This window comes from Carex rostrata, chromosome 13 (genome assembly GCF_964058835.1).
Source record: "Carex rostrata chromosome 13, lpCarRost1.2, whole genome shotgun sequence".
Taxonomy (NCBI): Eukaryota; Viridiplantae; Streptophyta; class Magnoliopsida; order Poales; family Cyperaceae; genus Carex; species Carex rostrata.
The window spans coordinates 4,053,302-4,196,839 of record NC_135930.1 but is presented as its reverse complement, the minus strand read 5'-3'; the positions used below and the strand labels follow the sequence as shown (position 1 = coordinate 4,196,839).

The window sequence follows — 143,538 nt, the reverse complement described above, 5'->3', positions numbered from 1 at the left end:
CAAACACAATGTCTCTTATTAGGAGCAACATCTTCGATCCATTCTCTCGTGATCTCTGGGATCCATTTCAGGGCTTCCCTTTCAACAACTCCCGATCCCTTGCTACAACCGACGAAACATCTTCCCTTGCCAATACGCGTATCGACTGGAAGGAGACCTCTGAAGCACACATCTTCAAAGCCGACCTCCCGGGTGTTAAAAAAGAGGAGGTGAAGCTAGAAGTTGAGGAAGGCAACGTGTTGAAAATAAGCGGCGAGCGCAGCAGGGAAAAGGAGGAGAAGAATGACAAGTGGCACCATGTGGAGCGAAGCAGCGGCAAGTTCATGAGGAGGTTTAGGCTCCCTGATAATGCGAAGGTCGATCAGGTGAAGGCAGCCATGGAGAATGGCGTGCTTACTGTCACTGTGCCTAAAGAGGAGGTGAAGAAGCCTGCGGCCAAGACCATTGAAATCTCTGGTTAATTTAATTTTAATTTAATTTGGCCATTATTAATCAAGGATGATATTATGTGTGTATGGTTAATTTGTAGTTTATCCTTGGGTTTCTTTGTTATGGATGTGTTGTATGTTTGATTGGTTGCTTAACTAGTTTTTGAGGATATGTGATGCTTGATCAGGGTGTTGGATTGTAATGTAATCGGTGATTAATAAACTACTACAGCTTTTCATAAAATATCTGTTTATTTTTCTTTTGCTTATCAAAAGTAGGTTAGATTTTTCACCAAATGATTTTTTTTTCTAATATCTTATTTATAAATTATATTTATTTCACATAATATGATCTCTCTTCTTATTTTATTTTGCAATTAATTTGAGATCTAAGAACTTATTCTAAAACAACATACATCAGTTTACTTCATTTTTGTCATTTTATATTCTACTTAGGGTCTTATCATGCAACAATTTCTATTAATTCATGGTGTTTGCATTTGTATGACAATGATCACACATGGGAACTAATAATTCATTGTAACCAACACTTATTATCACACATAATTAACAACATAAATTTATTATTCATTTAATTTGTGTGTAGCTCATTACTCATGCCTTATATGTGCAAAGAGAGTTGCAACTCAAAAAATCAGAACAAACTATAGCAGAAAGCTTTTTCTACAACTGTTTTTTTTATTGCAGATATCCTTTTTTGACGTCAGCAAAAAAATAACAGCGAGGAAAAAAATTTGATCGCAGAAAAATTATCAGTAATCTGCTAACGTCATCAGAAGAGTATCTGCGACAAGGCTTTCAGGGACCAGAATCGACTTTCTGCGACCGGTATTAGCATTTGCAACCAGCGCTTCTACTTTCTGCGACCGGAAAACTAGTCGCAAAAAGCTGGTTCTGCTGTAGTGACATAGGAAAAAAATGTGTATCATAGAATTTTAACTTAATTAATTGTTTAGTACGTATATATTGACCACATTTGTGTGCTTAATTTCATATCATCGGAGAGTTATATATTTTTGATAGCTTAGAGCATCAAGATTCGACCTTTTATTATAATTTCAAATCCAACATAGTATAATCTTTATTTATTTTTTTAAAATTATTTGGATGCATCAGAATATCATAATTAACAATTTTTTTTTTGAAAGAAATCACTTTTTAGTTCTCACAGGTTGACAAAATTATGGATTCTCATAACCTATTGTTGTTAATGAGAATATCAAATTAATTATAAACTCAAACAGCCATGAAATTGTGGCTTATAAATATTGATTGTAATATACTAATATGCATTACTTTATTGCGGGTTATATATTGTGTCCAAATAGTGATAACTTGTGTTTGATTGAATTGGGTGCATTTTGTTGGTGGGTTTGTTTAGCTGGATATGAGGCAGAGATAGCGTCCAATGACATTTTTAATATTTTCTTGTATAATTAAGTAAGGCCTTTCTGTTGATATGTTAATTTTCTTTTAAGAAATCCAGCTATTGATTTCTTAAACTAACCAATATAACTGAGTCATTGCCAATAATCTCATTCCAAAAACAAAAACAAAATATGATGCTAAGGAAATTCTTTAAAATCTGGAATATATAAATCATTGATCCAAGTTAATTGAATTATTTATAAACAATATAAATGAATGGGGGATAAAAGGCCTTTTTCCATTTAATAAAAAAAATGTAACTAAATTTTTTAAATATAGCTATGTACTAATAAAATATAAAAAAAATCGTTTTCCACTCGGCATAATTAAGTCGTTAAAGATGATTTTTTTTTTAAAAAGTTGATTTCTATCTAATACTTCCGAACAAATTTATTTATGTAAGGATTCGTTGGGTGTCGAGAGCATCGGATCAAATTTGGATTATTGCCCGTCTAGTTTGATCGCATTGAAATTTTGTGAATCTTGACACAATTCTAACAGACTATACTGAGAATCGGACTGATCGAATTATATGATGTTATTTTAATATTGTAATATTATCTAATGTATGTTATTTTATGTAAGTACTTGTGTCCAATTGTAACTTAATTATGTATGAAATTTATAATCGAATACGATATATAATTTTTTATCACATAAACATCATATTGGACATGTAATTTATAATCATATATGACATATTTTTATAATTATATATGAATATTTTTAACCATATATAGATGATATGCATTTTATAATTAAAAACGAGAAGTTATGTACAATCATATAAACTTCATACATGACGTACAATTTTATTTCATTAATTTCATCTATGTTTTGTCTCAATATTATGAAGCGGCTAGTGAAATATGACATCACCAGATGTCCTTAAAACCGATAGTGATATGGCACTCATATCACCTAATGAAAAAAAAGGGTATTTCTATTTTGATTTAGACGGTCCGCCCAAAATTCACACAAATATTAAAGAAACCCTATACATTTCATCTCAAATCGAATTGATCTGAATTATTATCAAACTGTTTGGACCTAAACAGAAATACCTCGGGGAATTTGGATTCAGTGATGTGAGTCTATGTTACTCTGATACTTAAGATACGTGCAGATACGGTCGGATCCAATCCATCAGCACCGTGAACCGCGTCCGCACCTATGAGCCGTGCTCGCTCGCACCAATGAACCATTTCCGCACAAGCGCAAATTTTCTTCCCTCTGCGTAAATCGAACCGAGGAAGCACAGGTTGAGGTCAAAATGTTTAACCACTCCACTAAAGTTTTGTTTCTGAATATCTTGGTAACTATATTATTTAATCTATACTTATGTTAAACCTTTAATTTTCTATAACTTTATTCAATAAATTAGACTTTGTGATATATTTTACCTTTTAATTAGACTTATTATGATTACTTAAATGCAATATATAAAAAAATAAAAAATAATATATATATTATAGATGTATTCTATCATATACGATACTAATCTATGTAACATAGATGTGAGTAAACATTACGAACAGTTTGCATTCTGCACAAGTCAAAATTTTATTAGGTCCTATGAAGAAAGAGGCCACAACAGGCTTGGTATTTTCATCTTCAGCCTATTAAGCCCAATTTATCTTTCTTCATCGCTTTGTTTCTCTCAGACCTGAGACTGAGAGACACTCAGCGCCGCCGATAGGTTTTATTCTCGTGGTCTCTTTCGTAGTGCTCGCCGCCGTGACCGATCCGGTGTCTCCTCTTCACGCAACTAATCTAATACATCTTCAATTAAATACCCAACTTCCTGGTGTTTTTTAAGCTGACGGCCGCTCCCGACGCCCCCTCCTCCTGACCTTAGATTTGTAAGCTGTGTCTTTTTTTTTCTTTTTTTCTTTTTTTCTCAGCAGTAATTTGACAGGAGAATTGGACTTGATAGTTTTACACTCGCTATAGGACACATTAAATGCCATTTTGCTAGATGTCAGGGAAGAATTATCCAACAATTACTGGCGGTGTTATTTACAAATAATGGCTAAATATGTTGCATGTGTTTTTCACAATTGCAATCAATTTATAAACTTTCACTCATGTTGCATACAATGTGTTTTTTTTAAAGATGCAGATACAAAATGGGTGAATGAGGTTCAGGAAGTTGGGCATTTGATAGAAGACGTATTTGACAAGTTTTTGGAGTATGTCGGTGGAGGTAGACCGGAAGGCCTTCCCAACATACTCAAAGGGATAGGCATGATGCCCATGGAACTGATTACCAAACAGAAAGTAGTTATGTAACAAGATAGACAAGATACAACAGATGATTGTTCATGCGGACATAGATGAAATGGAGGTTGTCGGCTTCGAAGTTCCTTTCAGACTTTCTATACCGCACTTTGTGTTCTGTTGGATCTTGTCTATCTCGTTACCTAGATACTTTTCTTGATTATTCATTAAAGGAAGATTGATAAACAAAGTATTGCAATATGCAGTAGTCGTAGCCTATTCATGGGTATGTCGATTTTTCAATTATAGTGCTTCAAATTTTCTGTGGCGTAAACCTGCGTGGGGCCTATACATTGGTATGTTGATTTTTCAATTATTGTGCTTGTGATTATTTACATGGATTGTGGTTCTTTATTTATGCATTGTTAGATTTAACAGTGTTCCAAAATGGATTAGTATTGTCATGATTGCGCTAGGCACGCTAGTCTACAGGAGCACTACCAAACTAAGTCTACTTTGTTGGTTTTTGTCCGAAGTTTTGTTCCCTAATTTTGAACAAAATTTACTCCAGGAATTTGTTCTCAGGTAAGCTGTTAGCTTCCTGCTTGTGTGATTTTTTACTTTTTGAGGGGCTAATTTTACAAAATCTGTGAATTTTGTTTTACCTATTATAGATATTCAGCGTCGTTTGTTTCCCAAGATGAAATCCCTTTAACTCAATATGCTATGAGTATTGCTGGTAATTTATACTTTATAAGGAATTCTCGATTTAGTATTTATTACCATGTGTATTGCATACTGATTATTGTGCTGTATGGATATACCAGTATCAGTTTCTGTATGGTTTTCCAAATTGGTCATCACTGGCCTTAATATAGTTGTGAAGTATATTCGGTGTTGCAAATATTGAGTGTATTTGGTGTTGTCTGCACATATTACAAAATGTTTAGTCTAGTGTTTAAAAAGTTAGAAATTTATTTCATCTCTTCAAGCTACTGTTTTGATAAAACCAGAAAATAAGCTTCTAAAAATTTGTTTCAGTTTTTAATCTTAATTGAATTGATTTGAGAATATATTGTCAATCAAGATAATAACATGTGCTTTAGAGATGCTAAAATACAGTCTAATAGATTTCTGGTTATCTCTATTTGTGTTGTAATTCACTACTGGACAGGTGCAGTGAAAGAAAGCTCAAATCTCACATACCAGATTGCCGGATACAGGATTTTATCTCTTTTTTCCTTACTGGTTTTTCTTGCTTTCATTTGGATTTCTAGTGTTTCTCTTTTTCATGAGCGTCATTTGTGTATAATGTGAGGTTTGCCATTATGGTGCTTGTCAAGGGTTTTTCATGAGTAGGAGAGGAGAAGAAGAAGAGCATAGAAGCTGAGTTCAAGAAAGGTGGACAGTGCAACTGGGAAAACCAGAAGGTCTTTTTTGCTTTGCTTCTTTTGATTCTTCACTAATATCTAGTTCAGTGGGGTCAATAGTATCTAGTTCAGGGGTGTTGGTTTACTAATTGCATATATTTTCAACGCAATCTTGCTAATTTCATATAGTTCAGGGGTGTTTGTCAATAGTACCAGTTCTTAAAAATGTTCATTCCAAAGTGTTAAAACAGCAAAAAAGAAAACAATGGGAAAATCAGAGATGAGCCTGATTGCTTCTCTAAGTCTAATGTGTTATCTTAAGAAATTAATATTAATAATTCCCTCTTAATCATCAATTAAATTGAGCCGGTTTACTTTGATTTGGGCTGGTATTCGCGAAAGGTTAATCCACTGTCATTGATACCCTTCAATTATTTTCATTGTCATGCATTTCTAGTATATCCCTTTGTATTTTAGTTTAATATTTCTTACTTAAGAGTAATTAATTCAAGTGGCATTATATGTTTCAGATGAAATTATCCAAAAAATTTATTAAAGAGTCCTTTTATACAATATAGGCAGTTTTTGTCATGGTTTTGTGCAAACATGTCGTCTCATTTACAAACATTATTGTAGTGTTGATTTAGATTTACCAAAAGTTGGAGGAGAACTATCAGGCTTTGGAAGCAGGGAAGACTCAATCTGGAGCCAAGGCAAAGGTTGGTTGTGTTTTTTTGTCTCTCTTTTTACTATTTAAAGCTTCCAAAGATATTATGTTGTTTATTGCATAGAAAATTAATGGTTAAATTATTAAGTCTTGCTATGATGTTCCCCATCTAAATATCTTATGGTGTTTGTTTTCTTATATGGACTAGCTGTCAGGCCATAGAGTTGGGTGTCGCTGGTCAAGAGAGGCGTTTCTGTCAACAGTGTAGCAGGAATGATAAAGTTTAATTTTGATTTGATCTAATTTCTCCAAGTTTTTCCTTTATTAGTATTTGTTTGGGAAAAATTGGATTTGTGTCTTCTGATTCATTGCTATTGTATTACGGCAATAGAAAATGGGTTTTAGAACTTCGGTTCTGTAATTGTATCTGTCGGTGTAAGATGTTCAATTCCAGTTTAGATCAATAAAATGAGTTTTTGAGTCTATTATTTTGTTGTTTCAATGATTTCTTAGTTTTTCACTTTTGCAAATTTAATTCACAAATTATCTGGATGGATTATACATTGGCAAACCAAGCTTCGGTTTACTGTGACCACCTGATATTAAATTTTTATAAACTGTAACAATCAATATTAAATAAATTTAGCTTTATATTTAAGAACATTATCTATGAAGTATTATTATATACTAATAAAATACAATAATACGTTTTGATTTGTTAATCAAAATTGCCTAAACAAATCCTATTAATTAAGAGGAGAACAAAAATGGGCTTTGACAAAAAATATAGAAAACGAATTAAGAGGTATTTGTTTAATTGAGGGATTTAGATTAGAAGAAAGAGCTTATAACGGGCTTTGTATTTTAATTTTCACTTCTGTTCAGCCCACTAGGCCCAATTCATATTTCTTCATGCTTTCTTGTTGATTGTTTAATTTGAGATGTTCGTACTGAATACCCTAAAAATCATATTGGACGGTCGATATGAATTCTCTGTCCACCTCGTTCATTCGATCACTCTTTCTCTCTCACTCACACACACTCGGCGCCGACAAGTCTACCCTGCCCGTGCCCAAATCCACTCTCCCAGTGTCTCTCCTCCCCACTTTCGTTCAGCCAACATCAATACTGTCGTGCTCTCTTTTCTACTGCTCGCCCCTCCCGAAGTCAGCCGCCCCTCCTGCTAACCCTAGATTTGTAAGCTTTGTCTTTTTTTTTTTTTTTTTTTCTCAGCATTAATTTGACAGACTAGGTCGTATTAAATGTCATTTTGCATCAATTTTTCACTCGCTATAGGACACATTAAATGTCATTTTGCCAGATGATAGGGAGGATATTATCCAACAATTCCTGGTGATGTCAATTTACAAATAGTTACTAAATATGTTGCAAGTGTTTTTCACAATTACAATCAATTTATTAACTTTCACTCATGTTGCATACGTGTTTTTTTCAAAGATGCAGATACAAAATGGGTGAAGTCTTCAATCAAATGCCCGACTTCCAAAACGTGTTGAATACAACTTGTTTAATATGTCTCCAATTAAATACTCGACTTCCAAAACGTGTTTTTCGGAAGTCGGGTATTTGGTTGAAGACATATTTGGAGGATATCGGTGGAGATAGACCGGAAGGCCTTCCCAACATATTCAAAGGGATATGCAAGATGCCCATGTAACTGATTGCCAAACACAAAGTTGTTAGGTAACAATATAGACAAGTTCCAACAGATGATCCATGAAAGCATACAAGGTATGAAAGAAACTAGTAGTGGCACCTCTGTCAAGCAGCCTATAAGACCGTTTGTTCATCCGGACATAGCTGAAATGTAGGTGGCTTCGAAGTTCCTTTCAGACCTTCTATGCCGTACTCTGTTGTCTTCTGTCGGATCTGGTCTATCTCGTTACCTAGGTACTTTTCTTGATTATACATTAAAGGAAGATTTATAAACGAAGTATTGCAATATGCAATAGTGGTGGCCTATTCATCGGTTAGCCAATTTTCCAATTATAGTGCTTCAAATTTTCCGTGGCATAGACCTGTATGGTGGCCTATTCATTGGTGTGTCAATTTTTCAATTAGAGTGTTTGTGATTATATACATGGATTGTGGTTCGTTATTTATGCATTGTCGGATTTAACAATATTCCGAAATGGATTAGTATTGTCATGATTGCGTTAGGCAAAAACACTACCAAATTAAGTCTACCTTGTTGGTTTTTGTCTGAATTTTTGTTCCCTAATTTTGAACAAAATTTACTCCAGAAATGGAGTTTGCCCTTTTTTTTATCATTAATGAACTTAATTTATTTGCATTACAATGAGGCACCAGGGTTTAGGGTTTAGAATATCAATTTACTTATTGAAATATGCTTGGGCACTTTGGAGAGCTATTAAATTCAGGAAGGTGCATGAGGTAAATGTAAAGGGTCAATCGATACAGGAAATCTGGATGAGATCGGTGAACAGAAACAGGGATGCAGATTGGAAAGAATTTGGTCCTACATTGATATTGTGCGGGTGTTGGTTAATATGGAAACAAAGGAATGAACAAATATTCAGAAATTTAAGGGTGCCACCATTTTTGTTGTCAGAACGTATACTGTTGGAGGCAAAGCTGTGGAGAAAATACTGTTGAACAAAACAGTATTAGCGAATCAGGCTTAATTTTGGTTTGATGTCATTGTTCAGTTTGTTATCATGATTCATGATGGCTTGGTTGTAATTTATTTTCTGTACAACCTTGACATTGACAGCCCCTGTCAAGTACTTAACAAAAAAAAATTGGTTGGGCACAAATTGTGGATGCAGGACAAAACGCTTAGCTTGTTTTCGTAGTAGCGATTGCGTGCATGTTTCAAACTGGGTTGACTGGCTTTAGGCAGTACTGGATTCTGTTCTTCATTCAAAGGAAAAACAAATCAATAGCATTTTTCTTTTCAAGTGGATAAATTTTATTTTGTATGAACAAAGTAGTATTCATGGTGTCCTTTGTTTTGTGATTATTTTTAAATTTTAACTAAGAGAGCAATTATTGATGAAGATTGAATTGTTCCATATGTGTTGTGAATTCCTTTGCTTCAGTGACCAATAGATTGAATAATTCCTGTAAATTTTGAAAATAAAAAAAATAAAGGAAATGGAAAAACATTTTTGTTTCCCTTCACTTGAAGAGTGTTACACAACAATAAGGTTTCTTTGATTTTTAGTGTGTGCTATATCGGTTACCAAATGTTATTTCTGCAATATGGCTTATCAAGTCACATCACCGGAGGGCAGAAACCCTCTTCTAAAAGGTTACACAACTATGGTCAAGTTAGGAGGAAAGGTCCTAAGGTTGTTCCAATATTATGAGAGTGAGGAGTGCCGCTTTCATATATATTGTCTTTATTTCGGTGATGGAAAAAGGAAACCTTATTGGGTGAAAATCATTGATTTTTCTTACCAAATGTTATTTCTGCAATATTATTGTGTGCTATCTTTTTGTGGAGTAACTTTGTTGGATTCAAAGAGAATTGCGTTTACTTCCTGAAAGATGGGCAATATTTTTTGTAGATACGACATAGGAGATGGTACAACTGAGGTGCTGCCTTGCCCTTTTGATTCATTGGAAACTTGGTTTGTGCTTAGTCTGGTATAGCTCTCCGATATCAATTATGCATGCATTAAGAGCCAAGTAAGTTTAACTAAGTATTAATTTAGCTTTTTGTTTAATTTGTTAGAATTTTAGTTTAGTTGTATGGATTGCCTTTTTAATTCTTTTAGTGATCAGTGTTTTTGCAAAATTATACTAGTATTACAAATTTACCTACTAATTGGCATTTAAATTTAATACCACTGCTTAAAGGATTTAGAGGCAAAGATCAAGATGTTGAGGATCGACGAGATTAAATTGCATGCAAAGGAGGAGAAGTTGATAGCCGAGTTGTTTTATGTTCTTACTGATGAGATGGTGGGTGATTAGTCCATTTTGTAGGGAATGTTTATGTTACACTTCAGGTCCACTGGTTTGTTATTGTTTCGGTACCATTAGTGATGGTACAAAATAATAGTTATTTGTAAAAAAATTTGGAACATGCCATGTTTATGTCATATACGATTATGACTAATCTGAAATTGTTACTAACAAGCATAGTGCTCTTATTCAAAATAAGGTACAAAAGACAAGTTCCATAGCTCCATGGCTCCATGCCATGAAAACAAAAAACAACACTAGGTACTACCATAGCAAAACACAACCTAACCATTATTAAACTCCTTAATTAATTTGCTAGATAACCTGATCCATCTCAAAAGGCATCTTAATAGGGTTACTCTTATCTGTAGCATCATCCTGAAGCATGTCGTCATAAGTGAATGGTGGGAACAAGACCTTGGATCCGCAGTTGGTTTCCTTGCTGATTGGACAGCTGATGATGGTTTTACCATCGCTTGATATGCAGATTTTTATCCTCAACAGTTGGGGCCCATTGGACCGTGGCAACATGCGGTTGCACTCGATCACAAATGAGAATGATAGCTTGGCACGTAACGCCGACTCAATGTCCTCCAGATCATACATGGCAGTATTTGATGGTACAATACCTTTGTAGCACAACAAAAAAGCAAAGGAAAAAAAAATTGAAATATTAGATGAGGGATTTCGGCCTAATATAATTAATAATTAAGCTCATATATATTAGGGGTTTATGTTTTGTGATTACTTGTGGTGTTATATTATATGTGTGTGTGAGAGAGAGAGAGAGGTTAATTAGATATATTTGTGTAGACCGTTAACAATTTTTAATTTGAAGATCTAACAAAAAAAAATATTATAGGGCCTCATTGTTTAGGACTGACCTTATAATTTCAGCTGATTTCCAAATTTAATTTCTGTTTTTTTTTCCCCTTTTTTCAATATATTTTCTATAGTACTTTGCAATTGGATGGAATAGAAAAGATGACAGACCAGTCAAAGCATGGAAGGATCTACACTCTCTAGGTCAATTGACCTGCATTCATTTTTAAAATTCATGTACTTACACATTATTTTACACATTATTTTCTATATAGTTGAACATAAAATACTTTGGATACTATAAAATTGACTCTTATACTTAACATGAAAATTCTATATGATTGATTCTCATTGTGTGTTTTATCTTTATAGTTTGAAAATCTAACTCCGCCCCTAAACTGAAGTGTTAAAGAGAAACTTAGCAACCTTTGGTGGCAAGGTAGCTCAGGAGATCGAGATTCTTTCGAATATTGAGCGCCTGCTGGAAGTAGTTGGCCTGAGTAAGGTTAGAACAGGTGCCATATGTACAGAATGTAGATTTCCATTTAGTTACTCCATTGTTGCTTGGGCATTTTACTTCAGGCCAGTATGAGAACATATCTGTTATGAAATTCCTGAGCTGCATATTTTCAAATTCTCAGTTTTAGTAAGGTTACCAAGTTAAGCTTCTCAGAATTAAAAAAAATCAATCATGAGTTGAGAATCAGCATTTGATTTAGTAACAAAAGCAATGTCCTCTGTGTAGGAAGTGGCAGGTTCAAAACCCCCAACTTTACTAAAAAAAAAATTATCATACTTTTGAGCTGTTAAAAAATAAATTTCGAGACATTGTTTAACAGAAAATTGAAGTAGCTAGGATCATGCAAGACTAGAACTAGATCTGGTACTGAGAGATGTAAAGACATCATTATTATAAAGTCAAACGCAGGCTTTCATAGGAGCGGATTTACATATAGCTTAGGAGGTGCTAAGCTACCCTATGATTTTAAAAATTTTAATCACGTAAGTTGAAATTTAATTGATTTTTTTTTTCTTAAAGTTTTTATATAGTTAATAATATTATAGACATAATATATGAATAATACAAAGGATGAAAGAATCTTCTGAATCAATGGATTTTCTACCTATCTTAAAAAATAGTAAAAAAGTTCTAAAAAAATGAAAAATTTGATCTCCAAGCAAGTTTTAATATGGATATCATATTGAACTGTTCGATTCGATTGTTTGAACTTTGAAAATGCAAAAAATAACTTAATAGACATATGGTGTTGAAGTACTTATGTAGCTATTAGCTAGTATCATAAAAGAATTGTATATATAAAGGGTCTAACATTTTCGCCTGTCCCGGACTCTAAAATTTTCAGGACCGACCCTGATAATCCTCATGCTAGTGGAGGACACAGTAGAAGAAATTATGCTCCGGACAGCGTATTGCTAGCTAATAGTATTGGTAGATGAGATATAGAGAGCATGTAAATAGAATAAAGGGCTACTGTCTGAGGATCCCTCTTGACCAGCCTTTTGGAGCTTTTCTTCTCTTTTATGCGTGTTGTTTTTAACACTTAGGGCCTTGTAAATAATTTTTTATCATTGAAAATCCGTAAGATGGCATATTGCCACCTTACCCTAAAAAAAAAAAGAATAATACAAATGGTGCTTATAATAACGTTGCATTGCAAATTTAGGCTTTAATATTTAAAATTATCAGACATGATAGCACATTAAATCAAAAGGTCTACTGTACTGAAGCTAGGTAATATTTTTTTTGTTGTTCAAGATTTTCCCAGAGAAAAAGTTGGTACAAAAATTACCTGATTAACGTAGAAATAGCAAGTGGAGTTGCAGTTGGTGACGGCATTTCCGGAGTAGCTGTCGTACGTCTCCATCGACTCCACGTAGAAGTCCAGTGCTGGTTCGCCTGTTGTCGGCATGCAGCATGTTTTCTGCCAAAAGGATCTGCAGTATGACCCTGGCCACTGCACAGTTATTTATAGAGAGCTTCTTAATTAATGCTTCATGTATTGTAAAAGAAACTATGAAACTTTGTTGCCAACTTCAAAGGACGTTATAGTGGAGATTTGAACAAAATGTCACAAGTGTGTTCACACAAAAAAAAAAAAAAGAAAAAAGAAGAAGAAAGGGATTGAAGATAGTACTGTTAGTCTATTGGTACAAGTTTAGCTTAGTATCTTAGATCAAATGTAGAAGTTATTAATGTACCAGAAGGTTCAAATAAAAGAAGTCCGATTGAGCCGCGCCTTGAGCAGGAACGAAAGGAGAAATGCATAGGCAGGCAAGGATGCAGAGGAGAAGAGAAGGCTTAAGTGTTGCCATTTTCTCTCTTTTTCTTTTTCTTTTGAATTGCTTTTTTTTCCCAAATAGAAGCAGAGCACAACCCCCGCTTTAAATAGAGCAATATTGATCATGGAGATATGAAGGGGGTAGTTGGGACTCAAGCAAATTACAAACGGACGGTCAGATTCATTCTTTTAACTTGGCAGTTTACACGTATCTCAAAGCGAACCCCTATAGTTTCTATAGGCAACAGATTGATTTTGACTCGGCTGGTATTAATCTGAGCCGTCCATTTGTAATTTGCTTGAGTCAAGTATATATCTGAGAACATAGTAATATAATTCATCATTAATTTGCATTTAATTCACGTTTAATTCGTTTCTTTTAATGTTTCCGAATCGAATACCGAAAAAAATTGAAAAAAAAACATATAATACGTTTAATTCATTTTTTTTTCTTGTGGTACCAAATTATTCTCAAATTATTTCTGAATCACAAATATTTTATCTCATTGAACCGAGTACGAACTATTTATTTGTTAGTATGCTTGGAAAAATACAGATTCGTACTTTGGGTGGATTAAGTTTTTTTTTTTTTTCTAGATGTATGACGTGTTTCATGTAATTAAGTATGGTTTTGTCGATTTAAATTTAGATCGATATTGAGACTCTGACTCTAAAACACTTTAGAAAAGAAAAAAAAAAAAAAAAAAAACCGCTCTTCATACTCCCTTACCCTGGAAACTTCCTACTCCTCTATTACTGGAGATGAATCGAACTATTACTGACAACTTGCTATATATTTTCCTATGATTTGTTATTTGATTATTTCCTTATATCGAGGAAGCTGTCTGCTGTCAAAGGACCCACAAGTGTCAATAAGATAATATATAAAAAGTAATTGTGTACCCCTCCACTAATAAATTAAGATTCCCTCGACAGCTTGCTCAGTTGCACACTTGCACTCGTATTGTTGCACGTTGAACTTGTTGCTTATAATTTTTTATTGGAGTAGATGTATGGTGTTTTTAAATTCACCAGTATACAGTATATTTTGAATTAACTCTTATGTTTGATTGAAATATTAGAATCAGTGTCGTAAAAAACGTCCGTTTAGATGGATTAATCAGTCTATTAGTTGTTGGCGGTGACTAAACCGTCATAATTTTTTCTTACTAATTGACCGATTAATCATTGCCGATTATGGCCGATTATTCCCGATTATTTTCAATTAATTGCTTGGCGGTACCCTATCCGTCCGACGACCGCATATTGTTATTTACAACACTGATTAGAATAGTTAGAATAACAAAATTGATGTTTGTCTTATTAGAATGGTTTGTTTCATCTTTTTGTGAGAATAATTTATTCTAATAAGACAAATAAATTTGATTCTCTATTTGAGTTATTCTAATTCAATTAAACACCAAATAGCTTGTTCTCAAAAATTAATAGTTTATTTTCATTGCAACCAAACATACCCTAAATCTATTGGATTCATTTCAAATGACGAATCTAAATCGTTGTAACCTATCTATCTTACGAATAATGCATCTACATGCAAATTTTTTAAAATTTTGAATTAATTTTATATAGAGTTAAGTGGTCAAAAAACGTTTAGAAAATAAATGCACTAAAATTAATTTATAAATCTTTTAATTTCAACCGCTTGACTCTATACAAAATTAATTCTAAAGTTTAAAATTTTGTATGGAGATGCATCACTCAAAGGTAGACAGATTTCAACAATTCAAATTCATCATTTAAAGTCAATTTAATATGTTTTATAGTTAAATTTACAAAGAAGGTTGGTGAACTTAGAAACACCCTAGTTCTACTCTTTTTATTGATACCCTTAATAGTGATGTTTGGCTGTGGAGTAAAATTAATGTTATAGTAGCGGTAGCAATAATTATGATCATAACACAAAAAAAAAAAAAAAAACCAGATGGAAATATAATAAACATGAACTTGATATCCGATTAAATTTTTATGCACAGCTAAATATTTTTGAAAGAGGAAATTTATTACTATGATATTTGTAATTAATTCTCATAAAAAATTAAAATGTACAGATATTATCATTGAAACCTACAAATTAAGGTTTCAGTTTGCAAGAGAAAAACGAATAATAATAAAAGGGAAAAGTAATGGTGGAGAAAAATAACTTGAGAATTATATTTCCATATCTCGTTTAAGACTAGCATCAAGGATTTTTTTTTACCATATCTTTTGATTAATAAGAACTATAATTTTTTTTACCATATCTTTTGATTAATAAAAGTTAAAAGTAATGCGCTAGAATTAGACTTTCATCAATAACACAAATTTGGGATTTTGAAAAATGCTAGAGACTAAAATTAATCTTAAGCACATATTTATTGAGTGAAATAAAGATTTTTTATTTTTGTTTCGAAACATTCATAAGAAAAGGCGAAATTTCAACAATTTAATTTAATTAATATTATTTTAAATCTATATATTATTTTAATAGATCTAGGACCAGATTTATGGTTTAAGAGTAACTCTTGAAGCATATAATCACATGAGAATATAGATCTAATTAAAGTTCCATCACAACACATATATATATTACGTTGTGCGTGTTATTCGTGTCCATCACGTTGCGTATAATTTTTTCTTCACATGATGTGTCACACCCCAGATTTTTACCATCCGGAGCGTGATTATATAAGCATCTTCACACCTTTCCTTGGCCTGTCAACCTACGTCGCCAACAGAAATGAAAATAAAACAACAAAACAGAGTCAGCTACAAAGCTCAGTAACCGGTTATTTAACGACGCGCTTCTCTATAATTGGCTTAATTTAACAACCATTCAAATAGACCGGATTAATCCACACAAATACACATCAAATTATGCACGCATATTTAACCAGCAATAGCACGTCGGTCTAGGTTATCCATAAAACAAGTCACATCATATTCACACACGTGTAATCCCTATCACAGGCGATTCCCACATTCTCATAACACAATTCCTTTAATCCGCCAATCCAATGGGAAATCCATCCAACATTGGAAGGCCGCCAACTCACTGGGAAATCCATCCGACAGTGAGAGGCTACAATCACATATCAAATTCCAACCTCAGACCCGCTATCCCGTTAAATATGCTATCATAATTAAATATGTAATACCAATATTCAAATCAACCATACAAAACGAAAAACACAGTTATAGAGAAGTCCGGTTACCTGATATACTGCAAGATACTCAGAATTTCAAATCAAATTGCAAGGACAGTCTAGAATCACTGCGACGTAGTCGGAATTCGAATCGGCCATTGATAATTGATATGAAAATTCAACAAAATATTTCTTCCATTTCCTTTCTGTTTTATTTGTTTCTTTTCTTCCGATATCAAACTGATCAGAGTTGGGTATAGGGAACACAGAGAGAAGGAATGTTTAATCTCTCTCTATATATATATAATCGTAACTGCGCATTACTTGAAGAGGTGTATTTAAATGACAAATAGAAAAACTGGCCGTGAATTTAATATATATATTAAATAAAATAGTTATCAGATAAAAACCGCTCAGTCTGGCGCCTCTTCAATTTTTATTCTTAATGGCTGTATTCTAGGAAATTTGTTGAAATAGTTTAATTATACGTTAGAATTTGTATATATGTATTTAGCTTTATAAAATATTACAAAAATAAATTCTAAATGTACTAATTTAGTTGAATCCATTTTCAAATAATTATATATCACTATTATATTTTTACGAAATGTTACATTGTCACACCCCGAGACAACCCGCCACGTATTTATACGTAAGGCGTGTGCACATCACATACATTATCAATAATAAATACTCATGCAATATTTACAAGTCAAACAAAGTCTTTTAATATCACCAATAGTTCAAACACATAACATACATTTAACATGAGTTCAAGACAAACATGGCAAATAAATCGATAATTGCCACGTCAGTCAATGTATCCACTTTCAAAGAGATAATTAAAGTTTAACTAAAAGGAAAATAAAAAGATATTTGAGTCATTTGCTCGTTGACTTCCTGATCTGCATCCCTTCTATTCGTGCTCCTCATCGGTTTCATCATTTCCTGGAACCCACATAAAAGTGGAACGGGTGAGAGATCGAACAGTCTCTCAGTACGGGATTCAGTTCCAGTCCCGGAGTTTGTCAAATTTACTTATTAACACAAAAAGGATATTAAAATTATATCCTCACATGTTATATTACTAATGCATATTTAAAACACACACACACACAAGCACACACACACTTTTTTAGTTATCTTTCATGTTTTTAACTGCCTCACCAGGGGGACTCAAACCCCACCAGATCTTGGCTGTGCCACTAGACAGGGACTCGAACCACCGCTAGATCTTCTTTGCCTCACCAAGGGGACTCGAACCACCCCAGCTATTGGCGTCTCACTAGGGGGACTCGAACCACCACTAGTTCAACTGTCTCACTCAACGGGGACTCGAACCACCGCAAGATATTGACCCGTGACAGAAAGTCTAACTAACGCCACGTTAACGAGGGGTCCAGTCGAACACCAGACCCAATGTATACATTCCAACATGCGTTCAACGCATATTGGCTCCTTTCCTTTAATTTATCCATTACATTTCATATTCGTTTCATTAATCACACACGAGTCATACTCAACACATCACGTCCTATAAATCCGTTGATCAAACGAATAATCAAATCCTAGTATTCTAAACAAAGAAAAAAGGATCGTTCGATTCAACATGCATAATTCTATAAATAAATAAATGCAAACAAAACGATAAGTAACAATTTGACAATGTCCAGGAAACCCGTACCTGTTGTCGTGGTTAGTTCACTGTTGCCTCTACTTTCTCTTTCGTCACTCAGATCTAAACCACGAAACATGATTTCTAAATTAATATCTATACACGTTTCTCATTAAGAAATTTATATCTATTATAATTAGAACTATATTCCTTTAAAATAAAATAAAATAAAATAGCTTCGGGGTCAGTGAATAATTTCCATGATTTTCGGTGAAGATATATTATTTAATAAATAAATAAAATAACCTAGTTACAATCATTTTATTGTTTACACGCCATGAAATCGTAGTATAATATAATTCAATTCTAGACATTTATGCACCTATTCATACAGACCTATTGTTTTTTGTGGATATTTAAGAAAATATTACATAAAATACATATGATTAAAAGATAGTATATTTAAGAGGATAGTACAATATGATGCTTTGAAAGAGTATATATGTATATCAGAATATTCTAGGGAACATCATTTGTATATATATATAATACGAAATAATATCTTCTCAATCTTGCTAATTCCAGAAAAGAAAATGAAAACAGACAAAGTACGAATATGTAAAATATTTTATTATTGTTTAACAAACTTATTTGTGAAAATTTGTGAAAGTCTATAAGTTTTTGACAATCGAAATCCTTCTAAAATTTTACTGATTATATGTTCTAAAGATTTTATTAATTAAATGAACATGAAGAATCTTATCAATTAAATAATTTTTAAAAAAAATTAGAGTTCTTATAAAATAAATAAATAAAACATAGAGATTATGTCAAACAATAAATATAGGAAATCTTATCAAATAGATAATTTTCAGAAGATATCTACTTATTAGAATCTTTATCAAATAAATCAATAGAAGCAAATATTTAATCTACTTGTCACAAATTACAGATAAATTAAACTGGGATACCTTAATTTCAGGATTTGATTTTGTCATGAAGGATGCGGCTTGGGCCTCCTGTGGGTGCTTTGAAGGGAAGATGGAATTAAACAGGGGTCTCCATTTTAATTGCTGTGAAGAAAGCGTAGAGAGAGAGAGAGAGAGAGAGAGAGAGAAATAGAGAGGCGTTTTGGATTTCACACAAAGATAGAGAGGCGTTTAAAAAAAAAAAATAGAGATAGAGATAGAGAGAGAATGTGATAGATTGGGTAAATTAATTATTCAATTAAGCAGTTTTTAAATGGGGAAGTTGCAATCTGAAGAGATGCCATTATATTTTGAGAATCTAAGCATGTACGTTTCTAGTTTTTGAACTGCCGAAATCATTATATTATATTAATATGAACTTTGCTTATTGGGATTACCATTATTAGAACTTTGCTTACTGGGATTACCATTATTAGAAATTATATAATTATTCTAATTCCTACTGAATTCGGACTACAATTCTATTCAAAGTATATTTTGTATTCTTATTAAATTAAGCTATTTGATTAAGGAAAGAAGTAAGGTATCTTAATTATTTTAATCATATCTTAATATATTATTTTGATTTAACGTGGCATTGCATAATCAATTATATTTTTTAAATATAATTTTCAATTATATCATACGTACTTAAAATTACATGACATTACATGATGTGTCTTTGTTCAACTGAAAATATATAACACTGGAGAGCTGAATTTCACAAGCAAGCACCAGGATCCATCTAAACCATGGCAGATCAAGATTCAGCAATTGGTTAACTAATAATCAAGAATTTTAAGCAATAATATAATTAATTTGAAAAAAAAAAGAAAAGAAGGTATATAAAAAATCAACATGTAAAATTTTAAATATTGAACATGAACAATGCCGAACTTTAATTTCCGATAATTAGTAACGAGTTTGGCTAGTATGAGATCAGTATCATTTCTGTCTATATAACACCAACTCCAAACCTATCGAATAAACTTCAAACAGTGAATCCAAACCGTTCAAACCGATCTATTTCATTAGTTGTGTGTTTACATGCACAATTTTTAATTTTTCGAATTTATTTAGTATCAAGTCAAGCGGTGTGTTATTTATTTTTAAGTTAATTTTAATTAATGCATTCATTTTTCAACATTTTTGATTGCTTAATTTGATATTAAAATAACTTGAAAATATAAATTTTTTGCATGTGAACGCATCACTCATAAAGTAAATCGGTTTGAACGGTTTGAATTAGTCGTTTGAAGTTTATTCAATTAATTTTGTAGTTCGTGTCGTATGACACAGATATCATACTAGTTAGCCGGACTTCTTAGTAATTAATAACTAATAAAGGGACTTGAAAAGCGTAACAGATAAAATGGATAATTCATCCCTCGTGATTCACAAACAGCAAATTTTTATTTGTTTTAACATAATATATCAGTTTGCAGTGACACGTACATAATTGAAATATAATATTTCTAAAAATTATTTGTTGCACACTACTCTAGAGTCTAGAGCACTCACCCCTCGTGAACCACGAATATCAATCATTTTTATTATTTGGTTGGTTTTACATAACACATCATTTTCAAGTTTAATTTTTATGTCTCAGTAAAAGAAAAAAGAAAAAGAAAAATGGATTTTTCAGGGTAGATGTTCGCATCACTAGCTATCAACTCACCGTCTAATAAAGAGAAGAGCAAGCAAATTAGCAATGCATGCTATGACAAACAATATATATTCATCTATCACCTATCCAACTTGACATATATAAGTAATAACGTACATTCAAATTTCCAAATTCAAAGACCCTGACTGTTGATCGTCGTACCAATAACCATAGTATATATATATAGATTTTGATCGCACCGATTTGTGAACCGTTCATGCGCGCGCGCGCGCAAGAGAATAAAATCTCGCAGTGGGTCAAGCTGTGATGTACCCGCGCTCCCTTCAAAGCACAGTTTGATTGTTGGATTTTTCTCCTTTTACATGTTCAATTTGAACCGTTCATTTACTAGCAGTTGTAGATATTTATTTGGGCCGCCTTGTCTGTTAGTAGAGGTGGCAAAAAGCTCGTGGCTAGTTCGTGACTCGTACCTGACTCGCTCACTAATAGCTTGCTCGTTACTAGACTGAACTGTTAACGAGCCAGCTTGCTACTAGCTCGGTTCAAAATTAATGAGTTCAAGCTGGAGCCTAGCTTGCTTGTCAGCTCACGAGCTAACTCAGCTAGATATCAATTTGTGTGCATTTTATACTGTCTAGCTCGATTCAAAAAGTTTATAGAATTTTTTTTTCTTAAAATAAGATCCAACTAGATCTAGTTAGTCAGCTCGCGAGCTAGTTCGGGCTGGCTTGTCACGAGTTCATGCTAAGATTTTAGCTCAAATGTCCTAGGTCCAACTCGCTCGGCTGTAGCTCTGTTCAGAATTAACAAACTGAGTTAGAACCTATCTCGGACCGAACCAGCTCGTTGACACCCCTATCTGTTAGTGAACCCAAGTCGCAACAGGACAATTGTGTGCCCCAATTTGAGCCGTCTACCTACTATATATATATATATATATATATATATATATATATATATATATATATATATATATATATATATTCCATTTGTATACTATGTAGGCCTTCCTATGTATCTATTTCTAGCTAGCCCGATGCTGTGTTAATAGTACTTAGCGATAACAAGCAATCCGTAACTTGAATGTAAAGTGAGAGCATCTACGTTTCTCATATTAAGAATTTCTAATTCAATGTGACAGTTTTTAATTCAGTTTCAGAATTGTGGGAGAGTTTCTTATTTAGAAACTATGTATGAAAATTTCTTATATATTAAGAAACTGTTTATAAATTCCACGCTAGTTAAATAATTATCTCAAATTATTTTTTTTAATTTATTGCTGACGTGGCTTAATGGAAACTGTAAAATTAATTTCAATAATGTGAGAGTTAGAAACTGTAAAGATCTTAATTTTTAGAAAGTAGATAACAGTTATTTAGAAATTCATTTAAGTTGTTGAAATGTAGATGCTCTAGGTGATCCTACGTTATTATGGACAGTGCAGGTTAATTTCTAGCATGTATATATTGATATTTATACTTTTTAAAGACAAAATAGTCGATCTGAGGCATTCAATATAATTATTATTGTATAAAAAGATACTTGAAAAGTCAATTTTTATATTTCTCAAAATTAGTTTACTATTTCTTTGTATAGATAGAAAATCATTTATTCAAAAGGGTCAAGATTATTCGAAAGTAGAGATCTTCTACCTATTTAAAAACTATGAAAAAGTTTCTAAAAGATCTAAAATTTAGTCTTTAATTACATTTTCATATGGATGGTGTTTGGTTGAAGTTTTTACTTTAGGAGATTTAAGTTGGTTGTTTTCACTACGACAAACCTAAGTTATTAAATTGTGGTTAATTGAGACCTAAAGTTATATTATGTTTTAAACTATTTCTTATTTAGTTAGATTTTGGTAACTTAAAGTTTGGTTTAATGAAACACAATTATTATGCTGGATAATACGCAATCTTAACTTTTTAGTTGGGTAATAATCCGAGGATTAAGCATGCACGCGAATACGCGATAAAGCCGAAAGGTGGTTAATTATGCCCGCCAGAAATGATTAATAAATAATGACTTATGACGCGCTCCTGCATTATATATAGGTATAATTAGACTCGTAATCGTGCCCGTGCACAGCAACGGGAACAAATTATGTAGTAGAAAACATTAAGTTCCTTAATAAGAAGGAGAGATAATTTAAATCAAATTTGTAGAGAAAAATAGTTAAATACTATATTTATCTACAAGTAACACATATGAACTCTAGTGTAGTGGTAAGAATTTTGGCACCAACAGAACCCAACTGGGTTCGAATCCCGTCTTCAGCAGAAAAAAAGAAAAAGGGTGCGCGGTGCACAGGCTCAGTCCGCAGGTGCCGTGCGTGGTTCAGAGGCGCGGTCCACGGGTGCGGCGCGCTGTCTACGGGCACTGGGATCATATGCGGCGCGACCAATGCATACTTAAGTGTTGAAGCTCATAATTTGGAAAATTCATCTATGTGCGATATGAAAATTCAACAGCTGAGCATCATTCCGAAAAAAAAACAATAAATCAAGACCCTTGCAGAATCTAGACATTAAGCTCCTTAATAAGGAGGAGAGATAATGAAAAATAAATAATAAAAAAATGTAAAATAGTATGAATTGCAAGCATGGATGGGTCTACAGTGACACACGTAAAAGGGTTATTGGTATGGGAGAGGGGGATTTCCGATGGGCATCGGACCAAATCCGGTTCGATGGGGGGTTTAAACCGTCAGATCTGCTTTAGGATTCGTGTGTACGGATTTTAAAGCAGACGCGAAATTGCGAGTGCGAATCCTAAAGCAGATCTGACGGTTTAAACCCCCCATCGAACCGGATTTGGTCCGATGCCCATCGGACACCCCCCCTCTCCCTATTGGTATGGGCGATCTGTTCATGCCATCACTCGAACCACAGGGGTAACAGATCCAGTACAACACATCACCTGTTGAAGGTGAACACCTGGAAGAACAAGGGACAACTTGATTTTTGTTTATCGAATTTAAAATTTATAAAATTGCAGACGGAATCTTGAATTAAGAATAATGGACCTGTAATTATTAATTTTATAGAAAAAATTGCACATTACAATATATATACAAGTTACTACACTTCCTCAAAAAAAAAAAAAAAAAGGTTGCTACAGATTTAATACATCTCATTTGAACCTTGTAAAACGTACTGATTTTAATCTGCGAAGTTCTGGATAGGTTGGCGAATTTGAAACTCTACTTTTGTTGGATTCAGAATTTTCGGTTAGAATATACAAGACACTAATTGACTTTAAATAACTATTTGCGTTCAAACCTATTAACTTATCGAATACACAATTGCAACTCAGTTTCTATAACTATGTTTATATAAAATTTGTTATAATCATAAAACCGATTGACACAGTATTGAAATATTTTTTCCCAAGTTAATTAAAAATTTGTTTGGTACAATTCAAAGTAAGACTGATCTTAGCCAATTAGCAAATTGAAGTCCAAACTTAGATAAAAATTTAACCGAAATATAAGTATTTAATATAAAAGATCCAAAAAGTTGAGCTGGCCTATTTTTTTAGAATTATAATGATAGGTCTCACCGTTAGACCGTTCTTGTTCTCTTCTTCTAGATCTCCTTCATTCTCTTTACGAAATACGCATAATTAACTAAAGTTCTGAAGAAATCAGCTTAAGAATCGAACTAATTCAGGTCAGGGCTAGGCACCATATCAAACCAGAGATAAGCACATTGAACAATTAGTACTAGATAAAAAAATCAAATCCAGATCGAGGTAGGTAAGTGCCTACCACAATTCCTACGTGGATCCGTCAATGATAGTACCATCGACATCGTTGTAGAGTAGAAAATTAATCATGTTGTTATCAGTTACGTCACGCGTGTCTATCACGTGATGTGACTCACATGTCATTGTTGGATATATACAACCTTCTATTAATATGTTCGACTAAATTTGCAGATCATACATTACCTGAATATAACATTTCAAATGATTTAGTGAGTTTGTAGGTTCACTTAATTGAATGATCTATAATGAAGAACTCAAGTTTGTTCAAAGCTTTAATTTCAAGATCAATATCGAAGAACCAAGGTACATGCAGCGCTTAATTTCAAGATTCTTCGCATGGACTAGAGAAGTAAACAAGTTCTTTACTTTAGCTATAAATTTGTAATAAGTAGTTAAGTAAAATATATTTGATCCTTGTTGATTTCTGGAGCATTCATATTGAATGGATCAAATATGGAACCAATTTTAATTACAAGTTAACATATTCTAGTTTCACTTCATCCAATATGAATGTGATCCGTTGAGGAATGCTGTGACAAGTTTTGTGAGACAAAGTGTATTGATCGTTCTGTGCGAGCATAGACGTACGGAATGGTCAAATATAATTTGAAAAAAAAGGTGGAAACCCTAAATTGCAAATATCCGTACGATCCATCCAATAGGAGAAAAATCTTTTCGTTGGAATGGGTTTGGCAAATCTGAATCCCCCATTATAAAAAAAATTAATCCACTTCAGATTTGTCAAGTTGGTCGCATCTCACATTTCAAAATGCATTAGTTTGCAACTCTTGCTAGGCTTCCATTGTTGAACATTATAATTTCAATATCTTCTCAACAGTCTTAAATCCACTCGGCTTATCTTCTAGGAGAAAATTTAGTGTCTAGGATTTAGTTATAGAGCTTTTACATCCCCACTAGTGGAGTCTGCTTGTAGGGCGCGAAGGAGTACACTAACACGAGCTATTGTGCTCAATACACCTAAAGCTATGTAACGATCCTCTGCGTAGGACTCGCCAGTTGCGGCTTCTAGGCCCACCATGTACACGAAGTTGGCCTTGACAGCCCACACGATTTAGGATCATGTGTCACTAGCTGTATTCTTTGTTCTTAGATAATAGGAAAGGGGTGCCGATGAGGTTGCTCTGCCCAGGGACGTAGGTATTAAGCCGAAATCCGTTATCATTCTAGGTTAAATATCTCTAACTCTATCTATTTACTTTACTTGTACACGACTGTTTGACGACTTAATTAGTTTAGAGGGTCAACCGAAAATCATCTAAGAGTTTTTGAAACTCTAATTAACCAACCCTTTACAATCATATGATGTGTCTGTCATCCACTATGTTAGTCACGTTATGTCACGTCATGCAAATTAATTTGATCACATCATGTCACGTAACGTTTAGAGGGTCAACCGAAAAACATCTAAAGAATTTCTGAAACTCTAATTAACCAACCCTCCATAGTCATATGATGTGTCTGTCATCAACTATCTTAGTCACGTTACGTCACGTTACGTCACGTTATGCAAATTAATTTGGTCATATCACATCATGTCACGTGACACGTTACATGACCAATTTTTTCAACAATACTTCTTAATTATAATATTTTTCATAATAGTTCTTATTCTTAGTACATTTTGTTATTATCTTCTTTCAACTAACTCAAACTTAAAAAAAACAATAATTAAATGCGACCAGTCACATCATGTGAATAGTCACACAAAAATAAATTTTTATCACATACCGTAACGTGACGTGCCTAAATCACGATGTTAGTCATGTCAGGCCATATTTTTCTTTCTCTATTTTGTCGACTAAATGAGGGGGTTTAGTAAAAAAAATGTAAAGTAATAATAAATGATCTGCTTGATTATTTAGTAAAAAATTCGGAAATTCCTACTTAGTTTTCACTTCTTAATATATACTAACACAATAAATTTAAAAATTTAAAAATTTTGTTATTAAACATACTAAACTTTTCAAGTATAGGAGAACCTATAAAATATGAAATTATAATTACTTATATATTAATAGATAAAATTTTAATTAAAGTTAAATTCATTGAGGATTCAAAGGATCCATATGTGATTCAGAATTTAATAAAATTAATACTGGAAAGGTACTGAAATCCAAAATGTCAACCGATCGTTTCTTTCTCATTTCTACGGTTCTAACATCGTCTCCATCTCTCTCTCAATCTTATTAGCACGTGATTGTCAATCCACTTCTTGATTTATCACAACCACATCTCTCTCAATCTTCCATCGTGTATTTTGCTTTGCAAAAAATTAAATGTCGGTTCCTGGAAAATGGAAATTGTGAAATTGTGAGGTGCCTAGTTTTGTAGCTATTTTGCTTTGCAGTTGAGAGAGCACAGGTCCGCAAAGAACGAGGATATTTTCGTTAAGGGTATGAACCCGATTTAAGAACTGATGATGGAATTGATTTGGGATTTCTTTTCCGAAACCGATTTTTCCAGAAATGATATATTAGTCACTACTCACTACTCAGGAAATAATAATAGGTTATTCATTAAAAATAATTCCGAAATAACGAATTACTAGAGGAGTGCCTCACTATGCTTCGGTGGTGTCTGTTTAGATCCATTTTAGTCAAGTATTGTTAAGTATCAACTCAAGGGGATTTTATTTCCCATGATTATTTTCAAAATCAAAATAGTCGAATCGACCGAATTTTTATATATTATAAATTTGGCCCGGATCGTCATGGTTTATTTCTTAATACTCCAGTTTATTTTCTTAATCAATTGTTTTAAGAACAATTATATTACTCCCCCCATTCCATCCCCCCACTCTATCTCTCTCCAAATTAGTTTGATCTCATTTCGATCTCGTTTGCATTTCTCACGATTTATGAAAAATTTTGTGAATCTAAAACCACGAACGTTTTCTACGTAATTTTCTCTTTCAAATGAGATCCATGATGACATACTTTCGGACAACTCGTTACAGAAATATTTATCCCTCATCATGCAAGTATTTATATCTATACAGACATATGAAAATATTACTATCAATTATTATAAGTATTTATACTGACATATGAAAGTATTAATATCATGTATTATAAGTATTTATATTGACATATGAAAGTATTAATATCATGTATTATAAGTATTTATACTGACATATGAAAGTATTAGTATCAATTATTATAAGTATTTATACTGACATATGAAAGTATTAATATCAATTATTATAAGTATTTATACTGACATATGAAAGTATTAATATCATGTATTATAAGTATTTATACTGACATATGAAAGTATTAATATCATGTATTATAAGTATTATATGCAAAAAAATACTTTCAAGTATAGATATAAATACTTACACGATGAGGGATAAATACTTCTGTAACGACTTGCTCGAAAGTATGTCATCATGGATCTCATTTGAAAGAGAAAATTACGTAGAAAACGTTCGTGGTTTTAGATTCGCAAAATTTCTCATAGATTGTGAGAAATGTGGACGAGATTGAAATGAGATAAAAAAAACCCACATCTAAAAACGTGCATGGTCCCCCCATGTGATTTGAGATCCCCCCCACCCTCTATGAAAAAAATGTGCATGGTCCCCTAAATACTTTCGTACTTAGAGATAAATACTTTCGTTCTTAGAGATAAATACTTCTGTACGTAAGTATTAATACCTTATGAAAAAAAAATGACAGCTGGAGTTTTTTGGCATTTTGTGCGGGGTTAATTGCGGGGTGGGAGGTGTGGGGTTAATTATCAGTCTCCTTGTTTTAAATACTTCGGCATATTTCTTAATATCTCAGTTTATTTCTTAATACCCGGTTTATTTATTAATATATCTTGGTTTATTATAAATCAATTACTTTAAATAAAATATATAATATATTTTTGTTTGAACCGAACAAAACCGAAATAAAACTTTGGCTCGATTCAGTTCAATTATAATACTAAATCGGTTCAGTTCGGTTTTATTTTTGAAACTGAATTATAACTTTAATTTACCTAATTCAGTTCGGTTGAAATCGAACCGATGAACAACCCTACTTCTAGTTTTGTTTGAAGACATCCATTAAAAAAAGTAAAATTACAACCAGTGGCGTAGCCAGGATTTTCATCAAGGGTAGGCAAAATAAATTATTATTATTTTATTTTATTTAAATTATTAAATTATAAAATATTATTAAATAATTTTCATTGGAAGCAGAATCGGTAATTAACCATGAATTAAAATCGAAAAAATCGGTAGAAATCCACCGAATTAGATCGAAAACTCGATTTTTTTGAAAGTTTACTTTGAAGCATAGTTCACAAGACTCTTTTATTAAAATTCAGCTCATTTTGAATAGTTAAACATAATAAAAATAATTTAATACATTACATTAAATTTCAGTATATTACTTTATAAAACATTTTAGTCTATTCTTTTCACAAAAAATAGCAAATTTATTATAGTCCCACTATCATATCATTCTCATTAACCTTTTTCTTATCGGAATATTTCAAAATAGATAAATGAAAGACTACCAAAATTGTAACGACTCGGCCAATTTCACTAATCGAGAGCTTTGACTCAATTAAAAATAGACAAAACTCAAATCCAAACCAACTATATACAAATTTGAAACCATATTTCAAAATCCAGGGGTAGGCGACTGCCTACCCCTGAAAATAGGTGGCTCCGCCACTGATTACAACTATAATACTTGAAATAAATATTATTTTTTTTAATAGAGAACCGATTTATGACTTGGAGCAACTCTTGACGCATAACTACACAAGTGATTACATCCTCAATAATCACATGAGAACAGAGAATTGAAGTATTTTTTTTTCTTCAAAGAACCCACGTGTCCAACATGTTTGAACTTTGAAGTGTGTGCGTGTGAGAGAGAGGAGAGGACTAATTGACAATAATTGTAGGTCGCCCAGATTCCCTTGCTCTCGTATCATTGCACGTTGAAAGTGCTGCTTATTTTTTTGTTGGTAGTTGGTAGTACAAGTAGGGGTGTTCAAACAGTTCGGTTTAATCGGTTTTTGGCCGAACCGAATTAGTTCGGTTTAAACGGTTCGGTTATTTCGGTTTATTGGATCGGTTCGGTTGGCTTTTCAAAACCGAATTATAACTTCGGTTCGGTTCGGTTTGAAAAATTTCAAAACCGAAATAACCGAACCGACTGAACTTTCATATAATATGAATTTGATCAGAACCACCCTGATTTATTTTTTAATACTCCGATTTATTTCTTAATCAATTGTTTTAAATACTTGGTTTATTTCTAAATATCTTAGTTTATTTCTTAATACTTCGGTTTATTTCTTAATATACTTCGGTTTATTATAAATCAATTGTTTTAAATAAAAAATTTAATATATTTCGGTTTGAACTGAACAAACCGAAATAAAACTTCGGTTGCAATGCTAATTCGGTTCGGTTCTATTTTTTAAACCGAATTATAACTTTGGTTTGCCAAATTCGGTTCGGTTTCATCCGAACCGAACCGATGAACACCCCTAGGTACAAGTAGCGGTAGCAATAATAATGGGTTCCGTATCACCCCAGGGGAATGGAATCTGCTCCTTTTCTTGAGAAAAAGAGGACCCTTCTATTCTCCAATCCGAACTGTTCAAAATCGATCAAACGGCTTCAATTACATCTAATTTATTTTAATAAATTAAATTGATATAAAAGAAAAAGTAATTGAAACCGTTTGATCGATTTTGAACGGTTCGGATTGGAGAATATGAGGGTCCTCATTTTCTCAAGAAAAGAAGCAGATTTGCTTCCCACCCCAGGTACCTAAGTTAAAAGAGATGACTGACCATTCATTTCACTTGGCACGAATTTCAAAGCAGATCCCTTACATCTTCAACCGCTATCAGATTGAGTTTGGCCTGGATGAAATTAATCTGAACCGTCCATTTTTTATTAATTTCACCTCAGGCACCGGGGGGGGGGGGGGGGGGGGGGGGGGTGGATGGACTCATTATAATGGATGGGATTAAAAAAAAAATAATGATGGGTCTGAAGTGAACGAAACTAAAAATGCAGATGAAAATTTAATAGAATAGATCACATGATATTAAATTCTAATTTTAATATACAGCTAAATATATATTTTATTGATAGAGATAATTTATTCCTATTAAAATTTATAATTATTCTTCACATTTTTAAAATTTACAAATATTGTCATTGAAATCTACAAACTAAAGTTTTAGTTTGTAGGAGATGGTCAACAACCCACCGGAGTCCTTCTCACAGAATGGACACAACTTTCAGCTTCTTTCTATTTATCCTCACCTTGTACTGATACCATAAGCCCAGACTCAATCTACTGGAGATGGTCAACAACATGCCAATTTACTGTTCATTCATTGTATACTTGGTTAGACTATGGAGGAATTAAGGATAAAGACTATATAACACTTTGGAAAACAAAAATACCCCTAAAGATAAAAATCTTTATTTGGTTAATTAGGGAGGGTAAAATACTGACTAAAAATAATCTAGCTAAAAAAGGTTGGGCAGGGGACCATAAGTGCCACTTTTGCAATGAAAATGAAACCATAGACCATCTGTTTGTCACCTGTCCTATTATATCAGTTATCTAGTCTTGGATAGCAACACACAACAATTTCACATTAATTTGACTGTGTCACTATAAGTGATCTCTGGCTACTAGATGCATGTATCTCTCTAAAGGATAGTTTACTCAGAGATTTAATACGAGCTGCAACCCTTTGGATTATCTGGTTAAATAGAAATAAAATATGCTTCAATAATACTACTGTACCAACTCTAGCTTCTATAGGTTCCCAAATTATAACATTATGTTCTTATTGGTGTAAATCTAACAACGATGAGACCTTTCTTAAACTAACCATGATTTTACCAATGGATGTCACTCAATTGCATCAAGCAGGCACCATTATAATCCTGTCGGAGACCGATACGTCCACGGGGGACAACAGCTATTGGGATTCCGAGGAAGATCCCTGTCATGGATTAGATGGGTCAGACCTCTCTGACTATCTTAGGGATAGAGAGGAGTGTGATGCCATGGATGATGCCTTCTTGCAAAATCCTACTACCAACTCATCACTTGTTAGTAGTTCTTTGGCTGATTAGTAACTACCACTATACTGTTATAACTGTTTTGTATGCTTGAAGCTCTGACATGTATGATGTCTTACAATCCGTTAGATAATACTTAGTCTTAGTCTATCCTCTGATTGCCTAACAATGAGAGGATACTCAGTTGAACTTCCTTCCAGTATGCTTTTGTTATTTGTATCTTCCATTAGGCACATTTTGTATGAACATATTAGTTTCTAATGAAATTGGTGGTTTTCAACCACTTTTATCAAAAAAAAAAAAAAAAAAGTTTGTAGGAGAAAAATGTTGGAGAATAAAGAATACTTAGAAAAAAGAAAAAAAAAATTGATTAAGAGTGATATTTCCTTTTCAATCAAGCATCACCTCGAGATTTCTATCATAATTCAATTTTTCATAGTTTTAAATTTAAGATCTTAAAGTCATATAATAAATCCTTAAAAATTTCAGAAAATAAAAAGAAACTTTAACTCTTACTTTATATCATAGTTCAATTAGCTAGTGACCATCTTTATATGTGCATAAATAAGTATGTAATGTTATTGTTATCATAAATCACGTTTTATATATTCAGTTCATTTTTCATTATAAAAAAAAAAAAACAAATTCAACTCAACTATTATTACAAAATTTATTTGAAAAGTATAATTGTTACAAGGTGGAAAGTTGTGTTATGTTAAAAAAATAATAATAATAAGTGATGCGCGCTAAAGTCTGACTTCCATTTATAACACAAATTTGAGATATTGGAAAACTTTAGTGAACAAAATATATAAATCTCAAGCACATATATTTATTGAGTGAAAAAAGGTCCTTAAATTGTTTAGAAACATCATAAGAGAAAAAAAAAACATATTGCAACAATTGTGTTTAAATAAAGATTCTCTTGTAATAGAGAATCGATTTTATGACTTAGAGAGCAATCTTTGACGCATAACTATACAAGTGACTACATATACAATAATCATGTGAAGTTCATTTGTTTTTTCTTGCTCTCTTTGACGCATAACTATACAAGTAACTACATATCCAAAAATCATGTGAGAACAGAAATGTAAAGTTGCTTTTTTTTCTTCTGAAAGAACTCACGTGCTTAGCATAAAAAAGGCAGAATTTCAGGTATACTCCCCCAAAACTTCAAAATTATATATTTCCCCTCTATTCATAATATCGAATTTATCCTTCTAAATTGAATTTTTTTTATAAACCATAATTAAAAAATTCACTTTTACCAAACCAACATGATTACTTTTTTTTTACAAAAACTACAAAGATCGAATTTTTTTTCTTTTTTGGAACCGAAATACCAATTCAGTCTCCACTTATTTCACAGTTTTTCCAAGACGTGGCCACAGAAAATCTAAAAACACCTTGGACCGAATTTGCAATTCGGTCTCCTGTGGTTTCGAATTTTCTGTGGCGGTGTGTTGGAAAAATTGTGATTTAGGTTTTTGTAGTGTAATTATTAATTGTAGAATTTTTTAGTTTGCATGTAGAGTAATTTACCCACATTTTTATTAATATCCAAATTAAAATACTAATTATCAAATTTTAAATATATATATTGAACAATCATAGATAATTTCAATTAATCTTTGAATAATAAATGAAACTGTAATCTATTAAAAAAATAAGTAAACGCACACAATAAATAGTAAATTCATTTTAAAGTTATGGTCATTTAAAGAGCATGGGTGCGTTATCGATATTTTGACAATGAAATATCGATGCACTTCTGTCGTCGTTAAACAGGGCATAAAGCATTGGTGCGTTATCTGTATTTTCGCATGGAAACATCATTTTTTTTTTACTTTAAACAATCATAACTTTGGCTAGGAAAGTTGAATTGGCATGTATGACCCCAATTCGGAAAGAGAGGGACGAGAGTACGAGATGGTCAGGACCTTGCCCGGGGATCTCATCTCCTGGATTCCCCCGGGCATCCGACAGAATCTGAATTGCAAAAAAGTTTAGTGCTTCAAAAATTCAGTTTAAGTTTTCTATTAATGGTAGACATACAACGACCGGTATTAAATTTTTTTTCAAAAGCCTAAGAGATTATTCAAGAATTACCCATATAATTATTTTAAAATTTTATTATTTATTGTGTGTGTTTGCTTATTTTTTTAATGGATTACGATTTCAATTATTATTATTCAAATATCATTAAAATTATCTATGATTGTTCAATATATGTCCTTTCGGTCATGGCAATTATTGAAATTATCATTGAAATATTATCTATGATTATTCAAAGATAATGCAATTATAGAAGAAGGGTATTTTTAAAAAGAAAAAAAAAACATGGGACCGAAATGCCAATTCGGTCCCAGCTAAAGAAAACACTAGGGACTGAATTGACATTTCGGTCCCAAAAAATTGGCATTTACACCAATGGCCACACCGTTTAGTACGAAAATATGTGAAATATAAGTGGGGACCGAATTGCCAATTTGGTCCCAAAAAAAATTGCGGGACCGAATTGGCTGTTCGGTCTTTGTTGTTTTTTGTAAAAAAAAAAAAAGTAATCATGTTGGTTTGATAAAAACAAATTTTCTAATTATGATTTATAAAAAAAAAATTCTAAATTTCAAAAAACTCACAAATTTACTCATTTATTGGCTTTACTATTAAAACTCATTTTAAATATATAAATTACTAATTTTAGCCTTTATTAAAAATATAAAAATTACAGCAAATCTATATAAAGTTTAGACTTTTAAGACGTGTGTGTATTTCTGAAATGAATGTGTTTTAGTGTATTATTTAGTAAATAATATTTTCTTTATTATAATAACATTACCAGTTATTTATTTGTTACCGTTTCGTTATTCGACAATCATAATAGGTAAGAGTAGAGTATGAATAAGGTAATTCGTAGTGGATAAGAATAAGATATGGATAAAGACAATTTGTACGAGTATATACGGGTATGAAAATGTTTTCACCCAATCCTTACCGTAACCGTTGACACTCCTACTCTTCATACTCCCATTACCTTTGGAAACTTCATACTCTGCTATTAGTGGAGATGAATCGAACTGTTAATTACTGAGAACTTGCTAGTTGAATTGCTATGTATTTTCCTATGATTTGTTATTTGATTATTTCATTATATCGAGGAAGCTGTCTTCTGTTAAGGACTCAAGTGTCAATAAGATAATATATACAAAGTAATTTGTGTAGGTCCCCACCAATCTAATTAATTAAGATTCCCTCGACAGCTTGCTCAGTTGCACTCGGATCATTACACGTTGAATTGTTACTTATGAAGTAAAATTAATGTTATATATAGAAGCGGTTGAACTTGTTGCTTGACAAAATGTTTGGTTATGGAGTAAAATTAATGGTCATGTTTGGTTATGGAGTAAAATTATCGATATCTCTCTCTCTGAATGTGAAAAGATATACATATCTTGTGTTATTGTTTTCACCATGTCACACATGGTTGTGTTACATATTCTCTTTTTTTTTTTTGGAACATCGTAGTGTTACAAAGCTTTTAATTACATCCTAACAACTCTACTGTTCATATTATTCCAAATTCCTCAGCTTTCCCCCTGAGTCTCCCTTTCTTTGCATCAGACCCGTTAACTCATCTTCATCTCCATGTCAGCAGTTTCTCTTCCATAGAGTGGCTTCATGTATTATCCACTGTACCGTCACCTCGATTGGTACCTTCTTATTTTCAAAGATTGCCAGGTTCCTACTTCTCCATATCGCCCAAATTGCACAGGATGAGAGGATGGAATCTCTCTTGGACACCTCAATCCAAGCCTTGTGTTACATATTCTTTCATCTTTTATTGAACAAAAATAATTAAATCAATTTGACTATTATCATAGACTAAGAATTTATTTGAATCTCAATAAATCGGATAGCTAAAAGCAGGGGCGAAACATAGGTGTACCTGGGGGTGCTAATTAAGCCACCCCAACTTAAATTTTTTTTTTTATTATCAAGTATATAGGAATTGTATTATATAGTTCATTTTATATGTATAAGCCCCTCCTATAAAAATATTCAAAATTAGAGGGCTTCAATGTAAATTTTAAAAAATATGATTAAATTCATTTCTATTTGGACTAGTGGGCCTTCCGTCTTTGCGCATTGGAAGATGGCAAAAATAAAATCATTTCCAAATTAGAAATTGCAATAAACAAATGGTATTTTATTATAGCACCGACTAATCAGACAATTCCTAAATTGAAAACAACAATTTCATATTACAAATTATAGCATCGATTCCAAAAAAATAATAATGATATTATTTAGCACCCCTATACTCAAATTCTGGTTCCGCCTCTGGCTAAAAGTATGATTGTTACAATTAGTCCTGTTTCATATTTAAATGGTATAAGGTGGAAAGTGCATGTGTTATATATATATATGAGGAGGGATCAAGTTACAACAATTTTTGAGTTACAACAAGTATTTTCTATATTTTCAAAGTCTAAATCGTCGATCCAAACCGTTAAATGTGATCTCTACAATAAAATGTGCCTGGAGACCAAATTTTACATTTTTTGAAATTTTTTTACTATTTATTAAGATGGGTACAAAAACTAGTCAAATTCAAACCATTGAATTTTGTACCCATCTTAATAAATAGTAAACATATTCCAAAAAATGTAAAATTTGATCTCCAGGCACATTTTATTGTAGAGATGATCACATCTAACGGTTTGGATCGACGATTTGTCATGTGTTTTACATTTTCACATCACAGTACATTATGTCATGTTTTACATTTGCACATTTTATTTATATATTATAGTTCCATCACAGTACATTATGTCATGTGTTTCTATCACGTTGCGTTGTGAACCTGTTACGTGACATATTTGTTCACATAATGTATCTTAATTTGTTCGACCAAAAATAATGTCACATCACGTGTTTCTAGTTTTGTTTGAAGACATCCATTAAAAAAGCAAAAATTGCAACTATAATACTTAAAATCGATATATATTTCAATAGAGAACCGATTTATGACTTGGACTCTTGGAGCAACTCTTAACGCATCTACACAAGTGATTACATCTTCAATAATCACATGAGAACAGATCTAAAGTTTTTTAACCCACGTGTCCAATATGTTTGAACTTTGAAGTGTGTGAGAGAGAGAGAGAGGAGATGACACCGAGATAATGAGGGGGAAAATAAATTTTGGGTGACAAATTGACAATAATTGTAGTATGTTGAGTACTTCCGGGTTATTAACGCAGTCCGGATTCAAACATATCAAAAATAGAGGTTATTCAGAATAGCAGCTATTCAGAATAGCAATGTGCAACCAAACAACATTTTTACTATTTAGAATAATCAGAATAGCTGCTATTCTCTATTCTTTGTAAATGTTGGAATAATTACTATTCGAAAATGTGAAGTGAGAGGGAAAAATGATTTTTTCTCGGATTTTCGTCAACACACTCTCGAAATAACAAAATTGACACTACTTTATGTAATCTCCACGTTGTGACAATTCATTTAAGATCTCACTTGCTTATATTTTCTCTTAATTAGCACCTTGTTAACACTATTATTTATCGGTTACAACTATTCACTATTCCAAATGTACAATCCAAACAACATTTTTACTATTCGGAATAACACCATTTTCACACTAACCTAAAAATCTCTAATTTTTCTCTATTCTTATTTACTATTCTCAAATTTCGCTATTCTAGCTATTTTAGCTCTCATCCAAACGTATACCCATGTTATTTCATATGGAGAAACTTGTTATATATTATAGCCTATAGGGGATGTTAATACCACTTTTTTTTGGGGGGGGGGGGGGGGGGGGGGGGGGGGGGTTTATCCGATTTTATCATATTTAACAAGACCGATATGTACGGACAAAATATTTTTTGTTAATTTATAAGATACAGATAAAGATAATTTTTTATTAATAGAGGTCATTTCTTACTCTTTATCTAATAAGATAATTAATGAAAATAAATTTATATATATAAATATATATATTTATATGGTGATGATACCTCATATGATAAAATTTTGTACTTTGCTAAATTTCTATTATACAAATTAGATCTATTTATTATTATTTTTTATTTTTTTGTTTTGAAAATAATACTTAACCGAAAATACAAATTAGAATGTCAATAACATATTATTATGCCTTTCCTGACCTGCTCAGTATTTGAAAAAAAATAAAATAAGAATAAGATTTTTTTATATTATTTTGTTAATTAGATACGGATAAATATAATTTTCTTTTATCATAATAAGTATATATAAAAGTACTCTCATCATCCGATCTAGATCTATATCGTATCAGTTAACTTGACACGTATGCACAGGTCGCCGCACCACTGTAATTAATGAAGATTCCCTTGCTCTCATTTCATTACACGTTGAAGGTGCTGCTTATTTCTTTATTGGTACAAGTTGCGATACCAATAATGATCCGAAATATTTATTAATATAAAATAAAATAAAATAATATCAATAATAGGGAAAAAAATTGTAAAAATTTAACATACAAGAAAAACGTGATTGTATATAACGCTCAGAACCATCATGTTCTGATTAGCAAAATCACATTAACACTTATTACGTAATGATTTTGGACGTTATTAGAGCTGCCAAAAAACTCGTAATTCGTGATTCGATTGACTTCGATTCAATATTTTTTCGCAATTAACTCGTTCGATTGTTCTAAAACAAATCAAGTCAGTTCGGTTCGAATCTTATTTAAATTCAAACTCAAATTGAATATAGTTCGTTCAAAATTGATTCACGAACTATTTAGGTTCAAATCTTATTTTATCATGTACCATTTCAATTAGATCAACGCAAGTGGCCCAGTGCAAAATCAAGATTTTATTTCAAATAAGTGCAAATTACCTTATATGTTCATATAAGATCCAATACAATACTTAATTTAAGTTATCCAATTTTCAAAAAAATAACTAAGACCAATAGGACTAGGGGTGGACCCAGAATTTTTGCCAGGGAGAGGCAAAAAAATATCGAATCGGATTTAAATAGCTTATCGGATTTAAAGTCATTAACTAATTGAGTACTCGATAAAAAAAATAATGTTTTGACTTATTTTTTCAACACCTTGACTTATAATTTCTGATCCTATAATTTATAATTAATATTATCAATCATAATTGAAGAAATTTATTTTGATTTTAACACTAAATTTAACCCGAATTACAACTTAAACACCTAAAAGGGGGCAAAAAAATTTTCAGGGAGGGGCAGAGTCGATCGGTACCAATAAATCACCACTAAAACTCGAAATCTAGGGAGAGGCGACTGACCCCCTGTGCTACAGCAGATCCGCCCCTGAATAGGACGGTTAAAAAATGCTCGTAGTTTGTCATCCGATTAACTTCAATTCGAAAAAAAAAATCACAATTAACTCATTCGATTGAAGTTCATTATAAAACAAATAAAACCAATTTTATTCAAATTTTATTCAAATTCAAACTCAAATTAGAGTAAATTTGATTTGGTTTCAACCCTAGACATTATGTAGTAGTACGGCCTGGTTCCTAGCGGAAAAAAAAAATTCTGCCCGTTATCTTCTATCACCGGCTGCTCCCAGCGATAAAAAATACCTACTTCAAGCCTAAGAGGAACATAGTAAAAGAAATCCAATTGGAACATGATCCATACCAGTACAGAAAAGAAATCCAATTGGATGCTCCAGCTATCTGTTTATTCCTCTCAACTATCAGAGACATATACCTTTATAGTTGTTTTGCCAACGCTGTAAAAGTGAAACCAGAAAATAGATAAAAATAAAAAATAAAAAAGAAAGAATCCTATGGTGCTGGATCATAAGGATGTGCTCCAGTCGGGGTAGAAGTTTCTCATTAAAGGGAGGGAAGGGGAGATGCGCTTAGTCCGCTGCTGCCTGTCTCGTTTACTTGCTCCAGAAATGAGGAGATTGGAGAGGAGAGGAGGGGAGACGACACTGTGGCAAGGAGAAATCAAACGTAGAAAGTTGTGAAATTTGTACTCCGATTCAGAATGTAGACAGAGTAACACGATCACGTTCCCCTTCCTTCCTCTCCCATCCCCTTCCTCTATGCGACAAACTTCTAGAGCACACCCTAACAGCCGGCCTTTTTTTTTTTTATTGTTAATTAGCAATATCGGAATTGGATTATCTAGACGTTATAAATGATAATGGTTTTTCTATATTCCGAAATTTCACAAATTCGTTCTCCATTTTAGTTATTGTTTATTTATTTTCCTAGTAATATAAAAATCGGCAATAATGATGGGTGGAATATAAAAAAACAATAATAATGGGTCTGAAGTCTGAACGGAACTAAACAAGCAGATGAAAATTTAATAAAATAAAATATAATAGAATAGATCACATGATATTAAATCGAATTTTAATATACAGCTAAATATTTTATTGATAGAGATAATTTATTCCTATTAAAATTTATAATTATTCTTCGCATTTTTAAAATTTACTGATATTGTCATTGAAACCTACAAAGGTTTTAGTTTGCAGAAGAAAAAGGTTGGAGGATGACGAATACTATATAAAAAGAAGGAATAATTGATTAAGAGTGATACTTCCTTTCCAATCAAGCATCACCTCGAGAATTATATTTCTATCATAATTCAATTTTTCACCTTGACACTTGTTGTTGTTGAGGCGGAGGGAAAAATACTTAGAAGGTTTATATAGGAAAATTATATACAACAAAAACTTCTAAAATTTTACAAGTTTTACATGGATATAACAAAAGAAATGTATAACAGGCATATTTGTTCTGAGAGAACGATGCCAGATAATCATTCTTTTCTAATTGCTTTGCTTTCCTCATCACTGAAAAAAATTGACTTCTCAAGTAGCACATGTATTTGATTAATTGGTTTCTACCAACTAGGCTAAAAAAATAAAACTTTAGTCTATCTACCACCGGTATTTGATGGCGTGATCAGTACATATAGGCCTATGTTATTACAAAATTATACTGTACCAGTTACTGACAATGATTTTTAAAATTAGATCTCAATATCTCTGCCTACTCCTTTAGGCTTTGTTTTGTTAGCACCAAACCAGATTAATACAACACTCATATCAAACTCAAAGAGCATAAATGCTAAATAATTTGCATTAATTAGATTGCACTTCCAGGCCACTCTTAACATACCACCCCTTAAATAGTTACGTAAATTACTTGTTTAATTTAAAAAAAAAAAAGTAAGTTTTACAAAACAATATCGTAAATGTTTGCCAAAATATGTCTGGATAATGAACATATTAATCATAATAAGAACACATGTGCAACTAAGAACACATTGAATGGGGCAACATATTAATCAAAATAATAATCTTCTGTTTTTTGTAGGATATTAATACTACCACTTAATAAACCACTTAATAAGTAATAACAATTCACTTCTGCAAACCAAACTATAGTAGTAAATTCATACATAAATCATCCTTGTTCAAACCAATTCAGAAACGTAAATCGCATTTCCAAATTCAGACTGCAATCGGTCAAAGTCATATATTCTGTTCTAACGAATACAAAAAACTAATAACTTCTTAGGAGCATATGAATCAACACACACAATAATAGGGTGAGGATTAGATTGAGGCCACAATGAGTTCTGTACAATAATGTCGGAGCATAATACTGTTGCACGGGAGGAGCTCCCAAAGTCGTCTTGTGGTTTCCATTGTCGGACCTGGTGCCCTTGTGGGCTTGGAAAGACCACTCTAGCCCAAAAAATGTATAATTGTTCAATTGTAAAGAATCATTTTGATTCTTGCATCTTAGGGCATGCTCTACGCGGAGGGAAGGAAGGAGGAAAATACTGTGCGGAGGGGAAGAGATCGCCAGACTGTATCTGACTGACGGTCCTCCCCTGCTCCAGAAGTAGAGAATTGAAGAGATAGTGGAGGGTAGGCGGTACTGTGCGGAGGGGAAGAGAGGAAACTGCCGTGCTTTGTTTTGGCCAGATCTGTACCTCCCGATTTGGGGTGTAAAAAACACTATTCGGAGGGTTGGCTACCTTCGTCGCCCCTTCCTTCCCTTTAATGAGGCGTTACCCTCCGCGTTCTGCAGCACAGCTTTAGGACACAGTTATTCATATGCAAGAATCAAAATGATTCTTTATAGTTGGACAACTATACATCTTTTGGACTATAGTGGTTTTGCCAAGCCTACAGGGCATCAGATCCGACAATGGAAACCATAAGCCGGCTTTGGAAGCTCCTCCCGCGCAACAACAAATTACTTATATCTCTTTTCAGCCTCAAAACTGACAACTTCAATGTTATTAACATCAAGAAGCACACAACATTTTAAAGAATGTTGTTTTTGGAGAAGGCTTTTAGAGTGACCTCGATCTCCACTAAGATCCTGTATCTCAAAAGTAGTTTTACCTTCGGAGATTATGCAAAGTTTGGCTTGGATCTTAGAAATCTTCTCACCGAGAGTGTGACGAGGAAATAGTTCGTTCGGTATGAGACCAAGCCATTGATAGTTGGCTTCAACAAGGAATGTGTCGATCACATGCTCAGTCTCATATGTGACACTCCTCACATCATGCACCCATCTCTTGATAGTTGATCCTCTTATCACATGTCTTATTTTTTGAGTTGGCATCCTCTAAAAAGCACTGCATTTGACTCAGTTGAAGCTTCACTTCATCGACTTTGCGGTCAACCCCTCACAGGGACTGGGCTTCATTGAAAAATAGGTATGCTAACTTCTTTACCACAGCTAGCGGAGACGATCCCCTATTGCAATCCCCCTCTTTAGCTCTCTGGCTCTTAATTTGCTCTGCTAAGATGCTAACTAGTCTGCAAATCAGTCGAGATCGCAATCGGACGACACCCAGCTGATTTTCGACTTAGTTACACGGCAGCTGATTTTTAGCGAAAACCGGGTTGAACAGGGTTGAATCGGCCGAATCAAGTAATTTTTCACCGATTTCAGGCCGATTTTCAGATTTTTGAACCCGATTGAGCTCTTGACTAGAAGTTTTTTTTCTTTCCGGCGTGGGATTCTCGTGCACGGGCTCTCTCACTCACGATTTGGCGGCGCGACTTGAGGCCGATTCTGTGTTTTCTCGCATCAATTTGGATTTACTAGGAAGGGTCAACGATTTGGGAAGAAATGAAAAGAGGAGTCGATCTGAGAAGAAAGGGTTATCTGGGGGAGAATAAAGGCCAAAAAAATATATCTTTTTAGATAGATATGGTGTACAGGTCTATTGTGGATAGCAATAGAAAAAAAATTTGCTCCGCAATGAACCTGGAGCAACCAGGGTCCATTGCCTATAGAGATAAGATGCAGTTCCGTCTAATCTCTATTGGCTGACTTTTTTTTCCTCATATATGTTCTACTCTCCATTTTTTAATTCATGGGCATCTCCATTTTTTTTATGTGTTTTTTTTCCTTCTTCTTTTCTCATTTTTAGTTATCAATATTATGACTAGAAAATATTTTTTATGTTCCAGCGCCTTATTTTTAACAAATTAATGCTTCACTAACTTTTTTCTATTTTTTAGTACAAAACAATATTTCGAAGAAAAAATCCGAGTTTCCAATTTGATCAATTCCGACCAATTCATCCAATTCCAATTTTGCCAACCATGGTTCTGACATTATCATTCATACCAACTTGGAATCTCAAAACAGAATCTTCGGTTGGTTCAGAATCTTATAAAAGTAGTTATTTTGTATCCCTCTAATAAAATAGTACAAAAGTTTCAAAAAAATATAAATATAGTTTCCAAGCACATTGTAATACGAACATCACAACATACTATAATAAATAGCAATCAATCACAAAATATAGTCTTAAAAAAAGGAGAAATTGAAGCAATCTTCTGAGTATATGAGACCAGAAATACTAAGAGTAAACAAACAATTATCCATATTATTTTGTTGCCTTTACTTGATGTTGGTTTGTTGAATTGCTAAAAATAAAACATGAGACATCTGTTAGGCAATTTATCTCAGAATTCTAATTTTATTTGTAGATTTGTTGTACCTCGGAAATTAGATGTTGAGAGCCCTAACCTACTACTATAGTGCCATACCAGTCTACGGTGCCATACCAGTCAGGTCCCCACAAGCTAGTATATAACATTATAAGTTTATAACAGTATACTGTATACACTCCAGATAAAGTTTGGACCTGTTCTGTCATCATTTATCACTCACATACTAAATCACAAAATTTATTCTGTCTGCTTAACTATCTGATGACAATGTAGCTAGAATCATATAACAAAAAAACAGTGATATGTGGGTAGAAGGCAGCATGCATAAACATTTTATATGCCAAATAACTTGAGCTAATTTCCTACATGAGCATGTTTTTTGTTTCTCCTAACTCATGGAGAAGTTTAAAAGCAAAATTTATTATATTAGATAAATTATCATCACTATTACAATATACAAGATATGCAGCTACAAAAATAAATTACTGGCTAACAACAAAGTCGAGAAAATAAAATTGGTTGCAGTGATGACATCATCATGGCACAAATTTCCAAGCATGGCGCATCGTATCATCATCAACATAAGGCCGCAAATCCCACATTTGACAGTAGGTCTCAAGCTCTGACAATGATGTATTTAGACTAAGTGACCGTACTATTTTTTCCTGAAATAATACAAGTGTTAAAACAAATTACTTTAATTTAGCTTTACCAAAGGTCCTTTCTAAACTACACTGAAAATGTCTCTTATTTGCATTGAACAAAAACAACCCACATTTTCACATCAAAACTGGCACCATCTATTAGTATTATGGCAATTTTGCAAAACTGGCACTAAGCTAAACTGACGGACTTAACCCTAAATTTTTAGATTAACTCAACCGAATAAATTTAATTCGTATAAATTCAGAGAAAACTCAACCAAATAAATTTAATTCATATAAATGCAGAAACCAAGATTGTTATACGCTTTGTTGGCATCAGTTAAAAGTGACTATGCAGTAAGCAATGTAATAGAAATGCTTTGTACGCTGAAGAGAAAAATTTCAGTATATAAACTGTATGGCTTTATTCATGTGTATCATAAAACTCAAGCAAACTGTTAGATCCTTGTTGCAATTATCTTCGAAATATTGGTTATAACTTGCAATATATAAATGCTTGTTGTTATTTGAAAAAACAATTACATGTCTACTGTATGTTTTGTGCAAATTATGATCCTAAAAGTAAATGCTATGGTCTAACCTGCATTGTATAATCAAGCTTTAACATGTTATAGATGACCGTCATCATGGTAGCATATGATACCGACTTCTCTTTTATATCTAACGGCTCTGCTTCATCCTATCATTAGTTGAATTACACAAATCAGACCACAAATTTAGTATCCAGTACTTGAATTAAAAATATCCAAATTGCATTACATGAAATCTGATGTGGTTTTCCTGATAATAACTGCAAAATTATGCGAAACTTGTGAGCTTAATAGTATAATGGGCCAAATAATAAACCCCTTATTTAAAATATTTCTATTAATTTCTTAACAGATAATGGAGGCACACAGATGAACTGTAACCAACTTCATCAGGCAATTACACAACAAAAGTAAAAATAAAGAATATTTTTATATAGATTAAGGTCCTTTCAAAAGTATATATGTTTCTAGAAGTTTCATTGGCTTGTTATACCTCAGGGGATGCGGTTTGATTCATCAAGGGCTCGTCTACATGCTCTTGCACGAATCTCGATGTATTATGTTCTGATTCGATCACAGCTTTGTATGCATCCTCTGCAAAGCACTCAATCTCGTCTATTGATTCTTTAGCTGGAAAGAGGTTGGTATCAGAAATGGTACAGTTTTGTGAAATTTTGAAATGATTGAGTTGGTAAAAAATAAAGCATACCCTTTTTCAAAAAATCTTGAAGTCCCAGCATACAATTGTGCACTACAATTAAATATTTGAATTATTGAAACTACAATTGATCAGGATAATTTTGTTTGAAAAGAAAGAGAACAAACTTACATTGGCTTAGATTTTGAATGTTATAGTGGGAATGAGTGCAACCCGCATCAAGGTAAGATTTCATTCTTTCGGTCATATTCAATTTAATTATTTCGTTAACCACTTTTGAATCTTTGTTAATTTGTGGCCTTCTAAAGTATCCTGTTATAAAGATAACATAGATCATTTAAATGAGAAAAGGAGTTTAAATTCTGAAATAATCACTTCTTAAATATAGGAGTCCATGGAATGCAAAGCATTTTTTTTCTTGGTTTCCTTTTAGGTAAATGGTTTATATCAATTGAGGTTATAAATTGTGTTATTTGATTAGAAAATAAAAAGACAAATATTAAATGAATTACCGAGCTCCTGGTTAAACCTCATAAGAAACCTGTTTCCTGCATCTACTAGCTCATCAAGCTTTGTAATCCTGCAATGAATCTTATATAGGTAAGGACATCAAGGTAAAATTACAAATTGGAGAAAAATTGGAGGTGCCATATGAAATTTTACTGGACCAACCAATGAAATAAGTAAGACTGACACGAACAAAAGCAAATTGAACATTTTAAAAGACCTAGTATCACAAAACATAATACCTCAACATGAATTGAGTGAAGATTGAAACGACCTTATTCTCTGTTGTCAGAAGAATATTATCCATCTCTTTGTCTACCATCAAGTTACCAGTATTGACAAAGAACTGCAAAATCTGATTAAAAGAGAAGACGAAAAGAGCAGAGAAAGAATTAGTATTAAATTTATTTGATTAATTTGGTACATGGCTTCTGCTCTTTCCTAGATTTGAAAAATAAACAACCCAGCAAACAAGGTAAATTGTAACTGAGCAAAACTGACTCGGTGATAAATAATTAATCTGAGTATGAAAAAGAGACAATATACAATTAATACAGTTACTAGAACTATTATCAACAATCATACATAACAGGAATGCTAAACTTCCAAACAACATAACGAAATTACAAGGATGTAATCATGAACCAATTATTGTCATAATATGCAAGACTTCTGATAAAATAAGAAATAAAAAAGGGATGAACAGATATTTGTAATTTACCATAGTTACAAATTAGATCTTCGTAACTTTGTCCCATGGTTTGCGAGAGGGATGAAGACGGATCTAAAAACAGAGATTTTACCTTGTCAAGACTTTCTTCTTTTCTTTAATGCAGCTAACTCCAGTACTTCGCAAGACAGGAGAAAACGAAGGTTCTTTCGTACTATCACCTTCGCTTGTTTGATTGGAGAAGAAATTGTTCTGATCAGACTCAAATTGTAGTTGAGCGCGCGCGTATTGGAACTGGAGATGGAGAGGTGAAGAAGAGCGGCGGAACCAAGGGATACTCCTAGAAACGGGAAATGGATTTGACGAACTCCCGAATCACCTGATCAGAACGCACGCAGCCAACGAGAGTTGATTTCGTTTGGCGCGATTTGGAGAGAAATTTTGCTCTAGCGAATTCTTGCACAAAACGGTGGGATTTGGCGAGAGTTCATTCTTGAAAAACGGGCTTTAGTTCGTGGTCCCAAAGTATCCTTCTCCTCTCCAGCATATCCCTCCTTCGATCAGACTTCTTGCGATCAAATTAGCTAGCGTGCTAAGTAGCTCCAATCTGCTCCAAGGAAACAAAGAGAAAGAAGAAAGTACTACTATCTTCAATAAGGTAACGGGGCGGGGTTCCGAGTGGGAATGAGGAGCCGTGGATCGAGCTTGTTTCACTGCAGAGGGTGAGCGTATGGACTGGAGCTCTAATCGATTGGCATCTTTCTATTTGAGCAACTACTAAAATTGAGATCTGTATTTCACTCACGGCCCTTCTTTTGCATTAGAAATTCTGATAACAGGAAGCTCCCTTGCGGTAAGATTTTGCATCATAAATTTACTCACGGTAAGACTTTTATTATTGGTACTGGCTTGAAGACCCCATCTTTAGTATGAAACGCGACGGCTTGATGTTGTGGTGGTCCGGATTCGGGTATGATATGGATTCAGTAAGAATTCAATAACAGAACCCGAGGCCCAAGCCCAAGTACAAAAATATTGTCAAGTTTAGGGAACGACCAGATAAAGAAGATATGATTTTGATCCGTTAGATTTAATTTTGAACAAATGACGATCACATCTCGCTCACTACACATCTATAAAGTAAGTTAAATTTTTAACATCATGATAACCGTCTGATCTGTTTGACACGAATATTAAAGAGATGAAGTTCTCGACGGATTATAATCAGACCAGGCTTCTAAATAGCTAGCTATAGCGGCGCTATAGCTACGCTATAGCTTTTCCGGACCATAAACGCTAAGCTATGACATAAAATTGCGCTAACTCAGCTACGACTGCTATAGCTATAATAGCTGACCGCTATTACCGCTATATGAGACCCGCTATAGCTACCGCTATGCTACATGGTTTTTTTTTTTTGCAATTTATATGGACTTCTGTACTTCTATTCTTATTTCTAATACTACATGGTCTTCTACGATAAGTATACTAAACCAAACTATATGCTTCTATTTTTATTTGTGATTTATTCTTTCATTCTATATCGAGAAATATTCAAATACTAATTATTCATTTTGATTATTCTTTTTATAGTATTCGTTTGTAAAATTATTATCGTTCGTTTCAATTGAAAGCTGATTTTGATTATTATTATAATTATAAAATGTTTAAATATGTATATTGACTTCATTTACCTTATAAAATTAATTGCTCTTTGTCTATTATAATATGTAATACCATGAAGTATAAACTATTAAATAATATTACTTTTTAGATTTTTTTCATTCTTATTTGCGTAATTGATAAAAAGTATAGACTTAGATTAGTTGTCATTTAGTTGTTACATCAATTCTCTAATATTGATTATATTGATAATTAGTAGAAATATAGAATATAAAGTTTGAAAATGAAAAATCGCTATGTGTGATAGCTTCCGCTATAGCTACGCTATTCGCAATAGCTTTTTTTTTTGGTCTCCCCGCTATGCCGCTATAATCGCTATTTAGAACCTTGAATCAGACAGTCCGAATTCAAATTTAAATTTGAGGTACTTCAGAGGTCTAGACTCCTTTACAATGAGCTCCTCTCGACAAGGCTCTGGAGCTGCCACGTAGGTCCATCCCCTTCCCTCCCTCTCTATCTCTGCTCAACGCGCCAAAATCTCTGGTACACTATATCTCCACTGAATTGCGGGTCCCAGCATCTACATTCTTCCAGTCCTAGACCCGGCTCAAAGACTACAAGTTTCTCTCTCACGAGAAACTCACCAGAGACACTAACGAGTGACGACCTCGTAGTTTTCAAACCATGGCTTGCGCCGGGAGCCTTTGCTCTACGCCGCGCGTATACAACTCCCGCTCCAAATTTTGGCGGGAGAAGAGAAGATCCTTCATTGTACGGAGCTCGTCGAGCGTCGACACTCTTCCGACCAGCGGTCAGGCCTCGTCTCCTAGTGCAAAGAAACAGTTTTCTGGTAATTTAGTTATTTACTTGTGCACGACTCACCAGAGTTGTAAACTTTGCATAAATTTGTTGGTTGCTTTTACCATTAAGCCCTTCATAAATGCAAAAATGTAATTCCATATCAATTAGAAAGATTTCTTTCAGAAAAATCCACAATTGATTGATTATTTATACTTTGCCTATAACTTTTTAATATGTAAATCATATGGTAATAAAGAGTTGAATAAATGGGTTGCAGTGAGCCAGTGACTAATTAGTGACTGTAATTACAATTTTTTGGGTTACTAAAAACAAAATTTCTTCATCTAAAAGTAGAATATGGTAATGTCTCAGGAAAACCAGAGGCTGATGTGGTGGTAATTGGGAGTGGGCTTGGTGGATTGTGTTGTGCCGGGCTGTTGGCCCGGTACGGCCAAGATGTGGTGGTACTAGAAAGCCATGATGTGCCAGGTGGCGCTGCACACTCATTTGATATAAAGGGTTATAAGTTTGACTCAGGCCCGTCTCTTTTCTCGGGCTTTCAGTCCCGAGGCCTCCAAGCTAATCCTCTTGCTCAGGTACCAATTCATTTGGTACCCAAATAGTGTAACATTTAGTACCACTGTACTGTGATGATGGACCCAAAAATTTATAAATGAGTGGAAATTAGAAAAATAAACAATTGCCAACAATTTTGTAAATTAGTTGGTTCACATGCTGAAACATTTATACTGGTATCTCGCCGAGAGATTCAACTTTACATGTTGGTGAATTTCATATTATCAATTTATTGTTTCTGTTGAAAATAACTTTAAATTTATAGTTAATTAAATGTAAAATAAAATAATTTTGTTGGACAAGTTAGGTCCTTGATGCATTAGGAGAGTCAGTTGAATGTGCATCATATGATTCATGGATGGTGTACATACCAGAAGGTGATTTCCCATCTCGAATAGGCCCCACCGATTTTATCAAGGTCAGATCCTCTAACTCCTCATCATATTAAATTTTGTACCTTTTTTTAAGAGGATATACACTTTTATCATTTTTTACTTATTATTACTTACCTATTTGGGTTTCTACTAATTTGTCGACGCTTAAATATATCAATTCATTTAACTTTATTTTTCTTCCGTGTTTTTATTTGATCGTAATTTACAAATACATTCATTTTTATTCAGGACCTTGAGACGTATGTAAATGCTGATGCGGCCCGTGAGTGGAAAAAGCTTCTTGTAAGTGTCTCTTACCCCTTATTCATTTATCATGCCTTTTAACTTGTGCAGTAAATGTCAAATGTAACATGTATCCATGCAATACCAGAAATATCATGCATACCCCTACAATCATCAGAGATATCACTTAGACCCTTATAGAACTGTCTGCTGTAAGCTTCTTTTACATATCATCAAAATATGTTAAGTTACCTTCTTTCCTGAATTTCATTCTTCATCAAAGGGACTGTTAGGGTTAAATTTAAATTTTCCAAAGAATTGGGAGGAAAGACGAACATGTTACACTTCCTCGATGTTTTATCTTTACCTGAAAATCGGGGACTAGTTTGGATAGTTTTTAAGAAATAGGAAGAAAAGGGATATAGAAAGTAGAACTATGGTGTTCTTAAGCTCACTAAGCCTATTAGTGAGCTTAACTCCAAAACTATCGGATTAATTTCAAATGATGAATCCAAACAATTGAAACCTATCTACTTCACGAGTGATACGTTTACATGCAAGTTTATAAATTTCAAATTCATTTAGAAAGTCAAGCGGTCAAAAAAAGAAGTTTTATAAGCTATGTTACTCTAATACTTCATATATAGTCCCGTACCCGTATCTGATACGTATCATATTGCCATATCGATAGTCCCATACCCATATCGCCCAATACCCATATCGTGTTGAAAATTGTCGTATCACAATATCCCATATCGTATCCGATACAATATATCCATGCAACATAGTTTATAAGTTAATTTTAATAGATTCATTTTTCCATCATTTTTTGACCGCTTGACTTTATACTAAATTAATTTGACAATTTATAAAGCTTACATGTAAATGTGATTTTTGAGTTAAGTTCACTAAGTCCTTGGTAAACTTACGAACACCCTAGTTCTACTCGGGATATACATGATATGTTTGTTGTTATGTAGAAGAGGCATAAGATGCCTATTGTTTTTGTTGGGGTGTAGATAAATATGCTGCTGCAAATAGCAGATTGAAAAACAGATTTAAGTGTTTTGTTTTATTAATATAACATAAAGTAGAAAAAATAAATTTACCAGGAGGGGATATTACCCCTATCTGCTGCTGCCATGGCACTGCCACCGATCTCTATCAGAGGTGATTGGGGTGTTGTCTCTACCACTGCTGCTAGATATGCACCATCTTTGTTGAAATCATTTTTGCAAATGGGTCCACAAGGTGCACTAGGTGCAACTAAGCTGTTAAAACCTTTCTGTGAGGTAGCTGATTCTTTAAATATTAAAAACCCGTTCGTGAGAAATTGGATCGACCTCTTGGCATTTTTACTGGCCGGTGTGAAATCGGATGGAATCCTCTCAGCAGAAATGGTGAGTTCTTTTTCAAGGTGTCTTTTTATAGTAGGGGAAATTTCATGTATACCCCTCGAAAACCTCAATTACATATTCCCCCCTCTAAAAATTATGTATTGAGTAATTGATGTTTAAATATTTACCCTAAAAAACCGATCAATTATAATACCCACAAAATTGATGTTTAAATAGTTTTAGGGAGATATTCCAATTATTAACCCTCAAAAACATTAATTACTGCTGACAATTGGAATATATTGAGTTCTTTCAAGGTTTTTGAGGGGTATACATGAAATTCCCCCTTTTGTAGTATGGTGTTCTTTAATATATTCCAATTGTCACACACTGTGGAGAGCAGTGATATATTTTTAGTACTAGATTTTCCAACAATATTTTATTCTTTTTTCCCTTTCAGATTTACATGTTTGCTGAGTGGTACAAGCCAGGATGTAAGCTTGAGTACCCTTTACATGGTACTGGTGCGGTAATCGATGCACTGGTGCGCGGCATTGAAAAGTTTAATGGAAGAATCTCACTAAATTCCCATGTTGATAGCATTGTGGTAGAAAATGGCCGAGCTACTGGTGTCAAGCTGAGAAGCGGTCAAGTAATTGATAATACAAAATCATTTTTCTTTGCTTATGCAATAACTTTTAGGGGGAATTTCATGTATACCCCTCAAAAGCCTCAAAATTACATATTTCCCCTCTAAAATTCATAATGTCATATTTACCCTTTTAAATTTCAAAAACTCACACATTTACCCAATTTATTAACTTTTCTATAAAAACTCACCAGTAACTTTTAGCAAGTTGCTATTACAATGTTTTTTTTTTTTTTGCTGCAGTTTATACGTGCCAAAAAAGCTGTTGTAAGCAATGCATCAATGTGGGATACACTTGATCTGCTGCCACCCCAAGCCATCCCCAAAACGTACCAAGATAGGGTTAAATCCACTCCACAATGTGATTCGTTTATGCATCTCCACTTGGGTTTTGATGCTGAGGTCAGCTTAAATAAGGGATACATAAACTGTGCAATTGGTACATAACAGTTGGTACATTAAGGATCTATTCTTATCTTGTTTGCCTTTTTTGCTCAACTTTATTTTTATTTTGAAAGATATGACAAACAAAAGAAAACAAATAAATAAACAGAATACGTCTTTACTTTTTTAAAGAGTGCCTATAGAAAAGTAATAATAACGACAATAATGCCAATAGTAAAATTATCCCATAGCTTAATTACTGCAATAATGCTAATATTAATTACTTATTTCGTCTTTTATTTTTGTTTTTGATCAATTGCACTAATTGTATGTTACTTAATAGATGGCACGGGAAGACCTAGGGATCCATCATATAGTAGTTAAAAACTGGGAACAAGGCGTAGATGCAGCACAAAATGTCGTCTTGATATCCGTACCGAGCGCATTAGGCAAGGACCTGGCACCGCCTGGTAAGCATGTGTTGCATGCCTATACGCCTGGTACGGAGCCATTTGAATTATGGGAGGGTTTGGATCGCAAAAGTGCCGAGTATAGAAAACTGAAAGAAGAGAGGTCACAGGTATGAAGATGTAATTATTTATTATAAATTAAAATAATTAAAAGCAAATTGTCGAACTGTTAGTTTTATGATTTTATCCCTCCATTGTACGGTCACATCCACGGATTGTTATTAGAAAACAACGTAACAAGTATCATTGATCAATATACTAATCTATGCCTTACCAGTACCGTGTGGGCAACATTATGGCACAGAAAAACTAATTTATGTTTTCTGACTATATATGAGTTGTTTTATTTATCAATGTATTAATATTGTGGATCTTTAGAAAATAATCATTCTAATTTATGTCTTATAACTTCTGCTATTGCTATAGTTGAGCATAGTTTTGGGCTTAGTCCTGTAAAATGTCAAAGTATCAGTATGCTCATGCAAAGCAGGAAAAAAAAAAAACTGTTGTATTTGTCTCTACCTTCTATATCAACTTCAAAAGATGCCCAAAGCACCCTTCATCCTCATTTCTTTATCTGCACAAGAATCAGGAAGAAAGAGGGTTAATTTGAGCATTTTTTATGAAATAAGGAGATGGTATAAGGGATATTTTACTTAAGATATCATACCGGACATTTCTTTGTTTTGTGATTTAAGGCACATGATATTGTTTTTTTCCTTTTCTGTAATCATGCAATAAACTGTTCATTGCAATTGTTATTATTATTATTAGAGTGAGGCTACGGTACTCTGTATAGTGCATATTGGTTTATACTATGGATCAATATCTCCATTTTCAAAGTCCAAACAGTCGATCGGAACCGTTCACCATTATTTTAATATAAAAATGTACTTTTAGATCAAATTTTACATTTTTTAGAATTTTTTACTATATTTTTAGATAGATAAAAAATCACTTGATCTAAAGGTTCTAGCCCATTCAATAGTAGTAGTTTTCTACCTATCTAAAAAATAATAACAAAGTTCTAGAAAACGTAAAATTTTGTAATAAAGTAAAATTTCATATGAAGATTATGTTGAATAGTTCATATCAACTGTTTGGACATTGAAAATGAAGTTATTGATCCATAGTACGGACCAATATGTGCTATGCATAGTACTGTAGCCTCACTCTTATTATTATTATTATTATTGTTTTTAAATTGAGACTTATCTCTTTTACATTGGTCAAGGTGATGTGGGAAGCAGTAGAACGGGCCCTTGGCCCAAAATTCGACCGCGAAAAATGCGAGGTGAAGATGGTGGGGACTCCACTTACACACAAGCGGTTTCTCAGGAGAAACCGAGGCACATATGGGCCTGCTATAAAGGCAGGAAAGGGCACTTTTCCAGGACATGCAACTCCCATCCCGCAACTCTTCTGTTGCGGGGATTCGACTTTTCCTGGAATTGGAGTTCCGGCAGTTGCAGCAAGCGGTGCCATTGTGGCAAATACTTTGGTTTCTGTTTCACAACACTCAGAACTCCTTGATGCCATTGGAATTTGATTGTTATTTAATAAAAAAAAAATGTAAATGTATGTAAAGAAATTAGGTTAATAATAAGTAATGATATATGGTACACACAGAAGTAACTGTCCAGCAAGTACATTTTCATATGTACTTTTAGAGTGATTTTCTACTCATTTAAAAAAAATAGTAAAAAAATTATATAAAATGTAAAACTTAGTATGCAAGTACATTTTCTTTTTTTTGAAGGTTAGCGGCATATGCATGTACATTTTCATATGACAATCATGTTGAATGGTTCAGATCAACTGTATCAACTTTAAAAACAAAGATATTGATTCATAGTACGGGTGCCATTGGGATTTGATTGTTATTTAAAATATATATAGATGTATGTAAAGAAATTAGGTTACTTAATCATGAGTAGTGATATATGGTCCGAGATTTTTACTTTTACCCGAAAAATAAATAATTTTATTATAAATAACTACGTTTTTCGAAAAAATTTATATCTACCCAAACTGCAATGCGGCCCGAATTTTTTTTTTTTTTTTTTTGGATTTAAAAATTCGGACCGCATAGAATATTTGCGGTCCGAATTTTTTTTTTTTTTTGTTTTTTTCAAATGGCCTAGGCAATTTTTGAGTGATAGTATCTCACGATATGTTTAGAGATTTTGAATGAAACTTCACAGTCTTAATATAATTTCACATTTTCATCACGTTGAATGGTTCATATTAACTTGTTGAACTTTGAAAATAAAAATATTAATTCATAATATGAACTATCTGTGTTATGCATAGTGGAAAAAAAAATCGGTTGCTATTCCATTGAAATAAAAAGACCTTGTTATTCCAATGGCAGCCGTTCAACTTCGTTGAGATTCGTATATGAAAAAGTGTCTTTGTTGTGTTGAGATTCGTGCACGAAAAAATCTGAACGGCTTTCATTGAAATAACATAATCATGTTATTTCATAGTACCATAACCTCACTCTGTAAATGTATCATGTATGTAAAGAAATTAGGTTACATAATCATGTGCAATGATACACGGTACATACAAGAGTAACTGTTACTGTCCAGCTAGACGCGTTTGTTCCTTTTACCTGACACCAACCAACCACAACAAATCTCTATATTTATCCTCCTCTTCTCTCTTTCTCTCTCCAAAAATCAAAGAAATCCATTTGCTATCCAATTAGTAAAATAAAATGGCTAGGCCGTGTAGCTCCAGCGGTGGTTTGGTGGTGTTGTTCTTGTCTCTTTGTTCCATTTTTTTATTAATAGTGGATTCTACAGACACCAAGAAACCTTTGATTGATGCAAAGGTGTTGAATTCTAAGATCCAAGTAAAACAAACCTATAAAGTGGGTCCCGAGGAACAGTACAAATCGGTTCAGGCAGCCATTGATGCAGTGCCAGAAGGGAATTCTCAATGGGTTGTTGTTCATGTCAAAGCAGGCATATATAGGTATATTAATTAATTCAGAGTTGATTTCTCTTTTTTCTTCTATAAGAAAAATGAAGTTTTGGCATTTCAAATTCTAATATTCATAGATAATTTTTATCCGAATTTTGAATTCGCAACACCTCTCACCCATAAACGAAATTAAAAAATGAGATTGGAAGGAAGTGTTATATAATTTCATTTTATGAGAAGGACTAATAGTATTTTTTTTGTCATGGTTTTGAAGGATAAAAATGAAAATTTTTAATTCATACGGGGTGCTTAGCACCCTTTGCTTATACATTCTTCCGCTCCTGCTTTCATATAAAGGGCATTGTCTTTAATATATTATTATTATTTAAAAGTTGAAGATGTATGTATAGGTTATGAATCAAATTAGGCAAATTTGAAAATTGATTTCATCATCGGTTCATTGATTTGGAATTTTAAATTAGTTGTTTTGTTTTACAAATATTTGATCGATGATCAAATACTCACAAATTATATATATAGTTTAGTCCGTGTGGTCTATGGAAATGTTGTAAAACACGTAAATTAATTTTCAAATCGATAATTGTGATTGCCAAAATAAGTTTTTTGAAGACATCATTTTTCAACCAATTAATGCTCTTTTATTTTTAAATCATAAGGACATGCAAATTGTACGAGAAACATCGTGTCCATCCAATTGTGTTTACTGTCATTCATTTTTTTTTTTTTTTTTTTTTTGAGTAAGAATATGAGTCATGCTCCTATTTGATTAACCGCAATTAGTTACATTGTAAACTTTACTTCTTATTAGGGGATGTAAATATATATAATATTCTTGATCATATCTTAATATTAATTGATTCTCTCCATGAAGAAAAAACATTAAATTCTTTTTTAATCTTATGTTTGGTTAGATATTTATAGGATCTTGGCGTTATCATGTATTGGACTTTCTATTCTAATTTTTAATCCAACGGGCCGGACAATTTCTTTTCAAATTTTTGATATTTATGAGAATTTCATAATTATTAGCAAACTTTATTTAAAATAAATCACTTTCTAATTTCTACATTGGCAAATTGTGGATTCTCATTCGATAATTATTAATTGCTAATTTCACATTGGACTTTTAATTATAATTTTTAGAACAATTATATTACTCCCCCCAATTCCATCCCCCACCATCCCCCCACTCTATCTCTCTCCAAATTAGTTTTATCTCATTTCAATCTTGTTCACATTTCTCACGATCTATGACAAAATTTTGCAAATCTAAAACCACGAACGTTTTTTACGTAATTTTCTCTTTCAAATGAGATCCATGATGACATACTTTCGGACAAGTCGTTACAAAAGTATTTATCCCTCATCGTGCAAGTATTTATACCTATACAGATATATGAAAGTATTACTATCAATTATTATAAGTATTTATACTGATATATGAAAGTATTAATATCAAGTATTATAAATGTTTATACTGACATATGAAAGTATTAATATCATGTATTATAAGTATTTATACTGACATATGAAAGTATTAATATCAAGTATTATAAGTATTATATGCAAAAAAATACTTTCAAGTATAAATATAAATACTTGCACGATGAGAGATAAATACTTCTGTAACGACTTGCTCGGAAGTATGTCATCATAGATCTCATTTGAAAGAGAAAATTACGTAGAAAACATTCGTGGTTTTAGATTCGCAAAATTTCTCATAGATTGTGAGAAATGTGGACGAGATTGAAATGAGATAAAAAAACCCACCTCTAAAAACGTGCATGGTCCCCCATGTGATTTGAGATTCCCCCCACCTTCCATGAAAAAAACTTGTATGGTCCCCTAAATACTTTCGTGCTTAAAGATAAATACTTTCGTTTTTAGAGATAAATACTTCTGTACGTAAGTATTAATACCTTATGAAAAAAAAATGACAGCTGGAGTTTTTTGGCATTTTGTGCGGGGTTAATTGCGGGGTGGGAGGTGCGGGGTTAATTATCAGCCTCCAATTTAATCCAACGTGGAAATTTCTAATTAATTTTAGAAATAAAAATGCTCTAAGTTATTTTCAATTTTTTCTATAACAGTTGCATTTCATACTAATTTTAATTATAATTTTGCAGAGAGCAGGTAGTAGTGCCTGAGAACAAGCCTTACATTTATCTAAGAGGAAATGGGAAGGGAAAAACAACCATTGTATGGGACGAGTGCTCCAGTGACAACACGAAATCGGCCACCTTCAACGTCGAAGCCAGCAACTTTATCGCCTTTGGTGTCACATTCAAGGTTCAATATTTTATAATTATTTTAAATATTCAGTACTTTTTTGTAAACAAACATAGAAATTAATAGAATCATATTTTTAATAAAATAAAATAAAATAAAAATTAGGGTGAGGCATAAATTTTCTATTTTTTTTTTAATCTTAAGTATATTTTATATTTTTTAAAAAATAAATAATTAAATCAATAGGTTAAGTGTCCTTCTCTGGTTACTTTAAAAGGAAAAGATATCTTTGGCATGTGAAACATTAAGTTATTTAAATTCAGGTGTATAAATTGTATTTTTTGTTTTTTTCATGTTTAATCATTATTATGTAACAAGGTGTTTTTCTATATAAGACTAACAATTGTAAAGAGAGATCACAAATTTTATAACTTTGATGGCAATTGAAAGAATATATATATATAGAGAGAGAGAGAGAGTAAGGCTACCGTACATTGCAATGTATAGGTATTTTTGTACATTAGACTATAAATTACCGGATTCAAAGTTCAAATAACCGATCCAAACCATTCATCTTGTAACTGTAAATGCATGTTGAATATTTTAGAATAATCAATAACTGTAAATGCATGTTGAATATTTTAGAATAATGCTGAAAGGGATCATCCGAACTTGGCTCGAAACCAATCAGTTGCGGCGAAGGTCGCCGGAGACAAGGTGGCTTTTTACCACTGTGGATTTTACAGCCCCCACAACACTCTCTTCGATCACCGGGGCCGCCATTATTACGAGAGTTGTTACATTCAAGGCAACATCGACTTCATCTTCGGTAGCGGGCAATCTCTCTTTCAGGCAAGTTTAATCAAGAGCATTAATTACCTCCTAATTTAATGTTGAGTATATAACTATAAAATTAAATTATCTCATGTTGATTACTAAAAATATTCTTACATAACTCGCTGAGCAATTTTAATTACAACTCTACTACATTTTAAAACCTACAAATTTACACAGCCAAACTATATATGACAACACACTCTCTATTTGTTTTGTGTTGTTTGCTTGCTATAGAACTCATAGAAATGAGGAGGGATCAAGTCATCAAATTTATATTTTTTCTTACTCACTTTGTAAAGTCATCAAATTTCATTAATTTGCTTGACTTTTCTTGGAAGTTACTATCTATAAAATTTGGTTGGGTTTTTTATTTTTATTTTATCTTCTGCTTTTGCCTTGTGGGGTTGGGATGAACAATATAGTGTTGCCACAAATGCTGAAAATGAACCAAAAGAGAAGGAAACTAGAGGATTTTGGTTGTTTCTCAAGTAAAGGAAATAATTGAACACATGTATGAAATAACATCCCAAGCATTGTTCACCAGACATTATAAAGATGCAGAGCTACAGAATGAAATGTTATCTGCTTTCAATATAGTCTATGAAGTAGTACCAGGCACATTACATACACAGTGTTCTGGCAAATGCATTATGAGTTGTGCTGGTACCATTTACCAATTGTGAATGATTGGTGTGGTACCATTTACAGAGATATCTGCACATTGTTTGAACTGATAACCATAAATAAATGTAGAGTTGTGAGATCTTTGTGCTACCGGATGGCCGGAACGACATCCTTGGCTCGATCACAGCCCAGAACAGGAAATCCGAGAAATGTACTAGCGGTTTTGTATTCTTGAAAGGTAAGGTGTATGGCGTCGGAGAGGTTTATCTCGGGCGAGCCAATGAACCTTTCTCGCGTGTCATTTTTGCGAATACCTATTTCTCCAAAACGATCAGTCCCGTAGGATGGACCAACTGGAGCTACTCCGGCGACACCAGGTAATCTGTTCACTACTTTATTTTAACCCTTCTATATTTCTTAATTAGTTCTTGGCATTCATTGTGTTGTATATATTATCATACAGGGGTAGAACTAAAAAAATTGAGATTGAGTGTACATGTTGAACAAGTTATTGCAGTGTAATTTTATTTTAATTATAAGAGGGGTTAAAAGGTATAATACTTCTAAAAAAAAAAATGCAAACTATAAAGGATAAAACTCCTAATTTTTAATTCATAGTGGTGGCTTAACTATTCCTAATTGACCTTTAAATATGTCCCTGATGTACACTTTGTATGAAAAAAAAAAAATTGGGTGAAGTAACCCTTCTCACAAAAACAAAAGGTATATTTTAAATATACAAACACAGAATATATAAAAAGAAAGAAATTAAGTACAATAATTAGAAGAAATTATGTACTATTATCCTGTATTTTTCTTTGCAATTTATAACCTGAATTTGCTTGTTAATTATAACAACCTTCATTTCTCAAATTAAGAAGGACCCTATTTAAATAACCCAAAATGTTTTTTTTTTTTTTGGTTGAATTTCATTGGAAACAGTAGAGAATCTGAATACTCTTTGTAATTAAAGTATGGAGTGCAATTACTAATTTGCAAAAAAAAAAGAAAAAAAAGAAAGAAAAAGAATAGCAATGTAAAATAAATGGATAAGAAACTAATCGTTTTTTATTGACTTGTGAAGGGGGCTAATGATAGGGGAGCATGATTGTCATGGTCCAGGTGGAGATCCAAAACACCGTGCAGAGTGGGCCCGCCAGTTCAGCAAAGATGAGGTTGAACCATTTCTAGGCGTAGATTTCATCAATGGCTCTGAGTGGCTTCCTGTTTATTACTAAACACTAACTAAACCAATTGTTTACTGGTTCTGATGATTGATTAATTGATTGATTGATTGATTTTTTTTTTAATATTTTTCAGAGAACAATTTAGATTAATTTTTTAGATTAGTGGTATTGGAGTTTGCACTTGTTTTATCTTTCGTCTCTCTATTTAAAATATCTTTTTAACATTTTAGATTAATTGAGATTAATTGAGATTAATTGCTTATTGCAACACCGCAAATAAGCGGAATTAATTTTAGAGAGAATTCAATTTGACAAATTTTCTTTAATTGAACTATCAAGCGACACATAGATAATGACTCACAAAAAAAAAAACTAAAATCATACATCAAGATATCATTTTCGAATCCTCGCATGGCATCAAAACCGTCTGATCATGTCAAGATTCCTAGCACTATAATTGATTATTTTTTTCATTATTGAATTGTATGTAATAATAAATTTGCAATTTGCTAAACTAACGATAATGACTCACAAAAGTTATTTGAAGAGAACAAAATAAGCACTGAAATTACATTTAGTATATTAAAAAGTTTTTTTTAATTTTCTAAAACAAAATATTATTCAAAAACTTTCATTTATTTTATTGTAACATTTGATAGATATAGGAGAAAACCAGGTTTTCTATAGTTCAAACAGTTGAAACTGATCTACTTCACTTGTTAATTGTTTGCACATCTAATTTTTTTGAATTAATTTATTATAAAGTCAAGCAATTAAAAAAAAAAAGTTTAAAAGTTTATTATAATACATTAATTATTCATCATTTTTTGACCATTTGACTTTATACTAAATTAATCATAAACCACTTTTTTTTACTATCAGAAGCCACCGTTTGAAAATCGCCGTGTTGCAGAAAGAAGTTGCATAGAGAATCACTGTGTTTAAGAAAGAAGTTGCATAGAGAAAGAGAACGAAAGGGAAAATAAATAATGCAAATTTGATTTAACCTCTTTTCTACACCTCAAATTGGGGGGGGAGGGGGGGGGGGGGGGGGGGGGGGGGGACAAATTTCATAACTTTTGTGCGTGGAGTTCCTCATGGTACAGTGACATTTCCCTTCCTTTTCTCTCCGATCTCCTCACTTGTGGAGCGAGTGAATGCCGAGCAGCTCCGGTCTGAGCATGTGCTACCTCCCTTCCCTTTCATTGCTCTTTGGACAGATTAATTTACTCCATACTTACTTTGTATATAGAGCTCACTGTCATAGACAATCATTTTCTAACATATTACTCTTCTATATTGATTAATCTAAACAATAATTTAAATCATGATATAAAATATAAAAGTAAGATAAAGTAATTAACTTAATCCATATTAAAAAAAATAAACATGTGACCTTTAACATCATTCCCGCAACCTTTAGCTAGTTGCATGTGCTCCCCCTCGGAATTTGAACACAAAATCAAAAGAACACATAAAAAATTGTCAGAATGGGTAACAATCATCTCTTTGAACAGATTAAGTGCAAGCTTATATTTCTCAAACAAAGACTAATGTAGTCCAAAAAAAAATGTTACAAAATAGCTGAATATCTCACATCTACATGAAAGTTTTTTTTAAAAATAATATATGTTCAATAAGAAGAGTTCAAATAATTTCATTTTTTGTGCTTTCATCGTATCTCTATTTTTAAAACATTAATATTTCAAAATTTAAATTATAAACATCAAAATAAAACTGTTAGATGTGTTTTATGTTATTTTTTTATGTACTTATAAAAATTATAATATTTTTGTTTTGTTTTTATGTGAATCAATAAGTTGAAAAAACAACGTCTAGAAATTATCCACATCAGTACGTTTTTACAAGCTCTTGATGACAACTAAAATAAAGTTGAAATGTCATAATTTTTTACACATACATAAATAAAATGATGTAGATCATATTCAATAATTATATTTTGATTTTTGTATTTTAAATTTTGAGTTATTAAAATTTTTAAAATAAAATATGATGGAGATATAGAAAATGAAGACATTTGAACCATTCTCTTATTTTCAATTTAATTTATGAAGACATTTCAACCATTCACATCTAACTTTTCCTATTTTATTTATAAAATATTTACAGACAAATAGTTATTACAAAAAAAAATCATGAAACATGATACATGTTTTATTGGACATAAATTATACTTTGTTTTCAATGACCATCATGATATTAAAGTGAGAAAAATCAAACTAATAGCTGTCACACAAAATCTCATGTCTATCTAAAATACAAAGATTAACCATCACATTTGTCCTTATTTATTTTGTTTGTTACCTTTTTAAATTATAATATTGAGTGAGGCTATGCTACTATGCATGGAGCACATTAATTTGTACTTCGATTAATACTTTCGTTTTTCAAAGTTCAATCAGTTAATCTGAATTGCTTAACATGAGTGTCATATGAAAATATATTTGAACATCAAATTTTATTTTTTTTCAGAACTTTTTTCTATTTCTTAAAATAGGAGAGAATCACTATTTTTTAATCAAGTAATTTTCTATCAATCTAAATGTATAGTTAAAAATAATTATAAAAAAATACAATTTAAATTAGAAGTGAATATATATAGAGAGGAGGGTTGAAATGCCTTCATTTTTTTTAAACTTTAATAACTCAAAATTTGAAACTTAAAAGTTAAAATAAAACCGTTAGATGTGATCTATGTTATTTTATCTATGTGCTCACAAAAAATTATCACATTTCAATTTTACTTTTATGTGAATCAATAAGTTAAAAAATCAACGTCTATAAATTATCCACATTAGTACGTTTTTTTACAAGTTCTTGATGACAATCAAAATAACATTGAAATATCATAATTTTTTACACGTGCATAGTTAAAATGATGTAGATCATATCCAATGGTTTATTTTGATTTTTAAGCTCTAAATTTTGAATTATTTAAGTTTTACAAAATAGAAAAATGATGGAGACATAAGAATAAAAGTTTTTTTTAACTCTTTCCATATATATATTCATTAGATAGTAATGTTGAACATTTCAAAACTTTAAAAGCAAAAATATTAATATTAAAGACAGATCGATGTGTGGCGTATATATATATATATAGCACCATAGCCTCATCCTTATATTATTTACCTATTCGAAGAGGACAAATAGGTGGTCAAGGCATCAGTCAAAAGACCAGACGCAGTTGCAGACTTGCAGTACTAATTACCTTTTTAACCTTTACCTCAGAAGACGACAAAAAAGACACAATTAATATATTTTTTAATACTCATAAATATACTGTTTTTAATGATGGGTAATTAAAAAAGTAACTTTATACTTATTTTTTAAAATAATATATTTTTTAAATATATATATATTTTTTAAATTATATTTTAATACGAAGATCATGTTAACCGTTTGAATCGATTGTTTTAACTCTAAAAACAGAAAATAATAATAAAATTTAATCAACTCTTACCTTTTTAACATATACCTTACAAAATGACAACTAAAGAAAATGATGCAATTAATATATTTTTTAATACTCATAAATAGACTGCTTTTAACTATTTGTATATTTTTTTAAACAGTATTTTTATACTTATTTAAAAATATTATATTTAAACAAAATATATATAAAATGTGTTTTTTTAGTATATTTTAATATGGACGCCAACTTGACCGTTTGTATTTTAAATTTTAGAAAGGAAAATAAAAATATAAAGCAAAATTGAACAAATAATAAAAATTAGAAAATGACAAGAAACAAAAGAAAACGACATAATTAATATAATTTTAATAGTCATAAAGAGACTGTCTGAAAATCAATAGACTGTGATGGTGACTAGGAGTCAGAACATACCTTCCTAAAATTCTAAAAATAATTAATAAAGATTCATTTGATGATAAGCACTGGATATTTATCAACTGATATTTTAAAGGTCTGTCTACTTTTGTAGATATATCCCTATGAATTCTTTAATAGAAAAATATTTATCAAAGATATACATGAATTGCTGTTTTCCTGAGCCGTAAATAATTAATAATTAATTTCAGGCTTGTTATTTGATAAATAAAAAATTCCAAATATAAAAAAATATTAAAATAAAGACATGATTAATGATTGTCGAAATAAGATATCTCAATCCATACTTATTTTCAATTGAAAAAAAAATCAAACGAAAGTCTGACAATATAAACATTTTTAAAGAATAGAGATTTGAATAAATGAGATCCATCCTCTCGTTTGTGTCAAAAACTATGGTTCGGACCCGAACATTTTATTGTGGCTTTCCTAAATTCCTAAATTTTATTTCATATTTTTTTAACGATTAAATTAAAAATTTTATATTTATTACATAAGAAACATTCAAAATTAAGTCATCATATATACTACGAGTTTTTTTTTAAACCAAATAATTTTCATCCTAAATTTTGTTTGTCAGAAGTAGCATGTATACATTTTATAATCATGTTAATTGTATCATCATATATTTATATCAAGACACCATTTGTTGGACAATTTGAGTAATTAAGTTGGATTAAAACATAAAAAAATTGAAATTTTATCACTGTCCTATTGGCGGACGCGTAATAGTGCTTTTGAGACCGAATCGTCTGCCCCCCGGGGGAAGGAAATTTCTACCCCCAGAATCTCTGCGGGTGGGGCCCATTTAAAAACAGTAACAATAGTTAAACCCTTAAACAGTAACCGGTCCTACCCTGCAGAGACTCTGGGGGCAGGAATTTCCTGCCCCCCGGAGGCAGACGATTCGGTTTCAGTGCTTTTATGATTTCTACTAAAAAGTATATCCCAAACTTAACAAGTATATTCCTTCTCAAAAAGCGCATCATGCATTCAATGGGTAAATGTTTTAACAGAGAAGTTTTGGCTTAATGCAGCGTAAGTACTAAGTACTATAGAATCAAAACAAGCTGCATATGATTTCTGTGCTGCATGAAGTCAAAACTACTCTGTTAAATGTTTTACCCCATTCAATCAAAAAAATAAATTAAATGGTCTTCTTCTCGAGAAAAAGCAAAATCCATCCTCAAAGGATTTAAAAATGATTTTGTACAATAACGAGGTCATATCTGCAAATATAGCTACAGTTTTCTTTCTCCTAAGAGGAAGAGTAAAAAAAAAGAAAAAGCGCCTCTCACTCACTCTCACTACCAACGCACCGAGAGAGAGAGGAGAGAGAGGAGAGAGAGGGGAGAGAGATTTAGGTTTGGTTCGGGAGGCAAATGCCCCATGCTTGATCTCTGAGGTCTCTCTCGTGGTGATATTTCGCTCCAGGTTTGCAAATTTGGAAACTTTGATTCTATCAAACTGATTGATTCCTGTTTAAAGCCGTTTTTTGTTTCCTCTCAAATTGATAATTTCGGTTGAATTTTTGTTAGCTAAATTGATGACTTATCAGAAACTGTATGGTTTTAAACGGATAAAAATTGAATTTAGTTCGATCTGCTCCTCAAAATAGGGAAGTTGTTGTTGTCTTTCCTGTTTGATTCAAAACTTGATTTTTAACCTAATTTATCGGTTCATTTATGACGACAACTGACTAATTTGGGAAAATTTTGCGGGGGAAATGTGGTTTAAGGCCTCTTCTGATGTGCACCTTGCTTAGAAAAAAAAAAGACTAAATCGAAAAATTATTGTAAGTCTGTGCCTTTGTTCTCTCCAAATTTGTTACTTTTGTTCTCTTAATTTGTATTTTTTATAATTTATTATCTATCAATAATTTTTATAATTTCAGTATATTAAACTTGCTAGTGAAATAAATTAATCTCAGTATCCCATGTTATCAAATCTTTGCACACAGGTTCTTTTCTGTAATGAAAGTTTGATCAACAGAGAGTTCAATATCTAATCAAGTAATGGGAAGTGTAAAGCACAGTGGTATCGGCAGTTCGAGAAATACTGGTATTAAGGGGTCATCAAGTTCCACTGATTGGCTTCAGAGAGATTTCACCTCATTGCGGATAAACGACACCAGGCCAGATTTTGACTCTGACAGGGTAATATTTTTTTTTTTTTTTTTATCAAGTCTTAGATTTTTAGTTATTTGATGAATAGGTATAAATGGCACATGAAAAGATATATTACCGAAAGACACCAGGCCAGATTTTGACTCTGACATGGTATTTTTTTTTTTTCAAGATAAAGTTTTTAGATTTGTAATTATTTGGTGTACATGAAAAGATATATTATTGCAATAACTATGGCTTTCTCATGAATAAATTTTGGCAAGTCATTAATGTTGGTTTTTATAGTCCATAAAATGTTTGATATTATCTCTTATATTGTTATTTGCAAAATTCATGTTGACTCTGACAGTCTAACAGGGTATTTTTTTTTTTTAGCAAGTTAATTTTTGGACTTCTACTTATTTGGTGACTAGGTGTACATGAAAAGATATATTATTGAAAGAACTATCAGCTTTCTCATGAATAAAATTTGTGAAACCATTTATGTTGGTTTTTATAGTACATTAAATATTTGATAATATCTTTTTATATTGTTATTTGCGCAAATTCATGTTTATTTTATATTCTTAGGATAGCGAGCCTGAAATTGTTGATGGACCAGGTACCGAAGCCGGCCATGTTATATCAACAACAATAGGGGGCAGAAACGGTGTGGCAAAACAGGTCTTGTCCATCTTCCACGTTTGCCCCTTGTAATTCTATGAAATTTCCAGTTAAAAGATCAAATAAAATTGAGCTTCATGATATTACCTCAGCAAGGTTAAAATTATTTGAAATTATGATTTGTTACTAATTTGTTGAGTGATTTAACAGAGAATAAGCTACATAGCTGAGCATGTTGTCGGAACTGGCTCTTTCGGCACTGTCTTCCAGGTACATCTATAGATCCTAGTTAAAATTTACTTATTCTGAGACTGTTATTTGGTTAAGTTTTGTTTTAGTTAAATTGAATATAATTGGGGCTTAAGGTATAAATGTGATATATTGCAAAATTAGGGTTAAATAAAGAAAAATTAGATAACTAAATAACTAATAACTTAATTGCATTACTAAACCCTAATTGGAGCTAAGTTGATGCTTAATTGCACAAATGAATCTGAATTAGGATTTTATTTGTAGCTTGGGAAAGCAGCTGCCTCTATCTTTGCTTTTTGCTTACTGTTATAAGCTTTTTCATACAAAGTGTAGAGAAGCAAAAAAAATAATAGAAAAAGATTAACAGTACAGTGCCTCATCTAGAAAACCCGGGTATGCAATTGTGCCCTAAAATGAAATTAGAACAAAAACTTAACCAAAAGAAAAAAAAAGTTGATGAAAAACCAACTACTTTCACTTTGTAAGTTTCAGAACCAACACATGAACTTTCCAAAATAAAAAAGAAAAAAAAATATAAAAAGTACTTGAAGATTGAAGATATCCAACAATTCTCAAGCACAGATGCCAAATTTTTTCACTTCTTGACAGTCTAGTCAATTGATCTTCTTTACTAAATGAAATCTATCTTTCTTTTTAGGCGAAATGCAGAGAAACGGGAGAAATAGTGGCCATAAAAAAGGTGCTACAAGATAAAAGATACAAAAACAGGGAATTACAGATAATGCAAATGTTAGAGCACCCCAACATAGTCTCTCTCAAGCATTACTTCTATTCTACCACCGACAGAGATCAGGTGTACCTGAACTTGGTACTGGATTTTGTACCAGATACTGTAAACCGGGTCGCCAGGCAGTATACCCGTTCCCACCAGCGCATGCCCCTTCTTTATGTTAAGTTGTATACCTACCAGGTCTCCACTCTCTCTATCTCTCTCTCTCTCACACACACACACACACACATTGCCAATTTTTTATTCATAGAAAAAAAAAAGAATTAAACAAATATCTGATTTCGGACAATTTCATTTTATACCATAACCGCTGAATTATTCAGCAGTTGAAATCTGTGTTATGAGACGACCGGTTTTTCAAATGAGAATAACGCAGATTTCAACAGCTGCTGCTGAATAATTCAAAAAATGAAATTGCCCAAAATCAATGGTATGGGTGAAATTTTGATATTTTTTTATGGTACCGATGAAAAAATTGGTACACATTGTTCATTTACATTTTTAATACTAAAGAGGTTCTTTAATTTGTACAGATATGTAGGGCGCTTGCTTATATACATAATAGCATTGGTATCTGCCATCGTGATATCAAACCGCAAAATTTACTTGTGAGTTTTTCTTGTTGGCCTATGTCAAGTAAAAGATCTATCATGTAGAATAATTAGATTTGAGTTCTTATTTTGTCATTAATCATAAATTTTCATTTAAATTTGTTGAAATTTTTGTTTCAGGTGAATCCACATACTCATCAGCTTAAATTATGCGACTTTGGTAGCGCTAAGGTTCTGGTAAGCTAGTAATCAGATTATTTGATTTTTTCTTTCTAGGAAATGCTTGTGACCCAATTATCTTTTTTAAGGATCTTTTTGTAATAGAGCAGGGTTAAAATGCCCCATTTTTTTTGTTCCCCAATCATGCCTCACATCCTTATCTACGTTTTCAAAATCGAAATAGTTGATCTGAATTGCTCAACATGATCTCCATATTAAAATGCGCTTGGAGAGCAAATTTTATATTTTTTTGGGAAATTTTTTACTATTTTTTTAGATGGGTAAAAAAATCACTGTTTTTTAGAAGATTCTGGACCATCCAAAAACAGTGATCTTGAACCTATCTAAAAAGATAATAAAAATTTCCAACAAATATAATAATACCTTATACTTTCTGGATTTTGTTTTCAATTCCTTTTTTTTTTTTAATTTTGGTCTAAGGTGAAAGGAGAACCAAATATATCATACATATGCTCAAGATATTATCGTGCACCAGAGTTAATATTTGGTGCAACAGAGTATACAACCGCCATTGACTTGTGGTCTACTGGTTGTGTAATGGCTGAGTTGCTACTGGGACAGGTACCTCTTTTCAGTATTTAGTTGCTATTTCATTTGTAGCACTGCAAATAATGAAAAATATATTACGTGTTGAAATGTCCTTCTATCATTGTTTCTCTTTCTATTTAAATGGGTATGAGATACTTGTTTTCCAGGAATATATCCTTTCTTTCAATCTGGTAATAAAAAAATCCTCTTTGATTTTTCTGTAGCCATTATTTCCTGGAGATAGTGGGGTTGACCAACTGGTTGAAATCATAAAGGTTAGTATATTATTTGTCTTACTTCAGATAACTTATTTTATATGTAGATTGAGGTTATGGTAATATGCGTATTACAAATCGACCCGTGCTATGGATTTATATTTCTATTTTGAAAGTTTAAGTAGTTCATTCAAACCGTTAAACATGATCTTCATGTAAAAATGTACTTGCACACCAAATTTTACATTTTTAGAATTTTTTTACTATTTTTTACATAGGTAGAAAATCACTACTTTTGGATGGTCCAGAATTTTCACCTATCTAAAAAAATATAAAAATATTGTTTACAAGTACATTTTTACATGAAGATCATGTTAAACGGTTCAGATTGACTATTTGGACTTTAAAAACAGAGATTTGAATCCATGCGCAGGCCCGCTCTGTAATATGCATATTACCATAGCCTCACTCTTATATGTATGCATTGACACATACAGTAGATTTACGTTGAATGAACTTGTGAAGGTGTTAGGTACTCCAACAAGAGAGGAAATAAAATGCATGAACCCTAACTACACCGAGTTCAAGTTTCCCCAAATTAAGGCTCATCCATGGCATAAGGTAATTAATTCACTGCTTTTTGGTGCGATGTTATGTACCTTGCAAAACCTGACATTATTATTTGTAATTCTGTGAATGTGCGAAATATACCTTCCATTCAAAATTGACCAAAATGCCCTTGTATGTTGATGAGCATGGAAGGGGTTGCCAATATTGGGGAAGCAACCAATGATCTTTCATGCAGGGGTATACATAACACTTTGATTTTAGCCAAGTATACATTAAATTATTTACTAGAGGAGGGTTCAAATGCCTTTATTTTTTGTGCCTCTATCATGCCTCCACCTTTTAATTTTCTAATAACAAAAATTCTAAAATGTATATGTCAAAACAAAACTGTTAGATGTGATCTATATATCATTTTATCTACATGTACATAAAAATTATCAAAAAGTTGAAAAATCAACATTTAGAATTTATCCACATCGGTGTATTTTTGCAAGCTCTTGGTACTAATCAAAACAAAATTGAAATGTTGTGATCTTTTACGTGTGCATAGAGAAAATAATATAAGATCATATCTAACTGTTATTGTAGCTCTAAAAATGGAGGCATTTGAACCCTCTTCTATTCCCTATTCTGTGATGGATCCAAGCCCAACCTAGCTTCTGTTTCAAAAAATGAAACCTATAAATTGTCATTTTTTAAAATAATAATTGACCTTTTTTTCTTGTGCTTTTAGGTTTTTCAGAAAAGGCTACCTCCTGAAGCAGTAGATCTTGTTAGCAGATTTCTCCAATACTCACCAAATCTCAGATGCACTGCTGTGAGTTCAGTTTATTGCTAATATGCAAAGAAATCCCTACCTTTTTATCATAAATTGCAAGAAAAAAGCATCAGTCATCTATTATTAATAGAAGTCCATAATCCATTTTTGCGGTATCTGACAGTATCCCCCCATTTTGACAAGAAATTGAGAAATTCAAATTCAGTCCCTAGTATTTTGCATTATCTTGATAATTGAAGGACATTTAGCAATTTAGGTTACTTTGTTTCTTTAAAGCTGTATGTTTAAATTAACTTAAAAGATGCTAATTTTGAAATAAAACATGAATAGTTGGAAGCTTGTATGCACCCATTCTTTGATGAGCTAAGGGACCCAAATTCTCGCTTACCGAATGGCCGGCCTTTTCCTCCTCTCTTCAATTTCAAATCTCAAGGTAAAAAACATATTGTTTCTAATTTTACATTTCTAACCAGAATTAGGGGTGTTCAAACCAAAAATTTATTCAGTTCTCAAAAATCTAACCGAACCAACCGAATTAAACTTGTTAGCCAAATAACAACCGAACAAAAAGAAACATCGAAGTAAATTTTTTTTGTTTGGTTGAACCGAAATAAGAGAGATTATATTTTCAAAACGTCAGATTTCAATACATCAAGAAATACATTTATAATCATATATAGAAATAAATATCGAGATATATTAGTCAAACCAAAATAAGAGGTTAAACCGAACCAAATATAAAAAACTAAAGTAAATATAAAGTAAATTTCAGTTTGATTGATTGAACCAAAATAAGAGAGATTAAACCGAACCAAAAACCGACGTAATTCAAAAATTCAACCAAACCGTTTAAACTAAAAAACTGAACCATTTATTCCAAAATTAGTCAGTCCGGTTGAAAACCAAATAAATTAGATCCAATGAACACCCCTCCAGAATAGTAAAAACATTGAGGTTAGTTTTTATTACATGAAGAATGCTGATATATCTAAATGTTTATCAGAGGTCGTCGGTATACCTCCTGAAGTACTAGAACGCCTTGTACCAGAGCATGCTAGAAGGCAGAGTTTGTTTATGGCCTTGCGCACCTAACATTATTGTTTAGAGAGAGAGAGAGAGAGAGAGATGTAAAGCCAGTTTTTTATTATTATTTTTTTTTTTGTTTTCCATCATTTCATAATCTTGTGTTGTGTTGATCATGTGTGTTTCGTGTCGTTGCCTAATATTTGATTGGCATAGTTTTACTGAACTTTTTTGTTTTGATTTGCGAGTTTTATAGTTAATTACTTTGTGCCTTTTTATTCTGCTATGAGGTGCTGATTGGATTGGGTTGGATCTGTCTCATGATCCCCCAATTATGTATCACTTTGAAACTTGAACATGATTTTAATTACTTGTTGATGCTATTGAATTAAATCTATGCGTTGAGAAAAACAAATAATAATATATTAATACACTACATTTCTCTCAGTAGTTACCGATTCTTCAATTATCAAAATATTGTCAATAAAATTTTGAGCTTTGCTTACAAGTAGGAGTTCAAATGCCTTAATTTTTTGAATTTAAGTAATTTAAAATTTTAAAATAAAATGTTATATGATTTATATATTTTCTCTGTGCACATGTAAATCATAACATTTCGATTTTGTTTTGATTAGTCTCAAGAGTTTATAATTACGGATTAGAATTTTCAACTTATTAATTCATATAAAATTTAAAATTGAAAAGTAATATTTTTTCTATTTATATGTAGAAAAAATAATACGAATTATATCTAACAGTTTTATTTAAAATTGATGTTTAAAATTTTTGTTAATAGAAAATTATAAAATAGAGATATGATGGAAACAAAAAAAATGAAGATATTTAAACTCTCATTGTAAGATTGTCATTTGTTTCTTTATCTTCATTAACAACCAAAGCTACACTATCTATTAACCTTGTTTCACTAATTTAATTTATATATCCAAGGAACCAATGTATACTCTAAATATGTAACACTTTCAACTATGTTGGTAAGCAACTTTGCAAATCTTCAAAATTAGACTGCTTAATCATCAAAACACGGCGTCTCATGCCGAGCATTGCCCACCAAAGGGGATCTCTTGCCACGACACTGTATCCCGCACTCGAATACAAACGGCGTGCACCGAGATCATCCTCATATGCTCTCAGAGCTAAGTAGTTGTACCTCCATTGTTCTGACAATGCGTCACATGCTTTTAGAAGCACAGTTCCTACTTTTTGCCTCCTATCATACACAAAATTAAAGTTGTTCAACATTCTCAAATCATATGATCTGCACAAACATACTAAAGGACATAATGTGTGCGCAAATAATATTTAGCCCAGTTTCGAATTTTAAAAAAATTAAAAGGATATAAAGAAAATTTCACGTGGGAAATTCGGAATCACTGGTATGAATCTAGGGTAACTTTGTCCGGTACCAGCATTGCCTAGGACCCAACACAAATGTACCGTTTTGTTTGATGTTGTACACTTGTTACCTTTCTTTGGCAATTTTTTTATATTTAGAAATAAAAAATCGAATTGTCAAGATAGATTTCCAAATATAGCAAGGATTGAACCGAAGTTTCGGTTCGGGCATGGGTTGACCGAAACTTTGGTTCGATCACCTCTTTGTCACACCTTTTTTTCAAAATTCTACAGAGGGTGACCAATTCTAGGGGACGAATGACCAAATCAAAGTTTCAGTGACCTCCCATTTTCAGGATCTGTGTTGCCAGTGGAGTACACGTCTAACTGAAAGGTGACCGAACCAAAGTTTCAATAAACCCATGCTTGGACCGAAACTTTGGTTCAGTCCTTGCCATTTTTAAAGAAAAGAAAAAAACATCAATTTGTTTCCAGACAAATTGATATTTTATTTTCCAAAAATGAAAAATTTGTTTCTTTGATATAATATACAGCTTCACCAGTAATGTACCTTTTTGACTCAGATGGATTTTGTCAATGTTACAGCGGTAATCGTTTCTGGGACTTGAATTAATCGACTTTCTCCAAGTAAATTCATTTTTTAAGAGCTATGTATGAACTATATTAATTAGAAGTATTTTAAATGTTTACTTTCAATTTTCATAAGCACACCTGAACTTCTTCAGTACTGCAATTCCTGAGATATAAAGGTACTCTTCAGTGCCATTGAGATGTACCAGTACATCTTCATCTCTTTGTACCGTTACATCAACAACGCCTACAATCTCTTGCAAAGCCGTCGATTCGTTTATCGATTCAGCCACTAGACAAGCGTACCTATATATATAAATTCATAATCTATAAATCTGGAAGAAACTATTTAAATCATGTTCTACCATTACAGATAGGTAACTCAAAACAATTATAGATGGTATATCAAGATAATCTTTAGTAATTAAAACAAGAGAAATATATGGCCTTGTTAAAGATAACCTGTCGGTTGCTGAATTTCGCATTCTGATCATGAGATCCGCAAGCACCTCAGCCTGTCTTGTTCAGCATGAAACAAAATTTCAAATTTAGAAGTTTCCAAAATTTAAGCTCTTTGTTTGAAAATACCATTCCAAGATACCCAATTAATGTTTGTAAAAGTTGGTTTTTATTTAATTATCTTTCTAATTAAGGTTAATAGCAAGATACCCACTTTAAGAAGTGATAATGCTGAAACCTAAAAAGAAGAATAAATTCCAAAAATTTGAAATCACTTACTTTAAAAAATTCATAAAAGAAGCCATTGAAAAATCCCATGGGTTCATAAAATGCCTCAGCTTGCACATATGCTGCCATCCTTACCTCTTCCCCAACTCTGTGCAATTTTCTCACTCCCCATCCACATTCTCTCACTAGGTACTCAATTTCTCTCTCATTCTCTCTCTTCTCCACCACATCCACCTCCTGTTTTGGGGTAGAGACACAACAGAGATGCTTCTTTTTTAACAATTCAGTCTGGTTTCCTTTCTTGTCAGAATCAAATGAAATCAAACTTCTTGTCAAGGGATAGAGATTTTGAGATTTGAATTGGGTTTTTTGTGGAAGTAATGGAATAGGTGATTTTGGGCTTAAACTCAATGTAGATGCCATGGTTAGAGAGCTCCAACAAAGGTCATTTGATAATTGATATATTTCCTTCTGTTCATCTCTTGGGTGCTCTGCAATAAAAGTGAAATTGTATGATTTACATCAAAAGATAATCATAGTCTGCAATTATTTAATTGCAGAGGATGAGGAGAAGGAGGAGGCCCATTAAAGTAACGAGTGGAGCACAAAATAGTAGATTGAATGGATATAATACTTTGGAGCTGGGAGTTTGGACTTTGGACATAATTTTTTATCTTTAGAAATGTATTAAATAATATTATAAGTTTAGAAAGATGATCAATATTTCAATGTTATAGAAAGAATTAAAACATTCTTAGAATCTTTATACGGATCATTTATTTTCTGTGGTTAAGGATTGAGAATCAATGATTCGGTTCATTCATTTATGTGGTTACAAATTAATATTTACATTCAAATTCTAAGAAAACAAATCAATCGGCAGGGGTGGATCCAGGATTTTTGTAGGGGGTGGTGCAAAAAAAAATATCGGGTTTAAACCCATTAGCTAATTTGGTACTCGATAAAAAACGTTTATCGCGTCATAGCGTTTATCAAACCCATTAGCTAATTTGGTACGCGATAAACGCTATAGCGTCTGTAGCTCAAATAGCGTGTTTTAATTGTATAGCTTAGCGTTTTGTGTCCAAAAACGCTATAGCGCCGCTATAGCGCGCTATTTAGAACACTGTTAAAAGTCAATAATTTTGTCTTATTTTTTTGTTAATAATTAATATACGATAAATTTAATATATATTTTTCTTTGAGAAAGATAAATTTAATATATTATTACATGTAAACTGGTCGTCAGACGTAAATTTTTTTGTCTCGTTGTAAATTGAATATATTAATTAATCACACACCCACACGCACACCATATATAATATCAATAAATATCAATAATTAGAATAAACAAAAGCAGTCAAATTGATAGGAGCAACACTTTGATAGATGCACAAATAATATTTGAAATGCTTTCTATAGCAAAGCTGTCAAGCTTGCAAGTACTGAAACCTAATTCAGAGTTTGGCACCACGTTGCCCCAATGAAATTTATTTTTATTAGATCATAAAAAGCACCAACAATAGTTCCAAATCTAATACAAAAGAAAGGAAACTTAACTAGTTAACAAATTCAATTACAGTAAATGGTTTCCCTTCGTGAAGTTCGAGCGCACAATCGCCTACCACCTACAACAAGATAGAACCAAGAAATTAAATAGTATAGTTATAAAACATGGAAGTATATCACCTAAGGTAACATAATTTTTCTGTTTAGATCCGGACCATCAGATCAGAATCCACACAAATATTAAAGGAGCCCAGTGTATTCCACCTTGGCCTGGATTTTGATTGAACGATCCAAATCTAAATGGAAATACTCTATTACCTCGTAGGATATGGATTCCAAAACATGAGGGGACAATTCTGGAAAAGTTTACTATCAGTACAACAACTGTACCATCAAATTATCTTTCAAATTATCAAATTAGTCAAGACTTTTCCCCATTTTTTTCTTTTTTCTTTTTTTATAGTTGCGCTTCAATCCAGAAATATGTAAATCCTGGGCTATATGTCCAATATGTCATACTGAGTACGAGAAATATCACTCATGCTCTAACACTCATTTTCTTAAAAAAATAAAAAAATGGTCCATAATACCCCTAAATCCACTACCCATTGTCGGATTTGTTTGAAAAACAATTTTTCCATGGATTGTAGGGCATTTTAAGAAAATAGGCCATAAGAAAAACTTATTTAACCATAGTTGGTTATTAACATCCTATAAAAAGTCTTTGTAGTGGTTTAAAAAAAATACTATAAAAAGTTAGGAAGAAGAAATAACTAAGACCTTTGCCATAGTTCTATAAGAGTACTCAGTGACCCCACCGACATGTGGTGTGATCAAAACATTAGGCAGTTTTAAAATCGGGTCATCTGGATTGAATGGCTCGAACCATGCCACATCAATTCCCAGACCACCCAAGTGACCCGTTTTGAGGTGTTCATACACCGAATCGTAATCTAGAATGCCTCCTCTTGCAATGTTCACCAATAATGACCCCTGGTAGCAACAAAAATAATACGAATATAACCAATTTATAAAGAAATATGAGTGAGGCTATGGTAATATGCATATTATGGATCGACCTGCGCTATGGATTCATATCTCAATTTTCAAAGTTTAAACAGTCGATTCAAATCTTTTACTATTTTTTTAAATAGGTAGAAAATCATTGGTTTTGGATGGGTCCAGAATTTTCAAATCAACTACCTATATAAAAAAAATAGCAAAAAATATATAAAATTTGGTCTACAAGTACATTTTCATATGAAGATCATGTTGAACGGTTCAGATTGACTGTTAAGACTTTAAAAATGAAATATGAGTCCATAGCGTGGGACACTGTGTAATATGCATATTACCATAGCCTCAATCAAGAAATATAGTCAAATTTTAAACATTACTTCTACCTTTTTCATGGAAGAGACAAACTTTGCATCAACAATTCCAGCCTAAAAACAAATTTGAATTAATTAGACATACTGTCAGATTTTTTTTTAGCATGGCAAGTGCATTTTTCTTTTTCTTTTGTTTATTTATTTATTTTTTTTTTGGGGGGGGGGGGGGGGGGGAGGTGGTGGGGTGGGGTTGCTTTTGTAAAACGATGTCCTTACTGTTTCTTTGTTCAAGGATAAGCAGGCCACTACAATATCTGCCTCTCCTGCAAATTCATACATATTCTCAGGTGTGCCTTTTTTATCAACCAAACCCGCGATTTCTTCAAAATCACAACTTGATTCTGAAAAATAAAAAATAGGAGATTAATGTGTAAATAGAGAAAACATTATGATATTAAATGAGCTTCTTGTACCATCTGAAGGCCATTTTCTCTTAGTTGCAAGAATCTTTACACCAAATGGTCTCAATCTCTTTGCTAGTTCTACACCAATAGCACCGAATCCCAAAATAAATACCTAAAATTCACAATATAGTATCTTTGAGCCAAGACTATAATCAACAAATAAACAGAATAAAAAGTTATAAATGTACAGTTTTTCCAAACAGTGTATCTCCAATCGGTACACCCAATTCTCTCTGCTTCACAGCTATATCCATCTCTTTCTGAAAAATATAACAGACAAAAAGGAAAGTTAACTTCTTTTCTTTTGACATAATCAAATTTGCTTGATTCAAGAACTATAATAAAAATAAAAGAGGGAAAGACATACTTGCTTCCGTAAAAGACCCAAAATGAGATAAATTGAATGCTCAGCACATGCAAGAGAATTTCCTGTTGTACTTCCCGGTATTCTTGCAACTTTAATTTTGCTTCTTGTAGCCGCTTCTATATCCACTCCTACAATAATTTACAGTGTCTCAAAGATCATTTTTATAATGTTTTAGATATCAATATGGTTGTTTTAACACATGCAAATCAAAACTCCAAATAAATCCCCTCCTTTTTCACTACAAGCAAAAAAAGTACCTATTTATCTGGTAAATTTTTATCTATAACCCATACATTTTCACTTAACTAATGAGATGACTTTTTAATCTGATAAAGTGAAAAAGATCAACTAGTAGTAGGAACCTAATTTTGAACCTTTTTTTTTGTAAAATATGAATTTTGTGCAATTTTCAGTGCAAAATAAAAAAAAAGGAAGAGCTTGCAATTTTACAACCTTCTAGGCCGACACCAAATTGCATAAGGAGCTTCAATTGAGTTGCTTTGGCTATGAGAGTGGAGTCAAAACGGCACATTTTCACAACACATAAATGGTACTGGTGAATGACTTCTGGTACCTTTTCCAGTGGTACAACATCGACCTGAAGAAATGTACTTTCTGTCAAACCATGGAAAACCGGTCCTAATGTAGTATTTCACAGTGATTATACTGGTACCAACTAAGTAGGCACATGCTGATACTGGTACCAACTAAGCCAAAGTTGCACTGGAAAAACAGGACTAAATCACTGATCATGACAACAGTTGCCAAACAAGAAATCAGACCAAAAACAGTTAAATAAAATTAACCTGAATAAATGGATACTTTTGTAGGTACTCAATTGTGTAATTGTGAGAAGAGGGAAAATTAAGCCCGCAAAATAGCACCCGCGTGATCGGCTTCTGGGGCCCGTTCTCCAGTGTTGCTTCGCTCATTTTGGAGTAACCTGCACTGAAATCCACATTTTTATTTTAACTTTTCATGATTAAATCGAGAAAGTCGTCCTCTATAGTTAAAATTGAAAACTAATATCCTATATAACCTCCATAATTTTGAAATTTGCATCTATGTAGAGTTGTAGACACAATTTTAACTCCTAAAACACACTCTCTCACTCACACACACACTCGTCTCAGAGTATCCGCTCCTAAATCGGAATAGCCATTGTTCAAGATTACAAAAACAAACGAGAATCAGTATTTATTTCTGAGAAGTGAAGGTAACTGAACTCAGCTAAAAATCGAGAAAAAGAAGTAGATAGATACCTTTTGGCGAGAGAAAGAGAAAGAGAAAGAGGCGAAAGGAGAGAAGCTCTAAGAGCAAGGCTTCTAAGAGAAGAGCGATTAAAATTAGAGGCGGCTATTCCGAACATATCGGAGATTTATACGCCCGATTTTACTTTTTTATTTCTTGATCTCCACATTCGTACAAGAGCATCTCAAATCAATGAATTAATCACAGTTAGATACTGACGTCTGACATGAATTCGGACCAACCCAAGATCCGGACCAATCATAGTTAGATACTGACGTGGGTCTCGACTAGCCCAGATCCGGACCAATCTGAGACCCGTCTAAATTCAGACCGACTAAACAGAAACAGACATTTTCGGTCAAAATTAGACCTGTTTCGGTCAGAAACAAACCTGTCCACTGTTTTTCTTTTAAAAAAAAAAACAAATTCGGATCAAGATCCGGACTCGATCCACATCCAATCTGGACCGATCCATATTAATTTTGAATCAAGGATCTAACAAAGATGTGATTAAATTCTCTCAAATAAAATCCGCCAGACCCAAAAACTATGAAAACCGTGACACGAACGGATTCAGACTAACGAGATCTGACTCGACCTGTTTGATAAACACTAGTAATACAGGAATACATATTAAAAAAAAATTAAAAACAAACAAACATAAACAAAATCATATCACTAAAGTAAAACAAATTTTGAGTTTAGACCGAACCGTCCGATCTGCTTTAGTACGATATTAGAAGGGTTCGTGAATTCTACTTCGAACCGGATTGATTCATATTCTGATGTGACGGTTCAAATATAAACTCAAAATTTAAGTTACTTTATAGTAACGGACTCGGTTTGCTTTCTGTTGAGTGTTGTCAGTACTCAGCAAATTGGACTACAGCGGTAGGTGATTCTCGTCAGAGGAAGCTTGTCACCTTGCGCCTTCTTTGTTTTGTTGTTCGTCTTCTTCTATTCATTTTTTATAAGAATCATTTGACATTTTTTTTTTTTTGCTTGTTTATGATTAGTAGTTAAATTAGAACCAAAATATCTTACTTATTAATTCAGTTTTATATTGTATTTAAAAATTAAGAAAGAAACGTATTGTAATCAATATTTGACTAACTTGAATACAAACCTACATGGCTACGCAACTTATTATTTTGAATTACAGATGACCTCAAAAGTCACCAGCTTTGGATTCTTTTTCTCCTTTTTTTAGTGAATAAAGTTTGAACCGGTATGAATTTCATCTTTAGAAGAAAATTAGTTGAATGAAAATTAATCAATAATGTTTAAACGGGAAAAAAAATGATGTGCTATTTTTTTCTTATTCTTTTTCGATTTCTTTTGCGCTTAGTATCTCTCAGTTGGCTTTCACTTATTAAATTTTCCTGCCTGGGAGAAATTATATGTAAAACTCAAAATACAATTTGATTATATATAGTATATTTTTTTTCTTGAAAAAATTATACATAACCATATAGACTTCATTAATCCATATGATTAAACAATTATTATGTTAAAAAAAAGTATCTTCATTAATGTCTCTAAATTAGAGTGATTTAATATCAATGGATACCGATGATGTCTTCGAAAACTAGACAAGTCCAATTCCAAACCTTAATTCTTAAGGAATTGGGAGCGGTCTAATGGACATCAAATCAAATTCAGTTCAATGTCTCAGTCAGAGCTATCCAATCTGCATAAAAATTGTGTGTAAGGATTACAGATTCATGCGGATTGGACAGCTTTGACCGTGCATCGGACTGTCCCCAACTCAAGAATTAGTGCCTGAAATTTCAATTAATAGATGTACCAATTTATCTTTCCAACTTCTTCCCTATGACCAAAAAAAGACAGACAAAAGAATATACTTGGAATGAACAAGTTCAACAAGGGAACAGCTGTCAGAGATCTAAAATCAAGTTGAGATACTAGATATTGCAACTTGCAAGTGCTAGTCACTTGTTATAATTTCTTCATGAGTGAGGCTATGGTACTTTGCAAAGCACAGATAGGTTTGTGCTATGAATCCATATTTTTATTTTAAAATTTAAATAATTAATTTGAACCGTTCAACATAATCTCCATATAAAAATGTACCAAGTTTTCAGAAAACTTTGACTACTTTTTTAGGAAGGTATTAAAATCACTACTTTTGGATGGCCCAGAATTGTTAGATCATGTGATTTTTTACTTATCTAAAAAAATAGTAAAAACATTCTAAAGAGTAAAAAATTTGGTCTCCAATTACATTTTTCATATGGAGATCGTGTAGGACGGTTTGAATTGATTGTTTGAACTTAAAATGAAGATATAAATCCATAACACAGTCTGACCCGTGTTTTGCAAAGTACCACAACCTCACTACTTCAAGATAGAGAAAGAAGAAATAATGTCACAATTTCAGAGTCTGTGCTGGAGAGTAACAGAACTTTGGTGTGTTTTTTGGTTGGTAACTGAAAGCCAAGGCAGTAGAACATGAAGACCGAGCATTAAAATTATTTTAATTGGCTTACTGTCACAAAAATCATTAAGAATTGTTTTGAAGTAAATTCAATTGGCAAATTAGAAATTGGGAACAATAATGTGAAAGATAGCCGCATAAACAAAATGTAGCAGTTGTACCAGTTTCTGTACAGTGTGTTGATAGGTGTCAACCTGAAACTAACTGAGGTTTGCCAAAAATCAGATAAGATGTACAAAATGCACATACAAAAAAATATATGTTTGAACTGCTGGTAACAAAAAGAAAAAAAAAAAATAGAGAAAGTGAGACCTTGGGATTGACACCAAAAACAAATGATTTTAGGAAGAGGAAAGGTTTAGATATGCTGGTACAAGAAAAAGGAGAAATCTGGTTCAGGAACAGAAATAATAGTATTAATTTCTGATGACTACTAATTCTGATTTCTGAAACCTCAATCCCTTTACTTCTGATTAAAAACAAAAATACAAAACACTCTTCCTCCATTGTAATAGCCACTGACAATTATGAAAAACATTATCACCTCTTATAAGAATACAATTTTAAATTAGAAATATGCAAAGGACAAGATACATGCAAACAATAAATGGTGTTTAAATTTGAAACAAAATGATTTACTGCAATTGCCTCCTTTTTATACAATGATGCTCCAAGTTACCCTAATTATCTCTGATCCCCTTTTCTCTCATCAAGACATGTATTTGCTCACTCAAATCACGTCTACCTGCATCATCATACAAACCCGCTAACAACCTATAAAAACTCGGATCCGAAGGATCCAACTCAATTCCCTTTCTTGCCACATATTCACCAAATACCAGATTCCCATGCATCCTGCACCAACCCAACAGAGTCCTACAAATGGACAGGTCCATTTCATATGGCATGGTCTCTACCATGCATGCTGCCTCCTCTAACCGACCGGCACGACCCAATAAGTTCAATAACAATTTATAGTGTTCGCTTAACGGGTCTATCCCATAAATATCTCTCATCAACTTGAAATACTCTATACCCGCATCCACTAAGGCAGCAATGTTACACGCTTGTAACACAACTAAAAAGGTGACTTGATCAGGTTTAACCTGCACTAACCTCATATCCTCAAAGGCCGACAATGCTTCCGGAATTAACCCGTTATGAATTAAACCCGATATCAGTCCATTAAATGTCACCACATTAGGCGCTTTTATACCCGCAAACACTTCCCTTGCTTCTTTTATTATCTTACTCTTGCTATACATGTCAAGTAGACTATTGGATACTGATATATCAGATTCCAACCCGTTTTTTACTGACAAGCAATGCAACTGTCTCCCCTGATCCACAGCTGCTGAACTGGCAGCGGCTGAGAGAAAGCACGCAAGGCAAAAACTGTCCAGTTTAATTCCTTCTTCAATCATAAGAGGTAGTGTATTTAATGCACTTTTAAAAAGACCTGCCCGGCTTAGACCACCGGCTAAACTAGTGTAAGTATATGCATCTCTCTGGAGAGGTATTGTATCAAACACAACCCGTGCATCATCTAGCCTATTAAATCTAGAATAAACATGTAACAAAGAATTTCCAATTGAGATATCCATTGCATCCATGCGGGTTTTAATAATGTACGCGTGAACCTTCTCTGCATGAACTATAATCTCCGGTGAATTGCATGTCTTTAGAATAGTGGACAGGGTATAAGAGTTGGGTTCAACTCCTGATGCACGCATCTCAGCCAATGTAGAAAATGCCCCTAGGGTTTCACTATGGTTAACAAATGCTGATATTAAAGTAGTCCAAGAAATTACATTTGGTTCACTAATTTGGTGAAATGCACGCAATGGGTCCTGCAAATCAGACGAATATTTATTGTATAAAACTACCAAAGAGTTGCCAATGGATAAATCATGCTCTAATCCAACTTTAACAATTCTCGAGTGAATCTGTGCTCCCAAATGTAATCCCATGTCGGATGAACAAGCACTGATAATTCCTGCATAAGTGAAGGAATTAGCACTTGTAGTGGAGCATTCCATTTCTCTAAACATGGCAATGGCTTCTTCATGCTTTCTAGCTTTTAATAAACCAGAAATCATACAGGTGAATAATGTAACATCATACTCTTTTGTTTGTCTAAAAACTCGCAGTGCACATGTCATATCACAGCATTTGGAATACATGTCGACTAGCATAGTTTTCAAGACATAATTAAGTTGTACTCCTTGACGGATAGATTGACAGTGAACCATCTTGCCTCTCTGGTACCAACAGTGAGAGACACATGACGAAAGAAACCTGGTAAAAGTGAATGCAGTAGGCTTTATGCATGACTTAGTCATGTCAGTATACACCCCTACTGCCTTTTCCCACTCTTTGGCCTCCAATAGAGACGATATCATGGCTGTGTAAGAGATTACATCTCTATGGGGCATTTCGGTGAACACCTTTTGTGCAGAACTGGGTTCCCTAAACCTCGAGTAGAATTCATACAGAGCGCTTGAAACAACCAAATTTAATGCAAAACCATGTTTCCAAACAAACCCATGTAATTGTGAGCCCAATTCAAACAGCGAGTCTGCTACAAAATTAGTACAACATCGCAAAACAGTGGAGCATGTGAATTCATTAGGAATTATGCAAGTGTCAGTCAGAAGCATCTTTTGAAAAACTTGCAATGCAACATTGTATTGCCCGTGTTGGGCATGGGAGGATATCATAGTAGTCCATGATGTAATATCCTTCTTAGACATTTCATCGAACAGTTTATGTGCATGACAAAGGTCCACAGTTTTGGAATAAAGGGACAAGAGAAGGTTGCTGATGTAAAGGTGAGAAGGGAAAAATCCCAACTTGAGAAAGGCAGCATGTGTATAAGTTCCTTGGAAGAGCGACCTAGAGTTGGAGTAAGAGGTGAGAGAGACGCACTTCTCTAAAAAAATGTCTGAGGGGTTCAATTCGCTCAAGGTACAAAAAAAGGAGGGGAAGAATGTAGCAGATGAAGAGAAGATTCGCACTCTGTGCATGAAACAATGGCGCATCTTTCAATTGCTCAAATCTCTCTGAAACAAAAGAGAGTACAATAGTATCATAGATGGGGGGCAGCCTCAAAACTGCTTCTAGAATATGGGCTGATACACCTGTTTATTTGACTTGTATGGACAGAAATCCAGAGAACTCAGTTGTCAAAGTCCGAGGAGAGAGGTCGGCTGCAAGGACCTTACTAAAGGTGTGTTCTAATTTATCAATGGATTACCTACAAAACAAAAAGGAAAGAATGGTGAATAGATTTCGCATGAAGTGCTAAAATTCTTGCAGGTCAGTATAACAGATACCACACAAAGTACTGTTAGGTTATGCCCTTTTGCATTAGGAGGGGTTATTAAAGAGCAGTAAAGTTCAAGTCGGACTCTGCCAGAAGGGCTTTTTGGTCATTTTTTCTTGCTAGGGATTTGGTGAATAAGCAAAGTGATATAAATAATCAAGAAACAAAAAATGATTAAAAGCTTGAAACAATAAATACACTAAATGTAGCAAAAGCATATATAGGAACTCCTATTTACTAATTTTTTTTTTTTTTTCTAATCAATCCTCTTATACAAGTTAACAAGCCTGTAGTCTGTATGATAGAAACTTCAATGTTAAGAATCAGATTAGAGTACCTAATTGGGACTATTTTTGTTTTCTTTTTGTTCACTTGACAAATTGGTGCAGAGTTAAGTCTCTAAGAAATAACTCCTATTACCATACTAAAAAAGTGAGGCCACTAGAATTGGTATAGCAGGACTTGTACCAGAATCGATGCCTCACATAAATTACAAATAAAAATTATAACACCAGCCTAACTTATGCCCCCAACAAACCAATACTCCTAAAAAAGAGAATTAAACAGTATCGACCGAATGTTTCAAATTGATTTTACAAATACTAACCAGCAAAATAGCAAAAAAGATATTGAGGTTGCACCATTGATTGGAACTCGAATAACTAGCCATGAAAAGTTGGTAATAATTCTGCTTAGTAGAAATACTTGATCCAAAAATGAATCGGTCCGACAGGATTTATTAAGATATTATTTCACGACTACGCTTGTAACATTTGAACTGTGCAGTAACAAGCACAAGTTCAAAGAATTTTGAGAACCCTAATATATAATCTCATAAAACTAGTAACTACTTGAACAACCAGATGACTTATTTTTAGTGTGCTCTGAAAAACCTTGTTTGTATTCAACATAACTAAATTGGTTGTTGGTTCATAACCTGAAACCCCATTTCCTTCCTATCCAGATTCACATGTAGTTAACTAGCCAAAATATACCAGTCAAATGTCACCCAAGTGCAACCAGCTGCCTTCTCCATGGCATTGGCTCTAACCCAACTTCTTACATAAATAATAGGCAAAACGCATAATTATAACCACATTTCAGGGGTTCTAATTGGAGTCAATTTATGCTTTCTCAATTTGATAGAAGTAGCAAAGGATATTTTCACTTAAATAAATCAGAAGTAGACTCCATATTGGAAGTCTCTTTGGAACATTTCATCAAGCAACTTGCATGCATAATCAAAAGGCTTAATTTATGGCCTTAAATACAAAGTCAGGCAGGTAGAGCACTTACCAGGGTTAGAGAGAGCCCAGTTTGTCTTCTTGCATTTCGGAGAAGAGGTCGAGTACATATTTAAAACGCTTGTGTTCCGAGTGACGATATCTCTGTGGGGCATTTCAACAAACAGTTGTGTTGCGAGAGAGGAGGAGGCTGAATAACGACTTAAGAAAAGAAGAGAGGAGAGGAAGGCGTGGGAGATAGGTAAAGTGACAGTAGCGGGGAAAGAGAGTAGTTAAAACGAGGAACAGGAAAGAGTAGAATAAATAGATTGAGGCCGAGAACGGTGAACTGACGCTAGCGTTAATAAAAGAGAATGAGATGGTCATCTGTTCTGATGAGATTAGTATGATTTGAATTTGAATTTGGATTTCGATAGCATAGCAGCATACACAATTTGTTCGGCCATTTTTATTAATATCCCTAAAACAAATGTAAATTTTAAAAATGTCTCTGTCTCCAATTTTTTTTAAAAAATGCCCTGACCGCCTGGGCCCAGGGCGGCCCAAAATTCCCCATGGGGCGGCCCATAGCACAAGTGAGGCGCCAGCCCTAGGGCGCCTCATTTTTTTTTTTTTTTTTTTTTATAGAGAAATCTTAGTATTTTGATTTAAATAATTTTGTGAAAAAAGTTTAGGGTTTATGTATATGTGTATGTCAAAAAATAAAATATTATGTGTATGGCTACCGGAAGCACTTCGGCCGAGGTGCTTCCGGGGTTATATTTTAGTGTGTATCAAACAACAAATCTAAACCGTTAGATGTTCAATCTATTATAAAATATGCTTGGAGACCAAATTTTACATTTTTTGGAATTTTTTTACTATTTATTAAGATGGTTTGAAAATCGTTAAAATTCTGCACCATTAAAAAACAGCGATTTCAAACCATCTTAATAAATAGTAACAAAATTCCAAAAAATGTAAAATTTGGTCTCCAAGCATATTTTATAATAGATTGAACATCTAACGGTTTTAATTATATTGCTACGCTTTTAATTATATTGTTACGCTTTAATTATATTGTTGAACTTTAATTGTATTATTAAACTGTGTTATAATAAAGAAATGTAAAGTGCAAACAACATAATACCAACATGAACATGAAATAATAAAACATAATGTCAACATAATGCGCGCCAATGTAATACAGCAGTCACATAGTCAAAATACTACAGTCAGAAATATATTACAATAAACAAAAAAGTTCACACAAGCAAAATAACAAGTTTATCTGCCCCTACCACAACGTCTCAATAAACATAACAAACGACTAGTTGTACTGGTATGAGCTGCAGGTGCGGCATTACTTGTAGAGGCTTGGCAACTAGATGATTGGCTCGGAGGAGGGGGGGGGGGGGTTGTGTTCTACCAGTTGCTTCAGCAACAACTCTAGCATTTTCTCTTTCGTTGTGCGCGTTTATGGCATCTGAAAATAAGAATACAATTCAGTTAGTAATATAATAAAATCATAAATGAATTTCGTACAATGCTACATACCTGCCGTGCGCCTGTCAGAAACAGAACGGCGAGCCCGATTTCCCGACGGTCGCCTACCACCCATCTCGTCCATGGTCATTACAATACTCTTGTGTCTCCTCCTCCCCTTTCTTATCCATCCTTCTGAAGGGAGTATTCTATCACCGACATATGCAGGCCACTCGTGCTAATCGGGATAAGAATGGAAAGATCCACCCCAAGTGGAAGCAAGGTAATCGGTACGGTACATGTCAGCAACATAGTGATCCTCGCAGTAGTTCCTCACTCGGCATACCGCCATCACGTGACTGCAGGGTATGTGACTTAGTTGGGGTCCCGGGCATGTACAGGTTACCGCCCTGGCATCTCCGAATTTAACCACGTACTTGCAAGCACTCTTGACAAACGCCATAGTCCCATCTGGTTTACGGCTAGTAGGAGCGTACTCATTTGAATTTTTCACTTCGAATTCTGTTCCATCATTACCCATCGGGATAACGGTCATAGTTGCACCTTTGTCCCTGTGTCGTCTTAGTTTCTCCTCCACCCTTGTTGAAAATGACTGGTTCATCCTTATTAATTCTGCGGCCTTAGCACGCCGTTCCTGAAACCAGGCATTTAACTTGTAGAATGTGTCCTCTACAATTGCAGCCACAGGCAACATCCGGCTCTGCTTGAATACTGCATTCAGCGACTCGGACCCGTTGGTTGTCATAATTCCCCAACGCCAACCTCCATCACGGGATTGATATATTTTCTCGTATGCTAGATCTTCGTTGACATCTCAGGGATTATTTTTGCCCACCTTCATTAGGTAGAGATTTGCCTTTGGCATGTACTACACAAAAAATAAGGAAATAGAATAATGTAAGTAAACAATTGTACTGAAAAAATCGTTCTCTTAAAATACAATAATATATGTAAACAATTGAAATACATGTACCTTTGCAAAACTGCTAGTCATCTCTACCACCCTTCTCGGCTTTTTCTTTCTGCAATTCCATCTAAATGTTCGTTGAACCCACTCGTCGCCCCCGGTTGCCTTGGAAAGGTTCTCCGCAACGTGTTGCATACACAACCTGTGCACACACTGGCCAGTACGTGTTGACCAACCGTAATCTTCACGATCAAAAACATATTTTATTCCTTTGTGCTGGTCTGATATCACGCAGAAAAACTTCCCTTCCCCAATCACCCGTCTTCTTAAAAACTGCATAAAGAATCCCCAGTTCTCGCCGTCCTCTTTATGAACAATTGCAAACGCCAAAGGCAACAGCTGGTTCTCAGCATCATATGCGCATGCTATCAGTAGCCTCCCCTCGTAACGGTACGCTACAGTAAATGTACAGTACGCTACAGTAATTACAACAGTCAAAATTAACTACAGTAATGACTAATTATCAACAGTAATGACTAATTATCAACAGTAGTGACTAATTATCAACATTAATGACTAATTATTATAATTAAAAAACATACCTATTCACTCAGTTTCTCGCCTCGAGCGAAATTCTCAAATCGGGAAGTGACAGAGGCAGAAAACGAAGAGTTAAATCAGATTAAATATGGGGCGCCCGGCTGTGTGGCGCCTCACTTGGCTTATGGGGCGCCCCAGGGTGTGGCGCCTCACTTGCCTTGTGGGCCGCCCCAGGGGATGGCGCCTCACATGGTTTTTGGGCCGCCCTGGGCCCAGGCGGTCAGGGCATTTTTAAAAAAAATGAGGGACAGGGTTATTTTTAAAATTTTCTATTTTTTTAGGGATATTAATAAAAATGGCCGCAATTTGTTTGACAATTTTGCACCAGCAAATTTCTAGGATGTTAATAATTTGAGAATTTAGTTGAATTTTCTGAGTTTGTCCGTTTTTGTTTTGTCTCTAATAACGATCAAAGGGGACATGAATTTCATAACCAAGGTCAAGCCCGATTATGTTTAAAAACAAGCTAGAGATGCAATCAAGATCAAAATCAAAACAAACTAAAGTAAATAAAGAAATTTAAAGAACATAAGATATGATAACGGATGCAATCAAGGTCACTAAGATGAGTCTTTGTATTACAACTTATTAAGGTTTGATAGTCTCTTTTGCTTTTGATCAATGGCCAACAATCACCCAAAAAATAAAAAATAAATGTCCGGCTAAACTCTCTTAATTAGTTTGTGGGACTGTTTGCTCTTCAAAAACAAAATGATTTTTTACAAAGATTTTGATTTTTCCAAACAAATTAAAACAGTGAAGGCAAATTCTTCAGTATTAAACAAATTAAAGCAGTCAAAATACTCATGACAGCTACTGTCATGTTTTTAAAAAAAAAAAAAAAAAAAAGTCAAAATACAAAATTGTAATGGTTGTGTGATGGACAAATTTTTACATGTTACAGTCATTGAAAAATATTAATAGTTACAGCCAAGCCATTTTAGCACAATAACAACTAACTTTTCGAGCAATTCTCAATGACCCGTTACTTTTGCAATTCCAATAAAATAATAATTTATTGATATATTGTTGACCTGATAATTTGTAAATAAATCACCTCCGGCAGTTATAAACATCCTATTTTATTGACAAGTAGAAATTCTCAGCAGAACAAATCAAATTGGACAAAATTTTAACAAAGTCTCATTTCTACTACATCGAGTTGCATTGATAATAGAACACAACACATCAAACTGACCCGTTTGCTTAATTGGCAAATACCAACGCCGAGAGCCTCTTTATTATGTGATCTTCTAGGGCTTCGCACACAAATGAACCCAATTTTATAGAATATAAAATACTAGTTGGGAGGAGGGGATACATTGACTAGTGAAATAAAATAATGACTCAAAGCTCAGTTCACAAAGAATAAAATATCAATCAAATCCGTTAATAAAGTAATATGCAGCAGAGCAGTACAAGCCCAGAAGGCAGAACCCCTTCAGTTAAATAAAGTAGTGAAATGCCCAAAGTACATAAAATGATTATCTAAATTCAAATAAGCTATCTTCAACCAAACTCAGCACTTCAATCGTTAGTCTCACTAATTGTCTGGTCCATGAAATCTCTCGCATCATCATCTCGTCCCATTTCCAAAAGCAGTTCTAATACTGGTGCAGAGGCAGCTTCATCGGGTTTCACCCCTTCTTGCTTCATTCTGTTCAGCACACACAGCCTCATCTATTTTTCTTTTCTTAGCATATGCTTTCAGCAAGAAAGTGTAAGTCGAGAGATCTGGCGCTAAATTAAACTATCAAGGATATTCATCACATCGCCAATATTGCCATCATTTACATAGCCGAGAAGCATAATTTGATATGATACACCATCTGGTTTTATTGCTCCCCTTACCATTAAGTCAAGTAACTTTTGAGCCTCCTCGGTTTGGCCCTGCTTGCACATAAAATCCATCATTGATCCATAAGTAACCCCATTCGGCAAAAACCTCAATCAATCATATATATCCTTTAAAACTCTAATTGAATCTTTCCAACATCCTAGCTTAATTAGAACATCCATTTATAATACTAGTGTATGTGATAAGATCAAGTGGCACCTTTATCAAGCATTTGATACAATAGTTTTTCTACACTGCCAGCTTCCCCCCTCTTGCAAAGTGAATCTATCTATAATAGTGGAAGTCACGGCATTAGGCAATATTCCCTTTGAAACCATGTCATTCAGCAACTCCTTTGCCTTTATTATTTTGTTCATCTTACAAAGCCCATCTATAATAATATTGTAGGTTCGAATATTAGGATGCTTACCTATGGAAATCATTTCATGTAGCAACTCCTCTGCGTTTTCAATTTCCCCCACCTTGCATTGTGCATCTATAATGGTATTATAAGTCACAACATTGGGATCATGTCCACTAGAAACCATGGACTGAAGCATTTCCACTGCCTTGTCCAATAGCCCTTTCTTGCACAACCCATCCACCAGAGTATTATAGGTCACAACATTAGGTTTAAGTCCTTGAGAAACCATGTTGGACAGCTGTTCCTCTGCCATCTCGGTATCTCCTTCCTTGCACAGACCATTAATCAATGAATTGTATGTAATTACATTTGGCACAATACCCTCTGAAAGCATTCGCTCAAACAATCCAAATGCATTACTAATTGCACCTTCTTTACAAAGGCCATCAATAACAGTGCTGTAGGAGATGACATTAGGTTTGCAGCCAAGCTTAGGCATTTTATTGAATGCCATGGCTACAGCCTCACTGATCCTATTCTCATAACAAAGGCCCTTAAGTAGTGGATTGAAGATCCTAGCATCAGCTCTCTGCCTGCTCTTAATAAACCGCCCTAAGAAAACCAAGCCAAGTTTTTGCCGATTCATCCGGATACAGTAGGCAATCAAGATACAATAGGTGCAGATATCGGGTGAGGGTGAGACCCGTCTAGTTTGGGTCCAGCGGTTAAAAAGAGAAAAGACAGTTGCATAATGGTTGCTCGAGTTCTTTATACGAGTTAATGCTGTAAAGAGATGATTAAAGGAATAGATGGACGGTGCCGGGCTCTTAGTGGCCAGCAAGTGATCAAAAAATTGAAGAGCATCTTTAATAGTAATAGTGCCTGACCGATAACGTTCTTTTACAAGTAATTCCAGCTGGCGGGTCCCCATGGCTATGGGATGAAATGGTTACAACTTCACCTGTTTCTTTTACAAGTAATTTATAAGATCGGGGGCAGCCTCAAAACTGCTTCTAGAATATAGGCGGATACACCTGTTTGTTTGACTTTGGTGGACAGAAATTCAGATAGGTCAGCTGTAAGGGCCTTGCTGAATTTTGCTATAATTTATCAATGGATTACCTACAAAATAAATACAAAATGAATGAATGGTTAGTACCATAGGTACCACATAAAGTATTGTTAGGTTATGCCTTTTTGCATTATGAGGGATAAGAATCTGCATCAAGTTGGATTTTTGGTCAACGAGCAAAGGAAAGAATCAAGAAGCAAAAGATGGCTAAAATCCCAAAACAATAAATCATACTACTCAAAAGGCTAAATAGGAACTCCAATTTACTAAATTTATGTTTTCTGACCAGTCCTCTTATCGAAATTAACAAGCCTGTAGACTGTATTAAACAAACTTCCACGTTAAAAATCAGATTTTTAATAGTTAATCGGGGCTGTTTTTGTTTGCTTTTTGTACAATTGACAAATTGTTTCTTAGTTGAGGTTCCGAGAAATAACTCCTACTACCATACTAAAAAGGCAATGCCTCTAGAGATGGTACAGCAGTACTTATAAAGTTATACCAGAGTCGATGCCTATCAAAAATTAGGATAAAACATAATAATATCAGCCTAATCTATGTCCCCAACAAACCAATTACTCCTAAGAAAGAGAATTAATCCGTCTTAATTGAATGTTTAAAGTTGACCTTCCAAGTACTGACCTGCACAAGGAGGTGCAAGACTTGATCAGCTCAATAGAAAAAATGAAACTGACGTTGCACCATTGATTGGAACTCAAATAACCAGCAATGTAAAGTCGGAATGATTCTTTTTATGAGAAATACTTGATCCAAAAGAAAATCGGTCTGACATGATTTGTTAAATGTAATTTCACCAGTATGCTTGCAACCTTTGAACTGTGCATTAACAAGCACAAATCATAAGAATTTTGAGAACTGTAATAATCTCACAAAACAAGTAATTATCTGAATAAACAGAATGACACTCTTCATATTCTCTCATCTCTTAGTTTTTTTATTCAACATAACTAAATTTGTTGTTGGTTCATAACCGAAACCCAATCTCCTTCCTATTCCAGTTTCACAGGTAATTAACTAGCTGCTAAATACCAATTAAATGCAACCTAAGTAGAAACAGTTGCCTTCTCCATTGGCTTTCTGCTTCTTAGTTTCCACAACTTGGTTCTAACCAAACTTCTTAAATAAATAATTAATAGACAATAATTCATAATTACCACAATTTTAGGGGTCGTAACTGTAATCAATTGATGCCCTTTTTTCAATTCAGCAGAAAAAAGCAAAGGATATTTTCCCTTAAATGAATCAAAATTAGATTCCTACTGAAAGTCTCTTTGGGACATTTCATCAAGCAACTTGCATACACCATTAGAGATTCCCAAATAGTACATTCATGTCCATAAATGCAGTACCAAATACAGATCATAATTCGAGGGAAGAAAAGCGTCACCGCGATCTACCAAAACGCTAAAATTTATAGCCTAAATGCAAAGCACCTAAAGAAGCTGATACAAGAGGGAAGAGCAGCACCTACCTACCAGGTATCATGTTGCATTTCAGAAAAGGAAGGGGTGGAAAACTTGTTTAGGCACCACGTGTAAAGCGTAGCCGCAAAATGGTTGTGCTCCAAGTGACAATTTCTCTCTTGGGCATTTCAACAAACATCTGACTTGCGATAAGACAGAGAGAAGAGAGGGAGAGATCTACTTGTTTCTCCAGAGACGGTTTGCACAGGAGAAAGAGGGTCACCAGCGTAAAGGAAGTTTGCGCGAGAGAGTCGAGATCGTGATTGAGAGGCGCTGAGTGCGATAGAGGAGAGCGTGATTGTGATTGAAAGGGTCGGAGGAGAATGGAAGAGATGGGATCCGCACACTTTGTAGGCTTGCAGCTCAGCATAGCTTATCTCGATGTATCTTTCTAATCACGACACATAATAGCAAGGACAAGACCCGTTGGTCAATTCAGGATGAGTTTATGATTTTCAATTTATAATTTTGAAACTTTTTATATATTTTTCTCCATGTTAAAATTATCCTCATTTTTATCATAAACTACTGTATATGCTATACGAAAATAGAAATTACTAATAAGCTTACAACATATTTTCTTAATTGGGGGTACCAATACTAGGAAATTACATTAATTTCTATGCAAAGGTCACAGTATTTAATTTGGTGGTGATTTCATGCATAATGTAACAATATTCATCTCAGCTGGTAAAATTTTACATTTCTCATTTTCTTATTATTTCAATGCTATAGACATCATACCAAAGTAATAAATAAATGTTCAGAACATGCCAGAGGAAGCTGACAACAATTAATCAGAGCTATTCCAAAAATAAACTTAAATATTTGGGATATATACCAAGGTATATTTTAGCTACTCTATATGTATATGTGCTAATATAACTTATTTCTAGCATAGTTCACTTTAATCGGTCATAATTAGTTGTATTAGATCGAAAACTCAGATTTTTTTTATTTTTTTTATACAGAAGTTTGTTTTGTACTAAAATAAAAGAAAAAAAAATTTGAAAAAAATATTATGTCAAATAATCATACCAGTATATTTTTAGGTAATTTAATCCTTTTTATCCCTTGTTATTAAAAAAAGTCTGAAAATGAAGAAAGATGAACTATGCCTCACTGCCTCAGACGATCCTGTCCCCTTGCTTGACTGTTGACCAATTAAATATTTTTTTCCCTTCAACCAACAATTTAAAACTAAATAAATATAAATAATAATACAGGCCCAATAAATGCGCTCTATTAATGAGCTGAAATTTGGTGGACTCAGACCGATTCTACCAAGTTTACATAAATACGGCCCATTAATAAATACCGATTATGGCAGCAATAAATACGAACCGGCCTATTAATACGGGGCCTTGCTCAGCAAATGCCTTCCTTGAAGCGTATCTTAGGATCTTTCCGAATTTACGCGTCTTTACCTTTTCCTTGTATCACTGTGTGGAGAGTTGGAATTTGGTTGTACGAAGTGTATGTACACAGATTATGGCATAAGGCAAGAAAAAAAGATACAACCTTAGAGACTTAGAGTTTCTAAAGTACATGTTTTTATTTTACATTATGAATTTTGTACTCGGTTTCTTAAAAAAGACTCTTAGAGCATCTACATCCCTAAAACTCACAAGGGTTTCTAAATAACTGTTAACGACTTTTTAGAAATTATGACCTCTAAAGTTTCTAACATCTACATTCCTGAAACTCATTTTAGAGTTTCTTTTAAGCCACGTCAGCAACAAATTAAAAAAGAGAAACAATTTGAGCCAATCATTTGGCCAACATAGAGTTTATAAACAGTTTCTTAATAAGAAACTTTCCTGCATAGTTTCTAAATAAGAAACTCTCTCACATCCCTGAAACTGGATTAGAAACTGCCACGTCAGATTAAAAACTCTAATAGTTTCAGGGATGTAGATGCTCTTATAGTTGCACAATATCATTCATTTGTACTTTGTACTTGTCTGCTTGAATTAGTAGTATACGCATAGTAGGAAACACCACATCCCCAAGATTAATAATTAGTAGTACAACTCATCATTTGATAGCCTGGGTGTGGGTATAGCAACCAAAGGGACAGTCATCTTTGTCACAATCCCAAATTTATCTGACAAATCGATCTTCTTGCCTTCTGGGAGCTTCCAATCAAATGAATGCACCATTGTGGCTAGCAAATGACTTACCATTCTGTCAGCCATGGCAATACCTGCACACCTTCTCCTTCCTGATCCAAACGGTAAGTAGTCAAATTCTTTGCCACTAAAATCCCTCTCTTAAATTCCTCTTGTAAAAATCTCTCTGGTTTGAACTCCAATGGATCTGTCCATTGCGATGGATCCCTTTGAATTGCCCGTACATTCACAAAAACTTTGGAACCTTCTGGTATGAGGTAGCCATCAATTGTACAAGGGGTGCTGGGACTGCGTGGAATGAGGAGCGGAAGTATCGGGTGGAGGCGAAGAGTTTCTTTAATGACACGAGAGAGGAATGGGAGTTGTTGTAAGTGGGATTCTTTCACCAAATTATCTTTTCCCACGACTTGCTTAAGTTCTTCTTGTAAATTTTGGAGTATGTTGGGCTTTTTTATAATTTCAGCCATGGCCCACTCAACCGTGGTTGATGTGGTATCTGTTCCTCCTATAACCATGTCCTGTTACAAAAGGTTATTTTTTCTGAGAATGTTGTTGTATGGAGATAACTGTTTTCGAGTTTGTGCAAACATAGAATCTTCCTAGAACTTTAAAAAAGTAATAAAATTCTTTAGGACTTCAAACTTATTTGCAATTCCATACTTATGATGTTGTATTGATTTATGGTATTATCATAAAAGGTGATAATATGGCAAACTCTTTGCTGACCATAAAAAAGAAATGGAAAAGCAATGTACTAATGAGCAACGTTGCTAATTCTATTTTGGACCTCCAAAAAGGAATGAAAAATGTTGTATGAGATTAGTAACGGTACATACCATGAGCAAGGCCTTAACATGAGACATAGTGAAGGGGGTTTTGCAATCTCTGCTTTCTCTCTCCATCTTTATCATGACCCCCAGATCCTTGGCTCTTTCCCCTTCCCCACTACACTTCTTCTCTATCATTCTCTCAAAAATTCCATCTAATCTCCCCCTAAACACTTCGGTCTTTCTCTGAATCCCTTGCAAATCAAATTGAGCCAAGGCAGGGAAGAAGTCTGACACATTGGGCTTGCCAAATAAGCCAACCATGTCACCTACTACCTTTTTGAAATCCTTGCCAATAAATTCTCTCTCCTTGTCCACTTCAAGTGTGCGGCCCCACATCGTGCTTGTCACTATATTCATCGCAGTTAGAAACATTTCTTCACCGATGTCGACCGAGCTGCCGCACGTACCTTTCACGGATGCGGCGTATGGCGGACCAAACCTCCTGCTGCCGGAGGTCTGAGACTCTATCAAGACTGGAGGGAGACAACACCTGACATGCCCGTTAATTATGCTGGTTGTTAGTCTTTGCTAAGTAGATGCTGTATGTTGGTTTGGTAGCTGAGGATTGACATTTGACACATTGGTTTTAACTTTTAACTAACACTATCATACCACTCAGATTGTATCTAGCTTAGGATTAATTTTGTTTTATTTCTGGTGAAATGGATGAACTGAAACATAGCTTAACTGGGAATGGAACATGAAGTTCTCGTTGAAATGATTCAAGAGCTCATTACATCTAAGCCAACTAAGCTTGGTGAATATGCTTGTGAACTGCACAACACAAGGTGCTGCAGTTTCAAATTACATATGTTGTGGTTCTGTTTCTTTTAACAAGTCTAATCCAAAGTTTAGTGTTGTCCAAGAAAATGGTAAGAAAATTGGTGTTGTGGTTCTATTTCTTTTTGACAAGTCCAATAAAAAAATTAGTATTGTCCAAGAAAGTGGTCAGGATGGATTGAGAATCATAATGACCAGTTTTGTACTACTCATGAGGGTTCTTGGTTTTATTTATTGTGTACTTTTGTTTTTTTTATTAGTTTCGTCTCCATTTGTTGACTAACTTTTAATTCTAATGATACCTCATGCACACAGACACGACGGAGCATGCGCCAGGTAGGTCCATTAGGAGACCAGGCTATATATATCATTGCCACCATAGGTAGCAACGAAGGCGGATGCAGAGACGTCTCGATTTGCGAATGTGTCGTCATGTTCCCGCAAGATGGTACGAGCCAGGGATGAGGAGGAAATAACAACCGTCAGCTTAGAGCCAAGTCGTAGGGAGAATATGGGGCCATACTTTTTGGACAGATCAGCAAAGTATGTGTGTAGTGACGGATCAAGAAATGGAAGACTTCCAACGAGAGGGAGCCCTGCAGGGCCTGGTGGCAGTGGAGGTATATATTCTTCTCATACGAAGTAGGAGAAGTGTTGTGTAGAGGAAAAACATTGCAAGGAGGAATGTGTAGAGAAAAGTAGCGAGTTCCATCATTGGAAGAGGGAGGTGAGTGTGTGAAATCTGTAGGAGATAGATATGATCTGCTGTTGGCAATGCTTCTTTTATCACAGCTTCATGTGGTGGTGCTTAATTGCTATTTGTTAAAGTATAGCATTAAGTTATTTTCTGCTACGTGCTGTCATATATTAATGGGGATAGTTCGTATATTCTTGATATGTTTCTTTCAAAATCTGTTTGGATTTCCTATGATTCTATTTGCTAGGTGGTGGGTGATTTGAGGTTTTTGTAATCTAGACGATAGGGATTTTTATCGTCATTTAATTTTGTATGTACGTACTTCGTACGGATGATGTTTTCAGAATAGCTGTTCACATCAAAATAAGTTGATTTCCCTTTTTTTCGATTAAATAGCTGATTTCCCAAGTTTTTATTTTTATTTTTATGAGTGGACAATGCAAATTAACTGGTGATTTGGATTCATATCCACTAGCTACAGGCCCGAACAATCATTAATTGGATGTTATCATAGTAAGAAAAAAAAAATCTGAATCTTTCCGATGGCTCCATGTACGTACGATAATGGAGTACGGGCATTGAGATAGTTATATTTCTTAAACTATATATAAAATATATATATATATATATATATATAAAGTACGGGTATTGAATTTTAAAATGTTCTCACAAAATATTTATTTTCTGTGGAATTATGTTAGTTTGACTAATTTTTCAATAATTTTCTCAATTGTGTAAATTCACGTCTAATGTTGATTTTTTTTTTTATGCATGATGATCACATGCAAATATGCAGCCACATCGCATCCAATGAAACGAATTGAAACAGGGGCCAAGAAAATTACAAGTTGTGTTTGCTTTTTTGTCCAATTTACAAGTTGGTGCTATATATATTGAGGATCTTAGAAATAATTCCTATACCATACTAAAAAAGTGAGGCATACGCACAGGTTTGGAATGACTGGACAAATACCAGAGTCAATGCCTCTCATAAATTACGAATGCTTACCAGAGTCGATGCCTCTCATAAATTACGAATAAGCATTCTAATATTACAGCCTATTCATGTCCCAATAAACTAATTACTCCTACCGGAGATAACTAAACCAAAGAAATCTGCAATAAACTAATAACCTTACAAATTGAAACTGTGGCAGTGGAGAGTGCGCAAGCACAGTGGTAACCAGCAGTTGCCAGTACCAAACTTGATCAGCTCAATAGCAGAAGAATCTGATATTGGAGTCCTTGACTGCATTTGGTACTGTAACCTGCTCATAAAGAAAATATGCCTAAGAGAATACTTGATCGAATGATGAATAGCCTTTTCATGATTCATTATAATATTATGTCACCATTATGCTTGTAACATTCAAACTAAGTTTAGATACTGTGTGGTTTTTGGTTAAAACATTGATACGATGTGAATAAATATAATGTTGTGATATAGCATAGTTAAGGGTTTGAGTTTTATTAACAGGTAGGGTCAATGATGCAAAATGTGTGGGGCTGAGACTAGAACTGTCTTGACTCCTGTACCTGGTATGGTAGTAGCCATCAGCAGACAGTTCTGATACTCTTTAGTGTGTTCTCATTCTCTTATTTGCTGATTCAATGTTACTAAACTAGTTGTTGGTTCAAAACCGATACTGTTATTTCCTTCCTAAATAATTCAGCTTCACACATGGTCTTTTGCTTTAATTTGCCACAATTTAGATACACGACAAAATTGCATAATAATCGATTTTTGAGGTTAATAACTGCAATTAATTGGTTTTGAAGTGTTATTTCACCATTTAGAAATTAGAAAATGGAAGTTAAATGATAAGCTCAAATAATGGAACCCATACTGTATTCTCTTTGGAACATTTTATCAAGCAACTTAAGTGCACGGTTAGAGGACTCCTTAGTTGTACAAATGCAGTACCAAATACAGGACCCAGAATTTAAGGAAAGAAAAGAAAAAGGATCTAATCTATCAAAGTGATAAATTTTTGGCCTAGATGCAAAGCACCTAAAGGAACTGGCACAAGAGGGGTTACCATGATTAAAGAGAGTAGAATCTTCATTCTTGCATTTCAGAGAAGAGGTTGACCGCTACGTAGCCGTCAACAACTGGTAATTGAAGCGAGAATATCTCTCACGGGAATTTTCACAAACAGTTGATGTGCAAGAGAGTTGTATTACACCACATTCAAAAGGGAAGAGAGGAGAGCTGAGGATTGGGCAATTGGGGGAAGAAAGGAGTGGTGAGGACGGTATCAGAAGCACATATATTTGGCTGTATTATTAACAATTTTTTATAATATGGGATAGAGATGAAAGTACGTGTATGATTTTCCAATTTTTCACATGTAACCAATAAAAAGAAGATCGACACAAGCATACTATAGTTTTTACTCGATACAACACTCATAAAAGTCAGTACTTTCCCAAGTCACATGTAGATCAGACATAAACACTCATATGTGGAATCCACATGATAAATTAAAAATCACAATCGACTAAAAGGTAATAAGATATATTGGATAACTTTTTCAGTGTTATTCATTAAAGGCAACATCCAAAACATGGAATATAAAGATCTTTACAATACCGCATAATACATAGAGCAAATTAATTTGTTGAACTAATAATAATGAGAAGGGATAAACCAATAGAATTTAGTAGCAAAAGCCGTAGCCTCTCCCAAGGAGCGTACCTCAAAGCATCTGTTCTCTCTCATGTCAAACCCAAGTAGTACATACTCATATTGACACCCTAAAAAAATGGGATTTTTCTTGAAATTAGTGATGAAATAGATGCAGTTACCCCTATATCCATGATCATAATCACTAGCCATCAAGCTAAAAGCATTATAATCATCCAAAAACAACATCATATCACCAATTCCGCTCAACTTGGTCCAGCGGGGTTGCTTTTGCTTATCATCGTAGTAATTCTCAAGGAGATAAACCACAAATCGGTGATTTACATAAGGTACACCATCTTCATCTTCAACTCGTGGGGGGACATCATCTTCATGCTGCAGGGGAACACCATCTTCATGCTGAGGGGGAACATCATAGTGTACAACTAACAACAAGCCATCTCTTGCTGAAATCAACCAACAACCATTCACAGATTCCTCAGGACATGAAAATGTTGACACTACTTCTCGAGTGGTGTCATAAAAAACAACAACATGTGGTCGTGTTGTGAAAATATCATCTCCATAGTGATACACGAAAATCCTTTCCATGTGATGTGCAAGGTATCTCATATATGGGGCATGCATTATGAATTGTCCGTCTGATTTCAAATTAAAAAAATCAGATATATTTCCAACGGGTGGAAAATGGACAACTCCACTACCACTCACGTTGCAACCTAGCCGGTTAACCATATGCGAAAAGATAGTAATATGATCATTAACATGGCCGAATGTAGTGGCAAATGGGATCTTCACAGTTTACTAGAGTCGAGTGTGAGTGGCAATTAAAAAGGTAGCCGAGAGAAAAGTAGTATTTGTTTAGGCAGTTAAAATGTAGGATCTTTAACAAAAAAAGTGAAGAGGGATAGTTAATACTGTAATTAGACATCAATGTTACATGCTTGTATAAGTTGTAACACAGCTATAAAGGTGACTTCATCCAGTTTAACATGTACAATGCTTTAGGAATTAACCCGTTATTTATTAAAACCGATATCAGTCCATTAAATATCACCACATTAGTTTTTTTTTTTTTTATACCAGCAAATACTTCCTTTGCTTCTTTTATTCTCTTACACTTGCTATATGCAGGAGCAGATTTAAGACTTAGCTAAAAGTGACTAAGTCACCTCTATAATTTTGAAATTTTAATTATACATATAGAACTTTAATTGAATTTTATCTTTTTAAATTTTTTTTATATAGTCTAGTTACACTCAATAAATGATATATATTTAATTGTAGCCTAATAGTTAAAGCTCTATTTTATAATTGAGAGATCTTAAATTCAAATTTCACTCACTCCAATTTTACATTTTGATATTTAGATAGTCCAATTTTATTCCTTCTTCAATCATAATAGGTAAAGTATCCAATGCACTTTTAAAAAGACCAGGCTTAACCCACCGGCTAAACTCGTGTAAAGTATATGCATCTCTCTGGAGGAGCATTGTATCTAATGTATTTATACTCGGGCGGGTACGGGTACCCCGGGTATACCCGGGACGGGTACGGGTACGTCTCGGGTACGGGTATACTCGGGTACAAGGGTATACGGGTACGGATATGGCGGGTATAATTTTCAAAAACCATACCCTACCCGTCCTATACCCTTACCCGTGTACCCTTGACGGGTAAGGCGGGTACGGGTACGGGTAGGGCGGGTACGGGTATTTTTTTTTTTTGCTGTTTTTTTTTTTTGGTTTTTTTGTTGGTTTTTTTTTGCTGTTTTTTTTTTTGGTTTTTTTGTTGGTTTTTTTTTTGCTGTTTTTTTTTTGCTGGTTTTTTTGTTGGTTTTTTTTTTGTTTTTGTTTTTTTTTTTTTTTTGCTGTTTTTTTTTCTGGTTTTTTTGTTTTTGTTTTTGTTTTTTTGTTGGTTTTTTTTGTTTTTTTTTCTGGTTTTTTTCTATTTTTTTCTGGTTTTTTTTGTTGGTTTGGGGGGGGGGGGGGAATTCAGATTTTTTGAATTTTGAAATGGATGAACAGTACTCGGGTATACGGGTATGGGTACTCGAGTAGTCGGGTACGGGTAAACTCGGGTAGGGTATGGTCGGGTATTGGTCCAAAATAACGGGTCCGGTCCGGTTTTTTCCCGTACCCGCGTACCCGAGTACCCGACCCATACCCGGGCTCGGGCACGGGTACCCCGGGCAGCGGGTACGGGCGGGTATACCCGACCCGGGTTTTTGCCAACCTCTAATTGTATCAAACACAACCCGTGCCGTGCGTCATCCTGCCTATTAAACCTTGAATAAACATGTAACAAAGAATTTCCAATTGAGATATCCATTGTATCAAAGCAGGTTTTTATGGAAATCCTTATTCATAGAAATTATAAAATTCAGATGTACAGAAAGAGTGCATCGTTTTTATCAAATATAGTAATATCGGACTCAATGAGTCTAATTCATTGATTTTTTTTTTAATCTGCACAGAGAATTTGCAAGAAAAAAAAATCAACCAGTTAGTGAATGGATCGTGAACAGTGATTCTGCTTTATATAGATATTGATTTTCTACGGCACAAAACCCACTGTATCCGTAGAAAATTAATGATTATAGAGGGCTTTGTGTTGCAGAAAATCAACCCCTTTATGGATCGGATTTTCATAGTTTTCTCTAAGTTGATTAGTTAATGTCACACCCCCGATTCGGAGGTGCGACAGTTCCTACCGCGCCTATTTACCATTCAATATACGTAACACAAGGCATGGATCTTTTTATGCATTGCCAATACATCCATTATTTTTTCCACATCCCAATTTATTTACAATATTTATCTGACATTTTATAGTGGATGATGCTAGAGATATATTCTCTGCACCCTGTCAGATATAATAAACCCAAATCCCATACCTTTAGGTGGCCCTGCTGTCAATTACCCGGAAGCGCTCTTTATCTTCGTATAATAAACCTGTAACCCACAAGGGGAAACGAGTGAGAAATAATAAATTATTTCTCAGTGCTGATTGCCACTCAGATTATTGGATTCGAAGAAAATCTATATTCAGAATGAAATCACCGCACGAGAAACAACCAGTTTATTTCATAATGACGAATGCAAATGCTCAATAACAATATCCAATTGAATAACAAATATTTCATAATTAAATTAGAACTCTAAGAATCTTATTAGAATAAATGGTTTGGGTAAAAATCTTTTAAAACCATAACATCAGGTAATGTTTGAGACCTATCTTTAGAACCACTAAGTCTGGTAACATTTGGTTTCTTAACTTTACAATTTATAGTCTGGTAACACTGAAAGATACTATAACATGTATCTGTCGTGTCAGGGCTTATACCATTCTAACTATTATGACATATTATTAACAGAACCAATATGAAAACAATATTACAATACTGTCATTATCAGAAAGAAAATCAATGATAAGACAGTTACCACAGTTCATTAGTTTCACAATCACAATTCACATTTATTCAATATCCCCTATCCAACCGGTACTGGATTCAGTTGGGGCCATTCACCATATGCGCATAAGGGTCCTGGAGTAAAGTTTAGTAGCTAGCTAAACTTTACAATATATTAATCATTTTTCTCCACTATATGGAGGTTCAAGGATTACAGTATTTCATATTCAATTAATTCAATCACTGTGGTCTCAATCAATCATTTGCAATCAGAACAATCAATCGATAAACAATATCAACATGACAGTCAACAGACTTACCTGTAATTCAGTTTCAGTTGTATTGGGCTATGCATATGATGCAACAGTTCAATCAATGCAGTCAATCAAATATTCAAAATGCACAGCGAGTTACGATTTAATTCCTAGTCATGAATCTCAGACCAATCCAATAACCTCGCACCTCATATCGTAGGGCAAATAGAACGAGCAATCATTGCATATCAGTTGTCCGAGCAATCCTGTCAAGTCTTATTCCACAGTATATATGCCTATAGCATAATAACATATTCTCGATTAATACTTATAAATTATCGTTACAAAACAATATATATGTACACACTAAGCAACTAGTTGATCACTTGTTTTTCTTATTCATTGCTAATTAATGACTTCATATATTAATTATTGCTTAGTTCTTAACCTTTAATATATTTACTTTATATTTTTAATTTATGTCTTATTCAAGGTCAAACAATTTCCATATCAATGTTCAAAGTCTAGTACAAGTATATAATTTCACAAACTACAAATATATCCAGTTCAATTCTCTTTTATATCAAGGTTCAGTTTGATTCAAAGCCTATCCTAGTTAATTTATTTCCATCCAACTTACAAGTACAAATCTATATCAAAGACTCTCTGACAAGTACCATCCGAAAGTTTAACTTCTTTATTTTGCAACTTAACTCCTCTGACAAGAGGGTTTTACTAAAGCATTAGTAATTAGCAAATTTAACCTTTATTTTATTTTCTGTTCATACGAACCAGCCCCTAGAAATCCAAAACTGGGATTTTCCTCTCTATCATTTCTGATTGGATATGTACATGACTTAATTTCTAATTCTAAGAAAAATTCGATTATATGTACATGACCTAAACATCCAATTTGACCACACAACTCGAAAACATAGATTATAAAGAAATTTGATTACCTTATAGCGATCAGTATAGAAATCCAATTCGAATTGAAATGACTATTTAGAATCAACGCGACGTAATCGGAATTCCAATCGGAAATCATATATATTTTTATCAAAATATTTAGAAAATTGGTTCTAAGTTTCTTTCTCCTCTCATTTTTTTTATCTTTCGATTTCATTTGGTTATATTTATCAATGGAGATATTAAGTCAATAAAAGAACTTTAAGTAAATGAAGGTCGGTTAAAAATTAGAAGTCATTCATGCATGGGGCCCACGTGGTAAAGAAAATGCCACGTTAGTTCTTCTCTCTCTCTTTTTTTTTTAAGTTTTGTATTTTAATATTTAATTCTTTAGATTTCAAATATTATACATATAAGTCCAAAATAATTTCAAGAAATTAGAATTTGAAATTTTCCAGGTGTTATAGTTAATGTCTACAAAATGGAAAATTATATATATAACTGGAATATGCTAGCATGCTACGCGTAGCATAGAGGTCCTCTGTGCAACGGCTCAATATTCGACTTTTAAAAATTCTAACGGTCGATCCGAACCGTTCATCTTGTTTTCCATATTAATATGTGTTTGGAGACCAAATTTTATATTTTTTGAAATTTGTTTACTATTTTTTTTAGATTTATTGAAAATTGTTGTTTTCAGCAAATATGGACCATAAAAAAATAACGATTTTCAATAAATCTAAAAAAATAGTAAAAAAATTCCAAAAAAATGTAAAATTTGGTCTCCAAACACATATTAATATGAAAAACAAGATGAACGGATCGGATCGACCATTAGGATTTTGAAAAGTCGAATATTGAGCCGTTACACGGAGGGCCTCTATGCTACATATATGTAGCATCGTAGCAGGTTCCTATATAACTAGTTTATTTATGTTCAAATTTTTTAACCGTAATAATTTGACAAATTTGTTAGTGAAAAACTAAAAACAAATAGAAATTAAATGAAATTAAAAATAATTGTCATAGAAATAATAGAAAATTAACTTAGAGCATCTCCATTTCAAAAATTAATTAAAAATTATCACGCAAAATAACAAATCCATAATTTTTCCCATGATGAGATATAAAATGTAATCTCTTTATAAAAAACTTAGTAAATATGACATTCTCATACATCTATTGTTTTATAAAAAAAAATTATTACGTTGAATTTGAAATTTGAATAAAAAATCAACTATAGATGTTTAAGCTACTACAAAGACACAACTCCAATGATACAAAATTAAGCACAAAAAATTTGGTCAATACGTACTAATTAAACAGTTTGTTAATGTTATATTATACATTTTCTTTCCTATGTTCTGAAATTTTGATTGCAACTCTTTGCATACATGAGACATGAGTAATGAGCTACATGCAAATTAAATGAATAATATATTTAGTGTTGTTACGTGTGACAATAAGTGTTGGTTACAATTGGTTATTAGCTTTTATGTATGATCACCATCATACCGATGCAAACACCATGAATTAATGTAAATTGTTGCATGATAAGACCCTTTAAGTAGAATATAAAACAACAACAATGAACAAAAGTGATTTATGTAGTATTAGAATAAGTTCTTAGTTCCTCAAAATAATTAAATTGCAAAATAAATTAACAAGAGAGATCATATAATGTGAAACAAATCTATTGAATTGAAGAACAAATTAATATAATCTATAAATAGGATATTAGAGGATAATCAAAATTAACAATTTTCTTATTTTTATCTTATAGTGACGTTGTCGTTGTAATTGATCAAGTGGCACCAAATGAAGCGTTAATAAGAAAACTTTATCTTATGGTAATGACATTGTTTGGTATTGTAACTACTAGTCGGTTTTGTGTATGCAAAACTGAAGCCTCTTCAGTGTTATCTAGTATTAATCTAAGCTATCAGAGAAGCAACAACGTCAATTTTTTTTAATATAAGACTGTAAATTATAGTTAATGGACATTATTACTTTAAAATAGTACCTGTACTATTTAGGCTTTTGTCTCACCATGCAAGTTGTCACAATGCTTCATGCTTGTTAAAATAGTACCTGTACTATTTCTATGTATTTATTATGGATTTTTAGTGTGCAAATTAAAATTGTCTACTTAAGTAATATTACATAATGCAATTCAATAGTATCAAACTTTGTTAAGTTTCAATTTTTTCCTTTGATTTGAGATTCTTCCTAAATATATTTTTCTTTTTAAGTTAATTTTAGTTTTGCAAATATTTCTTCATTTTTATATTCTTAATTTTACTTGAAATTTCTAGCAACTCAAGTTGTCCATTTTAAGAAGCTTCAAATTTTATTATTTCCTTCAATTAACAACATAAAGAAATGAAAAGACATAATAGAACATTACAGAACCTATAGTAACTCTTACATATATAATAGGGTCTTATATTATGTGAATTTCTATCAAAACTTGGTCAACTGTGTAGTTTGAGCCTGTAAATATTCGGTGTCAGGAAACGGATTTACTGTCTAATAAGTCAAAAGAGTACTTAAGTCACTCCTACAAATTCAAAAAAAAAAAAAGTTATATATAATAAAATTTAAATGATTTTTTTTACTGTATATAGTTTAATCCTTTATAAAATTCTACATATGTGCTTTCTCAAAAAAAAAAAAAAAAATTACATGTGTACTTTAATTAGAGTTTTATTCTTTTTATTGTGAATATTTAGATTCAAATTTTAGCTCGTCATATCCCAGCATTTGCAATACATGTCGACTAGCACGGTTTTTAACAACACAATTAAGTTGTACTGCTTGAAGGGAGTTCTTGTCCTCTCAGGTATTTCAGAGAATTATCCTCACTTTACGGTTTGGGATTCGGATCACCATAGGGGACAATATTATTGGGCTTTGAGATTCGTTCCAAGTTAAAAAGAACGGTCCAGATCTAGTAATTCTAAAAGATAAAGATTCCCTGATACTTATCAGGTATTGGAGAGGATGTGAATTTCCTTGAGGGATGGATTGATAATGAATTATCTTAATTAATTGCCTCTCTGGTATCAACAGTGAGAGACGGATGATAAAAGAAACCTGGAAAGAGTGAATGCATTAGATTTTATACACCCCTACAGCTTTTTCCCATTCTTTGGCCTCCAATAGAAACGACGGTATCATGGCATTTCATCGAACACCTTTTGTGCAGAACTGGGTTCCCTAAACCTCGAGTAGAATTCATACAGAGCGCTCGAAACAACCAAATTCAATGCAGAACCATGTTTCCAAACAAACCCCCGTGAAATTGTGACCCATATTCAAATAGAAGTCTGCTACAAAATTAGTACAACATCGCAAAACGGAGGAGCAAGTGATTCATTAGGAATTATACAAGTGTCAGTCAGAAGCATCTTTTGAAAAACTTGCAATGCAACATTGTATTGCCCGTGTGGGGCATGGGACGATATCATAGTAGTTCATGATGTGATGTCCTTGTGAGACATTTCATCGAACAGTTTATGTGCATGATAAAGGTCGACAGTTTTCAAATAGAGTGACAAGAGAAGGTTGCTAATGTAAAGGTGAGAAGGGACAAATCCCAATTTGAGAAACGCAGCATGTGTTGGAAAAATATGAACTAACCAACTAATTTTAAATCTGAATTTTAATCAATAAAATAAATAACAATTATATTAAAAATATAATCAAGAATATAATTAAAACATTATTACCCAGAGCTGCAAAATGCGGACCTAAGGCAACTTCCCGTCCTAAGCGTAGGAATAATCGGTTAAGATTGCCCCAAGTTACGCCGGTATTCCTCTGCCTGCGGGCGCAACCGTGGTAGAGGTTGATGTAACTTCTTTCAACAATGATAGCAGAATAATATGTTTTCTATATAGAAAATATTTATTTGTGGGAGAATAGAAATTGAATTTATGAAATATGGAGCTAATAGGAAGAAGAGAGTATATCAATTATTGGATTATTGCTCTCCAAATGGTATGTGCTATTTATAGGCAAAACCATAGATATCAATCAATTTGTGCATTCATGACTCTTAAAAATAATATTCAATATATTACCGTTTCTTTTGTTATTAAGAAATTGAACCGAAATGCATCAATGGAAATGAAACGGTAATAAACGGTAATCATGCATGCTGGCAAATTAATTTCATTGCTTGCGCAGCTAGCAAATTAACTCAAACAGATATTTGATTTCATTGCTTGCGTAGCTGGAGCAAATTAAGTCAATTGATTATATGAGTAAATGGCAAGATTTATAAATTTAATCAAAGACACAAACAGCTTTCTATGTACCATATTTACATGATTTGATTTTCAGTGGCAATAGACAATGAGCTTTTGTGTAGAAATTGGATTAAGAAAATATTTCACAATTAGCTCCATAATTCATAAAATTAAAACGTTAATATTAACATAAATAATTATTTAAATAAATTTTGTGTTTTCAAAATATATTTCTAACAGCATGTGTATAAGTTCCTTGGATGAGCTACCTAGAGTTTGAGTAAGAGATGTGAGACTGAGAGACGCACTTCTCTAAGAAAATGTCTGAGGTGTTCAATTCGCTCAAGGTACAAAAGGAGTGGAAGAGAAGATTCGCAGTCTGTGCATGAAACAATGGCGTATGTTTTAATTGCTCAAATGTCTCTGAAACAAAAGAGGTACTGGTACAACAGTATCATGCTTTGGTTTTACCGTTGTAGTTCATATATATCAGACACACAAGCCATTAACAGGATGTAAACGAGCATCTGCGTTCGTATTCTTTTCATTTCTAAAAGGCACTTTTATTTTAATTTGAAAAGATTTTTGTTTTAAAAACGAACTTTTATCGGTTTTCGTTATTTCTTTTATATTAATAATTGCTTACGTGGTCATTAAAAATAATTAAAAAGTTAATTGCACGAATGTAGATGTTTAAAAATTAAAATTAATTTAATTTTTATTTTGTGCTTGACAGTTATTTTTAATTTCTTCTTAATCTTACTAATATAGATTTCAGCTTGACAGAGAAAATTTCAAATTCTCTATAGGTGATTAATGATTATCTATCATCTATAAAATGGAGAACTAAATAATTAGTTTATATTTGTTCAACTTTTATTTTTTTTGGGTTATTTGTTCAAAAAAATTAAATTGCAAGAACATGGCAAATTTGTTAGTGAAAAACCAAAAGCATCTATAAATTAAAAATAAAACTAAATACAATTGTCACATAAATAATAAATGAAATGCCACACAAGCCCTTAACAGGTCTAATCGAGGATATGCAATGATATTTCTGTTTTATTTCTAAAAGCACATGCATGGCACTCTCTATTTTAATAATTTAATTTAGAAATACTATTTAAAAAAAATTGTGTTTAATTATTTTTTTTGTTGACTCCTGATTTCTTTTTAATATTAATTATTTTTGCCATGACTATTAAAAGAAATTTAAAGTTAATTGCACAAATGTAGAAGTTTAGAAACTAAAATTAACTTAATTTCGAAAACCAACATTTCTTCTATTGACAAAGGCAATGCCCTTCATGTGAGAGGACGTATGTTTGAAATCAAAAAATTCATGTTTAAGAAAACATGCTAATTATAAAATTTGCACATATCCAAAAAAATTACAAAAAAAATTTAGGTTGGATTTAAAATCAGAATAAAAGGTTCAATATTATACACATGTTCTTTCCATTTCTATTATACACATTTTCTTCCTATGTTCTGGTTTTTTAGTTGCTAACCCTTTGCACACATGAGACATGAGTAATGAGCTACACACAAATGAAATCAATAATAAATTTAGTGTTGTTATGTGTGACAACAAGTATTGGTTACAATGGATTATTAGTTGCCATGTATGATCTTGCCATCATACAGATGCAAATACCATGAATTAATGGAAATTATTGCATGATATATATATATATATATATATATATATATATATATATATATATATATATATATATAAGAAACTCCAAGCAGAATATAAAACAACAACGATTTAAACTGATTCATTAAGGGCCTTCTTCTCAATTAACACTAATTGCAAAATAACATTGCAAAAAAGATTATATAATGTGAAACAAATTTATTAAATTGAAGAACAAATATAGATATAAATAAGATATTAGAGGATAATCAAAGTCTTATTTGTATTTCATAGTGTCAGTGTCGTTGTACACTATCACAATGTATATGGTGAAAATTAAATTTGGACTTTAATTGCAATACACCACTGTGGTTGTCTCCATGACAATTGTTTGACATTGAAGCTATTAGCCGGTCTTGAAGATGCAAATTGCAAGTTTCTTCGGTATACTGAAAACAATCTAAGTTGTTAGAAAATATTTCAATAATAAATGTTGATAGGAGAAAGGGGAGATAGCACAATGGCTAGGAAAAAATTCTAGAGTTGTTGTACTCAAAAGTCGAGAATTCGATTTCCCCTTACAACTTCATAGCTTCTGCGAAGTTTAAAAAAAAAAAAAAAAAAAAATGTTGATAGATCACAGATATATTTAGATTATATGTAAAATTATGTAAGCATTTTTTTTTTTCATTTTACCTTGCAAGTAGTCACGGCACCTCCTGCTTGTCAAAATAGGATTTATGGTTTTGTAGTGTCACATCCCGGAACAGGGGGTCGCGCAGTTTTGTTTTAAAATGCGGTTTTGTTCATGCATGCGGATTTATATTTATATTATTATATTTTTATGTGGGTGGGCCTGATTCTATTAGTATGCGGGGGGTGGCAGGGGGGCGGCAGCCCCCTGCGAGCGTTGTCTGAGGTTACGAAGCACCGCTCAATAGAGCACGGAAAATTTTATTTTGGAGAAGTCAAATTGCATGAAAATCCTTTAACCGACGGTCCAGATTAGTCAAATTATCATATGATTTGATTTAAAACAAGTTTGGTTCAAAACCGATTTAATTTGACTAAGTTATACCCTAAAACAACATTTTTCAGAACCCATTGCGGCCCGCAATAGGGCTGTTGCGGCCCGCAACACTTCCCAAAATTTCCAGCCTTTGAAATTTGCCTCTGTCTCCATTCATTGCGGCCCGCAACAAATTCCAAAATTCCCAGCCTCTGCACAGCACTTCTGCCTCCATTCATTGCGACCCGCAATGACTTGGTTGGCTTTTTAAGCTGCGAATTTTTCTCTGTCTACTCTCATTGCGGCCCGCAATAGGGTTATTGCGGCCCGCAATAAGGGTACTGTTTTTCATCCCTTTGCCCATTTTCGTGGAATTTCACCCCGTTTTCAAACCCGATCAAATCCCCGTATAACTAAACAATTATTCCCCATTCACTAGAAATTTTAATGACGTTTAACATGCAATTTCAACATTTAAATCATAACAACCATTTAAAACATACCGTTAGGGTTTTATAACATAATACGGTTCGATAATAACCTATACATCAAAATAACCGACTACGGTTTCAACTACACATTCAAAATGGCATAAAAAGGGTTTGACATAACCTATTAGCTCGGCCTATACTCACGAGTCGAGCCCGAGTCCCACTTCACTCGCGTTTACCTGCACATATCAGTTCAAAGGGAAAAATTCCCCGAGGGGAGGGGGTGAGAAAACCTGTCATCCGTTTTCTCAGTGCGGAATTTAAAGGGCTACTGGATTTGTGAGAAATCCATCACCAGAACTAAATACACTAGCAAAAGGGTATTTATTTATTTATTTATTCACCATTAATAATAAATGCACATGTACCGGGAATAGATTCAAACGGATTTCAATTCACATCTCATCAACATCAATCAACGAATTTCCAGAAAGATTTGGTTTCACAGATATAATATATATAGGTCTAGTTATGAGGTACAGATATCAACTATCGATCACCTCCGGCTTAACAGTTCTATTGTTCTGGTTTCAAGTCATACAATCTCATCAATTCATCACTTAAAATTTCACGGGCATGTTCCGCGAATATGCAACAGAATATTACTTTTCTCAAAAAGAAATCACTGACACTTTCACTGAATCACTGAACCACTGAACCACAGTTCTACCTAAAATTACACTGCACTTCCCTTACCCAACCGGTACTGGGTTCACTAGGGCCATTCTCCAGATGCGCATAAGGGTCCTGGATGAAAGTCTAGTAGCTAGCTAGACTTTCCACTATGATACACTGTTCACTTCACACAATCAATCCAAGTCATACTGTGGTTCCACTCACTTATTCAAAACGACAGATCAACAATCGATAAACCGTACCAACATGAGAATCATAACAGTTATACAATTCAATTACACTAATATCACAATTAATGCAATGCGGCAACAATGCTTTCAATCAGAGATTCAACATGCTATGCACAGTTTATTTAAATCAAGCAATCAATATAAATATAATAATATGCACCGTTATTTAGTTCTACGAATAAACCCCAAAACAGATCCCGTGAACCCCCGCACCTGGTTATGTAGGGCACGTAGAGGGTCCGCGATCTCGCGACTCGGTAAGCTCGTCAATCCCGCTAGCCGTGCTCGTTAGGATCTATCCATAGGTCAATTTATTAAATTCCGACACTTTTACAATTTAAACCCTAATCAATTTTTGGGAAAATCCGTAATTTGGAAATTTGGTTGCACTTTGGAACACGAAATCAATCAATTTACACTTTAGAAACAACAAAGGCACAGAATAATCAATTTGGTACGATTCTACGGGTTTTCACCGAAACCCTAAAACAAGGAATCAAGAAACGAGAGAGAAATAGAAACGAGAATTACCAATGGAACGGATGGATGTGCGAGATTTGAGCTCCTCTTCCTATATCTCGGTTTTCGGGCAAAATGGTCACCGGGGTGTCTCTCTCTCACTCTCTCTCTCTCTCGTTCTTTCTCTCTTGGCGGAAACAAAGGAAAAGAAGAAAAGAGATGGGGGCAGGAAAGGAAAGGAAGGAGGGGAAGAGGAGGGAATGACAAGGGGCCCCCACTTGTAAGTGGTATTTTTGCAAAATAAACCCTCCACTTGTTCGATATTGTTTAAATGATTTATATAACACCTATTGTTCCTCTTTCTTAACACAATTAATCGTATAATTATTGTTCACCATCCACGTCACTAATTTCGTATATACGTATATATATATATAATTCGATTTAACCACTTATTATTTTAATTAAATCTGAATTTTAAAAGTTCACAGTGTTACATGTAGGGTACAAAATTAAAATTAACCACTAGTGCATAGCCAATTTTTTTATAATATTAAAAAAAAATAATTAAATTTCAAAAACTAACCAAAGTTGTACATGATTTCAAAATCTACCCAAACCGCAATTTTTTTTTGCAATAATTCAGTCTAAAACCGTAAAAATCTTTTGCAGTTTCAATTTTTTTTTCATTTTTCAGATTTCTTTTATTTAAATAGAAATATTTATAATTTATTTATTTTTTGTATTGAAATATTAGAAATATTTAATATATTTCTTTGAAAAGAGATGAAATATTATATAATTTGATTTACTATAAAGATTGCTACAAATAACTCGGATCAACATTTTTCATGCTGAATTTTTTTTGTTGATGTAAGACAAATTAATATATTTCTTTATGTGTTATTGAAAAAAAATAAAAATGCTTGAATTCTGAGTTATTGATCCCAGTTGAAAAGTCACTTCTAGATAATACAAAAAATATTGTGATCCTTATAGTACATTTAATTTATAAAAAGTTGTATCTATTTTGAGAATTCTTTTTAATAACAATAATTAAATAACTTAAATTTTTTATTTTTTTTAAAAATAGATACAATTTTTTAGAAATTAAATGCACTAGAAGAATGACAATATTTTTTGTATTTACTTAAAAGTGACTTTTGAACTGCGATCAATAACTGAGAATCCAAGTATTTTTATTTCTTTCGAATAACACATAAAAAATATATTAATTTTTCTTACAGCTGCAAAAAATCCGGTATGAAAAATGTTGATCCGGATTATTTGTAGCAATCTTTCTAATAAATAAAATTATATAGTATTCCATTTATTTTCAAAGAAATATATTAAATATTTCTAATATTTCAGTAAAAAATAAATAAATTATAAATATTTCTATTTAAATAAAAAAAATTAAAAAAAGAAAAAAAATTAAAACCACAAAAATGTTTTGCATTTTTTTTTAAATCGCAAATTTTTTTTGCTGTTTTAGACTAAATTACTGTAAATATTTTTTGCAATTTGAGTATGAGTAGATTTAAAAATCCTGCGTAATTTTTAGTTAGTTTTTAAAATTTAATTATTTTTTTTAGATATTTATAAAAAAATCGGCAGCACATATACGCTGATTAATTAATTAGTGCCATTTAATTCTATCGAAGTTGTAGGCTTGATTTATTTTTCCTATGTTATGAGTCTCTTCCTAAATTGATTTTGTGTCCGCCAATTTTTTATTTTTTTTTCCGTCGCCCGGACGGGCATAATTGAAACGTTGCATTTCTTTTTTCTATTGCTTAGCGCCGTTAAACTTTAGTTTAGAATTAACTATGATTAATTCAGACGGGAGAATATACCGCGGATCGGAACAATTATTTCCGTTTTATCTACCGATTTTTTTTATTTATATCCAAAAAAAAATATAAATTTAAAAAACTAACCCAATTGCCTGTTAATTTCCAAATCTATCCAAACCGGAAATTTTTTTTCCGGTTTCAATACCAATTTCCGGAAATTGGATCCTAAATCCGGAATAATTTTTTCCGGAATTAGGATTTTTTTTTTTTTAGAAAATTTTTTTTTTTCCGAAAATTTTTTTTTAGGAATTTTTTTTTTCAGTTTTTATTTATAATTTATTTATTTATTGTATTGAAGTATTACAAATATTTAATATATTTTTAAAAAAATAGATGAAATACTATATAATTTGATTTATTCGAACAACTGCTACAAATAATCCGGATCAACATTTTTCATGCCGGATTTTTTACGGCCGTAAGAAAAAATAATATAATATAATATATGTATATGTATATGTATATATAATATAATATATGTATATATATGTATATATAATATAAGAGGAGGGTTCCAATGCCTCATTTTTTTCATACCTCATATTTTATATTTTCGTTTTCAAAGTTCAAATTGTCGATCCGAACCATTCAATAAAATATTTATACTAAAATATGGATGGAGATGAAATTTTATATTTTTTGGATTTCTTTTTGCTATTTTTTAAGATAGGTACAAAATAACTGTTTTTGAACCGTTCATAAAACAATGATTTTCTACCCATATTAAAAAATATATTATATTATATATACATATACATATATTATATTATATGTATATTTTAAAATGTGCATATTTTAGTATAAATATTTTATTGAACGGTTCGGATCGACAATTTGGACTTTGAAAGAAAAATATAAAATATGAGGTATGATGAGGTATGGAAAAAATGAGGCATTGGAACCTCCTCTTGTATATGATATATTATATTATTTTTTCTTACGGCCGTAAAAAATCCGGCATGAAAAATGTTGATCCGGATTATTTGTGGCAGTCGTCCGAATAAATCAAATAGTATTCCATCTATTTTTTAAAAAATATATTAAATATTTGTAATACTTCAATACAATAAATAAATAAATTATAAATAAAAACTGAAAAATAAAAAAAAAATTTCCTAAAAAAAAATTTTCGGAAAAAAAAATTTCCTAAAAAAAAAAAAATCCTAATTCCGAAAAAAATTATATTCCGGATTTAAGAAAAAAAGAAAAAGAAATCCTAAATCCGGAAAAAATTATTCCGGATTTAGGATCCAATTTCTGGAAATTGGTATTGAAACCGGAAATTTTTTTCCCGGTTTGGATAGATTTGGAAATTAACAGGCAGTTGGGTTAGTTTTTTAAATTTATATATTTTTTTGGATATAAATAAAAAAATCGGTTTATCTACATATCGCATTTCTGTCAATTTTTTTTTTCATGATATTTTATTTATTTATTTTTGATTAATAAAAAAATTAGCATGACATCCCCCCCAAAATAGAACTCAAAATAAAACTCATCAAATGATAGGTTCTATTTTTCTGTCCAGTCTGATTTTTTTAATTGGATATATGCATTTAATCTGTCAGTTTGAAACTATGATTATAAACCTCACAATTTAACAAAAACAACAACCAAGTTACTGAACAGAACGCTGAGCACTCTTTTTCATTCCTTTCTTTTACTCTCCTTAGTCGTCATCAAATAGAAAGCACCTAATAATTAGTTGACAAGACTTTCATAAAAACAAAAACAAAAAATCGTTTGATGAAAAATCTAACCTACTTTTGAAAACCAAAAGAAAAATAAACACATTTTATGAAAAAAGCTGTAGTTTATTAATGGCCAATTACATTACAATCCAACACCCTGAGATCAAGCATCACAACTAGTTAAGCAACCAATCAACCATACAACACATCCATAACAAAAAAAAAATCCAAGGATAAACCACAAACCATACATACACATAAAATCATCGATCCTTGATTAATCATGGCCAAATTAAATTAACCAGAGATTTCAATGGCCTTGGCTGCTGCAGGCTTCTTCACCTCCTCTTTAGGCACAGTGACAGTAAGAACGCCATTCTCCATGGCTGCCTTCACCTGATCAACCTTCGCATTCTCAGGCAGCCTAAAACTCCTCAAGAACTTGCCACTGCTTCGCTCCACATGATGCCACTTGTCATTCTTCTCCTCCTTTTCCCTGCTGCGCTCGCCACTTATTTTCAACACGTTGCCTTCCTCCACTTCCACCTTTACCTCCTCTTTTTTAACACCCGGGAGGTCAGCTTTGAAGACGTGCGCTTCAGGGGTCTCCTTCCAGTCGATACGCGCATTGACAAAGGGTCTCCTTCCAGTCGATACGCGCATTGACAAAGGAAGACGTTTCGTCAGTTGTAGCAAGAGATCGGGAGTTGTTGAAAGGGAAGCCCTGAAATGGATCCCAGAGATCACGAGAGAATGGATCGAAGATGTTGCTCCTGATAAGAGACATAGTGTTTGTTTAGTTGGAAATGTGAGAACTGAAGAAGTACTGATTAAATCAGGAATTTGAGTTCTTTGGTTGATTTCTTTCTGATGGTGATGCACTCTAACTGAGATGCTATTTATAGGAAAGGGAAGCTTGATTAATCTCTCTCTGGATTTCTCCAGAGAAGAAACGGCAGACTCCTCTCTCTCTGTTTTACTTTCGTGACAAGTGTAGAAGCTGCTAGAGATCTCTACTCGGTCGGGTCGCCGCTAACAGATTTCTCTGGAAGCTGCTCAGAAGGGAGTGCGTATCCTCTGAGATATCTCAACTTTTGCGTGACCGACGTGTCCGGTGCCTATTCGGGGGTGATGTAGGGGTCAGTATTATGTGTGCTTGAAGATTCGTGCATAACGTATTTAAACGGTTGGGATTTTCCATAATGTCACGCAAAGTTTGAGATATCTCAGAGGATACGAATTCCTGAGGAGGAAGGCCTCGTAATTTTTGTTTTTTTTAGTTATTTTAAATAAAGGCCCATGAGCTTATGCCTCACTGTAATATAGGATATTTGTTCCCAACGTGAACCTATATTTTGACAAAAAAAAAAAAAGTGCTAGATTTGTTTGGCACACACAAGCCCGTAGGCAAACGGTGCTGGGTTGGGCTAGATTTTATGTGCCATCTGATTCCGAGCCTTTTCCTTCTCTCTTTCCGCCACGCGCAGCCAGTCCCCAAGCAGCAACCAACGAGCCTTTCTCTTCTCTGATCTCTCAGTTGTCCCTCTTTCTATTCCGACGAGCGACCCCGCCACTGACCAGCAACCAATCGCCGGTACGACTCGCTGTCGGGTCATCGACGAGTCTTCTCTCCACCTCGGCCGCAACCAGGGCTACTACGCTGGTGAGTCAACAATTTCTTACTTGTTTCCATGGTTTAAGATTAAATTATTTGTGATTCCTATAGTTTCACAAAGAAAAGATCTTGCTCTCTTAGCTTTATTCTTGCCTTGTTATGAAATTTTGGGTGCAATGCTATACTTGCTATTTTAGGGCTGAAGAGCTGAATTACTGGACTGGTTGAATGAACTGTTACCAGATTTTGATTCATCAGAGGAGGAACTGAGAAAGCAACTTTATGATGGAACTGTGCTATGCTCGGTTCTAAACGTACTTATTCTCGGTATAGCCAAGGTACTTCTTATTCATTAACTTGGTTTTAATATTATCAAGGAATAAGTAGATTTGGAATGGGGGCCTTATTCGGTTATTCTGATCCCTTTTGGTTGATACATGGAATTAAATTGCCAGCAATAAACTGAATAAGAAAAAAATGGGCTTTTTGGTGCTCTTGTTTCACAGGAAACTTTGAAAACTTCCACAGAGTTTAACAATCAAATGTTATATACTTAACGGTTGCAAAGTGATGATTTTTGGTTAAATTGGAAGAATTGGTCACAGTCCTATCATATTCTTTGAGAATTTTGCCAAGGAAACAATGCCTTGCATTTTCATGTCTCCTAATCTTCAGCATATATTTCTACTTCTTTTTTCAATCCTTTTGTAGGATACGCCTGGTGCTTATAACTCGTCAGAGCCACAAGTTGTGACTTTGAAGAAGTTTCTTGCAGTAATTGAAGAACTCGGGTTACAGGGCTTTGAAATAATAGACATTAAGCAGGTATGCATCTGGTACCAGTTTATCCAGTGGTTAACACATTTTAGCCCCCTTTCTTGGTTTCACCTTTTCTTCGTTTGCTGAACTTTTTAGCTGCTAAGAACCTTTATCTTTTCTGATTGTGCTTTGTTGAATTTTCGCATGTAAGAACTATTTTCTTTGTCTTGAACTTCAATAATTGTTTTTTGGTTGAATTTAGGTTAATGTCAGTATTGCAATCGTGCCTTAGTAGGTACTGTTCACGGTTTTCAGTATGATATGCAATGCTTTGGGTTATAAATTGGGGATTCACTGCAGTTTTGGTTTACTGATACAAGTTTAGGTTGGAATTTTTTTCATTTACTGTTATTGATTTATGGAAAATTACAATATAACATGTACTCTAATAGACTAATGGCGATACCGGGAGAGCAATGTGGTACGGACGGCGTCCTAAGCCATGAGAGAAACTGGTCTGAACTTCCAGAAGACATTCTCCATCTCTTCTCCAAAAAGCTACCTGATATCTCTGATTTCATACGCTTCCGTGCTGTGTGCAAGAGCTGGCGGTTAGCAGCCCTAGTCAATGATCCTCCCCCACAACTCCCTTGGCTTCTAGAGCACCGCCTTCAACACCGTGGAAATGCTATTATACGCTTCTACTGCCTTTCGTCTAGCAAAGTTCATACTATCACTTGTCCACGTTCCCTTGGTGCTTGGCTCCATGGCCCAGGATGCCGCTATTTACTTGCCTCTCACTTGGGAAATTCTGAGAGGTATCTCCTTAATCCTCTTACTCATGATCAGATCCGTGTACCGGATGCCGTTAATGTCCATGGGTTCCTCCCCGACTATATTGGGCCAGATACAATTGAAGGTGGTGATATTGTCGTTATGTCAGAAAATACTAATATGATGGCTTTTTGGCGATCTGAGGCGGACGATTGGGTCTATGTAGAAGGGGTTGGCAATTGGTATGGTGGCAATGCATATTATATGGGACAATACTTCAGTCGCGACAATCATACTGGCATTACGAATGTTATTGATATTGCAACAAAAAAATTGGTTTATCAAGTTGCACCACCAGATGGCACAAACCCTCTTCTAAAGGGTCGGACAATTATAGTCGAGTCAGGAGGAAAGATTCTAAGGTTGTTCCAGCATTCCAAGGCTGAAATGTGTCAATTTGATATATATTGTCTTTATTTCGGTGATGGAAAACAGAAATGTTGTTGGGTGAAAATCACTGATATTGGTGACCAAATGTTGTTTCTACAATATAATCGTGGGTTTTCTTTCTGTGCAAGTAAATTTGTTGGATTGAAAAGGAATTGCATTTACTTCCTGCAAGGCTGGCGATATCTTTGTAGATATGACATAGGAGATGGTACAACTGAGGTGCTGCCTTGCCCTTTTGATACAGTGGGGACTTGGTTTGTGCCTAGTCTGGTATAGCTCTCCGATATCAATTATTCATTAAGAGCCAAGTAAGTTTAACTGTGTATTATTTTTTTTTTGTTTAATTTGTTAGAAATTTAGTTCAATTGTTCTAATTTGTTAGAAATTTATAAGTCAGATTTGTACATGTAGTTTAATTGAAAGCCTTCACAATTGCTGAATATAAATTTATAAGTCAATTGGCCTGCTTTAATTTGGTATATATAGAGTTGATCAAATATTTCCTATAGGCTATAGTTGATTACAGATAGGTTAGTATCTGTAGACGTTCCTTTCTATGCCATTTTCAGTAATAATTGATTGATTATATTAAGCTCTGTTGGTTACTTATTGGTATTTTAGTTTATTCAATACACAGTGCCGAGTGGCTTGTGGGGTTATAAATTTATTTGTTTTCTTAGGTAAATAAACTTGCGAAAAGGTATTTATTTATTTATTTTTTTTAACTTCAGTATTATCAGATGAGAAGAGGAGAGAACTGTATGATATGGGTCTATTTGACATGGTTCAAGATGATCTAGGGTAAAGATGAGGTAGCATTCGCAAATTGGAGTCCCTTTTAAAAAAAATGAAAAAAAAAAAATTGATTGATGATGAATGTTAACTTAAATTATTTTGTAAGAAGATAGGTAATTAAAAGCATTTTGAAGTTTTGTTATTTTTTCTGCTTTCCCTTTTGCCTGCTTTTGCCCGCTTTTGCCCATCCTAGTTTATTTGTGAAAATAGAATTTGTGTGATTTCCATATTAGTTTAAGCTTGTTACTTGTTAGTATTAATTATTATTATTATCATCATCAGAAGTTAATATATCAGGGTTCTGATAGTTCAGTTACACAAAACAGATCCAGATTCGTGACATGTTTTAGAATGAAAACCAGTAGTCTGAGAACAAAGCTCAAATCAGTTTTATTTATAATTTGCATATTCGGCCTAAAGCTGGTACCTTACAAATTCTCTAATTGGGCCTACATTTAGAAAAATTTCACATGCTATGTTTGTAAGATCTCAAATTACTATTTTCACCCATACCAAAATGATGATTTGTAACTGATACAATCTAAACAATGTCGGACATTAACCTGACTACAAGCTAATGACAAGTGGGTCCCATTTTCAGGAACCATTTTACAGCATGGAAGATCTTTAAAAAATGTTCAGCGATATGGTACAGAGTTGTGCTTTTGACAGTACTGGTAAATTGAAATGTCCCAAACGATTTGGAAACAATGCTGAGGCAGCAGCTCAAATGGGCATGCATGGTTTTCACTGGTAGAAAGTAGGGGTGTAGCCAGATGTATATAACATTATAACATTTAGAAAAATTAGCGTTATATTGCATGCCAATTGATACTGTTCTGAGAAGAACTGTCAGGGCAGTAGCTAGTTTTCCAGAAAGCATTGCAAAATTTGCTTCTTTCATGGATGAGTGTTTCTTCTGTACAGACTTTTTTTTTCCTTTCATTTTTCTTGTAATTTTGATATTCTTCAATTAGACTTGTGTTTCATGTTAGCATAACTTTGTCTTGTGTGTTTCTTGAACTGTGACTGAACTGGATATTTTACCAGCAATGCTGTTTACTTTGCAACTTAGCACCGTGCATTCGCAAAAACAAGCGATCCAGTTTAAGTGAAGAATAAAACCAATTATTTAATTCCATGTGGCTGATTAATTTAATTTTTATCTTATCATATCTTATTTCAAATTTAGGTTATCAGGAAGAAATAAAATAAAATAATGCCCCAAGGTACAATGTAGAATTTTATCAATTCTAGGTTTGTGATGTTCATTCTCAAGTCAATTGAACAGATGAATATAGTAATTGATTATCATTTACTTATTCCCTGATGGAAAATTCGTTATGTTTTCAAATTGAAAGGAATCGCCTTTTGTTAGCTTAAGGGTTGTCCACAAGAAATTAGTTTGGAGGCTTTTTAAAAGGAATCGTACTATTCAAGTACTTTTTGAAAATATAATCTCTTCCACCTTATTAAGGAGCTTAATGTCTAGATCTTGCAAGGGTTGTGATTAAAAGTTGAATTTTCGGAGTTAATATCAGCCATTCAATTTTCAGATCACACACAACAGAATTTTCTAAATTTTGCTCTTCAACACTTAAGACCCCACTGTTCGCGCCACATATGATCCCTAAAAACTTAAAAAAAAATTCTGGCGCTCCATCTCTTCACCCCGCTAAACAAAATTCTGGCCGCATATGATCGCTAAAAAAATTTACTTCCGCTCCGTCTCTTCACCAAACCATTCCGTCTCTTCACCAAATTACTTTTTTCCCCGTCTCCCTCAGTCCCTCCCCGATCCCTTCTTCCAAAGAAAAAAAGAAAAAAAAGCCCTAATCGCTTCCTCTTGAGCCGCACCACCCCTCTCCGACACCGTCTCTCGCACCATCTCTCTTTTCGTCTCTCTCGCGCTCTCCATCCGTTTGGCGCCACTGACGGTTTCTCTCACGCTCCGGTTTCGGCGACAGAGGTGGGGACCTGACGCGTCGTTTCATCGACATCTGCTTCTAGCATCCAGGTCTCTCTCTTGATTCAACTTCTCTATTATTCTTCTCCTAGCATGCGTACTTCGTATAATCTGTGATGCGATTTTATCAGCATAGAATTGTACATGTCTTTGAAACCACTTCTGAATTGACAACTTGGGCTGTTTTGATCGATCTTAGTTCGTCTCTTAGGTTGCAATTTGTTCAATTTTTTTTTTTTGAGACTGAGCAATCTGTCGCATTTCATTTGTAATTAGAAGTAGCTAGAGCAAATTGATTAAGTTGCAACCATCGTGCAATCTAACTTAGTAGTTCCATTAGTTTTGAGCTGCTATCAGGTGCACCTATTTGCAACACAATCACAGTATGTTGATCGATTAGGGTTTTGGGTTTAGGGTTTACTATTATATTTTTCAACAATTCACCAATCTGTCTCTAATTTTTATTTATTTTTACAACAATTCATTACACCACCAGCTTTGCTGGTATTTGAACTCTGGCCAGATTGGTATGTAAGGAAACATTAGGAGTTCTGATAAAATCAGATATTCAGATCAATGACTCAGATTTGCTGGATTTTCTGAATCTATTCATTTTTTGAATTGATATATTCTTCCAGTTTTTTTAATAATTTGTATCGTCAGTGCTTTTTTTAGATTATGGAATAAAATAAGACATTGTTTGTTTGGCTTTCCTTTATAGGTACGGTTGAAATGGACCCAGAAGCTGCACATGCCGGGTTTTGCTGAAGTTGTCAGCATGGGAGAAAGAGGTAAACTATTATATTATATAAAATTTGTTCTTAATTTTGACATTTGTTTTGATGCTGCAGATGATGACCCCTTACCGGCCATATAGGGGCTTAGAATTACAGGAGAAGCATTTCCAGGAAGAGAACTTCAAGCAAGTGGTTACTCCATCAATGGCACCAGCAGTTGCAATTTTGAAGTACCGTCCTTGCACCTTTTTTTTTTCCCCAATTGTAGTGTTGTATCCATCAACAACTATGACACTCACTAAATGATATATTAATTGGTACTTGATTGAAGACCAAATAAATTTCAAATTGCACTTGATCTCCATATGAAAATGTACCATAGTACATGCAGACTATATTTTATATTTTTTAGAATTTTTATACTAGATTTTTAGACAGATAGAAAATCACTACTTTTGAATGTTCTACAATTTTTAAAGTAATTGTAAAATTGTTCCAGGTAGAAAATCAAGAGTATTAAAGCAATTGTAAAATTGTTCCAGGATGTAGAACTTGATATCTGGGAATTTTAGAAACTGAAATCATTCAAAAAGGAGTTGCAGATTGATCTATACAAAAATGCCAAGCATGCATGCTCAATATGACCAAATTGCCCTTTGCCATATACTAAATCAATGAAATGAATTAAAAATAAAGTAGATAAGATGATGAAATTGTATGCTCAAGCCCTCATATGCACATCATACATGTTGATAACTTTTTTTATACATACATTTTGTTGCAATTAGTTATTAATTAAACCCTATTTGGAACAGTGAAACACGCAACTTTGATGAGACGAGCCCATCTGGAAAGCATTACTTGGCGGAGGTAATGATCTCATTTCTGGCTATCGTTTTATCGAGTCAACTGTAGATTTAAGATTTGAAGTTATGGCTATCATTTTAAGTGGTGAAGTCATAATTTTTCAGGTTTGTAGCGGGTGGGAATAGTGATAATAGATTGGTTTTACCCATATCTTCCTACTGTGCTTGAGGAACCGAGCCCTTCCTTTTCTTCATTTTATTATTGTTTGCTTTCGTGCTATCTGTTTTAGGGTCATGTACTATACCAAGAACTGCTCTCATGCTGTTTGTTACTCTTTTTTATTTTTTTCTTTTGTGTTCTTTCTGGATTTTGATCTATGATCTATTATTGTTCTTTCTTGGATTTTGTAAATATACCCTTAACTTAAACCCTGTAAATATGAATTTGTGTGTAAATAAGCCAAAGACATTATATACAACCCATGTACCAACCTTCCAATACTGTACCAGTCACATTCCCTGTAAATATGAAGTTGTGATGGTTGTCACGATTCTCAACTTCATTAGTAGTCAATGCATTGAACCCTAAGCTAAAGCCAAATACATAACTATCATCTTTTTTTTTTTTATCATTTTCAGTTGATTTTCCTTTGAGGAGAAGAGATAGAAGGGCATACGTGTCAAAGAAAATTGTGTGTTCGGTTCAGGCCCCACCACTAGCCTGGCCAGGTCAGGCCGTACCAGAGCCGAGTCGCAGCTCATGGGATGGTCCCAAATCCATTTCAATTGTGGGGTCCACTGGCTCAATCGGCACTCAGGTACTCCTACCATTACAATTTAATTTAACTCAAAACTTTTTGTATACTAATATTATATAAAGGACCCCTTGCCCTTTTGAGAAATTCTACTTGCAAAAATCGAGATACTATATTCATTTAAAAAATTGATTTTTTTAGACTGAAAGCCTTGATTGTAAATTTTTTTCAATCCCAAATTTCAAAATTTCAGACACTTGACATAGTAGCTGAAAATCCAGATAAATTCATAGTTGCACACTTGCACTTGCAGCTGGATCAAATGTCACACTTCTAGCTGATCAGGTTCATTTTTTTTTTGGTCAAAATTTATAACAGTAGAGTTGTTCCTATGAAAATATTTTGAAAAAACAGGTTTGATTTATTCCTTTTTTTGTGTGATCAGGTGAAAAGGTTAAAGCCTAAATTAGTAGCTGTGAGAAATGAGTTGTTAGTAAATGAATTGAAAGAAGCCATAGCTGATTGTGAAGAGAAACCTGAGATTATACCTGGTGAGCAAGATGTCTTGGAGGTTAGTTTTCTTTCTAAAATTTAATATTTATTTTTCTATTGTTTTTACTTTAATCTATTATAGTTGTATTTTTTTTAGGTTGCCAGACATCCAGATGTTGTGACAGTTGTCACAGGGAACATATTGTAAATGCTGGATTGAAGGTATATGATTCTATATTTCCTTTTATGTGTACATTATCTTTTAGTTACTTTTTATATGAACATAGCTCTGGAAAACGAACAGCATCTCATAAAGTTGCTACTTTATGAGATTGTCAGCTATGAAACAAACTGATCAGATTGTCATGTCTTCACAAATATTGGCACATGCATATTTTTCCATAAATAAATCAGCCATCAACGTTCTGTTTGTTTGCTAATTCATTCAGGTCTGCATCAGATGCATATTTCGTCTCTTTGGGATTCACGACCTTGTTTGCTACATTTCACCACGATCGCTTACTCTGTTTGGGTGTGTTGTGCTATGTCTGCTGCTTACAAGAAAAACTGGAGCAGCTTCCAAGGAGATAAGTTCTGTTAATGATTTTTTTTTGTTCATATCTAACATGATAAAGAGGGAGGAGTACCAAATTGATGGATTCTCTTTAGAAGTCTCAGTAACCCCTGTTATTACTGCCAACAAACGTGCTAAGGTTTTCAAATTTGTATTTTTATTTTCTTTTATCAAAGTTTTCAGCACAAGTATGTAACTTCTATAAAATGGATCCTTCATTATTCTTTTTTTTTTAAAGTAGGATCCTTCATTATTCTTAGTTCTGGTTATTTTCACATTACATTGTACTTAGTGTCTTTAGTAAAAAAAAAATGGCCTAACAGTGTTAGAAAGGGTTTGTAATGTGATACTTCATGCCTCATGGATTTTCAATTGTATCTCTCAGTTTTGCAACGAGTACCTTGTGCTAAAAAATATTTCAAGGATATCACTCCGCATGACATTGTTTGCTCGGGATCACTTAAAAAAGAAAGTGGGAAGTGCAATGCATACACCAGCTTAGATTATTTCTCATTGTCTACTTCAGCTTGGATTAGCATATTTAATTAAATGAGTTGAATAATTTATTAAATAAACTTTCTTTTTTGTGAAAAGAATGGTAGTTTTTTATTTGTAATATTTTTTATGTATGTTTGTTAATACATTGAACAGAGGTGCAACTATTCTTTTCTGTTAATTTTACAATGCAGTATTCATGTTTTATTAGTTGTTTTTTTATTTATTATACTTTCAAATAATTCAATGTTTAGGGTTTAGGGTTTAGGATTTATGAAAAAAAAAAACTTATATAAATTAGGTTTTCTACTACATAATTTGCTCCCGTTGCTGTGCACGGGCACGATTACTAGTTAGAATATATGAACCTCTATGACTTGTGAAATGAATGATTATTTCTTCATTTAAAATTGTTATCAGATTTAGTGAATAATATTGTACTAAAATATTAATTTAGTGAAACTCAATATCGCTGAAGAACAAAGATTTTTTATCGCTGATGTGGCTGTAAAATGAAATTAATATTAATTTCATTTCTTGATAGCTGTTTGAAATTGCTATCAATTTCAGAAATGGAGATGCTCTAAACACGTGAAAAATCACAATTAGTTATGAAAACTTTCTATAACTGTAATAAAACTGCCAGTGACATCTCATTACATAAAAATAATTGACTTGTCGTTTATACCAATTTGGGCCCTGGCGTTATTTTTGATTGATTGTTTTGCACTTTATCTCACCAGGGTCAAATAAGTGAAATATAATTCAGAAAAATTCTACAAACAGATATGAATTCATTTATCGTATATCAAGTTGTACAAAATAACTAATAACTAATGGCCATGAAGATAATTCAATCTTTTCTTTTAAAAAAAACCATTATATACATGTTTCATTAAAGAAACTGATTGTCTAGAACCTTACATATTATCAATTCTTTTTGTTAAATTGTTAATTACTTGCTACTACAACTATATTAGAGTAATATGTTTTTATACAAGATAGTAACTTGTTATCTCCTTTTAGACCCAAAAAGTTTCTAAAATCTTCCTTGACAGCCTGCTTGGTATTACCTGTCCAATAAGAAATCATTGTCATTATCATGAAAATCAGAATCTTATTAGTTTTAATTTTTGTGGCGCTTCAAATAATCAACTCAATCCTGTGTAATCAAGCACACAATGAACCGCACTCATCATCTTTAGAAAGACTTATACTTTTGAATTTACTCAAAAGCAAAGTATTAAATAGCGATTATTACATCATAACGAAAAAGCTAAAAAATAAAAGTTATTGCGAACAGCGTAGCTATAGCAAAAACTAGCATTTTTTGTTTAAAAAATTATAGTTTAATAAATAAAACTATGAGGAAGATGTAAAAAAATAAAGACATTTGAACTTTCTCTATACGGAAGACATTTGAACTTGATAGATAAATATGTCTCCAATTAATAATAAGTTAACATTTAGTTAAATAGTGTTAATTATTAAATCATCTATAATTAAAATAAAATTAATTAGATGTGAATAACTGGTGGATATTGAAATAATTAAACACAAAACAGAAGGATTGAAGTTCCTTCGTCTCTAAGTAATTATTCTTTTGTTTTTTCTTGTCTCAATACATCATTTGCCACAGCAAGACTGATAATTTTTTTTTCATGAAAACTCATTATTTAAATATTTAATTATTTAATTATTTATTCATCAACATTTTAGCAAAAAAAAGTGAATCAACCGCTCTAACTTTTGGTAGAAAATGATTTTTTTTTGTCTTCTAGTAAATGCTCTTTTATATAAAAATAAAGAATAATTATTTCAATCCTCACTCACACTCTAGTACCCGCATTGTACCCCCATCTCTTAAACAAATTTTAACTTCTCATAAACTAACTTAACTAACTAGTTTAATTAAATTTATTCACAACACTGTGATCTTCAAAGTTTAATTAAATTCATGAGTATAAATACTTGAAAGATAATAAATTAATACATGCAAATTAAGATATTAATACTTGCATGTCTAACTTGATATAACTATATAGAGGGACCACTCAAACTACATGGGAGAAGAATCATACACGTTTTTAGAGGTGAGTTTTTTTTTTTTTTTCAATATCTTCCACATTTCTCACGTTCTATGAGGAATTTTGCGAATCTAAAATCACGAATGTATTCTACGCAATTTTATCTTTCAAATGAGATCCATGATGACGTACTTTCGGATTCATCGTCACACAAGTATTTATACCTCATTGTGCAAGTATTTATACCTCATCGTGCAAGTATTTATACCTATATTTGTAAGTATTTATCCCCAATCGTGGACCTCGCATCTCCGCATCACATTTCCCTAATCGTCCTTGCGTCAACCTTTCTCTAACAAAAATAGTTGACCACATAGGTATAAATATTTCCGTGCATAGGTATAAATACTTGTAATACTTGATATTAATACTTTTAAATGTCAGCAGTGTCATATGTGAAAAATACTAGATATAAATACTTAAATGACAAGGTATAAATACTTGTGTGATGACGAGCTCAAAAGTATATCATCATGGATCTCATTTGAAAGATAAAATTGCGTAGAAGAAGTTTGTAGTTTTAGATTCGCAAAATTCCTTATAGATCATGAGAAATGTGGATGAGATTGAACAAATAAAATTGGGAGGATAATGGGGGTATGAGAGTGCGGGTACTCATATCACGTCCCAAAAATAAATGTGGAGCCGCAGATTAAATCTGCGGTCTTCATTAAATGAGACTGCAGATTGGTTGTACGATCTGGATAATAATCAAAATTTTCAAAATGGGATGTTTTGTTTTATTAATTTTTTATTATGGTATATAATATAATTTCGGTACCTATTAATTACCCATAGACAATTAATGACTAGTAAAACGAACCCAAGAAGTTTTTAAAAGGAAAAAAAATTCCATAAAAGACTGCTCAAAATAATTTTCTGTTTTAAGAACTTCATAATCCTTCTTTTTACACTTAACGAAGCTAAATTATATAATTCTATCTAAAAAAAGCAACAAAGTGACCTAACTTAATTGTTAAAATATTCGCGTACACCAAATTTATAATATGTGAAATTCTAACAAAAGTATTATATATTGGTGTAAATTAAATTTGGAAACTCATGTCTTTGCCTTAAATGATTAAATAAATTCTTTTTTGCTTGTTTATTTTTTTTTTATTTTCTTTTGTTGCCTTATTTATATCCAATTTATTTTTGTATTACAAATTAAACGAAGAGTTCTAATCTTTAACTAAATTTTGCATCACACAATTTGGAGTGCTTTCCGAAATATAAACAGATATAGCATAATTTTTAATTAAAAAGCTAAGCTATGAAGGCATATGAACAAAATATATATATATATACAGCATTATTTGGGAATATAATATCAAGTTTACATCTCCTAATTAATTAGCTATCTCAAAATATAAATTAATCCGTGAAAATTTTAAACCGTTTAAATTTTTTTATAGCACGAATTTAGAAACAATTCATTTTGTATTAATATGTTCCGTGCAATATAAAAATAACAGTGTCCTATTTGGAGATAAATATGTGAAATATAGAATAATAATAATAATAACAGTCCTATTTTGAGATGGGCAATATAAAAATAACAGTCCTATTTTGAGATAAATATGGGAAATATAGAATAATAATAATTATAAATATAATGCCTAATTTGTCATAAATCAGAAAATAGAAATTACTTATAACCGCTACTATATATAGAATCAGCCCATAAATAAACAAGACTCACGGTTTCTTTTCCTCTATAAAAACCCATGCAATTGATTGTTTGCTTCGTCCAGTTCTAACAATATAAATTCACGGAGACTAAGAAGCGAATGTCACCACCACCTTCTGCCGCTATGTCTTCCTCGTCTGACGATGACTCTTCATCATCTGATGAAGCGCAGTACATTGTACAACGCAACCCTCTCCATACCGAGCGTGATGACAACAAATCAGACTTTGATTCTGGATTCGAGACCGATACCAACCCGTTGACCAAAACCCAAAAAACTCCCCCAAAACTGTCCGAATTTGAGGATTCTTCTGAAGAAGACGAGGAGGAGGAACGAGAGGAAGTGGAGAATCCGAAGTTGTCGACAAATACCCTAAAAACTCCCCAGAAGCTCTTAGAATCAGAGGATTCTTTCGAAGAAGACGAGGAAGAGGAACAAGAGCAAATGGAGAAGCCAAAGTCGCCGGCTAAAGAACCTGAATCTCAAGCTGACAAGAAGAACCTGAAGCTTTCGGCGCCGGATCGGGCTACCTCCCAGAAGTCATTGTCGATCCACAGAATATGGAGTTTGGATGATGAGATGGTACTCCTCCGGGCCTTATCTGAGTTCCAGATCAGAAATGGTAAACTTCCTCCTAGAAAGGATTACGCTTCCTTTCTCTCGGGTATATGTGGGTCGATAAGCTTTCCTGTTACAGAGATGCAAATCTTTTACAAGATTCGCCAATTGAGGCAATTCTATAGCCAGAAGAAAAAGAAAGGATTTCATATCAATTTCTCACATCCTCATGAAAAGGATATGTTTGATTTGTATGCCAAGTTGTTTGAAGGTAGCAGCAAGGTATCAAAAAAAAGGGCTTCACCAGAAACCAATCGTGATACTGAGTCGGAGAGTGGTGGTAAACAAAAGAAAAGAATCACAGAACCAGAATCACTAATGGAAGCAAATGGTGGTGCTGTACTCAATGGTGGTGAGGTGGCTCGGTCCCATTTTTATCTTGTGGGGCTGATCAAGGAGATGATAAGTGCACAACAATGTCCGGGGTGGCTTTCGACAGTTGAGGACGTGGTTGCGCTGATTGGGGAGTCGAAGGTGAAGGATTTTGAGGCTAAGACCAAGATATTAAGGATCAACGAGATGAAATTGCTCGCGAGGAAGGAGAAGCTCATGGCTGAGTTTTTTGACATTCTCTCCGATGAGATGGTGCGCGATTAGTCGGTGATAATGTTGTTCCATGTAGTGAATATTTGTGTTAAAATTCAAATCCACTAGTTGGTATAGTCTCGGTACCATTAATTAGTGATGGTACAAAATTGTAGTTATTAGTACAAATTTTGAAGCATGTCAGTGCGCATTTCATACGACTAATTAAATATGACTGCTCTGGAAGACTGGAACAATTATCAATGCAGTAGTTATAGTGCATAACTAATAGCTGCTATCATAGTATTGTGGATTTTTTTTTATCAACTGGGTTTTACATAGTATAAGAACCATGTTATGTGAATATTGAACAAATTAATCATGGGTATTTGAACTGCATGCATTGCATTGTCGGTACATTATACTGCCTTCACTAAATTTTAGTAATTTTATAACTAGTTATGTTTTAGAGGAGGGTTCAAATGCCTCCATATTTTTGTGTCTCCATCATGCCTCCATTTCTCTCCATCATTTTCAAAGTTCAAATAGTCGATCCGAACCGCTCAACCTAACCTCCATACTAAAATATGTTTGGAAACCAAATTTTATATTTTTAAAAATTTTTTTACTATTTTTTTAGATAGGTACAAAATCAGTAAATCTGAACCATCTAAAAACAGTATTTTTGTACCTATCTAAAAAAATAGTAAAAAAATTCCTAAAAATATAAAGTTTGGTCTCCAAACATATTTTAGTACGGAGGTTAGGTTGAGCGGTTCGGATCAACTGTTTGAACTTTGAAAATGATAGAGAAAGATGGAGGCATGATGGAGGCATAAAAACATGGAGGCATTTGAACCATCCTCTATGTTTTATTTTGTTGCTTTAATTGGTTTATATCAACTAGCCTAAACAAATTTTACTTTTATAAAATTTCTCCTTCTCAAATCTCAATGTACTATAATTAGTATGTTGTTGGTTATTTGGTGATCGAGCCAATATAATTTTTACCACCCAAAACTTGGTATTTTTCTGAATTGAATATCTTCTGTTTACAAAGTTGAGCATTAAATCATTAGTCTATATATATACCACATGTATACGATCATGTTTTTTCTGAATTGAACACCTTTTATTTACAAAGGTGAACATTAATTAATTAATTTAGTCTATCTACCACATGTATATGTTGTCCTGGTCGGTACAAATATTAATTTTTATATTACAGAGATGAACATTCATTAGTTTGAAGCAAGGGCAATTTTATTTTATTTTATTTTTTTATTAATATTAATATCTATTTTTAAATGATTAAATAAAAATAGGGATATTAATAGAGTAAGTGAATTTAGATGGGAAAATATGTAATTTTGATATTTTGATGGAGAAATATCTAAATCAAGAAGTTGTGATGGCCATGTATATATGTAAATTTCTGTAATTAAACTGCAGTTTCAGGCCACTGTAAACATACAACACCTTAAATAGTTATGTAAACTAATTGCAGCATTTCAAAAAAAAAAAGGAAAGTTTTACAAAATAATGTCCTTAAATGATTAATATTGCCAAAATATCTCAGGATAATGAACATATATAGCTTTGATGTCACACGTGTGCAACTAATTCGAACACTTTGAATGGGTAACAAATTAGTCAAAATATTCGTTTCTATTTTTTTCTAGTATATTAATATATCCTACCACTCAATAAGTAATACTTGGAGATCGAAATTAATCATTCTTTTGTAACAGAGAAAAAATCGTAATAACTTCTTAGGAATATATGAATCAGCACAAACAATAAAGGTTAAGGATTCAAAGCAAAAAAAAAAAAAAGAAAAAAAAATAAAGGTTAAGGATTAATTAATTTAAGCCCAAATTGGGTTATGTACAAATAAGATCATGCCACTCTCATATCTAATTTTCTAAATGTAGCATCGATTGACCAAAAATATGAACAAATACACACAAACACATTGTAATTAATTAAATTTATTCTAGCAGAATTTTATTTGTAATACTCAATGTATCTTTTGATTTAGCACAACTACAAGTTAGATGTTATATGTTAGTTTTGATGATTAAATCATTTTAAATATGACATAAATAAGTAATAAAAAAAATATAAATACAAACACATAACACATTGTCAATGTATTTTAATAAAATATTATGTGTAACATTTGATATATTTACTTTTGATTTAGCACATGCGAACTTAAGCAGAGTTGAATAACATAAATTACATATTATGTAAATTTTGATAATTTTAAATATTAAGTCCAGTTCGAATTCATAAAACTTATGCAGAGATAAACAACATATTAGATATGAGGCTACAACACTATGTATAGCATATTGTTCTGTAATAAGATTCAAATCTTCATTTTTAAACTTAGAATAATTGATTTAAACTGCTCAATATAATTTTCATATAAAAACATACTTAATTAGAGGCCAAATTTTACATTATTTTAGAACTTTTTTAATATTTTTTTAGATATGTTGAAAATCACTTGATCTAAAGATTATGGAGCAACCAACAATACTGATTTATAATTATTCAAAAAATAATAAAAGATTATAAAAAAATAGAAAATTTGGACTCCTCGTAATTTTTCATATGGAGATCATATTAAACGGTTTAGATCGACCGTTTGAACTTCAATTCGTTAGAGGTGGTGAAAAAAGTCGTAGCTCGTGGCTTGCTTGAAATCCAAGAACATATCAACATTCATTCATAAGAGTGCTAAGTCACTCCTATAAAATTTTAATTGATTAAGACAGATGTGTCTTAATCTAGTTATGAAAATGTTGGCTACAAGCAAGCATAATTATCAAATATTATTTTCCATGCATATTGGATTTGATATGTGATTTAATTTGAATAGACAACTTTTCAGGATACAAAAATTAAAGCACGGAGTAATAAAGAATCTAAATTTAAATTAAAAAGTTTTGGAACCTAGTAATATTTAGATTGAAAAATACAACAATAATTTGCTGATTATCTAATTTTATATACTCCCTACTATAGAACATCCATATTTAAGCATAGATGGTGCGAAATCAGGGTTGTCCAGAGACTTAAATTTGTGAATTAATATCTATATCCATGTTCCGACTCCCTTATCCCCTTCTCATTTCTCTCTCTCTCATTCTCTTGCACGCCAGCAGTGTTGATCTCCTTCCTCGCGTCTGAAAACTTCAACAAGGCAGGTCCCTCTCCCTCAGTTAAGGCTAGTCTCCTCTCTCTCTCTCTCTCTCTGGTACATATATACGAGCCAATTATGATATCCACCTAAAATTTAGTTTAATTTAGTAATAAACATTTTGACCTGATTCTTGGTTTGAATCATCCAGAGTAGCAACGCCTCATCTTTGCTAATTTTGATATATATCCAAAAGGATAAATTTTAATGTTATTTGTTACTATCTTATAATTCAGTCCCTAATTTCTACTGTCTGGATTTTGAGTAAACACAAAAAAACTGTAAAATTGCAGAGTTGACAATGTCAACTTCATTCTCGTTGAAGTAAGATACGGTTACTGGTTTTTTTACCATAATTTTTATTTCATATTCCGAAATTTTATCCTCATCTGAAATAAATTAAAAACCCTTATTCTATAGAAAAGGAGAACATCCGGTAAAAATTGATACTACCATATGAGGGAGTGCATTTTTCATATGTTTTGCTAAATGGTGCCTACGAATCTATGTAAAAACTAAAAAAAGCTGTTCATTGCTTGTATTATGTTCCGACTTATTAGTCATAAAATGACAGTTGCGTCTTTATCCGTCCTTTTTATATACTGAAGGTGGGTTGTTTGATATTATGTACTTTTATTGAGGGTTAATTTAGGCTAGAGTGAGCCTAATGTAGTGAAGTCTAGTTGCATAAACATTATTACTCACATTTTTTGCATTGTTATTAAACCGTTACTACCTCAGTGGATTGGGCCGAAACTGAGTTTCAGGGTTTTTTTTTATTTTTTATTTTTTTCAATTCTATTTGACTGGAGTAGGCTTGGAGCTAAAGCCTGCCCATTAGCAGCCGTATCTTGTATGCATTGCGACCCCAACCCGAAACCCTAAAAAACCAAATTGAAAAACTACTTTTAGCACTAACTACACTTGTTTCCTTCTTCCAAAATTCAGATGCCCAAGCAAAAGACTAAAAGCTCTACCAATAGTGAAAGAAATTGGTCTGAACTTCCACAAGACATTCTCCATCTCTTCTCCAAAAAGCTCCCTGATATCTCTGATTTCATACGCTTTCGTGTTGTGTGCAAGAGTTGGCAGTTATCAGCTCTAGTCAGCGATGCCCCCCCGCAACTCCCCTGGCTTATGGAGTTTCATCAAGGCCATGAAGAAAATGCCATTATACGGTTTTACTGTCTCTCGTCTGGTAAAGTTCATACTATCACCTGTCCAGATTCCCGTAATGCCTTGCTCATTGGCCCCACATACCGCTACTTACTTGCCTATCACTTGGGTTATTCTGGGATGTATCTCCTTAATCCTCTTACAAATGATCATATCCATGTCCCTCCTATTGGTGTACTCGGTTGTTGGCTCCTAGACTATATTGCTCCAGATCCAATTGAAGGTGGCGATATTGTGGTTATGTCACGATTGACTACCCGACACAGTATGATGGCTTTTTGGCGATCTAAGGCTAACAATTGGGTTAATGTAAAAAGGATTGGCAACAACTACAGTGGTAAGGCATTTTATATGGGACAACACTTCATCAACGATGGAGAAACTGGCATCACAGATGTTATTGATATTTCCACACAAAAATTGGCCTATCAAGTTGCACCACCAAAGGACACAAACCCTCTTCTAAAAGGTTACACATTTATGGTTGTCGGGTCAGGGGGAAAGATCCTGAGGTTGTTCCAATATTACAAGGGTGAGCAGTGCCACTTTGATATACACTACCTTTATTTCGGTGATGGAGAATCGAAACCTTCTTGGGTGAAAATCACTGATATTGGTGACCAAATGTTGTTTCTGCAATATTATCATGGGTTATCTTTATGTGCGAGTAATTTTGTTGGATTCAAAGGGAATTGCATTTACTTCCTGAAGGACCGGCAATATCTTTGTAGATACAACATAGGAGATTGTACAACTGAGGTGCTATCTTGCCCTTTTGATTCAATGGGGACTTGGTTTGTGCCAAGTCTGGTGTAGCTCTCCGATGTCAATTATGCATTAAGAGCCAAGTTAGTTTTATTTATTTTGCTTTTTTGTTTAATTTGTTAGAAATTTTGTTCAATTGTTCTAATTGAACTGCCTTCTTAATTCTTTTAGTGATCAGTGCTTTTGCAAAGTTATTTTAGTATTACAAATTTCCTTTCTTGTTTTCACTTATGTTGGTTTTAGGTACTCACGAGTGAATGCCAGATTAAGGTGTTTCCATATATTAAGCTATGATATCGCGTAAATATAGATCGTTATTACTACTGCCACTTAGGTTAATTTTATTCTAACTTATGGTTATTACATTAGGATATATTTTGATTCCAACTAATATTCTAATATACTGAAATTTGATATCTTGTAATAATTTACTATGTTGGGTATTTATTTCAATTTTATATATCTAAGTTATGACCTTGATATGTTGTATGACCGGCTATGATTTATGAATACGTAGTATGTGGCAGTAATTACTATTATGTTATTGTTTCTGTATGTAATTATTTGCATTTGAAGGACGAATATTTTGTGAGTATATATCCGGCAGGTTGTTTTACCACTACTCGGAATGTGAACATCAAAAACTCGTGATTGTAAAATTCAAGTTCTATATAATTTTGTAACACCAAAATCTTAGTAAAATGAATGAATTTTATCCTAAATATAATTTTAATTGTGACTGAATATTCCATAAGAAAATTATATGTTATTTGAGAGTATCATGAAAAGTTAAATGGGAGTTCCATATCTACCCTGGATCTGGATGCCAGTAGAATGGTTAGATAAAAAGAGTTAAATTGCTGCATAAATATGGCTATCCCAATATGACAAGTTAGAAATTTTAGATTAAAATTCAGAAGATAAGGCCAACTAAAAGGTATACAAATGAAATTGATGCTCTAAAAAAGTACACATTGGAGATGGTAAGTTGGTAACAGAGACAAGTACCAGATCTTGTAGGATACTGGTACTGTATTATCAAAGGGTCTCTCAGGATGAGAGCGGATGGAAGACTGGAGGCCTCGTGTTTATGAAATGCAGGTATTTATTCAACTTTCAGAGCAATTTTCAAATTTGTGTTTTTCATTTCATGTAAATTATATGTTGACCTGATCAGTACCGGAATGGATATGGGTCTCAGTTCCAAGCATGTAGATTGTGCTAAACAATATAATACCCAAAACGTAAGTTCTAGATGTTGAGGTCTTAATAATCAAATATGCTGGTAATAGTAAAATCTGATCCAAACCAGAAACGCACAGAATTGTCCAATTCTAAACCTGAACCCAACAGGTGTGATTTTTTTTTTTCCTTCTTACCAGTACTTGACTAAACAACAATCCAGTTTTAATTCCTGATCCTGTTCAAGCATGAGCAATCCAAAACCAATTTGACCCTTAGCGAGAAGTGAAGCCTGTACATTAACTCAGCCGAAACATTAATCTGCCCAATCTGATACTTTTGTTGACACAACACTACCAGATGACCTTAAAACCTGAGCCTATTAGAACTGATAGACAGAAATTGGAACTAAAACTAAATCTCGCCCAAGTTGCAAAACTGACCCACATCTAAAATGATTTCCAAACTGTCATCATTCCTGGGACAACAAACATGAAAGCCTCCAGTAAGGTGTAGGTTTTGTTTAGTTGCATTGCATTGAAGAAACTAGAATAGAGAGTAGGAGAAGAACATAAATAAAATACATCAACGTGTAGAAATCTGCATTAACCCTCTGCCTGATTTTCTAAAAAAAGAAAAACATTAAGAGGTATGCTCTCGTTGGCTTATTATGCAGGTTTACAAATTGTACATACGTTCATAGTAGGAATTATCGGTATCGGGATAGGGATCGGTCCTGGCCGATACCGATACGGGATCGGAGTATCGGCTCAGGATCGGGTTTTATTTTTCTTTATGATTTGCTTCGTGAGGATCGGATCGGACTCGGCCGATACCAATACGTATCGGCCGATCCGTATCGGTATCGGCCAATATTTCCTACTATGCATACGTTAGTCGTTACTCACTCCAATCCTTCCCATTAGTCTGGACTAGAGAGTCCACTCAGAGATTATGCAGGTTTTTAGTTGATGCTTGCTCAAAATCGACATTTTAAGTGTGTGCATGCTGCCAGGAATTTAAATATTGAGGCGGATCCGCGGATGTATATAGAGGACAGGAGATTTTTTGGGTTCTTTATTAGTGTTAATATATATGTTCTTAATATTTTGAAGAGGGGCACTGTTAAGGCGGGCTACTGGACTACTGGTATGAGCATATCTTGTGGTATGAGCATCTCTGATAAAAGCATATTATGCTAGAATGCATGCATGTTTTTTATGCAGAGGTAAAGAACATAAAGAACATAAATTAAATGTTATTCTCAATTTCGATGGTTTAATTAGGATCTTAAGAGTAGCCCAAATTGATAAACTTGATTTAGCCACAGATACACCATAATTTAGACAATATGTGCTTGATTTAGCCACAGATACATCTTGTAATTTAGGCCTGTTTTTGAACAAATAAATTATGTTTTAAGGAAAAAGCGATATCCTTACCGGTGGTAGGTAAAATTGAAAAATATAATGTACACTGGTCGAATCTGCTGGTATATATATTTTTGCTTTAATATTTAATTAAAAAAAATAGAGTTATGCTATTAGCGGATGCAGATTTTCACAACTAACATTTTAGTTAGTGCAGATCTGAGGAGAGAGGAAAATAGTTTTTGGACTAAACTATCTTTTTCAAGATTCTAAGTAGCCCGCTATATATAGTGGTGCTATATGGTCATAGCGTCTTTTTTTAGCCGTCCTACCACTACAGCAAAACTAGTATACTATGACAAAATAAACTCTATTTAAACCTTGGTCTTTTCTAATTAATGTTGAGTGTCCAAATAACTTTGTAATTTAAAAATATTGTAATCCTATTTATATTGTTTTCTTTTCTATGAAAAGACAGTTTGGTTAAATAACAAAAATTTCTTCTACCTCAGATTTGCGCTAATTAAGAAAATGTTAGATGTTAAAATCTGCACCCCTATTATAACATCTAGACTGCATGACCCAATTTATATTGGTAGCTGATCAGTTATGCAGCCAACTTTTGTTTTAAGTAGGTATCAAATCTGATCATTCCTAAAAAAAACCGATATAAACTATCTAATCACATTAAAAGGTTTTGATTTGGATAGCAAACCCCAACTATGTAGACATGAAAGTAGCAGGAAAAAATGAGGAGGCCTATATATAATATGAAATCTTTCTTTTTGATTTTGGTTGAAATATTGCTACTCGTGATAAAAATGAATTTTAATTCATCAGCTTGCACTTTTTTTTTTTTAATTTTATTTTGGGAAGCTCACAATAGGTTAGAAATCATAACCATCCTTGATCAGTTGATCTAATAGTATCAAGATCACAAAACATACAAACATAAAAGAATCATATATTATAACAAGCGCTCGTCCTATTATAATATGACTTATAATGAGTCCCTTCAAAATAAACATAATAAATAAAGACCAAACTCTGATTCGAAGCCTCACCTTTTCTTGAGTTCAGATCACCTAAAGCAACCCAAATTTTGTGTTTGAATCCAGACCGTCCGATCTGCTCTGGCCGTCTGATTTGACCGTTCAGATGAACTAAAAAAATGTGTTATTTTAGGAGATCGGGATATCCACCTTCCTTCCAAGAATTGAAATTCCGCTGTCCCCTCAGGTTCTCACGGTCTCACCTCTCACCTCCTCTTCGCTAACTTCCATTGTGCGTTCTCTCTCTCCAAAATATGAGCATGACCTATATATCTATTATTGTGTTTGCAATGAAGTTCAACTAAGCCTTTTTGAGGATATCTATCTATTACTGAATCCAGCCCCATCTATTAATTGTATCACAAGGGTTTCCATCCTAACTAGTGCCTCAGGTAAAGTGAATAACTTTCGCTCTTCCCTTTCTTAGATTTTCAGGTTTTAATTTGTCTTGCTTGTAGTTTGGTGTTTAATTGAGCCTCTAGGGCGTAGGTAGGGACCAAGGCGTGCCTGAGGTTTACCATGTAATTCCATATAAAACAGCAGCGAAAAACCAACCTAAATTTCAGGTTAGTTTACTTTAGTAAGAAGCATTTTGACCTAAATCTTGGTTTGAATCATACAGAGCAGCAACCTTGATCTTTGCTGGTTTCGATATAATTAATGATAAATTATAATGTTATTTGTTACTATCTTATAGTTCAGATCCTAATTTCAATTGTCCGACTTTTGAGTAAATACAAAAAAAATATAAAATTGTATTATGTTCTGATTTATTAGTCATAAAATACTGTTGCGTTTTATTCGTTCCTTGTATAATTGAAGGTGGGTTGTTTGGTATTTATGTACTTTGATTGAGGGTTAATTTAAGCTAAATTGAACCTAATGTGGTGGTCTGATTGCAGAAAACATTGTTAATCACATTTTTGACATTGTTATTCGCTAGGAAGAATCCGAGTTTTGAGTTTTTTTTTTTTTTTTTCAATTCTATTCCACAGTACAAGGCTTCGAGCTAAGCCCATTAGCAAACTTATATTGTGTACATTGTGACACCGGTGCCGAACCTGTATAGGCTTGTGCGAAGGCCCAAATCAGAATTCATATATCTCTGCCTAATCACTGACATATCATTAGGTGCCACTA

The 143,538-nt window shown here is 33.2% G+C and overlaps 13 protein-coding genes, 2 long non-coding RNA genes and 2 pseudogenes across 31 annotated transcripts in view; 9 read left to right on the top strand and 8 right to left on the bottom strand.

Moving 5' to 3' along the window:
• The window catches only part of LOC144564288 (18.2 kDa class I heat shock protein-like), a 718-nt gene extending 46 nt beyond the window's left edge, over positions 1–672 (top strand). Inside the window, exon 1 of the mRNA XM_078313877.1 lies at positions 1–672. This exon is cut by the window's left edge and continues 46 nt beyond it. Coding sequence (XP_078170003.1) covers positions 9–461 — 453 coding nt within the window. The 5' untranslated portion in view covers positions 1–8 and the 3' untranslated portion in view covers positions 462–672.
• A 4,170-nt stretch (positions 673–4,842) lies between these two features.
• LOC144563961 (uncharacterized) lies at positions 4,843–8,945 on the top strand. 4 transcript variants are annotated; one of them, XR_013514514.1, is made up of 4 exons: positions 4,843–5,527; positions 6,115–6,186; positions 6,343–7,331; positions 7,593–8,945. It is a non-coding gene; the product is annotated as an uncharacterized LOC144563961 (long non-coding RNA). The 4 variants fall into 4 exon arrangements; XR_013514512.1 differs by having other exon boundaries at positions 6,104–6,186; XR_013514513.1 differs by having other exon boundaries at positions 4,843–6,186; positions 7,599–8,945.
• Positions 8,946–10,251: 1,306 nt separating this feature from the next.
• On the bottom strand, positions 10,252–13,344 carry LOC144563959 (ribonuclease 1-like). Its single transcript, XM_078313412.1, has 4 exons — positions 13,131–13,344; positions 12,722–12,886; positions 11,337–11,529; positions 10,252–10,717 (listed from the first exon to the last, which is right to left on the bottom strand). Exons 1-4 carry the CDS (start codon positions 13,242–13,244, stop codon positions 10,404–10,406), a joined length of 786 nt encoding a protein of 261 aa, XP_078169538.1. The 5' UTR covers positions 13,245–13,344; the 3' UTR covers positions 10,252–10,403.
• Positions 13,345–43,829: 30,485 nt separating this feature from the next.
• LOC144564825 (uncharacterized) lies at positions 43,830–46,761 on the bottom strand. Of its 3 annotated transcripts, XM_078314437.1 has the most exons (8): positions 46,586–46,761; positions 46,025–46,137; positions 45,788–45,855; positions 45,447–45,587; positions 45,327–45,368; positions 45,111–45,247; positions 44,668–44,766; positions 43,830–44,087 (listed from the first exon to the last, which is right to left on the bottom strand). In XM_078314437.1, the coding sequence occupies exons 2-8, from the start codon at positions 46,102–46,104 to the stop codon at positions 43,959–43,961; spliced, it is 696 nt and encodes a 231-aa protein (XP_078170563.1). In that variant the 5' UTR covers positions 46,105–46,137; positions 46,586–46,761; the 3' UTR covers positions 43,830–43,958. The 3 variants fall into 3 exon arrangements, with proteins under 3 accessions (XP_078170563.1, XP_078170562.1, XP_078170564.1); XM_078314436.1 differs by lacking the exon at positions 46,586–46,761 and having other exon boundaries at positions 46,025–46,336; XM_078314438.1 differs by lacking the exons at positions 45,327–45,368; positions 46,586–46,761 and having other exon boundaries at positions 46,025–46,201.
• Positions 46,762–48,626: 1,865 nt separating this feature from the next.
• LOC144564154 (FAD/NAD(P)-binding oxidoreductase family protein) lies at positions 48,627–55,493 on the top strand. Of its 2 annotated transcripts, none has more exons than XM_078313692.1 (10): positions 48,627–48,925; positions 49,249–49,472; positions 49,760–49,870; positions 50,076–50,129; positions 51,182–51,469; positions 51,867–52,058; positions 52,299–52,457; positions 52,783–53,019; positions 54,144–54,504; positions 55,446–55,493. In XM_078313692.1, the coding sequence occupies exons 1-9, from the start codon at positions 48,760–48,762 to the stop codon at positions 54,456–54,458; spliced, it is 1,746 nt and encodes a 581-aa protein (XP_078169818.1). In that variant the 5' UTR covers positions 48,627–48,759; the 3' UTR covers positions 54,459–54,504; positions 55,446–55,493. The 2 variants fall into 2 exon arrangements, with proteins under 2 accessions (XP_078169818.1, XP_078169819.1); XM_078313693.1 differs by lacking the exon at positions 55,446–55,493 and adding an exon at positions 54,828–54,857.
• Positions 55,494–55,499: 6 nt separating this feature from the next.
• LOC144564514 (putative pectinesterase 67) lies at positions 55,500–60,937 on the top strand. Its single transcript, XM_078314110.1, has 6 exons — positions 55,500–55,891; positions 57,988–58,150; positions 58,736–58,958; positions 59,162–59,187; positions 59,681–59,928; positions 60,636–60,937. The coding sequence occupies exons 1-6, from the start codon at positions 55,632–55,634 to the stop codon at positions 60,787–60,789; spliced, it is 1,074 nt and encodes a 357-aa protein (XP_078170236.1). The 5' UTR covers positions 55,500–55,631; the 3' UTR covers positions 60,790–60,937.
• A 4,906-nt stretch (positions 60,938–65,843) lies between these two features.
• On the top strand, positions 65,844–72,610 carry LOC144564822 (shaggy-related protein kinase kappa-like). Of its 2 annotated transcripts, none has more exons than XM_078314434.1 (13): positions 65,844–66,043; positions 66,570–66,765; positions 67,306–67,398; positions 67,549–67,608; positions 68,249–68,521; positions 68,875–68,949; positions 69,073–69,129; positions 69,553–69,693; positions 69,885–69,935; positions 70,401–70,496; positions 71,179–71,262; positions 71,554–71,656; positions 72,227–72,610. In XM_078314434.1, the coding sequence occupies exons 2-13, from the start codon at positions 66,625–66,627 to the stop codon at positions 72,313–72,315; spliced, it is 1,263 nt and encodes a 420-aa protein (XP_078170560.1). In that variant the 5' UTR covers positions 65,844–66,043; positions 66,570–66,624; the 3' UTR covers positions 72,316–72,610. The 2 variants fall into 2 exon arrangements, with proteins under 2 accessions (XP_078170560.1, XP_078170559.1); XM_078314433.1 differs by having other exon boundaries at positions 65,892–66,044; positions 66,563–66,765.
• A 455-nt stretch (positions 72,611–73,065) lies between these two features.
• LOC144564824 (Acyl-CoA N-acyltransferases (NAT) superfamily protein) lies at positions 73,066–75,326 on the bottom strand. Its single transcript, XM_078314435.1, has 4 exons — positions 74,929–75,326; positions 74,653–74,705; positions 74,332–74,496; positions 73,066–73,474 (listed from the first exon to the last, which is right to left on the bottom strand). The coding sequence occupies exons 1-4, from the start codon at positions 75,298–75,300 to the stop codon at positions 73,231–73,233; spliced, it is 834 nt and encodes a 277-aa protein (XP_078170561.1). The 5' UTR covers positions 75,301–75,326; the 3' UTR covers positions 73,066–73,230.
• A 939-nt stretch (positions 75,327–76,265) lies between these two features.
• Positions 76,266–79,987, bottom strand: LOC144564309 (D-isomer specific 2-hydroxyacid dehydrogenase family protein). 2 transcript variants are annotated; one of them, XM_078313907.1, is made up of 10 exons: positions 79,811–79,987; positions 79,355–79,496; positions 79,002–79,146; positions 78,549–78,676; positions 78,370–78,441; positions 78,191–78,293; positions 77,994–78,118; positions 77,790–77,831; positions 77,167–77,379; positions 76,266–76,505 (listed from the first exon to the last, which is right to left on the bottom strand). In XM_078313907.1, exons 1-10 carry the CDS (start codon positions 79,915–79,917, stop codon positions 76,437–76,439), a joined length of 1,146 nt encoding a protein of 381 aa, XP_078170033.1. In that variant the 5' UTR covers positions 79,918–79,987; the 3' UTR covers positions 76,266–76,436. The 2 variants fall into 2 exon arrangements, with proteins under 2 accessions (XP_078170033.1, XP_078170034.1); XM_078313908.1 differs by having other exon boundaries at positions 79,355–79,491; positions 79,811–79,983.
• Positions 79,988–82,785: 2,798 nt separating this feature from the next.
• On the bottom strand, positions 82,786–100,278 carry LOC144564820 (pentatricopeptide repeat-containing protein At5g52850, chloroplastic-like). 2 transcript variants are annotated; one of them, XM_078314429.1, is made up of 2 exons: positions 100,154–100,278; positions 82,786–85,319 (listed from the first exon to the last, which is right to left on the bottom strand). In XM_078314429.1, the coding sequence occupies exon 2, from the start codon at positions 85,296–85,298 to the stop codon at positions 82,938–82,940; it is 2,361 nt and encodes a 786-aa protein (XP_078170555.1). In that variant the 5' UTR covers positions 85,299–85,319; positions 100,154–100,278; the 3' UTR covers positions 82,786–82,937. The 2 variants fall into 2 exon arrangements, with proteins under 2 accessions (XP_078170555.1, XP_078170554.1); XM_078314428.1 differs by lacking the exon at positions 100,154–100,278 and adding an exon at positions 86,879–87,179 and having other exon boundaries at positions 82,786–85,513.
• On the bottom strand, positions 91,173–94,906 carry LOC144564821 (pentatricopeptide repeat-containing protein At3g61360-like). Of its 3 annotated transcripts, XM_078314432.1 has the most exons (3): positions 94,584–94,906; positions 92,086–93,141; positions 91,173–91,708 (listed from the first exon to the last, which is right to left on the bottom strand). In XM_078314432.1, the coding sequence occupies exons 2-3, from the start codon at positions 92,948–92,950 to the stop codon at positions 91,677–91,679; spliced, it is 897 nt and encodes a 298-aa protein (XP_078170558.1). In that variant the 5' UTR covers positions 92,951–93,141; positions 94,584–94,906; the 3' UTR covers positions 91,173–91,676. The 3 variants fall into 3 exon arrangements, with proteins under 3 accessions (XP_078170558.1, XP_078170556.1, XP_078170557.1); XM_078314430.1 differs by having other exon boundaries at positions 91,173–93,141; XM_078314431.1 differs by having other exon boundaries at positions 91,173–93,141; positions 94,588–94,906.
• Positions 96,505–99,154, bottom strand: LOC144564650 (flavonoid 3'-monooxygenase CYP75B137-like; annotated as a pseudogene). Its single transcript, XR_013514687.1, has 3 exons — positions 98,620–99,154; positions 97,544–98,027; positions 96,505–97,225 (listed from the first exon to the last, which is right to left on the bottom strand). The product of XR_013514687.1 is annotated as a flavonoid 3'-monooxygenase CYP75B137-like (transcript).
• An 18,463-nt stretch (positions 100,279–118,741) lies between the features above and the next one.
• On the bottom strand, positions 118,742–119,350 carry LOC144564819 (16.9 kDa class I heat shock protein 2-like; annotated as a pseudogene).
• Positions 119,351–119,994: 644 nt separating this feature from the next.
• On the top strand, positions 119,995–139,006 carry LOC144564818 (F-box protein SKIP23-like). 5 transcript variants are annotated; one of them, XR_013514749.1, is made up of 6 exons: positions 119,995–120,166; positions 120,316–120,456; positions 120,830–120,943; positions 121,330–122,409; positions 122,833–122,913; positions 123,498–123,814. XR_013514749.1 is itself a non-coding variant. In XM_078314424.1 (5 exons), the coding sequence occupies exon 4, from the start codon at positions 121,334–121,336 to the stop codon at positions 122,375–122,377; it is 1,044 nt and encodes a 347-aa protein (XP_078170550.1). In that variant the 5' UTR covers positions 119,995–120,166; positions 120,316–120,456; positions 120,830–120,943; positions 121,330–121,333; the 3' UTR covers positions 122,378–122,413; positions 138,966–139,006. The 5 variants fall into 5 exon arrangements, 4 of the variants coding, with proteins under 4 accessions (XP_078170550.1, XP_078170553.1, XP_078170551.1 ...); XM_078314424.1 differs by lacking the exons at positions 122,833–122,913; positions 123,498–123,814 and adding an exon at positions 138,966–139,006 and having other exon boundaries at positions 121,330–122,413; XM_078314427.1 differs by lacking the exon at positions 122,833–122,913 and having other exon boundaries at positions 123,498–123,810.
• On the top strand, positions 125,531–128,233 carry LOC144564621 (uncharacterized). The gene is made up of 5 exons (XR_013514673.1): positions 125,531–125,653; positions 126,415–127,505; positions 127,606–127,731; positions 127,810–127,874; positions 128,102–128,233. It is a non-coding gene; the product is annotated as an uncharacterized LOC144564621 (long non-coding RNA).
• LOC144564513 (uncharacterized) lies at positions 132,599–133,714 on the top strand. The gene has a single exon (XM_078314109.1). The coding sequence runs from the start codon at positions 132,599–132,601 to the stop codon at positions 133,712–133,714; it is 1,116 nt and encodes a 371-aa protein (XP_078170235.1).
• Positions 137,802–138,845, top strand: LOC144564511 (putative F-box/kelch-repeat protein At5g24040). Its single transcript, XM_078314107.1, has one exon. The coding sequence runs from the start codon at positions 137,802–137,804 to the stop codon at positions 138,843–138,845; it is 1,044 nt and encodes a 347-aa protein (XP_078170233.1).
• Positions 139,007–143,538: the final 4,532 nt, after the last annotated feature.

Excerpts from the sequence above, each read along its gene's own strand:
- LOC144563959 (XM_078313412.1), bottom strand. The coding sequence starts at position 13,244 with ATGGCAACACTTAAGCCTTCTCTTCTCCTCTGCATCCTTGCCTGCCTA. Across the intron at positions 12,887-13,130 it reads TCTTTTATTTGAACCTTCTG|TGGCCAGGGTCATACTGCAG; the intron begins GTACATTAATAA and ends ATAACTGTGCAG. Across the intron at positions 10,718-11,336 it reads GAGCTACCTTGCCACCAAAG|GTATTGTACCATCAAATACT; the intron begins GTTGCTAAGTTT and ends TGTGCTACAAAG.
- LOC144564825 (XM_078314437.1), bottom strand. The coding sequence starts at position 46,104 with ATGGTAGACAAAGAGATGGATAATATTCTTCTGACAACAGAGAATAAG. Across the intron at positions 45,856-46,024 it reads TTCACTCAATTCATGTTGAG|GATTACAAAGCTTGATGAGC; the intron begins GTATTATGTTTT and ends GATTCATTGCAG. Across the intron at positions 45,369-45,446 it reads CATTCAAAATCTAAGCCAAT|TGCACAATTGTATGCTGGGA; the intron begins GTAAGTTTGTTC and ends ATTTAATTGTAG.
- LOC144564154 (XM_078313692.1), top strand. The coding sequence starts at position 48,760 with ATGGCTTGCGCCGGGAGCCTTTGCTCTACGCCGCGCGTATACAACTCC. Across the intron at positions 51,470-51,866 it reads GAATCCTCTCAGCAGAAATG|ATTTACATGTTTGCTGAGTG; the intron begins GTGAGTTCTTTT and ends TTTCCCTTTCAG. Across the intron at positions 53,020-54,143 it reads TGAAAGAAGAGAGGTCACAG|GTGATGTGGGAAGCAGTAGA; the intron begins GTATGAAGATGT and ends ACATTGGTCAAG.
- LOC144564514 (XM_078314110.1), top strand. The coding sequence starts at position 55,632 with ATGGCTAGGCCGTGTAGCTCCAGCGGTGGTTTGGTGGTGTTGTTCTTG. Across the intron at positions 59,188-59,680 it reads TAGAAATGAGGAGGGATCAA|AGTTGTGAGATCTTTGTGCT; the intron begins GTCATCAAATTT and ends AAATAAATGTAG. Across the intron at positions 59,929-60,635 it reads AGCTACTCCGGCGACACCAG|GGGGCTAATGATAGGGGAGC; the intron begins GTAATCTGTTCA and ends TGACTTGTGAAG.
- LOC144564822 (XM_078314434.1), top strand. The coding sequence starts at position 66,625 with ATGGGAAGTGTAAAGCACAGTGGTATCGGCAGTTCGAGAAATACTGGT. Across the intron at positions 66,766-67,305 it reads CAGATTTTGACTCTGACAGG|GATAGCGAGCCTGAAATTGT; the intron begins GTAATATTTTTT and ends TTATATTCTTAG. Across the intron at positions 69,130-69,552 it reads TTGGTAGCGCTAAGGTTCTG|GTGAAAGGAGAACCAAATAT; the intron begins GTAAGCTAGTAA and ends TTTTGGTCTAAG.
- LOC144564824 (XM_078314435.1), bottom strand. The coding sequence starts at position 75,300 with ATGGCATCTACATTGAGTTTAAGCCCAAAATCACCTATTCCATTACTT. Across the intron at positions 74,706-74,928 it reads TCTTTTATGAATTTTTTAAA|GCTGAGGTGCTTGCGGATCT; the intron begins GTAAGTGATTTC and ends TGAACAAGACAG. Across the intron at positions 73,475-74,331 it reads GCAGTACTGAAGAAGTTCAG|GAGGCAAAAAGTAGGAACTG; the intron begins GTGTGCTTATGA and ends TGTGTATGATAG.
- LOC144564309 (XM_078313907.1), bottom strand. The coding sequence starts at position 79,917 with ATGTTCGGAATAGCCGCCTCTAATTTTAATCGCTCTTCTCTTAGAAGC. Across the intron at positions 78,119-78,190 it reads GAGAAAATGGCCTTCAGATG|AATCAAGTTGTGATTTTGAA; the intron begins GTACAAGAAGCT and ends TTTATTTTTCAG. Across the intron at positions 77,380-77,789 it reads TTGTCTCTTCCATGAAAAAG|GGGTCATTATTGGTGAACAT; the intron begins GTAGAAGTAATG and ends TGTTGCTACCAG.
- LOC144564820 (XM_078314429.1), bottom strand. The coding sequence starts at position 85,298 with ATGCGCCATTGTTTCATGCACAGAGTGCGAATCTTCTCTTCATCTGCT.
- LOC144564821 (XM_078314430.1), bottom strand. The coding sequence starts at position 92,950 with ATGGGGACCCGCCAGCTGGAATTACTTGTAAAAGAACGTTATCGGTCA.
- LOC144564818 (XM_078314424.1), top strand. The coding sequence starts at position 121,334 with ATGGCGATACCGGGAGAGCAATGTGGTACGGACGGCGTCCTAAGCCAT.
- LOC144564513 (XM_078314109.1), top strand. The coding sequence starts at position 132,599 with ATGTCACCACCACCTTCTGCCGCTATGTCTTCCTCGTCTGACGATGAC.
- LOC144564511 (XM_078314107.1), top strand. The coding sequence starts at position 137,802 with ATGCCCAAGCAAAAGACTAAAAGCTCTACCAATAGTGAAAGAAATTGG.